The sequence below is a fragment of the Emys orbicularis genome, chromosome 1, assembly GCF_028017835.1.
Source record: "Emys orbicularis isolate rEmyOrb1 chromosome 1, rEmyOrb1.hap1, whole genome shotgun sequence".
Taxonomy (NCBI): Eukaryota; Metazoa; Chordata; order Testudines; family Emydidae; genus Emys; species Emys orbicularis.
The window spans coordinates 85,290,733-85,412,628 of record NC_088683.1 but is presented as its reverse complement, the minus strand read 5'-3'; the positions used below and the strand labels follow the sequence as shown (position 1 = coordinate 85,412,628).

Genomic DNA, 121,896 nt, shown 5'->3' with positions numbered 1-121,896 from the left:
GGATAGAGGGCAGGGGAGTTTGGGGTGATGGTCGGGGGCAGGGGTGTGGATAGGGGTCAGGGCAGTCAGAGGGTGGGGAACGGGGGGTTGAATGGGGGCAGGGGTCCCCGGGGGGGGCCAGTCAGGAATGAGAGGAGGGGTTGGATGGGGCGGCTGGGGACAGTCAGGGGCGGGGGTTCCAGGGGTGGTCAAGGGACAAGAAGCGGGGGGGTGTAGATGGGAGCAGGAGTCCTGGGGAGGGGCTGTCAGGGGGCAAGAAGCGGGGGGGGGTCGGATGGGGGCGGGGGCCGGGCCACGCCTGGCTGTTTGGGGAGGCACAGCCTCCTTTACCCGGCCCTCCATACAATTTCCAAAACCCGATACGGCCCTCAGGCCAAAAAGTTTGCCCACCCCTGGGCCAGAGCCTTCCTTTGAGAGAAACTAGAGGGCACCCAAGAATGATTAAGTTGTTCCACTGAGCTCACTATCCCACCTTGTCTCTGTTTTATTTCTAGCTCCACTTTGGCCAAGATGCACCATGCCCAGCCCCCAACCAGTCAGGTCATAGGGCCATTGTTACCAGAAACTAACAAGGATTGTTAAAAGAAATCATTTTGCTACCACCATGTAGACTGGCTTCAAAATGGATCTGTCAATTTCGCATTTACACAATTAAATTTCAGAGGATTCAGATGGCAAACAGAAAAAGGAGCTTTTCTGAGTTTCGTGTCCGTTGGCATAATTGGAGACCGCAGTTTCTATCTCTGACATCCATGTTTTCTGTAAGAGGAAAAATAATGCTTGATAAACCCTGAGGACCTAAAAAAGTTTTAATAACTAAAATACCTGAACTTTAGAGTCTTGGATCTATAAAAATACATTGTACAGTGTTTGATGGGGCACCTTCTCAAAGCTTACTTCTAGAAGAGAAGGTTGATTTATGTCCATAAATTGTTCCATAAACCTGGGATCCAGATTCTCCAGTCTGGCTCAGGGCATATTACGCTGCATAAGCTGTGCAAAGTGGCCTTAAAACAACCAAGATCTCTGTGGATAGCGAAACTCTCTGCCGCCTCCTGCACCAGCCATCTCCTCACTCCCATCATCCGAGGAGGAACATGGGTAAGAGGTGGAGCTTCAAAACTCATGATTCTTCATTGGAGTAAGGTCTGTTACAGACCTTATGCTGGAGTAGGCCCCCTGCTATCCCCATTTATTCCAAGGCCATTCACTCAAGTATTCACACAGTGGAGAATCAGGGCCCGGGTTTTGTTTAGTAACACAAATAACTTTTCTATGATCCAAAAATAGGAACTTTTCACTGTTGATTAGCCTACATGTGCAAAGAGTGGAGCATAGGTTACAATATCAAGCAGATAAAGGGCAGAACAAAATTGAACCACAATACAAGTTCAGTTCAACTACCATGCAGTCTCTAGCTTTCCCATAGAAAACATGATTGAAAAGCCATGGTGTAATATTCCCAGCTGGGCTTCTAACTGCGCTGTAGTGCAGAGATGACACTGGTCATATCTGTGGATGGTGTCTTGGGCAACAGACAGTCTTCCTTGTTAATACGGTTACTCTGTCTATCCTAGCACTTGTGTCAGTAAAATGTATGTCACTCAGGGGTGTGAAAAAAACATCCCGGAGAGACCTAAGTTGCACCGACTAAAGCGCTGGTGTGGACAACGCTATGTTGATGGGAGATGCTCTCCTGCTGATATAGCTGCTGCCACTCGTTGGGGGTGATTTAATTATGCCAGCGGAAGAGCTCTCTCCTGCTGGCATAAAGTAGCTACACTGGAGACCTTACAGCAACACAGCTGCAGTGGTACAGCTGTGCCACTGTAAGGTCTCTAGTGTAGACATGGCCTTAGATCAGTCAGCTGTCAGAGCAGTTGGTCACGAGATACTGCTTGTGTGCTTATGACATCCGATGAGCATTGACAGACATACTAAGATAGCACCAATTTTTTTGTTGGATCACAGAGGGTTGTTACAGGCAGCTGCTGCTCCTCTCAGAGAGCTCTTCTATGTGGTGTCCAAGGTTCGATCTCATCTTCCTTCCTACATGATATATGTGTCAGACCTCTAGAAGTAAACCCCTGTGGCCTTCAGTGCTACGAGTATACTGATGGCCCCCAGATCTACATTCTCTTATCCTCAAAAGCAGATCACTTCCTCGGATCGCAAAGCCTTGTGAGAGAAACACCTAGGTGAAAATCACCTGGCTAAAACTCAATCTGGGCAGCACAGAAGTGTTGCTGGTTGGGAAGAGAGCAGTGCTCTGAAGATCCATAATGGAGAGCATTGGTGGTGCAGATGGTGTGAGTCTCAGGGACCTAATGGACTCCTCACTGCTCCAGGACACCAAATGAAAAGTAATACTCAGAAATGTCTCTTCCCACCTGAATGGCCAGGAGGCTAATAGCTGAGCTCCTGTGTCCTATCAGATACAGAGCTAACCATGACTGTCTGCGTCATCATCTCCAGAGTCAGATAGTGTAGCACTGTATTCAGGGAAGAGATTAGGGGCAAAAAAACTGTTTTTAAGGATGTTTTCTCACTGAATGAATTAAATAAACCCGTTTTAAAAATAGAAAGATAGAAAAACAACTGCAGTCATGTGCAACTCTAAGGAACCCGCATATAAGTCATGAACAATGTTTGAATACTGGAGCTTTTCTATTTCTAGCACAGACCTTTCTCTAACTTTTCATCTAAGGGAGTAACGGTTATCTTGTCTGTGGAGCAGCCAGAGTGGGGGAGGAGGGTGACAGACGTACTTTGAAGTGGGTGATCGTGCCAGGAGACACCTCTCATGAGCGCCTCCTATCAGGTGTGAACCTGCACTCTCTTTCTCTCTCTCTCTCTGCTCCCAGCGCCCCCTGACAGCTTGTTAATCTTCAATGGCCCAGCCCTCTGGCCAGGTCACACACAATCAATATGTGAACAAACAAATAAACTCTTTCTGGGGTAAAAAAATAAGTCCAACAGGGCCTATCATTGAGCCCTGGTTGGTATCTGCAGCCCTGTCACTGGGCTCAGTTCTCAGCCCTTCTGGGCTAGCTTTAGGCCCATCTCTGCCCTGGTATGGAGCAGTGCCCGCAGGGCTGTCTCCCCGGAGACTCTTTGCCTTATCAGTGCTTCTCGACCCAGCTTTCCAGCCAGGTTACTCCTTCAAGGTCAGTCCCCTTCTGCGGGTAACAGAGTTCAACAAAGGGTTGGTTCTCTACAGAGTCGTCAGTCATGTCCTTGAGCCCTTTAAATTCTAGCTTTGTGCTTGGGCTTCTACATGAAACTTGTCCCCTTCTCGGGCCTTTGGCCACTCCGCCAGGTCACAACCCAGGGCCCCAACAAATAGCAACCACGTGCTGCTTCCTTTAACTCTTTTGCTATTGCCGTTCCTTGAGCCATTTCCCACGTAACCCCTTCCTCTTCACCCTTACCTCAGGGCTGAAGTTCTCAACTCCCTTCCTTCCTCACGGAATGCCAGTGCCACCAGAACCTGTCTTTTGGTTCTCACTTGAGCACCAGCAAGAGACACCTTCCTTACGCCTCTGGTCCTGCCAGAAACTGACCTGCTCAGCCCTGCAGCTCCTTTTAACTGTGCTGGCTTCACTCTGGCCGCTTCCCTGCAGTCTCTCTAGGCAGACCTGGAGGACCCACCTTCACTGCTCCTTTTCCACAAGCAGGGTGTGGCAGGGCCACAAAGTCTCCAACAGAGGGCCCTGGTACACTCCGTCACAGTGATACAGCTGTGTTCTATGCAATAGTGAAATGTTGGGTTCAGGATTCTTGGGCTCAATTCCTAGCTCTAGGAGGAAGGGTGTGATCTCGTGGTATGGGTCAGAAAAGCCAACCAAATAGACTGGGCAGAGCCTTTCTGATGGGCTGTACAGCTGTGTGAATGAGACTTAGATCTGCCATATTAGAGACTTGGATTCTACTCCTAGCTCTGCCAAAGTGACTTTGTGCAATTTTTCAGTTAACTTATCTCTCACGCTCTCATATGTCTGCTGAATGTTGTCTGACTGCGCTATGCAGCGGTACAGGGAGCCTGATTTAGCTGTAATATGGAACATCCCGCAAAATCCAGTAAATCTAAGAGCTGTTCGCAGCTGCTTCAGGATGCAGTAGGCTTTTCTGAATAGGACAAGTCAATGAGAACATATCATTGGTGCTCCATGCAATGTACTGGCTCTCTTTGAAGTGCCCCATCTACTTCAAGATCCTGATCTACAAAGTTGTCAGAGGATCGCAGACAGTGTTTTTATTCTTAGACCCACAACACCAGCTGGAAACATCAGGGCCCCTTGGCTGAACTAGTCGAAAATTGTGCTGATTGTGAAGTGCAAAATGAGGCCAGCTCATTTCATGTAGGCCCCCAAAATACTGTCCAATGCGATATAGCTTTTTACAATAATGTGGAACTGAAAGACAATGTGTTGTTGCATTATTATTAACCTATAATGCAGATGCTGTTTAATATCAGGATTTTAGTGCTCAATCGTATGTTGCAGGACTCGGAGAAGATGGAAGTAAACTGGAACACTGCCAATGTTGGAGGGCAAAGTATTGTAGTGTAAGCAGAGTCAGGATGAGCTCTACCCTGACATCTGGTGGTGAATTATGGCGAGTGTGGAAAAGAACTCCAGGGGCTGATCTTGTTTGCATAGGCACACCCACTCGCCTGGCATGAAACAACAGCAACTGAAAGTGGTTACTTTGGCTGGTGTGGGATCCCCAGTTTCTCTGTTATTGGGGCAGGAAGAATAAAGTTTTGTTACCCTGATTCTGTGAATCAAGGCCAGTGGAACTGTTGTATGACAGAAGGACTGAGTGAGTCCTTCACCATTACCTAAGTAGCACTTGCTTGACAAGGGGCATGGGTTACAAAACCCAGTGAAGGGAGAGAGGATGGGGACAGGTATTTGTACCTGATGGTATGGGCCCCCTCTGAGGGTTTGAAACACCAATTGCACTATCTTCTCTCTCCACTGTTGAATGTCAGAACTAACTTTGATTCCATTAGGAGTCTAGTTACAGGCTGCTGAGCTGAATTCACTTTGGGCCAATGGTGCACCTGCACTGGGGCTCCCCTACTATGAGCTGAAATCGCTAAGAGCTGAAATCACAAAAGAGCTAAAGTTATTAAGAGCTGAGATCACTGAGTGCTGTGTTAACTAGTGGGGGAGCCTGAAGCTATATTGCTAAGCAGCTGGCGGAGCAATTTGTGGGGATGACTGGAGGAGCAGCGAGCGGTGCGGAGCCTTGCGGGGCCGGTTGGAGCGGCCCAAGGAATGGCGAGCGGAGCTGTTTGCGGGGATGGCTGGAGCGGCTCACAGGTCGGTGAGCGGAGCGGAGCAGCTTGTAGAGCGGAGCAGTTCGTGGGACGGCAGGAAGTGGACTGGCTCGTGGTGAAGGCTGCGGCAGAACCCCACGGAGAGACGGCCGGCCGGCCTCGGATCACGTAAGGTGCCCCTTAACACCCTGCGTGCCCCCCCCTTTTACTCTGGGGCTGCACTGACCAGGGACAGAGACTTTGGGTGGTTGCTGGACCCAAGAGACTTTGGGGGTGTTGGACTTTGGGGACTCTGGGTGATTTTTGGGTTGCTGGATTCAAGAACCAAAGGGAAAGGACACAGCCCAATTTGCTGGGGTGGGTTTTTGCTCATGGTTTGTGTTATGAATCCTGTTTGTGGTGTTTTTCCAATTTAATGCTGATGTCGTTTACCTCATGTTATTAAACATTTTCTGCTACACTCAGACTCCGTGCTTGCGAGAGGGGAAGTATTGCCTCTTAGAGGCACCCAGGGGGTGGTATGTAATTGTCCCAGGTCACTGGGTGGGGGTTCGAGCCGGTTTTGCATTGCGTTATTGAAACGGAACCCCTAGACACAGAACCCGGCCCTTGTTGCTGCCAACTTAGATGGGCAGAAGGGTTACAGAAGCAAGATTGTAACTACTTTCAGAACCTATTTCAGATGTGAGCCAGTGACTTAGAAGTAGAAAGGGTATATTTATTGCCTTGCCCTGGGGGCCGGGGCACTTTGTCTACCATGTTCTGTATTTTTAAGAATTAGTGTTATTTGAAAGTCTCATTTTGTTCTTCCAGGTGCTAATGAATGAAATACAACTTATAGAACCAATCTGTTATGTTCCATGAAATGCCTAGCCCACATTTAGATGCTGCAAATAAATAATAAAATGCACCGGTCTATTACTCAAAATTCAGGATGGTGTGCAGATGAAGGGGAATTTACATACTCTTGGAATCAAACTCACTTTCTTGGAGACAGATACATTTTCATACCATACCCATTGGTATGAAATTACAATAGTTTTATAAATGTATATAATAATATATATGCAAAAATTATAATACACATTTTCAAAGTGTGGTGTGGGATAATTAGACTGACAATGTCAAAGTTTTATGGTCTTAAAATTATTACATAAAAATTGTTTTAGTTTTTGGGAATGGCTCAGTTTCTTGATTCCTGTTATGCAGGAATTGAACTTTAATAAGTCAGAATTTGAAAAGCTAGTATGTGACCTGCTGGAGGTCCTCACTTAAAATCAGTACATGAGTACTGTAATTACAAACTCTATAACAGTGGAAGATTTGTTTAGGGAAGAGAGTAAATCAGGTCATATTTCTGTCAGATATAGTTGCTTAAGTAAAATTCTCTTTAGGAGAGATCTTTCCTTCGATAAATGTAATTTTAAAAAGGTCTTGTAAAATACAGGACTTACTTTGACCGTCTCTGTTTGTGCTTGTAGTAAGAAGACTCCGATGCACTGTTGATATCTATTTTCATGTTGTATTACAAAAGCATTTCGCAGCCCAAGGACTATAAAACAAAACAAAGCAAATGAAAGAACACACACAAGGTAAGCCACTTTATCAAAATCCCATCAGATTGATTCACTATATATCAATCATATCTTTGTGTCTCCTTGGAAAATCAGCTTTTCTGATTGCTTATTAGGGAAACACATGCTGGCAGTTTGAATTTTATGTTATGAAAAAAATAGCCTCAAATTATTTCAAAAAGTTGGTTCTGCAATTAGCTGCTTTTGAGTCTTGTTCGGGGGGAAATGCTCTAAAGAGACATGCTATGTGCTGTATTGAAAATACTTGGGGAGATTCTGTGCTGAGCCCAAGAGACAAAGCAAAGAACTTGCAGCCCAGGGGAAAGGGGTGGGTCCATGGTGGCTTTAAACCACCTGTGCACCATCCTGACACTGGGATGCTCCCGTGGCTGGAGAAGTCCCAGGTGTGAGTTATGGCTGCCCTGTAGACTCCTTACTTAGACTTAGAGTCTCCTGTGCCTAGTGGCACATAAGGCAACCCATTTTCCCCACTGCTGTCTGTCCAGAGCAAGATGTTTGACTCCATCAGATGTTGCCATAGTGGAGACAACTTCCTTTTTGATCATCCTGCGATAGGTCATTCTTTGTCCTGCATGGCTTCTCTTCCCGCCAGTGGAAGCCAACCTAAGATGCATCTTGTCCTTCTGCCATGGGGGTAGCCTGATGACCTGGCTGAACCACCGTAACCATCTCTGTCTGATTATTCAGTCCCTAGTGTGCTGACGAAGTTTCTTCTTAAAAAGCACTGCTGAAATTCATTCAGCTTTCTCTTGTACCTTTCCACCATCTGCCACGTTTCCAAGGTGTACAATTGTGTGGGAGGACAATAACATTATACAATCTCATTTTAGTGTGTAGATGTATCTTCTTACTCTTCCAGATATTTGACAAATGGGAAAATAATCCACTGGCTTTGCTGATTCTTCCTTCACTTCTTTAGCGAGCTGACCATTTGCAGATATTGTACTTCCAAGAAGGCTGAAGTCCTTAATTCTTTCTTACTCTTTTCCATCAATCACATATCAACCAGTGTTGACAGCATTCTCCCTATCTCCATGAACTTAATCTTCTGTGTACTGATAAGTCCCATTTTGGCAGCTTCTGTTTTTTTGCTCGTAAAGAGTCTTTTCATTCCATCCAAGTTGGTATCCAACACGACTGTATCATCTGCAAAATCTAGGTCTTTCAGCTTATCTCTTGCCCAAATAACACCAGTGATCTGAGCAGCAGCCATTGCTCTTCTCATCACAAAGTCCGTGACAATGCAGAAGAGAAGTGGGGAGAGTATGCAACCTTGCCTTGCACCACCAGTAACAATCAGTGTCTCCATTCTCTGTCCTGACACAGCAGGCACATTCATCATACAAAGCTTTTATCCAATTAAATATGTGAAAACAGGGTCTGAATGAATGCCTCCCTGACAGCTAGCTGGGAGGGGAAGAGACTATGGGTGTGTTATGTAAATACAGTTTGCTCCTGCTCTGTTTACATGTTCATCCGATACAGCTGTGTCAAAGGATCAACTGTGGCTGGTGTTGGGTACAAATGACCTTAGTACTGAATGCAGGGGTAGTGAAATATGGTTACCAATGTTGTAATTATTGTAGGAATACAGGAAAGCAGTACTGTGCTTAACCTGTCCCAAATGGGGGGGGGGGGCGCCCTCAGTTGAAAGAACCTCATTAAGCAGGGGCTTGAATGTCAGAGCCCTGTGAAAGTAAGAGGGGTGGGGATAGGAGTCCCGGTGTCCTGGTCAGGAGGCTGCACAACCGCCCTTCCCATCCCCCCCAGAGTCCTCTCTAGACTGGCTTAACCTGTTCTTCCCCCCTTTCAAAGAATAGAGCTAAATAGGCTTCATTAGAAGTCTCTCTTGTTATTTTAATTGTTCAATCAGAGCTGAAACCACTTGTGGTAGGACTGTGTTTCTGCCCTGCTGAGAGCTAAAATCATGAGAGCTGAAATCACTTGAGAGGGGGCAGTGTTTCTGCCCAGCCTGCAAAAGAGCTGAAAATCACTGAGACACTGATGTGCAGACGTCACAGCAGAGGCAGAAGGTGACTGACAGTCAGCTGGCGAATGAGTGACCATCAGGGCGGCGGCGAAGAGGTGTGACGAGTGGCCAGCAGGGCGGCGGCAAAGAGGTGAGATGAGCGGCCAGCAGGGCGGCGGTGGAGAGGCGTGATGAGCGGCCAGCAGGGTGGCTGGTGGAGATGTGTGACGAGTGGCCAGCAGGGCGGCGGCAGAGAGGCGCAATGAGCAGCCAGCTGGGTGGCTGGTGGAGGGGCGCGGCAAGAGCAATGAGCAGGTGGCCGGTGAGCAGCCAGCAGAGCGAGTAAGATGCCTCTTTACCCCCCACCCAGGGTGGGAGGTGAACTCTGCAGATGCACCTCTGAACTCTGGGTCTGCACTGACCAAGGACAACAACTGAGAGTGGGGTGCAGAGAAGGGTCGGGCATGTGAAAGGGACTTTTGGGTTGATGGACTTAAGACCCTGAAGGGAAAAGGACACTGCCCAACTTACTTGGGGATGGGCCTTTTACTCATGGTTTATGTTTATGAACCCTATTTGCGGTGTTTTCCCAAATCAACTCCGAGTTAATTCCTCCTCTTATTAAAAGTTTCTTTTCTACACTTGGACTCTGCTTGCGAGTGGGGAAGTATTGCCCCAGGGATGGTATGTAATTTTCCCAGGTTACTGGGTGGGGACTCGAGCCAGTTCTGTTTTGTATCGATGGAAAGGAACCCCTAGATATTGAACCTGGCCCTGGTTGCTGCTGGCTCCACCTGGTAGAAGGGTTACACATGTTTGCTGAAATTCCACAGAGTTTCAGGATCTTCTAGAGAGCTTCTTTATCAAACAGTTTTATAAATTCAATTAAATTGAAAACCATCTTCTGCTGGTATTCTAAGCCTTTCTCAATAAGTTTTGGGAAGGCGGAAACCTGGTCTGAACACCACCCAGTGGGTTGAAATCCACGATGTTCTTCCTAAGCAGGGCCGGCTCCAGGCACCAGCCCACCAAGCTTGTGCTTGGGGCGGCACCTGGAGGGAAGCAGCGCGGTGCTCCGGCTCCGGCCGCCGGGGAGAGCGGGGCCACGGCCGGGCTCGCCGCTGGGGAGAGCGGAGCCCCGGCCGGGGAGAGCGGAGACCCGGCTGGGGCTCGCCACCCTCCCCCCGGCGCTCTGGCCACCGGGGAGAGCGGAGCCCTGGCCGGGCACTCCGCCCTCCTTCCAGGGCTCCGGCTGCCCTCCCCCCCGGCGCGCTCTCCCCGGCCGCGCTGGGGGGGGGAGGGGGGCTGGAGGCTTTTTTGCCTGGGGCGGCAAAAAAGCCAGAGCCGGCCCTGTTCCTAAGTACTTCGGCAATGGCAGTTTTCATCCTATTCAAACTGATAATGCCAAACGCTTTTCCAGGTACAGATAGGAGTGTCACCCCTCTCCAATGAACACAAATAAGCTGGTGCCCCTCTTTAGGGATCATGCAGATAACACCTCTTAGGCTTCAGCACTGCCTGGAATCTCCACAGCACTCCATGTTGTGGTCTGGCCCCCAGCATGCTCCTGACATCAAGGCTTATGATAGGGTCCTCTGAAAGATAGTCTTGTGGTTGTCTTCTGCAGTGCCTGCTCTGGGCAAATCTTCCTCTAATCAGTTAATGGGGCTTTGAGAGACCCTTTATGTTACCCTGGCCCTTTGACCTGGCATAAAGGGGCTGAAGAGGGGTGAAGAGCTTTCATACGTTTCCTTAAGATTTTCCATCAAAACAGAGTGGAATCAATTATAATTGAAGTAAGAAAGTAACTTAGACCTTTTAAAAAGGAAAAGCAAAATGGAAAGGTTTTAAAGGTTGGTGTTCCAAGCAATGTCGCTATGCAGTAAATAAGGGGTTGTCTACACAGCATTTTGGAGTGAGCCTCCCACCCTGAGTCAGCAGACTTGGATTAGCGGGACTCACTCTAAAACTAGCTATTGTGACAAAGTTCCTCCTCTACCTTGGTGGGTCCTGCGCTTATTGGCGGATTTGCTCGCTTCACAGATCCACCCTGTGGGTCAGGAAACAGTCCAGAGACCTTCCCCTCTGGTAGAAACTATAGTCCAGGTCAATTCCTCCTGTGTTTGATCAGGAGTTGGGAGGTATGGGGGGAACCCGGGCCCACCCTCTACTCCGGGTTCCAGCCCAGGGCCCTGTGGACTGCAGCTGTCTATAGTGCCTCCTGTAACAGCTGCATGACAGCTACAACTCCCTGGGCTACTTCCCCATGGCCTCCTCCCAACACCTTCTTTGTCCTCACCACCGGACCTTCCTCCTGATGTCCGATAACGCTTGTGCTCCTCAGTCCTCCAGCAGCACACCCTCTCACTCTCAGCTCCTTGTGCCTCTTGCTCCCAGCTCCTCACACTCACTTCCTGTTCCCTGGCTCCCCCTGGCTTGACTGGAGTGAGCCCTTTTATAGCATCAGAGGGGCCTTAATTAGAGTCAGGTGCTTAACTGCCTCACCTGACTCTTAGCAGGTTAATTGGAGTCAGGTGGTCTATTAGCCTGGAGCAGCCCCTGCTCTGGTCACTCAGGGAACAGAAAACTACTTATCCAGTGACCAGTATATCTCCCTTCTGCTACTCTGCTGTTCCCAACTGGTCTGGGTCTATCACACTAAGTAGACGGTGTTTGGAAGTTGCAGCTCGGGCTGGAGCACAGGCTATGAAGCCCATCCCCCCCCCCCCAAAGGTTCAGAGCCCGAGCCTCAACTTCAAAGTGCTGACTACACAGCTATTTTTAGCATATTCATGTGAGTCTATCGACTGGCCTGGGAGGCTTGCTCCAAAATGCGGTAGACGTATCCTTAAGTGCTCTCAGGTGACGTAACTCTTTGTCAGATGCTCTATTCTTTTTCACACTTGAAATTCACAGGGGTGTTGAGATCATAGACATCGTTGATTTATTGCTGTTACGTAGAAAATTCCTTGCAGACATTACTTCACACAGATGCAGCACTGCCTCTAATGCTGAAGGTTGATTTCAATTCCAAGACAGGACTGCAAGTGCCCTAATTCAATAGAACTCTTGGGCATGGGTTTATCTTTAAGCGTGTCTCTAATCCCATCTCTGTTCAGCAAAGCATGTGCTGAATCATCTTGGATTTCAATGCAGAGCACAGCTGTGCTTGGTTTTGTTCCTGTTTTCAGTGGTGTGTACACCGGACATTTCTCTACCCAAATGGCCCACGCTGCACAATCCCCTCTGACTTCAATGGAGACAGGATTTCATCCCAAATACTTAGGTCTGAGAAGTTGTTATGGGGACTTTCCCTGGTGCCTTGCATTTTGGGCTGCAGTTTCCCTATTACACCCTTTCTCCCTCCTGGGGTATGTGCTGGGGTAGCATTGCAACACTGAGCCTTGGAGTGGGCCCAATTCTGATTTCATTAATTGTTTTTATTCCCTGCTTCCATTAATGCAAGTGAGATCAGAACCTGGCCCATTTATTTTGCATTTAGTACTGCTGGGAGGACAGAGCAAAATTCAATCTGAGAGTGCGGGGTGGGATCACCTCCCTGCAAATGATGCCTCTGGCCTGAGGTTAGCTTTTAAAAGCATATATCCCAGAGGGCAATGCAGAGGTCAGGCTGCCAAGACACGCCAATCATCTCTAAATTTGCTGTATTTGAGGTACCTTTTTGAGAACCATTTAGTTCACACCATTTGCTTTGGAGCTGTGTGCTTTTATGTAGTATTTGCTCTTATAAAATGCCTCTCATCAAAGTGCCAATCTGACCTCAAAACACTCCTGGGAGATACCAGCAGGTAAGTGTTATATAATCCTCATTCTGCAGCTGGGGAAAGTGAGCTGCAGAATGGTTAAACTACTGGCCCGGATCGTTAAGTACAGCAAATCCATAGCAGCACTGGGGCTATAACTCAGAACTCTTGGCCCTTACTTCTGAGATCTACAGGGAATACAGCTATTCCGTTTTAAAGATGAAATTTTCGGAACTACTGTAAGAGACTCTCAATAACATCGATGACAGAGAATCTACACTTCACAGCAGTAAAGATTAGTACTTACAGACCCAGATATGCTGCTCCAGTAAAGATTAGTAATCTTTACTGGAGCAGCATATCTGTGTCTGTAAGGAAGGATCCTTCCAACTTACAGGCATAGGATTCTCAACAGAGAGAGATCATAAGGAATTGCAAAGTTTAAATTCCGAGCAGAGATGTTAAAAGGCACATTGCTCCTTATGTACCTTCAAAGACAGATTTCCACTATTACTCTTATATCTCTAGTACATGGCCCTGGTGTTTGAATATAGCTTTGCCTTTAGGACAGGCTTCCTAGCATTATGAGGGTAAGACTTCTCATCATTGGACTGATATGTGGCAGGTTTGAGGCTAGAATTAGTGTGTGTAATCATACAGCTCTTGTCTGCTGATAGAATTCTGCTCTGAAGGGTACTTCCTTACTATTGCAATGGACTATTTCTGCAGTCAGCTGGATTTCTTTCCAGGATAGGACCTGCCTTCAGAAATGTGACAGATGTGCTATATTTATCAGATTAAAAATCAAGCTTCCAACTATGATTAATTTGACCCTGCCGGTCAGCATAACCCAATAAAAATACAGCTCTGAGAGCATTTCTCAAAATATTCAACACTCGAAAGTTACCAGCAGTGAACTCTATCCTGCAGGCTGCACATAAATTTCCGTCACTTCCATTCCATTTTCACAAGCTCACAACTTTCTAGGACATTTATCTTTTGGGCTGAAAATTTCCATTCTCTGTTCATTGCTTAAAGAAAGAAACCCTGCCAATGGATTTTTTTAAAATCAGGGTCAGATCACGGATGGCTGCAGTGTGAACTGTAAGCTCTTTGGGGCATGGGCAGCTTTTTCTGTGTTTGCACAGCAGCTAACGCAATGGGGCCCTGGACTAGGACTGTGGTCCTTGGCACTATTGCAATACAAAGAAAAGCTGCTCCGGACACAATCTGTAACAAGTAGTGTGTGCACTGGTAGGCTTGAGGGTAGGAGAAAATGTGAAAATAAAGCAGCACTGGATTGAAAATTGCTTCTGGACTAGGCTCAGCGTTTTAGCAGAATTCATTAAATCCCCATTAAATATTCTTCCATGCAGCATGAGAGGCACAGCATCTGCTCCTCTCAGATCACTGCGGAGACAGCTTTAATGGGAGTGATTGTAAATATCTCATTAAAATGTGCAGCCAAATTGTCCCCATGAGCTCCCATAACATTGCAGACGAATAAACTGAGGGGAAATTTTGAATCCTGCTACTTTTAGGTGTGGCGGCAATATTCTGTATATTCTAAGATTTCTTTTTAAAAAATACCCCGCTCTCAAACCCCGCCCCCCCCATGTCTCCTTTCTCTGTTGCAGAGGGTACAACTCTCACAATGTAATCCGCTGTGCTGCTGCTGTTAGTTCAGCCTTGCAGAAACTCTTCTCTAGCAGCTGGGAACTCCCCTACTGCATCCACTTCAGTGGGGCCTAGACATCAAAATCTAAGTGGGGAACCACTTAATAACCTTATTAGGCACAGAAAATATTTTCTCAAATCATTAGGAAATTATATAAAAATGCCTCTGCTAATGCTAGTGCTGAGCACAGGCCATTCCTTAATGCCAGAAGGAATCCGCTGATGTTATAAATGTTTTGCACTCTGACACCAGCACCAGCCAGTTACTTAACTCTAAAAATCCCAGTGCCAGACCCTGAGGGAGTCTCGGGGGTGGGCTCTGTCACATCATATCCCAGATCATAGGCAGTGGAATCACCCACTGCTGCAAAGTTCCCAAATGGATCCTCACAGGCTTCAGTCCCCACAACTGGCTTTTAGAAAACATTTGATGGGGTAGTGTAACACCGACAGACCCCAGTCGTCGGCGGGTGGAATTGAACCTGGGACCTCGGGAGCTAAATACATGAGCCTCTACTGCATGAGCTAAAAGCCATCTGCCCCTTACCTAAGGCTGTAGAGCAGACTCATTAATCTTTAAGGGTACGTCTACACTACCCTCCGGATCGGCGGGTAGTGATTGATCTATCGGGAATCGATTTATCGCGTCTAGTGTAGTAAAATCGATAAAATCGATCCCCGATCGCTCTGCCGTCGACTCCGGAACTCCAGCTCGCAAGAGGCGGAAGCAGAGTTGATAGGGGAGCAGCAGCAGTCGACTCGCCGCTGTCCTCATGGCCAGGTAAATCGACCTAAGATACGCTGACTTCAGCTACGTTATTCGCGTAGCTGAAGTTGCGTATCTTAGGTCGACCCCCCCCCCCCCCCTCAAGTGTAGACCTAGCCTAAGTGGTCTTGGTGCCACTAGAGGGGACAGAGCTCCACACCCAGGAGGTGTGTGGGTTACAGTAGCTCATATCTTCTCCTATCTAGTTGTCCTTGCACTAGTCCCAGAGTTTCTACTGCTGAGTTTGGTGTAATGCCAGCCCATATGGCTACCACTGGAAAAAGCCCATGAAAAATTTGCTCACAAATCCCGTAAACTACCAGATCTGAATAAGGACTTTAAAGTCACTTTCGATGGCCCTGCCCTGGGAATTGCAATTGACTCTTAATGTGGCCAGATTGACAATACTTGGGTGCACGATGGTACACAAGGCAGATGTTTTGCAGAACACTGTGAAAGGGTGTAGGGGTTTTATGTATATATTTAATTAGAGGCTGTGAATGTAAAGCCCCATGAGCTACCATGGATTGTCCAGGATTGGGGTAGTGCAAGTCCTCCTGACCCCCAAAGAAGATTTGCTTTTTTCCCCCAACTGAAGATCCTCCCAGGCCATGTTTAACTGTTGACCTGGAAGTCAGCCACTTGTGGGGAGAAACTTAATGATACTCACATTAATAAGCAACAGAGAGTCCTGTGGCACCTTTAAGACTAACAGATGTATTGGAGCATAAGCTTTCGTGGTTGAATGCCCACTTCATCGGATGCATGCATCCGACGAAGTGGGCATTCACCCACGAAAGCTTATGCTCCAATACATCTGTTAGTCTTAAAGGTGCCACAGGACTCTCTGTTGCTTTTTACAGATCCAGACTAACACAGCTACCCCTCTGATACTTGTCATATTAATAACCGAATTTTGGATCTAAGTCAGAATATTAACTACAAAGTCCTGCCAATAAATTACAAGAATGAAATTCAGTATTGTTGTAGAATCATAGAATAGAATAATAGAATCACAGAATATCAGGGTTGGAAGGGACCTCAGGAGGTCATCTAGTCCAACCCCCTGCTCAAAGCAGGACCAATCCTCAACTAAATCATCCAGTCGTGTTGGTTCCAGGTTATTAGAAAGAAAAGGTGGGTGAGGTAATATCTTTTATTGGACCAACTTCTGTTGGTGAGAGAGACAAGTTTTGAGCTTACATAGAGACTCCTTCAGGTCTGGGAAATCTGTCCCACCTTGCTTTTAGCTGTGATGCTTGGAGCACCTTTCCCAGACCTGAAGACAAGCTTGGTGTAGCTCAAAAGCTTGTCTCTCTCATCAACAAAAGTTGGTCCAATAAAAGATATTCCCTCACCCACCTTGTCTCTCTAAGAATGAAATTCTTCATTTAAACTGGGCCCCCAGGATGAAATTATGCGGAAACACCAACACTGGAGACTGAGTGATTCAGTTCTAACCCTTGGTGCCTTTTACAAGAAATTAGGCTGCCTATCTATGTTCACGGGGAGGAGCTCTCTACTGCCTGTGCCTCTCCTCCTGTTTGATGTTGTTACTTTGCACTACTCAGAACTCATAACTAATTTAGCATGTGAAGGAACCTTTATGCTTAAGGTCTTCTGCTCAGATCAGAAGCCACTACATCTGTCATGTGATAGCATTATCCTCATTATTATTATTTATTATTGTTAAGTACCAGTGATGTGTCCAGCATTTGTACCACACACAAAAATGAAGTCAGTCCCTTCCCTGGGGGGGGTGGGGGGGAGCAGTGTTCACTCTAAAACACAGACTCAGAGGAGACAGGATGCACTAAGAGACCAGAGAGGGAGTTAAGTTACAGTTTAATGAGTTATTCTGAATGACTACTTTCTGCAGTGTGACATGGTGATAGAGAGGTGTTCTGGGATGATTAGGGTTTGTGGACATTGTGGTCTTTAGGAAGGATCTGAATGGGAAGGAAGTGGAGACCCGGTGTCCTGGGATATAGAGGTGTCCCATGCACAGTGGGCAGCATGGAAATCGCACAGAGACAGGAATGGCAGAAGTCAACAAGTGGAGCATTAAGGCTATGTTAACTGATGGACTGAAGGGGGGATGTAGGCGGGGTGGGGGGGAGAGAAGAAAGACATACGGCTCAACACTTTGATGACGTGGTTCCAGATCTGCTGCAGCTTTTACATGTGATCTGATAGAGCACTAGCTGGACAGCTAAAGTACTGTACACTGGCAAACATTTCATTACATTGCAATAGTCCAGCTCATTGGATTTCTCATATTACATGCCCAAGAGGTTTCTTGAGCAATAAGAATCTGTGTATGCCCAAACTAGCACATTCAAGTTCAGAGAGGCAGATGTTGCCCTTACCTTCACCTACTGGCTGCAGTGCAAGTCACAGGCCATTTGTTTGCTGGATTTAGACTGTGTTGGTAGGGAGATGCATTTAGACGCATTCACAGAGACAGACAGTGTCTGCAGCAGGTTTAAGAAGTCACTGTTTTTTAATTCTGACGCTAGTGCTTTTATCTCCTTGTTAGTTGTGTTTGTTCTCTTTGCTGCCTAGCTTGGCAGTGGTGCACAATGCCGATGAGTCAGGATGGATGAACTTCCAGGCTAGCATAAATTCTGTGGGTTTCAGGTTTGTTTTTAATATCTGTGGATTTGGGAGGCTAGATTGCTCAGTGGACAAGCAGTAGGATTTTGACAGTTAACTTGACTTGAATGCGGGATCGAAACATTTTTAACAGATGGCCCTGTGTTATTTCTATAACTCAGCATTGGGCTCTAGGAGGCTCTAAACTGAAGCGAGCATTAAAGGTGGTAAACTCCCCTCCCAAAACTCTAGGGCCACTTTATAGGGCTCCATAGCCCTGGGAGAAAGTGGCCACTCTCTATAGGATTCTCCTTCTCTCCAAAGCTACAGGGAAAAGCAACACAAATTACAATAGCTAGGCTCCCGTGACTTGCATGGCTTCCGCTGTCATCCTTGGAACTCCCCCCACTCCCTACTCCCATGATTCAGGAGGCAAGTGACTCTCATGGGAACTCTCTGGTGGCAGGCCTCCCTTAGGAGCCATTCGATGCTGGGGCAGGAGGGAGGTGAGTGGGCGGGTGCATGTGGTGCAAAGGCCAGGGGCTCTATGTATACACTGTACATAGAAAGCTGCCTTACAAAATATACAAAACACATTAAACATACCTGTCACATGGAATGGATCAATATTTTTGAGTGTCAGTCTGTCTAGTGGAATGGGCTGGTCCAGGACTGTACAAGAACCACCATCTTTTACCAAAGACTGCAGCTCAGGAGAAAAGGAAGGGCATACAGGTATTAAACCAACGTCTGAGCCCCCGTATTTCTGAAAATGGGAAGGGAAAGCACTTGATTATATAGTCACCAAACTCCTCTGTATGTTTTCAAACTCTAGCCACTATACATCTCTCACAACTTGTTTTCCCCGCAGAATGTGCTTAGAGGCCTCATGTATATACTCAAGTATCCAGGGGCGGCTCCAGGCACCAGCGCAGCAAGCGCGTGCCTGGGGCGGCAAGCCGTGGGGGGCCGCGTGCCGGTCGCCGTTAGGGCGGCACTCAGGCAGCCTTCGGCGGCATGCCTGCGGGTGATCCGCCGGTCCCACGGCTTCGGCGGCAATTCGGCGGCGGGTACGCCGAAGGTGCGGGACCGGCAGATCACCCGCAGAAACGCTGCCGAATCCGCGTGACCAGCAGACCGCCCGCAGGCGTGCCACCGAAGGCCGCCTGACTGCCGTGCTTGGGGTGGCAAAAAACATAGAACCGCCTCTGCAAGTATCAGGGGGTAGCCGTGTTAGTCTGTATCCACAAAAACAACAAGGAGTCCGGTGGCACCTTAAAGACTAAAAGATTTATTTGGGCATAAGCTTTCGTGGGTAAAAAACCACTTCTTCAGATGAAAGTCTTTCACTCCATGCATCTGAAGAAGTGAGGTTTTTTACCCACGAAAGCTTATGCCCAAATAAATCTTTTAGTCTTTAAGGTGCCACCGGACTCCTTGTTGTTCATGTATATACTAAGCCTCAAAATAAAACATTTTTCTGTTATCGTCTGAACAACCTCCAAAGTATGCAGCTAACCTGCATATTAAAAATCAAAGCCAAGTCCAAGTGCACAAAACAAACCATACTAGTATTTTTCAAATGCCTTGTTTAACACAGGTTACTGTTCTCTTCACACTTGTGGGTTTATCGCTGCTAGAAAATACGCCAAGTGTTGAACCCTGTGCAGTCCATAGGGGTGGCTCGGTACTGACGCCTGTAATGAGGGATTTGCAAAGGGCCACAAACGTGATGCAGCGCCTCTGAAACATGATTCACGCATACACAGGGCAAACCCTCCTACGGGGGCCTGCATGTGTGGTTCAGAGCAGTGGTTCTCACCCTTTCCAGACTACTGTGCCCCTTTCGGAGGTCTGATTTGTCTTGCGTACCCCAAATTTCACCTCACTTAAAAACTACATGCTTACAAAATCAGACATAAAAATGTCACAGCACACTATTTCTGAACAATTGCTTTCTCATTTTGTCTGTGTGAAGTTTTAGTTTGTACTGACTTTGCTAGTGCTTTTTATGTAGCCCGTAGTAAAACTAGGCAAATATCTAAAAGAGTTGATGTACCCCCTGGAAGACTGCTGCGTACCCCCAGGGGTACACATACCCCTGTTGAGAACCACATGACTGGGAATGTGACTGTCATGGTGTTGCTGACATAGACTCTAACCTGTGCTCTTTCAAAACCTATAAAATGTGACAACTGCTGTCTGTTTAAAACCACATCTAATTCAGACAGTGTCTCCTGCAATCATCTATTGCATTACAGCATGTCACCTTTGCTAAGTCATTACATGATCTTCATAAATTTAACTGACTTTGTACTCAAAGACACTGGAGCCTCAAATGCCTAATGCCTGTTCGGTGGTGAAAAATTAATAATACCTAGCTTTTATATAGTGCATTTCATCAGCAGACCTCAAAGTGCCTTACAAAGGAGGTATCCTTGCTCCCATTTTATGCCTGGCAAGGGCAGTGGCAGAGATAGAACCCAGAGCTTCTGAGTATGTTGCTATTCTTTCCACGAGGCTAAGATTTTCACTGTTTCTCTCTGCTTTTCCCCTTTAGCTCCCAAAGGTTCTGATTTCTTTACACAAAAGACTGCAATTTTATAGAATTGATATGTACCATTAAAGTGCCCAGCACACTTCAGAAGATGTAGTTGGCTTTAGAGATCCAGTATGTTGGGTATGGGAACTGGGGGAACGGTAAAGGAATTAAAGAAATGTCCAATAATACACACCTTGGACACCATATCAGCCCTATAACATCACACCTTTATACACATCTCCTGTCATTTAAATTGCCCTGAAGAACTACTGTGGTGTGTTTTACTCTTTGCTATTTATATTAAAAAATATATTACTATCCTTCATATACATTATTCCACTTGCATTTTTCTCTTTAAAATAATTCTTCCAATATACTTGCATAAATATTTTCCAAGCTGCAAAAAACACATACAGTAAGTGTGACTGTTTCTGCCCATTGTTACCTTTTTGTTACGTTTAGTTTTGGTAATTAATAGGAAATCATTGAATAGAAAGAGGTAGACATCAAGGATCCTTGTACTCTCTGAGGAGAAAAACAAAACAGTAGCATGATTGTTTTGAGGAACTGCAATTTCTATTCTAAAGCAGATCTTAAGCACATTTTAAGCAGACCTCCAAATGTGGCACTCCACCACTCATTGTCTCTTTTGTGTTCTCACACACTCCAGACTTGAAAGGCATTCTGCTTTGTCATTTTGGCCATTCATAACTGTGGCACATTGCAGCCACATTATCATAAAAGACCAGCAGTTTCTCATTGCCAAAATAACTCAGATCATATATCTTTGAACACAGCTACAAAGAGCAGCATGCTGTCGACCAAACAACTCACTTATGGGTCACCAGGGAATATTAACCCTATGGCAACTGCAGACACATAATGAGGGTAAATTCCAGTGTTCATCTGGATCCCTTAAAAATAGTTGTACAAAGTCTCACCCCATTGTGCCTACATGATACAGCTCAGATTTTCATGTTGATGGCATTATAAAGGTCCTTCAGTAACTACACAACGTAGAGTGGACTCAACTTCCATCACTACCTTGGCAGTAAGAGAAGAAATAGTGAAACAAAAGTCTTTTAAGGGCAAGTTATTTTTATAAGTATGTACTGAAGTCTTCAAGGTGGAGGCCCCGGTCCTGATTTGGGCTTCTAGGTGTTCTGGTAGTATAAACAATGAGTAATCATGCATCAGAAGCAAAGGTGATGGTTTCAAAAGGAAATAGGGAAACCCCAGGATCCTGGAATGTGGCAAGCCATTTAGAGCTCTGGGAGTCTGTTGGATCGAATGCCCAGAGGGTGGAGCTTGCACCTCAGTCTATCGTTGGGGCTCCCTCTACAGGTTTCCAACCTGCTGCTGTTTCTTTTTATTTCTTGCATGGTCCTGTCTCGCTACTCTAGTCTCTTCCAGAATCACTTCCTTTCTCTTCTGCAGACCTTATCCTTTCCCGCCCTTTCCTCTTGTCTGTCCCTCTTCTCTCTTACCAGCAATATTCTTATTGTATAACGCTTAGTGTATTGACTCCAGTCCACACCCTTTCATGCTATCACTGGCCAGTCATAAGCCTTTTATATCTGGTGTCTTCACCCCGCCTGTTACTTCTGATGCCCAAGATAGGAGCACTCCAGGGCCAGCATTAAATAAAATGTTAACTTCAGAAGCTGTGGTGCCATTAGGAAATTCCATACTCAGAATGTTTGTCTTGAAATGAACAATCTCTCAAAATGCATTTCTATTCTCAGTGTTACAGGTCAGAATGGGACAGCCAGAACTTTCACTTACAGGCAAGCTGGAGAATGGGAAAATAGTTCATTGAGTGCTTGTTCTGAAATGTTTTAGTTTGGAAACGACTTGGTTTATTTCAGGAGGCAACAGCAATAGCTACTAGAGGTTAACGATGTCATGGACTAGCCACTTGTAGGAAGCAGGGCTGGATTAAAGATTTTGGGGAGTCCCCTAACTGAAGTGGGAGGCCTGCAGGGGGAATAATTGCAGGGTGCCCATCCTGCACTTACCCCGCAGTGTCTCCTGTCCTGCACTGGCTCTTGACACAGCGTGCAGGCGGGGCCCTTCCCCTCCACAATGACACACCCCGCTGCTTCCTGGCCCCGGGGTTTTTGTGTGTGTGTTGTTTTTCCTCTGGGTGGTCAGGTTGCCCCTGAGATGTGGGCCCTGTGCAAGTGAACCGAGTGCACATTGGTTAATCAGGGGCTGGCTGGAAGGCTGTGGGAGCTACAATGAGAATCCCCCTTTATCTCATCAGGGATTCAGGACACTACAAACAGTACACCACCAAGTAACATGAGACTCCCCATCTTATTTGTTTAAAACTTACTTTCCTCGGGCCTCTTAAGGCCCAAGTATCATATTCAAGCTCTTGTATAATTTTTGTCATAGCTCCTTCATGCTTAGCAGTGGTATATATTTGATCACATAGTGTTACCTGGATTATACTGATGTACATTTTTTATTGTAAACTCTATCCAGTAGTCTGTCTAGTCTATGTACAGTAGCTAATCTGTTATGTTTTATTCAATTTGTGCTAGGTACTTTTGCCCATCATTGTCTTACAATTTCTACAGTGGCTGCACCTATTATGTTTCCTTTGATTTTGTGCTGGTGGGGGAAGGTATTGTGAGCTTGAGCAAGTATTTCTTCTACTTATAACAACATAAGGATAATTGATCCTTTGAATCCATTTGCTGCTGGGAATTGAGGTTTTCATTTTGAAGGTGGTGAGGTTTGTGGCCAGCCTGACTTTCAGCCATGAGTCCCAGAGCCGTGAGCCAGCTACTAAGAACTGCATCTTCCACATACCATCCCTAATATTCATATGTGGTACATTATGCTGAGATGGTGTGGCAGGCTCCAGTCGGGATTTCTGGGCCCTTGTCTGTTTGGTTCTGATTCCCAATACTGCTTTAACATAAGGTTTTGATGACACTATTTTAAAATGGTAGGAGGAGACATTTTAGTCATGGAATGTCCAGTGAAGTAAACCTGTTTCTTAGGATGGAAGCTATGATCAACATTTTACTCATTTTCCTTTTGGTTTCAAGGTGTAATAAGAAACAACCCAGTTTCGAGAGAATTATCTCAGAGTAAAAATGCTGGGCACCTCAGGGTGTTGACACTGGGCTTGGAGACACACAGCACACCTCAGTATCAGACTGTGTGTGTTTTTAAATCTGTGTCTTTAGGAGATACTTTCCCATTTTCAGCATCTCAACCTGGTTAGAATTATGTTTATTCATTTTCATCTTGAAAATGAAAAGGTCAAGAAATATTGCCAAACCACGCACGCTCTCAGATTGCTTATGTTAGCTAAAAGAAGTTAAGCTTGCAAATTTATTTCTGCAAGATTTAGGGACATGCCATCCTATCTGTCTTCAATGTAAATTTCTTCCTGCAAGAAATGTAGATCCTTGATAAGTACCAGTACTTAATCTCATCAGCAGTGGACAGCTCAGGTGATGGGGGTTGCTGGCTGAAAGTTTGGGGATGAGAGGAAGAGCTGGATTAAAAAAAACTTGTGCTCTGCCCCCTTCTGCCAAACCCTCCCAAACAATAGCAATGAATTTTTGTAAGTTAAAAAAGAATTGTATTAATTTATGCCTCAACCATTACACCTGTTCTACCACCTTACATTTTCATCTCCCTGTTGCTGGCCTGTGTCTGTGGGGGAAGGAGAAATCTTGGTCTGGTCCCCTCATCCACAGTTTGATGATAGTTGTGAGGGTAGGAGAAAGGTGAATCACAACTTCTACACCTTATTGTCTTTGCCTCAGTGCCTGGCTGCACTAATCAGGGAATTTTAAACTGAAGACTTTTTTCTCATGCCTAAACCACCGCTGAGACCTTTATCCCACCCCAGTGTGCTGTTCTCAGTGCCTCTTCTGTGCTCTGTCTTCCTTGCACTTGGATAAGGACAGGGATGCTGACGCTGCCCAGTCTCTACCTCACACTCAGGTAGGGATGAGCATGCTCAGCCCCTGCTGCCTCATGCTCAGATAGGGATGTTGACTTACTCATCCAATGAGACAAACCTGCACGTCTTTACAACATGATGCTTGTGCTGCAGAGATACGACGTTGTGTTATGTTGTGCCACAGCAGCACAATGTGATGCTGCTGGGATTGACGTGAAGGACATGTTCCAATGCTATAATATACTGCAGCTGGGCAAGATCATGTCACTGGTGGGATAGTCTCAAGAATCCCCTGTTTCAATAAGCTTTTCCTCGCTAGCAGCGGGCACAATCTAGTGTGGTAACACCTTCCTCCTTGAAGACATCCACCAAGGCTAATCCCTTAGAAAAATTGTTTATAATTTAGGAGGGATGAAAAAAATATTTTTTTATTCTTTCCTTAATCTTACGTATGGCACCTAGATACTAGTAAAGCGATGGATGCATTAGAACTGCTTAGATACCTAGATCAATTACACAATAACAAGGACGCCTTTTTACAAATCAGTCTCAACTTCCTCTGTGTTCCCTGAGCCACAATCCTGAATATCACAATAAAAAAACAGCTCTGAAATTTGGACATTGGCCAGTCAAGCTGATTCCTTCAGCATTTAGCAGGTTGGCCATCCAGATGTGACAATAACCAATCACACAGATTACTCTCCTCTTGGCAGTTTAGCTATTTCTCACTCGCTGTATAACATGTTGCATATTTGTTTTTCTTTGATCCACATTTCTAATTAATCAGTGGGGCACAGATCCGTGCTGTACTGACCATACAGAATATGGTGCTTTAATGCTGGCACATGAATAAAATGGCATTTACCTGCAAGAGTTAACCTCCCTTCATGAAGAAGCTGTCTGTTTGAGGAAGACAAGATGTTTTCACTCATGTTTTCTCTTAAAATATGTTTCAGACACTTGGAAGAAAAAATAGAAAAGAGAATCATACAAATTTGACCTGGAACTGGAAATTGACCAGTTGTTAAGGAGTCTGAGAAATACTCTTCGTATTTGTAGGATGTGCAGGTTTATATCAAACTAAGCATGGCCGACAACTACCAACTTAGCATGGCCAGGGTTTTTTCAGCAATACTATGGATTAAACAAATTTAATTCTTTGAAAATTCAAACTGGGATCATCTTCTTTAGAGTGAATTTAATGAATTTAACAGCACTGAACATCAAGGTGAGCCCCACTTAGCAAATGTACCATAATGTTACTTAATGGCAGGCTTCAAAGGCAAGGGGAGGTCAATGGGTCACCTCAGCAGAAAGCAGAACCTATTCTCATGGAAAATTCATATTTTTACATTATTCAAATGCTAACCTGAATTTCTTAGTTTCATCCTGGGAAGTGGGGAAGGTGAACAATTTTGCATGGTTTTACCTCAAAACCAGCTAATAAAGGAATAATAAGAAGTAAGATTTGTATCAATCCTATACGATTCTTGGGTTGGGATACTGCTTCAGCTCCCTGGAGTAAGCAGCGTGGATCTCCCATAGATTCTTGGGCCAGGTGATATTCCATCCTTAGAGCCAAGTGCAGTAGAAACCCTTTCCACCTCCCAAAAGACAGACCCTGAACTTCAGAAGGGGAAAGGAGGACTCTGGTTACTGCCAGAGATGCGGCAGCAGGGAACAGTCCTTCTCTCCAGCCCTGAACTACTTGTGTGAGTAAAGCTAAGCACAAAGAGGGTAAGTTTTTCAAGGCTAACAACATCTGTGCACATGTGTCTGCCCAGCGCTTAGCACGATGGAGCCTACTCTTGATTGGGGCATCTACATACTACCAGAATATAAAAATAATAATAATGTACATCTACATTAGTTAGAATACAGAGATGATTATCATCTTTAGACCACAACACTAAGGTTGGGCAAATGTAGGAACTATATGAAAATTTTCTTCACAGAAAAAGTCCTCAGGCTAACATTTAAATAGTGGTGAATACACTGCTTACCTCTGGGAGAAAGAACCTTTTGTCACGATCCCAAAGTGGAGGCCAAATTATAACCTCTTGCAGCTGCCTAAATTTCTGAAAATTGTCCAGCCATTTTACTTTACCTTCAAGATCTCCTGAAAAATACAAAATATCAATTATCCCCATGGTTGACAACAAGCTTGAGAGATGTTGAATGCCTTTAACAGTGCTAGACTGCAGTGGAAGTAGAAGGACTCTGGCCTAGACCCTTAAAGGTGTTTAGCTGGCTAACTCCCAGTGATTTCAGTGGGAGTTTGTGGCACTCTGTACCTCAAAGCAACACCCCGGAACCCCCATATTCATCACTGTCATATAATTATGATATGTTTTATACAAAGTATGCCTTGTGAGGCATCATTTTGAAAGTCTTGATCTACTGAATATTAATATCCTGTTGGATTGTATGTGCTATCATTGTATGGGAAGTTATGAAGTTTTGTTACGTGTGTGTTACTGAAATATGCTGTGAGGTTGGGAACATCCACAACCAGCCTTTCAGGTACGACTGTGGAGTAGCCAGTCATGCTGACAGCCCATTAAAGAGAATCCACTATCCCAGGAACTGTATACAATGGAGATTTCTCATGGAGAGGGCATATATAATGGAGACTGCTTGACTGATGGGGGCAGACCTTTACATCACAAGCAAAGATCTTTTCAGCAAACTGGAAGAAACTATAGAAGAGGGGAAGTGACATCATCACTTGGCCTCATTCCTGCCACAACTCAACACCTGGAAACACATCTGGAGGACAAAGACTTTGAATTGGGGAGTATGGTCCCAGGCTGGAGGAGAGTTCCAGTGTGTGTACTGAAGATCTGTGACCTCTTTGTACCATCTGTCAGGGTGAGACACTGCTTTATTCAAATCCTGTTTGGTTTGTAGCACTCAGACTGTGAATTTATTTTATTTCTTAGGTAACCAACTTTGATCTTTACACTTACTACTTATAATCACTTAAAATCTATCTTTCTGTAGTTAATACATCTGTTTTATATTGTACTTAAAACAGTGTATTTTGGTTGAAGTGTTTGGGAAATCTCAGCCCAGGTTACAAAGGCTAGTGTTTGTCCTCTCCACATCAGGGGAGGGGCAGTCTGGGTAATGAACTTACACTGGCCAGGCTTCTGACCAGGGAAAGACAATATATGCTGGGGGTGTAAGGCTGGAGAGCTGGAGGGAATTGGCTGGAGCCTTTCTATTATTGGTTCATGAGTGGCTGGGAGAAGCATTCATGGAACTCAGTTGGGTGCGTCCCTGCCTGTGGATGTCTGTGTAAGTGTAGTACCTGCCAGAGTTTTGTAGCTTGCCAATGGCATCACAGTGTGAGGGATACCCCAGGTTGGTGGGACAGAGGGCTCAGAGGTCCCACAGTCCCGGTTGCAACCCTGGAACCAGAGTTAGCCACCTAAAAACCTTTGAGGAGCTGGGCCTTTGGGGCTTGCAAGGTTGGGCCCAAAGCTTAAATCCTGGCTCTATTGAGGTCAATTGCAAAACTTCCCTTGATTTCAGCGAGGCCAGGATTTCACCCCACATGTTTAAACAGGTTTTAATACACTGTTGTGATATATTGGATGTCATATTACCAGTTTGATACTGGAAAAATGTCTGACTCTAAAGATTCACTTACTATTTTGTCTTAAACTTCAATTAAAAAAACTCGATATTCCAAATTGGACTCCAGTAGCATGAGAAAGTTCTTTACTGGTTTAATTAAGGGTAAATTAGCTTTTATCGTTTAGGGTCTGATTCAAAAGCCATTGGAATCAATGAGAATCTTTAAGAACAAACTTTAAAAGGAAGGATGGTTTTGTGATTCAAGCACTGCACTGGGACTCAGGAGATCTATTCACAGTGTGTAAAGTGAAGCACGTGTGTTAGTCTGCAGGATCAGGGCCTTAAAGAGCAAAACTTCAATATGACTCCTAATTTTGCATGCAACATTGCAGTGTGCACACACACACTCAGCAAGGAAGGGAACGCTGGAGGTAAAGATACCCCTCACACCATCCCAGCAAGGCAGGTAAGTTGTAATGTCACAGATAAGGACATGAAGGCAAACAGGCTAAGTGGCCCAAAGCCACTTCCTGATTTGTAATCCTGGGCAGAGATCACTGGTCCAGGCATTCGCCAATGGGTGTATTCACTTTCTATCTATTAGTACTCTGATTGACTTCAGTGGGAGCTGGATCGGGGCACTGGAGAATAAGTTTGTCTTATAACGAGCTTCAGAGCTATCAGATATTTAAAACTGCAAATTGTGGGTTCCAGGAAATGACTGAATGAATAGGTTATTTATGTAAAATAGAATCCAGTATAAAAACCCATCCATTTTTTTTCTGCATAAGCTGGAGAAAGTTTTCCTTAGCTGAGATGGCTCCCTAGGTACCTTACATGTAAAGACTGTCATTCCGAGAAAGGTTGTTGGCATAATATGCCCCTTGTGTGTGGAATTTTATTCTTTTAAGGTTTAAACCCTCCGAATCCTTCCCAGACATGACTCCATCTCAAAGACCTCTTTGTTTGAGATATTCCTTGATTTGTTCCCATTTGTGAACTGCTCTCAGCTGTTCGCATGTCAATGCAAATGATTCTCTGTGAATACAAGTGACTGACTGATTTATGTGCTGTATTACCATACTGAGGGAAGACTTTGACAATATGAGAATGGTACCAGGCAATTTTAAGAAAAAGAGAAGGACTCAAAGGGATCGCAATGAGTTTTTCATGCCACCAATCACATCTTCAAACAGTAAAAAAAAAACCCAACCTCATTTACATTTGAACCTCAAGTGCGTAAACCCCCAGAGAAAATGCTAAACAGAGAACTTGACTTTTAATCTCAGCTACTTACGTAAGGACTTTTCCACCTTTTCCTTAATAGAGAGGATGGTGGCTTTCTGTGCTGCATCAGTGCTTCTCTTCCAGATGTTGTTAAGGAGGAGGGGATATCGGGTCAGTCTGTGTAAAGGAGCCACCAGCAGTTCTGGCAGATGTAGTCGTTTGCACTGTTCATTTTGTTCACACCACTACTGAATATAAAGAGAGCCTGTTTTAGGATCTACGAACTCGCGGTGCTTTCTGACAAAGTCGTTAATAAGCAATTAGCTGCATCATCAGCTCACTGAAATGAACTGGGGATCCACTTGTGATGAAGCCAATTCAGTTCCCAGTGAAGTCAATGGAAAGGCTCCCTTTCACTTCAAGAGGAGCTGAATCAGCCCCATAGGTTAATCTTTGGTATAGATAACTTCACATTTCAGGCATTATACTAATTCATAAGAATACGTTTCTTCACTATACCATAATCTTATCAAGAAAAATCTCAATCGGGGATTCCTCCAGAGCCATTTCCTCTTCAACGTTCGACTGCTTATAAAAGAGTGAGTTTTGCCCTTAGATGGGTGTCTGTTGCCCCTGGGGGACTCCTGGTGGTACTCGAGCTATTCAGACCCCAAATGCCCCTAGTAGGGGCAGGACACCTGGCTACCACCCTGGAGCTGCCCATAAGAGTGAGCTCATTTTTCAGGTTTAAATAGAGTAAAATCTGAAAGCTGAGCAAGTTTGAAATGATGGTGTCCATTACTTAGTATTTATGTAGTGCTATTGGTCTGTGTGATGCTAAAGTTAAATAAAAGTGGCAGGGCCCTATCCCATGCAGTGTATGGGGGGCTAAATTCGGTTAGTGTAAATCTGGATTAACACCACTGATTTCAGATATGTGCAGTGTAACTAAGAGCAGAATTTGACCACTCGTGCTCACTTTAGCAGTCCATAAACAATAACTCTTCAAGCTTGGCAAGAGTTTAGGTCAAGTCAATGGAGATACAGCTACATGACAGGGAAAAGCCAAGCCACTAAATGTAGTATTGTTGTGCTAGCCTCCCAGTCTCTCTCTTCTTCCCAACTGGTTTCAGATACAGTAAAACAAAATCAGAGGGGAGCCATGTTAGTCTGGATCTGTAAAAAGCAACAAAGAGTCCTGTGGCACCTTATAGACTAACAGATGTATTGGAGCATCAGTTTTCGTGGGTGAATACCCACTTCATCAGACGTTAGACACGTCTGACGAAGTGGGTATTCACCCATGAAAGCTGATGCTCCAATTCATCTGTTAGTCTATAAGGTGCCACAGGACCCTTTGTTACATTTTGTTTTACTGGAAAAAGCATCTCAAGGGGTAAAAATGACATTTACATCTATGAGCTGCTGTTTTAGTTCCATCCTGTGCACTCAAGGAGATTCTCTCCCTTCCAGATGGGTCACAGAGATATAAATATGCAAAGGGGGGAAAAGCATTCAAGTGTTCTCCCTCGGGTTCAATGAAAACTCTACCAACTCCCTTCTCACAGGCTCACAAAAACACGCAAAAGCACTACCATGCTTTTTCATTACATTCATGTGTTTGGTGCTGTTAGCTTGGTTTAAACACATGCTTTTAATTTCCATCTGCAAAGAGAATTCAGACTCAGAATGAAGTAATAAAGCACGCATCTTATTCTGAACGTTGTGCTTGTAAAGTCTGATATGACCATGTGAATATAAACATGGCTTCAAATAAAGACAGAGCTTAAGTGACAAAACCACCACACCATCCTCTCCAGTTCACACAAAAGCCTCTTGAATCTCCTGTTCCTCAGGTGTGCCAACGATTGTGTGTTTTGTATAAGTTTCATGCTATTTGCTGTTCTGATTAAAGCAGCAGTCAAGTGATTATATGAAAATCTCAGCTTTCATTTTTTTTAAAGTAAGTTTTTAGCCCTCTTGGTTGCAGAGAAAAGCTTGAAGATGTGGCCTGAACAGATCCTAAAGGCTCAAAAATAAGGGAAATAAAAAGAATCCCCTATTTATTATTTTTAAGATCACTTCATTTTTAAACCCATCTTCTGATTTTTGGGGGCCTGACTCATGATTTTTGAATGCCTGAGTTTGGCAATACTTACTCCCTGTCTGCACATACTGTTGGAGTGGCTGGGTCCTTTCTGGCTTCCACATTTTAGGTTTCTATTTTAAATGTTCCTAAGGCTAGCGTGTGAACCTGTTCCTTGCACTGGTGAGCAGTTACTTGTAAGAATAGGCCCACTGAAGCTCACGTAACTACTCATCAGAGTCACCAATGGCAGTAACAGGGTCACAGTCTGGCCCTAAGGCAGCGTGGCCCTAAGCAGCAGCCCATGGCATCAAGTCTCAGAGCCTGGGTGGACCGACTCAGACCAGAGGGGTTCTGGCTACCGTGCTAGAAATAGCTGTGGAGACAGCACTTTTAAGATGAGGCTCAGGCTGGAGCTTTGGCTCTGAAGCCCACGCCGCTCCTAGGCTTCAGAGCTCCAGCCCAAACTGCAGCATCTACACACATAATTTTAGACCCGAGTCTGTTGATCCAGGCTTGGAGGCTCACTGCCACGGGCTGTGTAGATGGCAACCTAAATCACAGAATCTGAGATTTGTTACGAGGTCTGATCTTTGAGCAGATAACATAAGACAGAAAATCCACAAACCCCTTAAAAATAGGCAGTTATTTTAGCTTCTTCCCTCAGTGTTGGGAAATCCCAAGAGGGGATCATTGCATTAGTTACTTAGTTATGTCAATTGCTTCACTCTCATCCCAGTGTTTACAGATATCACAGGACATTATACACCGGCCAACCCTGCTGCTCCTACCCTGAGATAGGAGGTAACATATGACAGGTTTGGATTAACAGCCCAGCTGTTTGACCTGCCCCGGTTGGAAGCTAGTTCTAACATCTAATAATTCTGTATTTTATAGGTTGCACTAATTGAATGTGCATTAAGATGCAGTTGCCATTGGAAAAGCACTGTATGAATGTAGTGGATGAAAACCTGGTGCCATTGAAGGTGCTCATGTCAATGGAAATTTTGCCTATGACTTCAATGGAGCCAGGATTCCACCCAGTATATTTAAACCTGTGGCATCATTAGCATTTCAAGAAAAAAGGCACAGACTGTTATCTAAAATAGAATATAGGCTTTTCCAATTTGTTTTTAAAGACAGGATAGGATGGTTGAAGACTCAACAAGGAGAGCAAAACCAACACTTTACTTTCAGATAGATTCCAAAATCTTCTCTCTGCCTCAGGTTCTCCAAGTAAAAGATGGCTGAGGTGTAATGAAGGCAGTAAATCTGGTGTGTCTGGCAGAGGTTACCTTGAAAATACTGCAAGACAAAAGATTTAGAAGTTTAACAAGATTGAAAAAGAGGAATGTCAAAGTGAGGGGCAAAACAATGGGGTAAACAATCTAAGGAGGAAGGGATAGCTCAGGGGTTTGAGCATTGGCCTGCTAAACCCAGGGTTGTGAGTTCAATCCTTGAGGGGGCCACTTAGGGATCTGGGGTAAAATCAGTACTTGGTCCTGCTAGTGAAGGCAGGGGGCTAGACTCGATGACCTTTCAAGGTCCCTTCCAGTTCTATGAGATAGGTATATCTCCATATATTACTTTTCTTCGTTTTTATAAGGTACATTTTGCCAGAGATTTGATTGTAACAGGGAAAATCGGGCTACAATAGAGAGTAAACTTGCCAAAGAAAACTACTTTCTTAAAGAATCCTGCCACAACTCTAGCAATTCTATGGGCATCTGCAGTGTTGAGACTTTACTGCAGGAAAAATAAAGTAGATGATAAAAAATGCTAGGCTACGGAACAGCTTTGCATAGCCTCATATTTAGGAATGTACTAAGGTATCAACGTGTGTTAGAGGCACTTACAAATTTGGAGTGAAATCTTGTCCCCAGTGAAGTCAATGGCAAACTCTCATTGATTTCAGCGGGGCCAGGATTTCACCCATTGAGTGAAAGAAGAGTGACTGTATCTCTGAAGCTCCCATTGGACAGCTTGATTCCTCCTAGTAGATGATCTAGGTCTTTTAGTAAAAGTGGAATGCGACCAAGAAAGCAGTTTCACAAACTTTCTGCACTACATTCAGAGCCCTACTACAGAGCATTTCTGATCATGTTACCTTTGTGAGTACAGAGATGAAATCCAGGGAGGATTCAGATGCAGTGACATGGTCCTTTATAATTTTGAAAAAATCAGTCACAAAACTGAGACTCACCTAGTCAAGGAAAGAAAAAAAAATTAGTTTGTCTGCTCTTCTGAGCTTTATTTTTACCACTAAATCTTTCTAAAGTCCAGATCCTGCAACTGACTCCATACCCAATAGAGCCCTGTACTTGCACGAAGTTCCATTGACTGACTTTAAGTCAGCAGGCACAATCCCTTTCAGAATTATGGTCTAAGTGCTTACGTTAACCAGAAGTTAAAACAATCCTGTTAAAAACACCCACTTAGGCCTTGTCAAGCACTGTTTAACAAAAATAATGAAATGAGATTACATTTTTCCAATTACATTTATTTTAGAACAGTAGCTACATAATTAATGTGAATATTAAACACAAATTAACATTGGGAATTACAAATAAATGCTGTACACTGATCTGATGTGACAGAACACTGTAGATGCAATGTGATTAAAGAGGTCTTCAAACTCATTTGGAAAGCGATTGTCATTTATATTCAACCTTATTTCAATTTCCTGAAGATAATGAAAAACATTTATTTAAAACTGCAAAGGGACCAGAATGCAAGCAAGGCATTCTCCCAAACTGAGTTCTTTAAAAATATTTTCACTTAGATTCTAGTGGTTCTATCTGAATCTTCACATCTTGTACATCCATAGAAAAATTTTCTATGAAATCTACATTGACCATGCAGTGGTATCAGGGATCTACAGTATTCCTGTAGAGTCAGAATCGAAAATAACTGCTGTAACTCCAGTACCATAGTGAACTACATTAAAATGCTGGGATTTTAATTTTAACCACTATATTTTGTTTAGCAAATTTGTGGGCCTACTTAGCTTTCGGGGAGTTGCTCGTGGTACAGTATGCATTCTAGCATGTTGGCAAGGTGTATTTTATATATTTCACAACATAAAGTTCTTTTATGGCAAGAGTGTCAGTGTCATTTCCCCCACATTTGACCATAATGGATGTTACTATATTATATACACACGCAAAGATTTAAAAAAACCATAATGGAAAAAATATTAAAAACAACACTCAATCATGACTGTATCGTAATCAACCCTCCGGTGTGTTCATCCTGTAAACTGCACATAATTCAACCCCCTCCCTTGTCTCACCCCACAATAGGGCCAGGCAAAGACTTGATGCATGCTTATTCTGATGTTTAGTTTATCGGTTGTTTCTGTAGGGAGGCCAGGGGGAACTGAGGTCATAAGTCTCTTCTTGGAGTAACAATTATTATTTTCATTATGATGTCGTTTTATAGTGTGACGGGGCATGAATGCCCCGCACTGGGATTGCAGGGATTAATTCCTCTATTTGGGCCGAGGAGGCCATGCCCCCTCGACGCTGCTGGGCATGCTCCAGTTGGAGACCAGGTATAAAAGGGAACAGCCCTGCTCATTCAGGGCGAACCATTGGAGAGGGAGGAGGTGTGCTGCAGGCTCTGCTGAAGGACCGCTGGCACTTCACAATGCGGAGGCTAGCCAGATGGCGGCGACCAATGACCCCAAGGCTCCAGATGCCACAGAGGGAGGAGAAACCATGGGAACCCTGAGACGACAAGCCATGGAGAAGCGTGTTGGAAGCAACCCAGGGAATCTTTGCGGGGAGGTGGTTGTAGAACCAGAGACTAGCTCAGTGTGTTTTGGCTGGATCCCTGAGCCGGTGGCAGGCAACCCTGCTACTGACAGGGCCCTGGGCTGGGACCCGGTGGAGAGGGAGGGCCCTGGGGTGGCGGCCCGTCTCACCAGTTCTATTGACTCTGGCCGCCAAGCTGCAAAGCCCTGATCGTGAGGGCAGCTTTATTGACTCTGGCTGTTAGGCCACCCCTCCCTGATAGAGAAGGCGAGTATATTGACTTTGCTTGTTAGGCTGCACTACTCTGGGACCCAGAGGGGTCACTCAGACATGGCCGTGGGGCTATAATGACCCTTGCCCCATCCCAAAAGGGGATGGAGAATGCATGACCCACGACATACAGTGACATCAAAGGGCTCAGACTATATAGAGGCCCAGTGGGCTAGGCACTGCATAAGCAGAGTAAAAATCAGGGCCTTGTCTTGAAGCAATTACACTCTAAATAGACAAGAAAGATATTGGGTGGGGGAGGAGACACAGACACAGAGAGATGAACTGATTGGGCCAATGTCACTCAGCAAGCAAATGGCACAGATGGGAGTAAAATCAACATCTCCTGACTGTCAGTATCTACTAGCTCATACTGCCTCTCACCAATAGAGCTCTAATAATAATACTTAGCCCTCTGTGTGTTCAAGCCACTGTGCGGACACTGATTAATCTTTGCAATCCTTATTATAGAAGGCAAACACTCTCTGTGCTGGTAGAAGAAGAGCAACAAAAATGAGATGTCAATGACCATGGGAAGTGTAACTTTGAGGAGGAAAACTGCAACGCACAGTTTTCTTAATATAGTAGCATTTGATCTTAGTGCTCATCTTCTGTAGTGCTCATTCACTAACGGAGTCAGAAACTGTTCCCAAACGCCACCCCCTATTTAGTCAGGGTGATGTATTTGCTCTTATACCAATAATTTTGTATTCAGTGAAAAGAATCAGTTTGGAAATAATTTCTTCTGTCTTATGTGATGCTGTCAAAGGTAGGACAGAGTTTTGTTTGCCATTAACGCCGGGTAACAACTATTTCAGCTTGAAGAAATGCCAGGTATGATCAGTTGCAATCTTGATTAACTTGTCTTGGCATTAAAATGCCTTGCAGAGAATGCTGTCCTTGCAAAATGGAGATCTTAGGCCAAGTTTTCTGCTTTGCCGAGCTTAGCACCACCCTCCCTGAGTGTAAAGATCCCTGAGTCTTTTCTTGGCCCCAGCACAAGTCAGAGCAGTGTAGGGACTACTTTAACTTGCACACATTGGAAAAGAGTCCTCAAGGAGACTGACCACCAGCTGAGAATAGACAGAGCACAGAGCACTCTGGGTGTGTCTTCTCTCCACCTTGCCCCAGAAGCTGCAGGGTGAGTAGCACATGAGACAAGCATGTCACCTGGGGAATCCCTAGCTGGGGAGATGTGGGTGGTTTCTGTTCCCTTTGTCCTTATGGAGTAGCACAAAGGGACCATAGTGTAGCAGACACTTCATGTCTATGCACTTGTTTGATACGGGAAATTCACAGTTGTATGGATCAGACTGTTGTGATTGTTCTGCCCTAATGTTTGTATACTGAGGACTGCCAAAACCCATGATTTAACAAGACTCTATTTGAAAGAGCTAATTCCAAACTCGTCTTATGACATTTACTTCAAAACAGGAAACGATCAGACTACAGCCATAACCAAAACTCAAATGGCTCTATGCCTGTTCATGAAATCATTTGGACTGATGATGCCTCATCCAAATTGTTTTGCCAAAGAGAGAGGGGGAAAGTGTCCTTAGGGTCAAGTTCAAGATACAGACACTGAAATCCGGGTCTGGCAATTCTTTGTGTTCCTCTTTTTTTAATTATGCTTCAGCTTTTGATCTAAATAAGATTTCTTTTTTTCCCCTCACCTGGTTTAACTCCTCCAAGTTTGCAAAAAGTCCCCACAAATCCACATCCACGAGGAACTCATTGTTTTGCAGGTATTTTAGTGTATTCACAAATATCTTTAAAAAAAGACAATAAAGCCATATTATTTATTATCTGTATTAATTCAACATTAACAAACCAATTAATTTGCAGAGGGCAGATAGATTTACCATATATTCCTTCATAAGCCGTAATTTGACTGGCAGACTACAAAATGGCTGGGCTCACACCATTTAGGAGCAAGTCTTTCATGGCCTGCACAAAGCCTAAAAATAATGGGTTTTGGGCAGGAACTATGCAGTGACTGAAGTGAGAGAGTCCATACACAGCCAGCCCACTGACTGCAACGTAGCCCCATCATGGCAGTTATTCTATTCTGTGGTCGGGAATGGGGACTGAGGCCTCTTTAGACCTGGTGGTCATGAACCCTGTCCTCTAACCTAGGCCCACCCCAACTCTTTCCGTCTACCTCCAGGTTGCTCTGTATGCTCCAGCATGGGGGGTGGAAGAGTGCCACTAAGCAACTGAATGGCTGTAGGGCCAAGGCTTTGAGAGGCTGGGTGGCTTGTTCAGTTTCTCCTCTTTTAGTGTGAATTTCAGTGGCGCTGAATGAATACTGAATACATTACACACTAGCTGCTGTAGCTTGGCTCTTTGGGGGTTGCACTGACTTACTGTGATTTCTACCAAACAATGGCCCCAAAGCAGCTAAAAATGAGCTGAGAAATATAATTTATTTAATAGAAATGGCTTTATGTGAAAACATGAATAAAATGCCTACTGATGTTGCCCAAGGTGCTAGGGGAGGGGTGAAGAGAGTGAATGCTGATGCTTATCCCTGCATTGGTCTAGCTGCCATGAACTAATGATCTGAGAGCCTGAGAAAAAAGCCACTTGAGGAGGAAACGCTCCATAGTCTCAAATCTCGGCTGAGCTTAATTAGAACAAGGGGAACATTTAATAGTGAGAAATATTTAGAGCAGCAAGAAATAAATGGAACTGTGAGAGTTGCCAAACTCTTTCATAAGCACATTTGTTTTCGCTGCTGGAGGATAATTAAAAACGGGGATGGGAGGGATGGTATGGGGGAGGGGAGGCTGTATCATTTGTGAGCCACACAGGGCCTACTACTGTATCTACCTGTCTTTCTCTCTAGGTTCTTACTCCTCACTCATCACCATGGAGTCTGCGTGCCTTGTAATACCCCCCGCCTAGCAGGAGAACCGCTTGCAGTTAGCTGAGCTCCTCAGCGATCCTCTACCACTTCCACTCTTTAAACAAATGTTTCTAGATGGCAGGACACTTTCATCCTGGCTTTTCCCAACTGTCCCATAACCACCCTCTCCCCATTTCTGACCACCATAATGGAGCTCTCTGTGCTCTTCCTCATCCACCTGACTTTGGAGCATTTTTTTCTATAACTAAATGACCTTTTCAGCATGAAACATGCTTTTTAAAAATGCTGTTCCTCCCTGGACCCTATCCTCCTTCCTTTGAGAAACCAGTGGTAGAGGTGGCGAGAGAGAGAGAGAGAGAGAGTGTGTGTGTGTGTGTGTGTGTGTGTGGAAACCCTCTTGATAGATCTTCCTTTATCACCTATAAAGGGCTACTGCATGGCCTAACTGTCAGTCATGCAATCTTACCACAGCTTGTTCAACTTTGAAGATGCTCCTAATTTTCCTCAGGATAAGGTTACGTTTGATTTTATTTTTTCTGCTGGGTGGGAGGAGAGCTTGAAATAATAGAATTACTGCAATACTAGAATTTTGCATTTTCAGGTTCTAGTCTGGATAACACAACTACAACCCATTAGTCCTCTTCAAGCTAAGCTATTAAAAGCCAGGAGTACAAAATGAAATGGGCTAGCAATAATGGAAAGTATAGCATTATGAGTCTGAAAGGGGGAGTTGAGAGAGAGTGAAAGACAGACTAAAATGGCCTCTGATCAGGGCCAGCTCCAGCGTTTTGGCCGCCCCGAGCAGCAAAAAAAAAAAAAAAAAAAAAAGCAGCCGCGATCAGCTCTCCGAGAGGGAGAGAGGGACCCGCCGCCGATTTACTGCCAAAGAGCCGGACGTGCTGCCCCTCTCCATTGGCCGCCCCAAGCACCTGCTTGCTGCGCTGGTGCCTGGAGCCGGCCCTGCCTCTGATACTACTGGGAGTACAGAACGCACTGAACCAAGAGAGATTGATGCAAAACACTGAGAAGAGGTACACAGAGGAAAAGATTTCATCAGGATGAAACGAAAACCAGAGAATTGTGGAAACAGGTTTAGAAAACAAGACACGAGGAGCACAAAAGTATACAGCACTAAAGTAAAAGTAATTTCCATTGAGATATAAAGGAGAGGTTATAGATGACTTTCTTCTTGCCCCATTGACAGCAGGACAAGTCCCATGTTTAATCTACTGGAGAAATAAATCCAAAGTTACCATCTTGAGAACCAGTAAGCGATCCAGAAAGTAACTGCATTCACTTGTAAAAAGTTCCCACGTAGCTTCTTCTTTCCTCATTTCTAATGGATCATCAGTGTCTTTCTCCTCAGTCTGTTGAGCCGTTATCATTTCATGCCAAGTTTTATTCTATTGATTGGAGGAGGGGGCAGGGGAAGGAAAAAACCTTATACATTTCATGCAAAATAGCTGACTGATTCATAAGCTGCTGCAATCTTTATGCAATGTATTAAAATACAATATAAATAATAGAATCAGATAAATGAAAGGCTTTGAGAAGTCATCAAGTGCAGCCCCCTGTGCTGTGGAAGAACCAAGTAAACCTGGCCTGGATAACAACAGTTCTCAGCCTTTGTTTGGATGTTTAATGGTTAAAAAATAAAAATCTTGTCATTTTACTCTTGAGTATTACAAAGCATATATATAATAATAGTAATGCAGAATAATAATAGCACCTTCCATCCAAGGATCTCAGGGCGGTTTGCAAACATTATTGAATTTAACCTCACATCATCCCTCTAAAGCAGAGGTGTATTATTATATCTGTTTTTCAGATGGTGAAATCAAGGAACAGAGACCTTCACAGAGTATCTACACTGCAGCTGGGAGAGAGCCTCCCCATGTGGAGGGAGACACTCGAGTTAGCTTTGCTTGAGCCAGCACGCTAACAATTGCAGTGTGGTCATTGCAGCATGGGGAGGGGTTTGGGCTAGCCCGCCGAACTCTGACCCACCAGCTCAGGCGGCTTGAACTCGGGGAGTTAGCCTGAGCCGCTTCCAAGGCGCAACATCCACACTGCTATTTTTAGGGTGCTAGCTTGAGCGAAGCTAGTGTGACTCTCTCCCGAGGCTGGGAGGCATGTTCTGAGCTGCAGTGTAGACATACCCTAAGTGACCACGGGCACATGAAGCCTGGCAGATCTGGGCATAAATCCTGAATTGCCTGACTCCTAGACTTCTAGACTAACCACCTTCTGTTGTAACAATTGTACCCTAAATTTATATACAGATTCTGCATGTAGATTGCCTATGTCGATTACTGGCATGGAAAAGATTAATTTTAAAAGGGACACAAAGACGGGAAAGAAGTTTTGAGTCCATTGGAGAGGACTATCAGTGTAATATACAGAGTATTGCAGTACCTTAAAACTGTGAAACTCGTATCCGCTGCAGTCTGAGATCTTAATGGTTGAAAGACAGTTTTTCAGATCAGACATTTGCTTTTCTTTGTCTTTACTCTGTTAAAAGATAAATTCTATATGTTATAATTTAAAGAGGTAAATAATATGCTTATTAGCTTCAGTAATTTTGTTTTAATCTGCAAGGACCTCACCCTAATGTTTGGTTTCTTTGCCAACCCACGTACACATAGCCAGTGAAAGGAGTGTAGATGCGGCGCTGTCATTTGCTTCTACATATTGGATATGGATAGGAGCCAATGTCAAGGTGGCTCTTTGGCACAATGAGACTGAGTTGTACAGTGCGGTAGTCTTTGACTGTTGCTAACCCAGAATATCACAAGTGATAATGGGCTATTCTCAAAACCCATCTAGGAATAAACTCAGCTTACTTTGCTCATGCAAAAATCAGTGATATGTGACCAGGAAATCTATGAGGGTAAAAAAATTTTCAAAATATTTTAATAAACTACATATTTAAAGTGACACTGTCTGGTCAAATTTGCCATAACATTTAGGGTGCTTTTTTGTGTGTGTAAAAATAAGATTTTATGAACCCTAAAAGAGATTTTTCCATGAAATGAATAATAATAATAATAAAAGAATCAATGGAATTTTTAAAAAACAAACAACCATTGCTTGCAGCATTTGCACACCAAACCTCACAGCATTATGCTTAGTGCCACAAATATTTTAGAGTTTCAAAGTGAATGTTGACTTGACTATGTTTCATATTTGCTTTCAGAGACCATTTGGGGGCTTGTACTTAATACTCTCAAAAATGAATTTTAAGGTGAATGCTGGAATATTTGCCAAAAGCACCTTTTGAAATGTGTATTTCATTATAATATTTGAAATTCACAGTTTGATCTGTGACGGTCAGTTCCATAAGATGTTCTATCAGTGAGCAGAAACAATATTACGTGCATTTTCTAATTAAGGCACTGATCCTGCAAACACGTAGGCATGTGGTTAATTTTTACGTCCATGAATAATCCCAGTGAACTCACTTATGAGTGAACATCAAAATTAATAACAAATGTTTCTTGCAATTTGAATAGCTTGTTTGAGTTTGTTGCAAATTTTGAATATTTGAACCTCAAAATTCTCAGTCTCAGGTTACAATCCAACAAATACTTATGCACATGCTTAACTTTCAACATGCAAATAGTCCCATTCAAAAAGAGCCAAATGTAAGCGGTGTGGTCCTGGCAGACTAAAACCATAATAATGTAGCCAATTATTTATGCCTTTAAAGAATTAACATGTGAATAATTTATTTACCATTAAACAAAGTAAAGACAAACAAAAGCAAATATCAGATCTAGAAAATTGGCTTTCAACCATTAAGATTACAGAATGCAACAGATATCCGTGTCACAGTTTTTACTAAGGTATTGAACTCAAGCAGACCACTCCTAGGTTAAGCTATATATGCATTAGTGTTTGCAGGATTGGCACCTATAACTGTAAGGATTATAAAGTGAAAGTGAATAAGGAAAAGTTATTTACTTGTTCCCATAATATAAGAACTAGGGGCCACCAAATGAAATTAATGGGCAGCAGGTTTAAAACAAATAAAAGGAAGTTCTTCTTCACACAGCGCACAGTCAACCTGTGGAACTCCTTGCCTGAGGAGGTTGTGAAGGCTAGGACTATAACAGGGTTTAAAAGAGAACTGGATAAATTCATGGAGGTTAAGTCCATTAATGGCTATTAGCCAGGATGGGTAAGGAATGGTGTCCCTAGCCTCTGTTTGTCCGAGGGTGAGATGGATGGCAGGAGAGAACCTGTTAGGGTCACTCCCCCTGGGGACCTGGCATTGGTCACTGTCAGTAGACAGGATACTGGGCTGGGTGGACCTTTGGTCTGACCCAGTATGGTCGTTCTTATATTCTTATGATTTTGAAGTTAAAATACCTAATATTTGCAACAAACTCTCACATGCTATTTGATTGGAGATGGAAATATTTGTCAAGAAATTTACTCATCTATTTTCATTATTCAAGCTGCCAGGAAACCAATGAATAAATAAAAAACCTAAGCAGATAAAAGTAAAATAAATGTAAAGTATTTACAATTTTTTAATGGTTTAGTTGTGGTTGGCAACCTAGAAAGGAAATTAAGGTGGTCTTTTTTTTTACGTGATTATTGACCTGTTCAAATAAAGTTTCAATCTGCATCTACAGTGGTGTAACAGAAATCAGCTTTCCCTTAGAGTTCCATTTTACCCTAGACAGAGAAGTACATTTACAGTGTATGTGTGATTTAATAACAATAAATATGACAGATTTCTATAGTGCTTTTACTGCTCTGAGGGAGCAAACAAGTTTGAAGCCTCATTAGCTACCATAGCAGCATAGGAATCTGAATTTGGTTTGAACCTCCTACAGAGGAGTCACTAATGAGAATAATTATATAGACCATTTATTACCATCTGAAACCAAAGAAAGTGAATGTTATGTTAACTACTGTATTGCTACTAAAGAAACAAAATGGGACAATGAGCTGATATAAACAAGGATACAGAAATTGTATCTCCTATGGAAAAACATTTTCATAGTTTAGTCATTTATTTATGTGACAAAATATATGCACATACTGAAACAGTACAGAAAATATGGGATCCTCATCATTTTCCTGGTTTAATAATGCAAGCCATATATTCAGAAATATTTATTTTAAACAGTTTGGTAGCATCTGGTATTGGAGCTACAGGAAGAATTTTTATTCCCCATTGGTATTTGGGTGGTGGATGGCGGGGAGGAGAGGAGAATGCTTCAGAAGTTTTTCAAATGAAGTATCATTGATTTATTTATTGAAAAAGCCACTCTGAAACTTGTCTGCACTTGTTTCATTGCTTTGGTCTAATTTCTTAAATCCCACTTATGCCAATGGGATTTAAGCACATGCTTAATTGCCCTGCTGAACTGAGGTCTAAATTGACAAGTAAACAGGAATGTTTGTGCTCATGCAGGGAGAACAAAATGAGCAGAAACTGCTAGTTCCAGTGGCGCAATGGGTTAGCGCACAGTATTTATAGAGCTGTGCTGTGTGGAGTGAGGCTGAGGTTGTAAGTTCAAACTTCACCTGGAGCACTAGTTTGAGGGGAGGGATAGCTCAGTGGTTTGAGCATTGGCCTGCTAAACCCAGGGTTGTGAGTTCAATCCTTGAAGGGCCTATTTAGGGATCTGGGGCAAAAATCTGTCTGGGGATTGGTCCTGCTTTCAGCCGGGGGTTGGACTAGATGACCTCCTGAGGTCCCTTCCATCCCTGATATTCTATGATTCTATGAAGACATGGCTCAAAAGTTAATCACCTTAGCTTAGATCTTAGTCCATGTGTAAGTAAATAAATAGTAATAAAAAAGATGGAGAAAAGTTGTTCTCTCCTGCCACAGAGGGCAGGACAAGAGGCAATGGGTTCAAACTACAGCAGAGCAGATTTAGATTAAATCTCAGGAAAAAACTTCCTAACTGTAAGAGCAGCAGGACAATGGCACAGACGAGCCTCGGGAGATTTTCAAAAGGAGGCTGGAGAGCCATCTGTCTTGGATGGTAGACACAACAAATCCTGCATCTTGGCAGGAGTTAGACTAGATAAGCAGTTCTCAACTCAGGGGCTGCACACAGGTTTCAGGGGGTCCGCAAAGCAGGATCAGCATTAGACTCACTGGGGCCCAGGGCAGAAAGCTGAAGCCAGAGCCCCGCCACAGCAGGCCTGAAACCCAAACCCAAGCAATTTAGCTTCCTGGGGCCTCTTACGGCATAGGGCCATGGGCAGTTGCCCTGCTTGATACCTCCTAATGCTGGCCCTGGCTTTTATATACAGAAAAGCAATTGTTGTGGCACAGGTGGGCCGCAGAATTTTTATAGCATGTTGGGGGGGGGGGGGGCTCAGAAAGAAAAGGGTTGAGAACCCCTGGACTAGATGACCCTTGCGGTCCCCTCTAACCCTATGATTCAATGTGGGTACATGGGTCTGCCTGCACACATCAGCTTGCAAGGTCCGGGCCCTACTAAGTATACCAAGGAAAATAATCATCTTGTTATGGGAATTTTTGAAGGAAGTCAGAACAGATTCATAAACTCTGTTGCAGCATGACGCCACTGGTGAAACAACCTTGACTAACATTAGGAAGTTGTCACATAGAAAATAAATACTTTACAAAAATATATTGCCTGTTAAAGCTTTATATATTAACGATAGGAACCAAATTTAAATAGAAAAGTAAAATAAAAAAATTAGGGAAAGGCCATTTAATTCTTACCAAACCATCCCGTTTCTATATTTTAAATGGTATTTCTAACGCATAGTCCAACTGAGGGGTTGAAGCTACTGCCCTTACGCATGTGAATTGCCACACGCATTTCAAGGAGGTTAATCATACAAATGAGGGAGTGGGATTCAACTCCTATTTTGTAATATTTTGGCCCCATTTTGAACATTTCAAGTATATGTGCTGCCATGTACCGTGTAAGGCTAGAAGGGACCATTAAGAATATCTAGTCTGACCTCCTGCATAACACAGACCAGAGGATTTCACCTTGCAAATATATGAACTGTGAAATATTTGTTGGTAAATGTCATGAACATACAGCTAAGGGTAGCATAAAATCCCTCCTTTACCTGTAAAGGGTTAAGAAGCTCAAATAACCTGGTTGGCACCTGACCAAAAGGACCAATAAGGGGAGAAGATACTTTCAAATCTGGGCGGGAAGGTTTTTGCTTTGTGCTGTGTGTGTTGTTGTTCTCTCCGAGACAAAGAGAGAGACCAAGCAAGTAATCCAGCTCCTACTGAGATGATACATCTAATATTACAGAAATAGTAAGTACCGGTAATAGCAAGGAAATGCGTTATATTATCTTTTGTTTTAGCTTGTGAATTTTCCCTATGCTAAGGGAGGTTTATTCCTGTTTTTGTGTAACTTTAAAGTTTTGCCTAGAGGGGAATCCTCTGTGTTTTAAATCTTATTACCCTGTAAAATTACCTTCCATCCTGATTTTACAGAAGCGCTTCTTTTACTTTTTTCTTTATAATAAAGTTCTGTTTTTAAGAATCTGATTAGGTTTTTAGTGTCCTAAAAACCCAAGGGTCTGGTCTGTGCTTACCTTGGTTACCTATTTGGTTGGTATATTATTCTCAAGCCTCCCCAGGAAAGGCTGTGAAGGGGCTTGGGGGGATATTTTGGGGAAACAGGAACTCAAAGTGGTCCTTTTCCTGAATCTTTGTCTAACTCACTTGGTGGTGGCAGCGATACTGTCGAAGGACAAGGAATTTTGCCTTGGGGAAGTTTTTAACCTAAGCTAGTGGAATATAAGCTTAGGGGCTCTTTCATGCAGCTCCCCACATCTGTACCCCAGAGTTCAGAGTGTGGAGGGAACCCTGACAGTAAACTATTAATTTAATCTTACTGACCCATCAGTCTAGCTACGTAGGTACTTATAGCCCTGATCACTGTACTGACTGAGTGCCTAAAGGAGCAGTAGGTTAATTTTAAATCTTTGATTAAAGTTAAAGCACTTACTTTAAACATCTTTGGTTTCCTCAGAAGATCATTTTGATTTTGTGACTAATATTTTTCAAAATTACTCGTTGACAATAAATAAAATAAAATAAAAAAACCCCCAAGACCTAATTGTGCATAGGCAGGTGACTAACTTTTAATGACCCCATATACATCTACAAGTGGAAACAGCAGATCCTTTCAGTAGAAATTCACATATTATTTCATTCAGAGACACTTGAGAAATTTTATATACACAAATGGATCAGGAACAAGGTCTGTGCTAGTAGATTGTATTGTAAACGTGGGACCTTAGAGACAGGGTTAGGCTGGCTTTGTTCTTAGTAGGGGTCTTCAACTATTGGTAAATAGTATTAGTTCAACACATCAAATTTGTTTCATTGCAGCATGTTTCCTTCAGTTAACATCACTGATGAAGTGATTTTTGACTCCAATACAGTAGGATACTTTAACAGGTACTTAACTTTAAGTATTTGAGTAGTCCCATTGTTAACTTCTTGGCCTCAATGACATGTGGCCATAGGAAAGCAAGAACTTTACAAGATTAAAAAGGAATTGGACGGTTGCATGAATATCTAGAATTTTTGTAATTAAAGCCAACAAAAAATGTTGGAAGTGTTATTAAGCCTTGCGCTTCAGGGTTTAAACCAATTTATATTTATTAGAAATCAGGACGAGACCTATATAGGGGGCAGATCACCCCACAGATTACCTGGCTGAATTGAGGCATTTATTTTTTTGAGGCATTTTATTTATTTCTGCCTTTCTTCAGAGATAGTAAAATGAACAACTAAGTTAGCCTTTCACAGCTTTAATCTGTGGGAAACTATTACAGGAAAAATTATGTTGTGAAATACTCACAGCTCCTTTTCTGGCGAACGGCCACCTTGGTTTTTTGGACTCTAATGGGTGAAATTAAAACACATAAATTGTTGGGTACAAAAACAAAAGGAAGATCATTAATATTATTTTGTGGCTCTTTTTTTTGAAGGAGACAAATAAAATTCTTAAGGAGAAGAAATAATTTATACTTAACTAAAATTTAACAGCTGTGTACAGGCAGTTTGTGAGGTTGACCTAAACCCATTGATAGCTTTTGGGACAGGTCCCATGTGCAATAGTGATGTGTACCAATGACTGGCTTGTCAGAGTTGCTGAGTGCTCACAATTCTCATTGTCAATGTGAGTTGCAGGTGCTCAGCACTGCTAAAAACCCAGCTACATGATTGCAAGTTAATTTCTTATCGTGACATGGTCAATTAGACTTCACGTTAGTTCTTTGAAATGACATCATTCAATTTTCAAGAACACTAGGTATATCTGTTCATTACAGCATCTAAGGTCTTGTCCACTAAGCCCTGGTCTACACTGGGGGCGGATCAATCTAAGTTACGCAACTTCAGCTACGTGAATAACGTAGCTGAAGTCGACGTACTTAGATCTACTTACCACGGTGTCTTCACTGCGGTAGGTCGACTGCTGATGCTCCCCCGTCGACTCTGCCTGCGCCTCTCGGAGAGTTGGAGTACAGGAGTCGATGGGAGAGCACTCGGGGGTCGATTTATCGCATCTAGACTAGACTAGACACGATAAATCGACCCCCGCTGGATTGATCACTGCCCGCCTATCTGGCGGGTAGTGTAGACATACCCATAGATACGTTTACCAGCCTAATTATACCACTATAGTTATACCGGTATAACTTCCCATGTGGACACTCTCTTTCTTATTCCAGAATAATTATATTGGTATAGTTATACCAGTAAATTTCCCCATGTAAACAAATCCTAATAACTTAGGCCCTGATTCATGAACGCATGTGCTTAAGTATCATCGTATTAAAACTGAAGTTCAAAACCACATTTTAAATCATGATTTAGACAACTGTCAATTTAATAGTTCCAAAATAATATCCCATAGGACTGTGCATCATTTGGTAGTCCTTAATAGCTCACTACACCTAGCCTAATTCCTGACCTTTTTAATGGCTGAAGAACCTAAGGACTTGTCTACACTGTTGCTTAAGTTGATATAACTTACGTCGCTCAGGAGTGTGAAAAAGCCACCCCCAGAGTGACACAAGTTACATGGACCTACGCCTTGTCCACACCAGTGCGAAGTCGGTGGGAGATGCTCTCCCACCAACGTAGCTTCCGCCTCTCATTGAGGTGGAGTAATTATGCCGACGGGAGAGCGTTTTCATAGTGCATCTTCAGCAGATGCGCTACAGAGGTGTAGCTGTGCCAATGTAGCACAGTAGTGTAGATTAGCCCTAAGAAAAAAATCTATATTCGCCTGGGCTTGCGAAAAGCAGCAAAGTGTCAAGCAATAGGAATATTAAGCCACTGATATCTATAGTTTGACTCACCTTATTTATCTCATAGATTTTCTTTTGGAGTACGTGGCTTATAAACTAACGATGATGCTAAACACCAGTACCACTGTAGGCAGAAGTCACTGATCAACTGTATTATACAGCTGATCAGCAAAGAAGATTGATAAGAGTAAATCCACAGTGAATTTTCATATTCACACCTGGCAGTTTCAACTCTGAATGTCTGAATCATGAGGGGTGTTGGTTTATGCCTCAAGTATAATTTAACTTTTTTTTAAAATATAAATTTGAGTGGTTTAAAAGAATCAAAACCCACCCTGTACTTGACCTCCATTTAACAGCAATGGTGAGCGTTGCAGGTAGTCAGCAGCATCGTCTGACACTAGGAGGTCTCCAGGGAACACCTCAAGTCCGGGCAAGCTTACCACCACAGAGCTACGTCTGCGTTCTGCTGATCTACATGAACTACAAAAGAAAAAACTTCAGAGCCTCTCCTAATATTATTACATAGGTGATTTATTTAGTGCTCATTGCTAATAATAAGCAACAGCAAGCAAAAAACCCCAAAAGCACACTTGGGCTCTGTATAATACATTAAAAAAATCAATAATTTAATGAGCAGAAAACTGGACCTCATGCAGAAAACACCCTGCTCTCTCTTGCTGGCACTAACATTGTCACTCCTAAAACCACAGGCATGCCAGACACATCCTAAGAAGTCTCAAAAGACAAAGCATTAAAATATACAGTGCTGTAATAATTTCCCCCACTACTTGTGATGCTATATAAAAAGAATGATAACCAGGTGTACACTAATGTATTATCACTAATGTGTCACCACTGTTGCACAGTTGCACTAAATCTGATACAAAGTATGTTATGTACGGTATAAATGCAAAAGTTGTAATCTGCAAAATTTGATAATCCTGTTTATATGCATGTATCATCTTTGTATCTGAAGTTAAGAATATTTTCTATGTATTTGTATCTCAAACATGTGTTGTGCTCCTGGGTGATACCCCCTGACAGATATTCATCAACACTAGCCAGCCTGAAGAACAATCAACTATTCCAGGGACCCTCCTGAAAACATCTGATGACTCAGCAAGGCATGTAAGGACATGTGATCTAAGACTCCATCTTTTACCAGTATCATGTGACCTTTTTCCATGCTCATGTGACCCTGGACCCCATGTTGGCCAGTAACTTTCCATGCACATGGGCTGAGCTATAAACTGCAAGCTGTGACATGACTGCTTTGTCTTCATTCCTGCTCCACATCTCTGGACATGATTTCTAACAAAGGAAAGTCTAACAATGGACTGAGGACCCCCAATCTAATGGGTGAATGAGAGAGACTTATTACAAACTAGCAGATTTAACATCACTGCTATTATTCTCACCTGCAAACTGTGAAATCAATTGTAATGTGTATGATTCCTTTAACCAATTAATAACTCTCTTCTTTTCTTTTTATATTAATAAACCTTTAGTTTTTAGTTATTAAAGGAACTGGCTACAGCATGATATTTGGTAAGATCTAAAGAATACATATTGACTTGGGGGAGTGTCTGATCCTTTGGAATTAGAAGAACCTTAAATATGATGACTCTGGTTTTCAGGAACCTCTCATCAAAAAGACTTGATATCTGAGTGGTGGGAGGGGCTGGATTGCCTAAGGACACTATGTTCTTACTTTCTTGTTAAGCAGTGTGGTGATACAGGAACTCACTTTTACTGGCTTGGTGAACTCTAATGTTAGAATAATCAACAGTTTGGGGTGTATTTGTCCTATTTTTTATCAGTTTGCCCTGAATGTGGCATTCTCAGTTGCGACTCACACCAGGCATGACCCACACTGTTCCTTTTACAATGGATTAAAATAAAATGGACTCCTGCAGCATGTTTTCTTTATAATGTATCAGGTCTTACACAGTCCCACTGAATTACTGTATACCGTATTAATAGGTAACGGGTAAAAAGATGCCTATATATTAGCCAAAAGGAGCATTTAATAAAAGAATAAGGAATCTTGTCTAGTAAGATACCCATAGAGTTTACAACCAAGGCCAGGGATTGAAAATTTAAGAGCGGAGAAACAAAAGGTTAAAGTTCTTGCAGAAGCGTTTAAATGCATTCAGTGATTCACTTTGAAGCCCCTACAAGAGAGTGCTTGAATAAAGAATAGGATAGCAGCACACTGGGATGTAGGTGCCTTTGGGCTGCATGGATAAAGAGGGCTGATTTAATCTTTGATGTAACTCAGCTGATTTCAAAAAAAGCTAGAAAATCAGAAAAGAATTTCATGGGATTTTTAAAAAGTTTGAGTCTACCTTTGTATATTTCACTTCCTTTTGGCCGTTTTGCGATGTTTTCATGTTCATAAATCTCTAGAGAGTGTTCAGTCACAGTTGGTAATTACTCAAACATTTTCTAGCACACTTAATTTGCAGTATAATATGCCTTAACATGCTCGCTGGTGTAAGGCAAGCAGCTCTTTCCAACTGTTGTTACTAACGGAAGGCTATTCCATTTTTTGGTAGAGTTGATGCCAGGGGAAGTGGGAGTTGTTAATTTAAATCTAAGTATATGTATTTGACTGAATTTCATTTTCAAATGTATTGTTAATGTTTTGTTTATAGTGAGGCGCTGAGATTTATTTCTCATGTAATCCAAAACGAATACTTAGATTGTAAACTCTTTGAACTGGGACCTTTTGTCATGTGGCTATAAACACAGTGACTAGCACGGTGCCCTGACTGGACTCTCGATGTGCTACTGCATTGCAAATGTTAAATAACAGTCATGGTCCTAGAGCCCAGTTTTAAAACTGCTTCTGAAACTAATTCTAATTCTAGTCACGGTAACCTTGAAGACACTTATTTTACAGTACAAGCCAGCTGCTGCAGCATAATGGGCAATAAACAACTTCATGTGGTATAATGGCTAAACTGTAAAGGTCAGCAGATTTCCATCAGCTTGGATTCATGATACCAATTTAGAAAATTCTGTTACTGATCTTAAAAAGTAGCTAATGATAGTCAGTTTTGACACTGAATGCTAGGTTCTTGACAACAGTGATGACAAACAACCAGTAGCGCTTTGTCATTCTTGGTAATCAAATTAAACGGTAGCATAATCAAAAATCAGGATAAAGTTCTTCATTTTCAAAGACACGTGCACCTAACTGAGCTCATCATTTAGGTGTGCAAATCTCCTACATGGATATGCAAGCTGAGGATACACGTGTGTATGTCTACCGTACACATAGGCGGGCAACCCCAACTTGGATGTATGCATCAGTGACTTGCATGCCTAAATCATGCATGCACACGTAGATGTATAAATCTGTGACCATCTGAGCCAAAGTTTATATTGGATTCTTTTGTTGGTTTTACTGGAGGAAAAAAGCTGGAATCTTGTGCAACTGAATTACTGGAATTGGAGTTCTCTACATAGAAATGCAGCATTATTTTCTGCCTACAGAGTGTTTGTAGGTGTGCATTTTCTTCAGGATTTTTTTTTCTTGGGAGGAGGGGAAGAATTTCATGCTTAAGTGCTTGAATGAAAGGATTGTGTTTACCATAGGGATGAACTGAAGGACAACAAGGGTTGCAAATATTTGTGCAATAATTCTTCCTTTAAATCTGGTTTGCCAGTGAAACAACACAATGTCAACGGTTTGTATTACAAAGTTATAGAAAATGATTAAAAACCTTTAAGTAAATCAGGATCTGGAAAAATCAAACATACACTATGTACAATCTCTCCTAGTAATGGAATGAAACTTCACGTGGTATGTTTTTAAGGTGTGCACTTTGATGTGTTCCTAATTTTCTCTTAACTACACCTGTAATACATCTCAGATGTGACAGGGAATACGTGACCTATATCGTGCACCATATTTGATTTTAAAAATGCTTTCAAAGCTGTTATTAAAATAAATCTAATTTATGTAAGAATAAAAACAATTAGATCACAAAGATCAGCATTGTAGGATGTGTGCAGCACTAAATTAGAACGTGGCATACTCCAACAATATTATAAGGAAGTTCATTTGGAGGGCACAAGGGAATGAACAGGATTTCAAAAATGGACTGGCCTATGTCCCATATCCCACTGAAAATGGACTGTCCTGGTTCCACTTGAGAATGAGAGGTGCGTCTATTGGGAGGGGGGAGGGGGAGGAGCAATAATTTGGGTAGTAAATTCCGCAGCATGTCAATGGAATGGGGTAGAGTGAAGATGAATTCATAGTAAACTGAGAGGAAAAGGCAAGTCCATTAGGATTGCAGGTGCAGGGATGCGTCTCTGCCCTATAGGCTCTTCTGACTGATCTGTGAAGTAGTGCTAAGGGTGTACAGCCAGCCCTCACAGCAGTCTTCTAACTGAAGAATTCTCTGATGTTCCACTAGCGTTTCTTCTGGCTGTGATACCAAGGGATTAGGGTTGAATTAACTGACTTGGATAAAATCAGTTGAATAAATGCTTTGCTGAGAACTTGAACCAAATCCGATTACTGGACTTCAAAATTTTGTTTAAAACAAAAGAAAACAGTAACTTTTTTTTCCTTACAGCTCTGCATATCTTAATTTTGGCCAGAATGAGAAGTAGAGATAATGATGTACCATCAAAATCATAAAATATTCTCACAGTATTTCCTATCCATGAGTATACGACTCATTCTGTAAGGTTTCCACTCTGATTTCTTGATTAAACAGGTCCAGATGAGACTGGATGTAATTCAGATACACTTGGAGAGCCAGATTCTCAGATGGTGTAAATTAATGCAGCTCCAATGAAATCAACTGAATTACCCCAGCTGAAGCTCTGAGTACTAAACTTTTGTCCAATTCAATCATCAGAAGTTTTCAGATCTACCCACTAGCAGATAGATTTTAGCAGAACTATATCTCCGGCTCATACAAACATTCATGCTATTACTGGGCCTGTATCTATGCAGTGTTGCTCTGACACAGACAGATCAGAATGGCTATTCCCGTAGTAACTGTTAGTCTGCTATTTGCTGAAAGCTCCAAAGACTGAAATATGGGTTGGGATTTACAGCAATTCAGATAATGTGGGGAATTGGCCCACCCATGAGCCATATGCTTTTAAACACATGCACATGCACACTGGAACATGTCTTAGGAATTTCCTTCCCATGTGAGGCATTGAACATATTAACCTCCACTTTTGACATTCACTCACTCCCTTAGGTATTGGCAGGACTCTAATGTAAGTCCTATTAAAAGGTAGTCATGAACTCATCACTTGAATGTTGTTTGTGAGGCTATTCCTGCTGTTTAGTTTAGTTTCTGCTCATCTAGAAGCATCACCAACCTAGCATTAACTGTCTTACTGGTCGTGCACCTTCCATGTATCCCACTTAAAATCTTCAAGGTACTGTTCATTAAAATGATTATAATACCAGGAAACAAGGAACTGATATGTAGGGAGGTGCTGGTGATGCTTACCTTGTTTTATGTTCTTGTTTAGGGTGACCAGATAGCAACTGTGAGAAAACGGGACAGGGGGTGGGGGGTAATAGGCGCCTATATAAGAAAAAGTCCCCCCAAAATGGGACTGTCACTTTAAAAACGGGACATCTGGTCACCCTATTCTTGTTGCTATTTTTGTTTGTTGTGTACGTAAAATTCAGGTGCGCAAATATTTACAGAAAGGAGACACAAAAGGAGTATAAGTGTGGCTGAAGCAAATTCAGTTTGAAATTCAAGTTAATATTCCCTGAAAATTCTTTGTGGTATTCACCCAAATCTTCTAAGAGCTTAGTGAGATCGGTTACAGCAAACTGCACTTTACGACTCCGTATCATGTCAGCAAGCTGCTGTGCTAACTCTTCAAAGCAGAGAATCCAAGTATTCGTTTTGGTCTGGAGGGTTAACAATCCCTTCACCCAGCAATAATCCTCAATCTGATTCTCTTGTGAGAACAATATAGAGCTGTTCTGCTAGTTATTCTCCAAAGCTATTTTAGAAAAAAAGTCACTCAAGATTTTGGGATGTTTTACGTTCTTCAACAGATGAAATCTGAGACTAGTTAATCCAAATGGCTAGACCTGCTTAGCAATTCAAACCTATTGTGTAGCTGTCCCAGACAGTCCAACTGAAACATTGTGCAAACATATCAGGGCATGCCAGAGAGAGAGGGCCTCTCAAATAAATCTCATTAACAAGCTTCAGTATAAACTAACCGGTGATCCTGTAATTTAAATGTGAGTTTTCCATGCATGTGCGTACAGTGAGCGTTCCACTAATTGGACTAAATTTAAAAGAATAATGGATTTCAGCTTAGAATAAGCTAAAACAAATACTTACGTACCTTGATATAAGTAGTTCCTTTTTCTGAAAGAAAGTGAGAAATTGTTGTTACTTGTTATGAAAGACAATAATCTAGTCTTTTTTAAGGAGCATCAGTTTCCAATGGAAATATGATTCCAGACTCAAATATGGGTCTAATTGATTATTTCCTGAAAGGTGTTTATGAGGCAATGGGGCCAGAACTTATTTGATAGCAATAATATCTTTTTATATTTGAGGAAAAAAAATAAAGTAAAACTATTTAGATTTAAATAAAAAATACGCTTTGGGCCCTGATTCAGTACAGCATTTAAACACATGCTTAAGTCCACCTTTATTCAGCAAAGCATGTGCTTAAGTGCTTTGTGGAATGGGGCTGGACTGAATCACATAGAATCAAAGAACTGGAAGGGACCTCGAGAGGTCATCTAGTCCTGTCCCCTGCACTCAAGGCAGGACTAAGTATTATCTAGACCATCCCTGACGGGTGTTTGTCCAACCTGCTCTTAAAAATCCCCTATGATGGAGATTCCATAACCTCCCTAGGCAATTTATTCCATGCTTAAATTTAATCATTTACTTAAGTGTTTTGCTAATTCAGGGCCTTACTCACCAATTGTGAAGGAGAAACCTTCCTTCCTAACTAACATAGATATTGGTCTATAGATAGGCTGTGGTTAAATCGGACAGGCCCTGGTTTAGTTTGCCCATAATTTACTTTGAGATATAATTCAAGCATACAGAGCTGAAGAAGGGGACGGAATATTCCATTCTAGCTCATGTTACCTGAACACATGCCTGCTGAGTAGTGTTAAGCTGGGAAACTTGTTCTCTTCCAGGCAGGGTAGCAGTGTTGACCTTCCACACTTTTTGAAACACTGGCTCAGAACTACCATTGCTGAGCTGATCTTTTCGATGTGGTAGCTTTGATTTGAGGTCAAAAGTCTCCAAAGCACCTAATGGAGTTTCAGAGTTTTCTTTGGAAGACAGCAATTTTTCATGAATGCAGGAGGGTAATGAAAATGAGGAAGAGGAATAGTACATAGTACACCGAGGTGGACTTTTACAAATATGCCGCAGGGAACCAGCGTGCTCCCTCTGGCTTCCCAACCTAGTGCCATCAAAGCACTCCTGAAGTCCTGAAGCTTGCGAGACGGAGGCCACACTATTTCTTAACCGCCTTAGCGTTGGGGAGGTGGAAATTCTGCCTGGAGCATGCCTGTCAAACTGGAAAGCTGCACTGTAGCTTTCCTCGTGCTCCTTCGATGGAACCTTTAGCAGGATTGGAGGCTCACTGCAACTTCTTCTCTGGATGCAGCCAACTGGTGACATTTTACAGTCCATACCAATTGAGATAGCCCTTGTTTCGCAGGGCTGGAAGTTGTCACTTTCTGAGTCACTGTTTCCTGACAAATCAACATTCTCTTCATGTGGGTCAATCTTCTTGTTTAGATGATGTTCTACTTTGGGGTAAGTTTCTTCATCCAGTTCCAGAGAATAATCACAAACTGGTTGTTGCATCCTTTAGCTACAGCATGCAGACCTCTAGCTGTTATCAGTTAGAAAGAACACAATCAGAAAAGAAATCTCCATTCTCAAACGGAATGTTCCCAATTTAACCTCATGTACTTCATATCCCTTTTTAATTAATTATTATCTCTTGTTGAAAACCAGGTGCTGTTTAAGAATAGGACTGAAAAACAAATTCCTGACCACTATTCATTGATGTCACAAAGCTCTTTTAAATCATTATTTGTATTTACTATACGGTGACATGTTCAGTTCTTGTGTCACTGCATTTACTAAAGTCAATGGAATTTAATATAACTCTAAGTCAATGCAGTTGGCCCAGGGATAAATTTGACCTATGGATTTAAATGGTCAAAAGTGACTAGTGATTTTTGGGTGCTCAACTTGAAATGCCTTAAAGGAACCTGCTTTTCAGAGGGATAGTCAGCACTTTCTGAAAATGAGATGCCTCACGTTGTGCACCAAAAATCACTAGTCACTTTTGAAAATTAAAACATTCATGTTCATTAACAGAAAAGGGCTTCTTTCCTATTTAAGGGACTCAAAAACTGTCTCTGTCTCTCACTGCATATTATAACAGATACCTAACTGCATGGTAGAATGGATGTTCTATAAACATATAAGTATCCTCCTAAAGAGCCAGGTGTAGAAAATATGTCGGGTTGAAAAATCTAGCTTTGATTGGTATCTCTGTTTCCTTGTTAGAACTTTTGATTCTCCTCTTTCCACACACATTCTTTCCGTGTTTTATGTGCACTTACATTTAATATGCCAGCATGTACAAATAAAGAAACAGAGATAGATACATTGATAAGGATGCATATGTGTAATTATAGCCCAGTGTGTGCAAATGCTAAACATCTCACCATAAAAAAGAACAATAACTGTTGAGTACTATTGAACTTTGAGCATTTTGGGAATTGATTGGTACAAAGTTAGTTCATGCAGGGGCTCCTGTGGTTTAAGATGACTGGGGAAATCTAAAACGTTCAATGGTCCTTAAATTCATCCTTCCACCTCTAGTGTGAGGCTTTGTGTGTATTCTCCTTATTAGTATGATGGGCTGTGACATAATATATGTCATTATAGTACTGTTCTCCAGAATCAGACTCAGCAATTTAGGGTAGGACTGCCTTTCCATGGACTATTGCATTTGATGGTCTCCTGGAAAGTGCCATGTGAATCTAAGGTACTTTGTTCAGTGCTCAGATACAACAATGGTGGGCACTGTAGATATACCTGTAAAAGATATGGACTCTCACCTCCCATGATCATTCCTCTATAGCAATTTTTCTCCATGTGAATATTCAGATTTTCTTATAAGGCAGTTTCGCTTGTAGCATAGAGGGCTTTAGGATGGATATCTGAAAAGACCCTGTTCTAAAAGGTTTCAGGAGCAAATAAGAGTTTCACGAGCTCAGAGGCCCTGTAGCGGGGTGGCTGCTCCACTCCTGGAGAACAGGGGTTAAAACAGCCAAGCTAGGCTGATTGGAGTAGCAGCCACAGCTGTGGCCAGCTCAATTAGGGCCCAGCTGGCCCTGATAAGAGGGCTGTGGGCCAGAAGCTGGAGGAGTCTCTCTCCAGCCTTGGAGGGAGAAAGACCTGGCTGCCTAGGAGCTCAGGGAACGGGGCCTGAGAAAAGGCAAGAGGAGCAGGAGAGATCCAGCCTGGTAAATCCTCAGGCTGCGGGCCTTGCTAAAAGGCCAAAACAGGTACTGGGGTTGCAGAGGCTGCAGCCCGGGCTTTGGCAGAGGCAGCTGGTCCGAACCCCTTGCTAATGATGAGTGGCCATTACAGACTGCAGTCTGCCCCAGTGAGCGGGGGCTAGATGGTGACTGGCAGTAGCCACTGAGGCAAGGTGTGGCTTGGGAGCTTGTGGATTACTGCTGGGGGCAGAACCCTGAGGTAAATGGGCACCGGGATCTGGGTGGGACATGGGGCCAGCGGCAGGCGAGACACCGGCCAGGAGGCGGCGCTCTGTATGCTGGAGAGCTAATTCCCAAGACGACCAGCAGGAGGCACCATGGCGGTGAGTCTTTCTTCGCTACAGGCCCCGATTGAGCAAAGTACAAAGGCACATGCTTACCTTTAAGCTTGAGTAGTACCATTACTTTCAATAAGACTAATTATGTGTTTAAGATTAAGGATATAGCTAAGTACTTTGCTTGATTGGGGCCAGAGTCTCTTAATTTTTCTTAGGTCTTTTCTGCCAAGAAGTGAGACTACAGCACTGTACTATATTAGGAATAACAATGAAGCTAGCAATGCCCATGACCCTTTTTTTCTTTTTAAGCAGGACAAATGGGCTGTATCAAATAACTATTATTTACTTAGAGGTTAAGCAAATAAAATCTACCAATCATTTAAGACAAGGCTAACCTGTATTTTCTTTTCAGCAGGGAAGCAGGATGCTTTGAAATAAATAAATAAAATTGGTATTATGTAATCAAATAATACAGAAAAAAGTTAATAATTAAGGTATAGTGGCAATTTCTTGGCAATTTATCTGGTAATTAAGTGTAATAATCTGTTTTATGTTTCATAATGTATGAAGGTGTAGTTCCCAGATACTACGGTAATAGTCCCTCTAGAAATGGATGGATAGGTAAGAAAATAATTAATGATAAACTAGTTATTTAACAAATGTGGCCTCTCATTTTGTCAACAGAATATCTGCAAACCATTCAGGATTTCCCCAAATCTATTTATTAGTTGTTTATTCAAACATATGCTGGCTTTTTACCCCGCTTGATTGATTGAATGTGGCTTGTGAAATTTGATCTGGTGTGGCTTAGTTTTAAATAGATAATCATGTGGTATTGTTTCTGTTCTCTCATTGGATACATCTACCAATACTCTTGACCCAAATTCGTGAAGGTGCAAACTTAAAATCTATTTTTTGAGACTTCTGATGTATGCAACTTTTACATTTGCTTTCCATAAACATTTGGGCCAATCCAATCCAATCACTCAAAAGTTTGCAGGAAGCAAATGCAAATTTTTCTTGAATATGATGGAAATGAATTAATCACAACTGTGATGACTATCCATATAATTTTTTTTGCCTTATTTACCCATCAGAGAGAGAGAGAGAGAGAGAGAGTAATCAAAGCATGTGCTCATTAAAACTGAGATACACTTGGAATCCACACTCTCCATAAATCATGCACAAAATCAGTGTTATTTCCCTGTTTTTCATCTAGGCTGTAATAGCACAAGGTTGTACTGAGATCTTCTATTACTATGGCTTCATGATCTTTTCAGCATTTATTAGTATACAGTGAAGTATTATAAATAAAACTAAGCTACATTCACCGAATAAATGAACGGAAGTATATTTTGTGATGCATTACATTTGTTTTTTTTAATAAGTGAAACCACTTGGTTGTTTATCTGCAGAATTCTATAATTCACAATAGGGCTTCCAGATATTAGTATGAATTAAGATAGTTTTACTGTGTAGACTTTATTTTTGTTAAACATATATGCTTATGAAGCACAATTTGAATTAAAACTTATTCTCCAGAAAGCTCTTACATTAAACTGAACATATAATAAATTTCAGTAGTTTTTTGAAACTAGGAATCAAGAAATTCTTCTCAGCAACACAATCTTGACCAAGCAAAACATGATATAAGAAAAGGATAGACTGGCATACTCTAGGTCATTAAACTTACTGCTTTAAACAGCTGAAGAATTGGTTTCATTCTCAAATTGTCAACTTTCAATCTGTTCACATCCTCTGCAAATATAACAAAAATAAAATAAAAATGTCAAACATTTAACTTGCTTCACTGTATATTGGACTCAGCCGAAGCGACACCTTTTTCTCTTCCTAAGCTTCCTTGCTGAGTGCTGAAATAGGGAACTAGTTTTTCTTCTTGTAGATTCAACGTTTCTAGGGGATTTGTTTATCAGAAAGGTCAGACGGAGTGGCTTCAGGATCAATGCCAGTTTACAAACGGTAACATGATCCATTTTAACACAAGATTAATAGTATTCACTCTCTAGAATAATTGTCTCTCCTCTTTGCTTTTCACTTTCCCTTTCAGATTGCTCTGCATAGATTTGTACTGTGTGACAGACCCAGACCAGTGGGGTACAGGAGTCTGGTAGAGGACAAATATACTGGTCACTGGATGAGTAGTTTTCTGTTCCCTGAGTGACCAGAGCAGGGGCTGCACTAGAGTAATCAGGAACCTGCTAGAACCAGTTAAGGCAGGCAGGCTAATTAGGACACCTGGAGCCAATTAAGAAGAAGCTGCTAGAATCAATTAAGGCAGGCTAATCAGGGCACCTGGGTTTTAAAAGGAGCTCACTTCAGTTTGTGGTGTGAGTGTGAGGAGCTGGGAGCAAGAGGCGCAAGGAGCTGAGAGTGAGAGGGTGTGATGCTGGAGGACTGAGGAGCACAAGCGTTATCAGACACCAGGAGGAAGGTCCTGTGGTGAGAATAAGGAAGGTGTTTGGAGGAGGCCATGGGGAAGTAGCCCAGGGAGTTGTAGCTGTCATGCAGCTGTTACAGGAGGCACTATAGACAGCTGCAGTCCACAGGGCCCTGGGCTGGAACCCGGAGTAGAGGGCGGGCCCGGGTTCCCCCCAAACCTCCCAATTGACCTGGACTGTGGGTTCTTCCAGAGGGGAAGGTCTCTGGGCTGTTCCCCAACCCACATGGTGAATCTCTGAGGCAAGAAAATCCGCTAATAAGCACAGGACCCACCAAGATAGAGGAGGAACTTTGTCACAACTGATAAGGTTTGGCAAAGGAAATCTTCCTCAGGTAAGGAATACGTATCAAGAGCAGATGAAATTCTAAGGAACAATCCTGTTTCTATGCAAGTGTCTTAAGCAATTAGAGCTGTCTGAATTAATCATTGTGAATAATTTAATCAATGAATTTAGCACTTTTATTCTGTTCATGAATGATCAGCAATCAGGTTGGGATTCTAACAAGTATGTTCACAATTGTTTGAATTATATGTGTGGAAAAATTGTCTATGGATTATTCAAGAACTAGTCTGAGTATTTGCAATTCTTTATTCACTGCTATACAACTGATCAGCTAAGCTACCTGATATCATTTCCAATCTGTGATTGGATGCTTAAAACTGAAGTCCTGTTTATTTGTTCACAAATTATCCACATATCATAATTGTTCAAATCTTGTGCAAGCAATACAATTTTTCAAATGGCTGAGCAAACACTGCCAGTGCAAATATTCTCAGTGATGTATATTTGTACTAGAATTTGTGACACTTTTCACCTTTAAACATTTTTGCAAATAGAAAAGTCACCCAACCGAAAGGTACATGAATAAGTGTCTGATCCGTTACTGACTGAAGTCAATGGAAAGACTCCCACTGAATTCAGTGGAGATTGGATTAAGGTCCCAAGGGGAGAAGTCAAATTGGAAAGTTTTATTCACAAGAATACTCATAAATGTTTTCTGTTTCCATCTGGCTCAGCTAGTAATAAAAAAGAATGGGAAAAACTTTCCCTTCCCTCATTGATCTTGAAACATCCTTTACGATATAGGTGGATTTGTTTTAAATAGAAAATTTTGAATCTGCAAATGAGGCCATGTTTTTCCACCCTCAGCTTGTCCTTTAAATTGATATCAGATGAGGTGGAGCAGATCATCATCTTCATGAAATGCAGACAAATATCTGTTCTGATGACGTGGAGGCCACCCTGCTTCATCGCTGGTGTAAGGGTGCTACAGCCGGGAGGAATGACAAAGCCTTGACAAAATCTTTGATATTCCCCAAACTACAAAACTAATACCACCTTTGCCAATTGTACACTGAAAAGGTCAAGAAGAAAGGTGACCTCTCTAAACTGATGGCAGAGATGTTCACCTCCGTGTCTTGGAAAAGGGAAAGGAAGAGGTCACACCTGGCTTCTAAAAAACATTCTTTATAATTAACTCCACCTTGTCTCAGGGCAGGCCTCCCTTCTCCCCTCATCGTCAGTGCTGTCAAAAGGAAGCGCTTTTGGGTATGGACTCCCGAGTGTTGCAACAAGAGAGAGAAACCCACTTATCACTCTGGAGAGACTATAGTCTGCCACTACCAAATAAGTCTCTTGCAAAAATAAGTAGGCTGAGACCCTGAGAAGACTGAATCCATTAGTGTCTGTTCTGCAGTGGGTATCAGAGCTGATCATTAACAGTAGATCATTCTACTCTATTCGGGTTCTTATACCAGGCCCATCACTGTGGTATTTGGTGTCTGTGGAACTTTTCCTATGATCTCTCTCTGTTGCTACCACAAGTGCAACTCTGCCAGTGTCTGTAATGGTGGGTGTATTATTCTGGACAGAGCTCCAAGTAGCTGCCAGCATTTAAAACATTTCTGTCTAACTGACCAGAGCAGGTCTAACCAACACACCGCTTCAAACTCTGGAACCCATGGCCCCTTGAATACCATAGTGCTCTTACTCTAGGTACCACCAATATATAGGCCAGATCCTTAGCTGGTATAAATTGGCAAAGTTCCATTGACTTAAATGGAGCGACACCAATTTACACCAGCTGTGGCTCTGGCTCTATATCCCAAACAATTAATCAAATTTCAGGCTATATTTTGAATTTATTAATGGATGATTTTGACCCTTTAGCTGCATACTGGACTCAGTCTTTGTTTTATGCCATTCCCAAGAAGCATTAAATCTCATTAGATTACTTTACCTAATGGGTAAAATGCTTATGTTAAATAAAGATTAGTTTCTCCTGGCTGAAATATTAGTTGCCAGGATTTCTACTTAACCCATGGGTGAGAGAATAGTTTACACACTTGGTAGCCAAGAGAGGTTGTCTGTCAGCTATGGTATACAGTAACCCCTCGCTTAACGTTGTAATTATGTTCCAGAAAAATGTGACTTTAAGCAAAACTATGTTAAGCGAATCCGATTTCCCCATAAGAATCAATGTAAATGAAGGGGGAGGGGGGGAAAGGAGAGAGGTTTAGGTTCCAGGGACATTTTTTTTCACCAGACAAACTATATAGTAGTTTATGTTCAAAACCGCACTGTACTGTATTTGCTATTAATAATAGCAATAGCAATTTATTATTTTTTTCTTTTTGTGTCTCTGCCTGATTGTATAATTCTGGTTTCAAATGAGGTGTATGGTTGACTGGTCAGTTTGTAACTCTGGGGTTTGTAACTCTGAGGTTCTACTGTACCTAAGTCCCGCTTTTCTTCCACTATTGGTGCATTTGCTGTTTGACATTGAGTTGGGTAGTTCTTACTATTCTGAAGTAACGCAGATGTCATGGTGGTCTTTAAATGTCAAATAAACGTACTTCATAACAGCCAGAGAATTTATTTAATTAATGTATTTATTTCTATTTACTTCTTGGTTCTGAAGGCAACCATTTCAGCCGTTTTCAGTGTGTGACAGGGAATATGACAGGGAACATCTTGTCTGTGATATTTGTGTTGGAAAGACTCTAATAGAGAGAAAAATAGTATTAAAAAAGGAAATGTGCATTAACATATTATTTCCCCTTGCAATTAAGAACAAATGCTGCCCTTTGGGCCCAGCCCAAGTTACCAGGCTGTGTGCTGGGAAAAGCAGAGGAAGTGTGTATGTGGTGGTGTTGATCAAATATTGCACCACAGGCCATAGAACAGAAGCAGAACAGTAAGCCCATGGCTGTTCTGCATTGCATGCATGGTGGAGATGAATGGCTGGATGATAGATCCACTTCCCTGTCCCCATGTTGCTCCCTTTCTCAGCTCTGCTCTGTTGTGTGAAGGAGGCCCTCAGATCCTATCTTACTTATAGCAATGCAGTGGTTCTGCTGCATGCACCTGTGCAGAGCGGGTGCAGGGAGAGAATCCTCTTTAATTATGAAAAATGTGCTACTAAGGAGTTTAAAAGGACTTGAAGAGGTCAGAGAGTACCTTAAATTCAAACGGTCTTATTTAAACACCACTGACAGAGCAATAAATAAATCTCCACTGATTTCACCATTTGCTCCTGTCATAACTATAAAGGGAAGGGTAACAGCTCTCCTGTGTACAGTACTATAAAATCCCTCCTGGCCAGAGACTCCAAAATCCTTTTACCTGTAAAGGGTTAAGAAGCTCGGGTAACCTGGCTGACACCTGACCCAAAGGACCAATAAGGGGACAAGATACTTTCAAATCTTGGGGAGGGGGCGGGGGGGGGGAGGCTTTTGTTTGTGCTCTTTGTTTTTGGGGTTGTTCGCTCTTGGGACTGAGAGGGACCAGACATCAATCCAGGTTCTCCAAATCTTTCTGAACAAGTCTCTCATATTTCAAACTTGTAAGTAAACAGCCAGGCAAGGCATGTTAGTTTATCTTTGTTTTCTCAACTTGTAAATGTACCTTTTACTAGAGTGTTTATCTTTGTTTGCTATACTTTGAACCTGAGGCTAGAGGGGGGGGGCCCTCTGAGCTCTTTAAGTTTGATTACCCTGTAAAGTTATTTTCCCATCCTGATTTTACAGAGAGGATTTTTACCTTTTTCTTTAATTAAAAGCCTTCTTTTTAAGAACCTGATTGATTTTTCCTTGTTTTTAGATCCAAGGGGGTTGGATCTTGATCCACCAGGAGTTGGTGGGAGGAAGGAGGGGGGATGGTTAATTTCTCCTTGTTTTAAGATCCAAGGGGTTTGGATCTGTATTCACCAGGGAATTGGTGAAGGTCTCTCAAGGCTACCCAGGGAAGGGAATTAGCTTTGGGATGGTGGCAGCGGACCAGATCTAAGCTGGTAGTTAAGCTTAGAAGTTTTCATGCAGGCCCCCACATTTGTACCCTAAAATTCAAAGTGGGGAAGCAGCCTTGACAGCTCCTAATGATTCAAGCTTCAAAAGATCGAATTTGCCCTAAGTTCAAAGATCCAGTGGCTTGTTATCCAACATACAGTTACTTCAAATGCCAAATGATAAAAAGAATCTAATTATGCTTTACTTCAAAGTAGTTGGTGCAAACAATAAGGAAAAATGGAAAAAGAAAAAAATAGCAGTTGGATGTTGTGAGAGTGTACCCCATAAGGCTTTATGGGGAGGGGGTGCTTATAAATGTATGTATGACATAACTGGAATATGTTTTGTGCTGCCTGTGCCATGTAATATATCTCCATAAAGGTTATGGTCTACTATATCTATTCATCCTATCTGTACACATATATCATTTTCTACTTGAGGTTAAGAATATGGGCTGTATACTTGCTTGGTTTCTAAGTAAGCTTTGTGAGGCATTTGATAAGTTTCTTTAGGAAGGAATTTGCAAGGTTACGTACCTGATCAGGAAGCACTCGGGGAACAATGCATCTTGGAATGCTCCAATCCACATAAGAAGTCTTCCTGGAGACATGCAAGATACCATGTGGACAATGGCTTCGGCCTGTAAAGACTGAGTCATGCAGGAATGACTTGCCCAGGTGACTCCAGAACTCCATCTTGGAGCTGGACTTTGCATAGGAGAGGGGTCTCCACCCACAAGAGAGAGTCTATTTAAACCTGTGGGAGACCCCTCCATTTTGTCTTCAGCTGGCTAAAGAAGGAGCCTCTCCACCCTCCCCCCCCCCGGATACTTGAAGGAAACTGGAACAAAGGACAGTAACTACAGGGGGTGTGAGTGATTGCTGGACCCAGGCTAAAAGGAGATTGGCCTGTAAAAGGGAGCATTCTGGACTACAGGGGGTGTGAGTGATTGCTGGACCCAGGCTAAAAGGAGATTGGCCTGTAAAAGGGAGCATTCTGGAACTGGTGAGGATCTTATCTGTATTTAGTTTGATTAGACCTAGATTTGCGCATTTTATTTTATTTTGCTTGGTGACTTACTTTGTTCTGTCTGTTACTACTTGGAACCACTTAAATCCTACTTTCTGTATTTAATAAAATCACTTTCTACTTAGTAATTAACTCAGAGTATGTATTAATACCCGGGGGAGCAAACAGCTATGCATATCTCTCTATCAGTGTTATAGAGGGCGAACAATTTATGAGTTTATCCTGTATAAGCTTTATACAGGGTAAAACGGATTTATTTGGGCTTAGACCCCATTGGGAGTTGGGCATCTGAGTGCTAAAGACAAGCACACTTCTGTGAGCTGTTTTCAGGTAAACGTGCAGCTTTGGGGCAAGTTATTCAGACCCTGGGTCTGTGTTTGGAGCAGACGGGAGTGTCTGGCTTAGCAAGACAGGGTGCTGGAGTCCTGAGCTGGCAGGGAAAACAGGAATAGAAGTAGTCTTGGTACATTGGGTGGCAGCTCCCAAGGGGGGTTCTGTGATCCAACCCGTCACAGATGTCTATAAAGATGGAGTGAAAGTAAAATGCGCTCTTTTTTATTTTTTTTTAATGTAACAGGAAAGAAAACTATAGCTGAGGTACTGAATAGATAGAATATCATGAAAATCTGGAGAGACATAAACCCATTTTTTTTTTCATATCCCAGAATATTGAAAGACAAACTTCCTGTTTACACTGTAAATAACTATTGAAACATAGTTCTTTTACCATGGAGAACAACAAATACAGAGTATCAGAGGGGTAGCCGTGTTAGTCTGGATCTGTAAAAAGCAACAGAGTCCTGTGGCACCTTTAAGACTAACAGATGTATTGGAGCATAAGCTTTCATGGGTGCTGTGTCTGATGAAGTGGGTATTCACCCATGAAAGCTTATGCTCCAATACATGTTAGTCTTAAAGGTGCCACAGGACTCTGTTGCTTTTAACAAATACAGAACTTTCTAAGGCTGTCTGCACTGCACACTAAAGACAGCCTTAGAAAGAAATATATATATTTCTTTTATTTATATATATATATATATATATATATATAAGAAATTCCCTCATTAAAACATATTTGTGCTATGGGGGCTTCTCAGTGATTAACTACACGCACTAAACACACTGTACATCATAAATACACACACAAAAACTATCTGAAAAGAATGTGATTAAGGTTGCAAAGTCAAGCACTCATAAAGTGAGGAAATGCCAGAATTAAGATTACATGTGCAACCTTAATTTGTGCTTGCCCATAAGCGATGGTCACATAAATACCACCCTATACCGGAAACCTACTGACCGCTACACTTACCTACATGCCTCCAGCTTCCATCCAGGACACACCACACGATCCATTGTCTACAGCCAAGCACTAAGATATAACCGCATTTGCTTCAATCCCTCAGATAGAGACAAGCACCTACAAGCATCTATCAAGCATTCTTAAAACTACAATACCCACCTGCTGAAGTGAAAAAACATATTGACAGAGCCAGACGAGTACCCAGAAGTCACCTCCTACAAGACAGGGCCAACAAAGAAAATAACAGAACACCACTAGCTGTCACCTTCAGCCCCCAACTAAAACCTCTCCAGTGCATCATCAGAGATCTACAACCTATCCTGAAAGATGATCCTTTACTCTCACAGATCTTGGGAGACAGACCTGTCCTCGCTTACAGACAACCCCCCAACCTAAAGCAAATACTCACCAGCAACCACACATCACTGAACAAAAACGCTGACCCAGGTACCTATCCTTGTAACAAAGCCCGATGCCAACTCTGTCCACATATCTATTCAAGTGACATCATCATAGGGCCTAATCACATCAGCCATACCATCAGGGGCTCGTTCACCTGCACATCTACCAATGTGATATATGCCATCATGTGCCAGCAATGCCCCTCTGCCATGTACATTGGCCAAACCGGAGAGTCTCTACGCAAAAGAATTAATGGACACAAATCTGACATCAGGAATCATAATACTCAAAAACCAGTAGGAGAACACTTTAACCTGTCTGGCCATTCTATGACAGACCTGCGGGTGGCTATCTTAAAACAGAAAAACTTCAAAAACAGACTCCAACGAGAGACTGCTGAGTTGGAATTGATATGCAAACTAGACACAATCAACTCAGGATTAAATAAAGACTGGGAATGGCTGAGCCATTACAAACATTGAATCTATCTCCCCTTGTAAGTATTTTCACACTTGCTTCTTATCAAACTCTGTACTGAGCTATCTTGATTATCACTTCAAAAGTTTTTTTTCTCTTACTTAATTGGCCCCTCAGAGTTGGTAAGACAACTCCCACCTGTTCATGCTCTCTGTATGTGTGTATATATATCTCCTCAATATATGTTTCACTCTATATGCATCCAAAGAAGTGGGTTGTAGCCCACGAAAGCTTATGCTCTAATAAATTTGTTAGTCTCTAAGGTGCCACAAGTACTCCTGTTCTTTTTGTGGATACAGACTAACACGGCTGCTACTCTGAAACCTATCTTTAATTACACAATCACATACTAATTTTTGAATAGTAACTGTAGGGAATTCAGAACCACAGAAACTTCAGGGGATTTGGCTGGAAAGGTCTAGCAGGGCTCGAGCATGTGCAAACTGCAATTTTTCAATTTAGCTAAATTTGGGTTGCTTTTTCACAGGAACAGTCAAAGGCACACCCCTGTCAAATTTCAAGCCCCTGCTCCAAAACAGGAGCTTCTCAAATAAAAAGTTGTCAGAATTTTTTCTAACATGGGCAAAATAATGTACTTTTCACTAGCCTCATTCTCTAAAATGGCTGAACTGTTTTGGCTGAAGTTTCCCAAAACCTTCCGCCTGAGGCAGATAGCCACTATTGAAAATTTCAGCCCAAATGGTTAAAGTTAGGCAAAGATACAACCCTGTTTTCAGCTGCTTGTAAAATGGGAAGTGTCAGGCAACATTAATAATAGGAAGTTCTACCAGCCCCACCTATAATAAATATAATTAATAAAAATATTTAGTACTTTTTATCTATAGCTATCCATACATTTTATAAAAGTGGGTAAATGTTTTCTATTTTACATGAATATATAGAGCTAGAATCCATCTGACATATGATATATGCATTACATTATAAACACTGTAGACAACAAATGAAAATATGACCCACAGAATAAAAAAGCCAGCCCCCCAGTAATCAAGATGAATATGCAACTAAACCCAAATGCCAACTCTGTTTTTCAGCACCAACTGCCCAAATAGCCATTTAACTGCATAGCCATATGAAACACTATTTTTTTTTTCTGTTTAGGTTAACTCCTACTGTAAGAAAGGGATGTGGATAGTTTAGAAAGGATAATCTTCCTAGTTCTTACTAACAGCTGCTATCTTCCAACATGTTACTGTATCATCATAAACAAGGGAAAATGACCTCCGGCAGGCTCCTATCATTGATATTTAACTGTCAAACAGTGGCATGCAAATACAAAGCTTACTTCAGGAGTAAATGATATGAAAAATAAAGGGAGGGAGGCTCTCCCTTACTGTACTCTTGTTTAGGAATGTGTATGTAATATTCTGAAACGTGTAGGTTTTTCTGATTGTCTGAGGAGAAAGTAACTACACAAAAAGATCATACTAACCCCCTGTAAGCACTTTGTGTAATCTCCCTTTATACAGGGTTGAAGAATGCAATTGGTGTTACAAAAAGAATAACTTACTGTTCCTTTAAAACAGAATGTTCCCAAAGCATTTTACAGAATATATATAGAGCTTGCCACCAGAACTAGCCAGGTCCTAGGTAGAACGCTAGAGTTAATTAACAGATACAAACACTATGCTACAGGAAGTGCAGAAGAATATCATCTTTCAGTTGAAACTTCAGGGGAATTTGAGTATGAAGAAAGACGTTACCCTGCTGGGAATTAGCCAAAACAAATTCAATTAATGGATCATTTAACAATCTGCTGCTGTCATTCCACAAAATCAGTATGCTCCAAAAAGTCCATGAGAAATTAAAAAAGATTGTAAATAGTTCTGTAGTGTTTGGGGCTGAATGTAGGTCATGCAACTTAGTTGGGCACTGGCACCAATGTAATTTTCAATGCACTGTGCTGGACAGCAAAGACATTTATTTTTAAGCAACCAACCCTGCAAACCCTTGGCATGAGGAACTCTCCTTGATAGCAGCAAGACCAACTGATAGAGGGCTTGCAGGATTAGTCTGGCATAGAGCCATCTTGAGGACCTCCAGGTATCTCACAGGAAATAGTCTAGAGAAAGACTAAGTAAGTTGTTCTCAACCTATTTGGGCTCAGGACCTATTTGTAAATGTTTAGGGCATGTTGGAATTCAGTAAATAGTCTGTGGGTGGAGGCTCTGGGGCAGAGCCGTAACTAGGCATTTTAGCACCTGGGGTGAACAAGCATATTTGCACCAACGACCAGCAGCGATATGTGGGAGGGCATGCAGGGTCACATGCCCCCCCCCCCGATTTTTTGGTTGTGCTCCCCCCAAACCAGACAGGCTGGTTGGCTCACTGAGGTGACACAAGGAGCGGAGGTAGCGCACCTTCTCCAAGCCCCTCCATGCGGGACTGGCCCAAGCTCCCTGGCATCGTCAGCCCGAGTCACCCCATAACCTTTGCACCCTTGGCAGCTGTCCTGCTCTGCTTACAGCCTTGCCCTGGGGTAGTTTTGGTCAGATCCTGTCCCCCGTGGAGGGAGGGGGGTTGGGTTCTGCCCACCATTCACCCCACAGTAGCGGTTCCTGCAGCTCCTGTGCTGTGGGACTGGCTGGGCTTGGTTCTCTGCTCCAGTCGTTGCAATCTCCGGGGCTATTAATAATAATTAATAAGGTTAAAAAATGTCATAAGGAGAGTAATGGATCGCTGAGTGCTGGCTGGTGTTATATGCAAAGACGACAAATGTCCTAATCTTGTTGGTATTCACTGACTATGATTCTAAGCAGAGAATGAATGGTATGGTTTACTTTCTCCATTCCTCATTTCTCACAGGATGGGCAACACTGGTCCTCACCTTGCTTATCTGGAGATGTCAGCAAATCTTGTCTAACAATCGTGATTCAAGTTCCTTCTGATCACTGCAGATGTAGTTGGGTGGGCTGAACTGCAACACTTTCATCAGTGCATCTGGAACTGACTCAATCTTTTTATCCTTCAGTGGTTGTGCCACCACGTACTTTGAGAAGGTGTTATGCACTACCAACAAATACCGATTTTCATCAGGTGTTTCTGGTAGAGGGCCTTTCAAGTCAATCTGTATGTGCTCCCAGGGTTTACTAGATTGGGACATTTCCCTTAAAGGAGTTCTTCCTCTTCTTGCTGGCACTTTCCTTTCTTGACAGGAAAGTATACTGTCCTTAACATCTGCAGCCATGCTTAGCCCAAAAAATCAGTTGGCTACGTGGCTCTGTGTCTTTTCATACACCAGGTAGCCTGCCAATGACACTTCAGTACAGTTCTCTGTAAGCTTGCTGGCAAGACAAGTCTGTTACCTTCGTACACCACCAAGTTGGTAACCAGAGCCCAGATCAATAGATAAGCATTCCTGAATGGCATTGAACTTCCCCAGGCAGGTTCTCCTTCTGTAGCTCTGTTGGCACACCAGACATAACTCAGGGTCCTTAGACTGTTCTTGCCAGATGTGCTCACAAGACCAGCCTGAGTCTATTCTCACTGCCTTCCCCCACTGAGTGCATCTGCAACCATATTTTGCTTTACAGGTTTATGGTGAACTGTGAATGTATATTCAGACAGTTTGTGTATCAATTTTCACAGGCATCCTTCTGGGCGGTGCTTCATAAGGAGCCACTGCAGTGCCCGCTGGTATGTGTACACTGTGAATTCCGTACCTGCTAAGCAGGGACAATGGGCCTTGAGGGCCTCCACAATAGCTAAACGCTCCATTTCTGTAGCTGAGCACTAAGTTTCTCTCTCATTTAATTTCCAACTTTCAAAAGCCACTGTGCAAACTGAATTAATCAATTTGTTCAAATGTAAATCTCACAGCAAGTTTTGAGGCATCCCAGGTTACCATGAGTGGACAGGGAATTTAAACACAGCATGATTTAGCAGTCCTTCCTTCAGTAACTCAAATACTGTTTGGTATCCCTCCAATAAAAGACAAAATTGCCCTAAGTTAGGTGGTATAATGATGCTGCCTGCTCTGAATATTTAAAAAATAAAATCTTCTGTAGAATTCTCAGAGGCCTGCAAGCTTCTGTACCTCCTCCAGGTTTGTATAATGTTCAGTTTCTGGGGCTCCAACCCATTTTCACTGTATGTCCTAGGAAGGTAATGTGACTCCTCGCAAACTGACATTTGTGCAAGTTTAAACCCTAATTCCTTAAAAAGCTTTAGAATCCTGTCCACGTCTACCAGATATTCCTCCCATGTTTTATGGAAACAAATGAAGTCATCTAAGAGCGTGAGGATGTCTTCAGTTCTCACAATTTGGGTCAGATCATTTACTCCCTACTGGTACTGCGTCCCTGGTATATTTACTACATCTCTGGTGCATTCATGAGACTGAAAGACATTCTGCAGAATTGAAACAGTCCCATAGGGTGTCACAAAGGCAGAGTTCTCTCAATCCTCAGGTGCCACTTTAATCTGATGGTTTCTAGACGCCAAATCAAAATCGCTAAAATATTTTGCTCCTGACATTGTGTCCAGTGTTTAATTTTATCTCATAAACATCTATGTCACAGCTTCTAAAAAGAAGGGACTTATGTTCACATCGTTATGGATATTGTATATGGGCCATTGTGAAGACAATTGCTTACAAGTCAGTCATGGGATGGCCCGCTGGTTAAACATGTAGGGTGAAATCCTGACCCTGTTGAAGTCAATGGGATTTTTTACATTGACTTCAAAGGAGCTAGGATTTCATCCCCAACCAGATGGCTTTCGTGCTGGCCAGCTCCGCATTGGAGATCATAATGAAACATGCAGCAATGGGAATGAAAAGACCTCTGAACAAGACAACACTGCTTTAATCTGATATTAATTTATCCAAAAGGATGGATTTACTGGATAAGTAAATCCTGCCAACACAGGATATGCTGTAAAGAATGGTACATGCTTATATTCACTCATCAGTGACTTCCTGCATGATAACCTTAGTAATGAAAATGATAGGAGTGCCATTAACTATCTACATGTACTTTGCCCTTTCTATATATGCCCGTAAAACCGACTCGTTGTCAAGCGGAGACCAAAGGAAGCGAAGTTGTACAATGTCCTCAATAAAAGTCTGTTCTCATGAAGTTTATTCGAGTAGCAGAATCTGAGTGTCACAAGATGTAACTCTTAGAATAATTAGTTAAATGTAGCAAGCTACCTCTGTTCTAAAAACAGATGCCACATCATGCTGATAAAGGGGAAACATGTTTTGTTGCAGTTCTTTAACTGGTAGCCAGATGTAGTTATTAGTGCTTGTCTCGTAGTTAATGCTAACTCAGCCTCATCTCTGCATTGCTTTCCAATTCCCAGATTTTGCTATGGAGAGAGAAACCCATAGTATTTACCAGTGAAGTTTTGAGATGCAAACGTGGGTGCAAAGTTTATAATACTTGCACCTGAAACATGAGAAGTATTCTCAAAGTGTAAATTTCTGAAGTTAGCAGAAAACTGAATTTTGAAACAAAAAAGTATGATATTAATGCAATGTGATGGCTGATAGATACATAAATCTGGAACTCTAAAGTCATGGCTCCCACTGCAAATGTTACACAGCCTGCCTATGCACATATAAGGGTTTACTCTCAACTGACATAGTCAACTGAAGTCACTGAAATCAATGGAGCTACTCTGATTTACACTGGCTGAGGAACTGGCTATAGTATTTTGTATTACCCAACCATATATAGTGACATATGTGCAGTGTGGTCAAGTAACCATTAAGCCAGGAACCATCACTTTGACTTTCTTGACACCTGTGCATTTACATTCTCAATGGCAACATTGGATTAGCATAGTATTTTGCATTGAAGGAAGCAAAGATAAATGCTCCAGAAGGAACCGTAGCAAGGCTGGCAGGGAAATACTCTCTGTTATGCAAGATTTGCTAGGATTACATGTTGTTAGATTAACATATTTTCTTTAGTGCTAGATTAAGAGGTAGGGGGGAAATAGGGATGTTATTATTTTTAAACGAAAAGACAGGTGAAGATACAGTTGACACAGTAGTTGTCTTTCTGCCGTGTGACAATTTTCTTAGCACACTCTTTGACTCAAATTAAAAAGCATCTTGGAAATTATTACAATAAAGATGACTTCTGAGGCACTGTCAGCACCAAAGATGAACTATCAGAGAGCTATTTTATTGACTGTAATCTTATTAGGATACTTGGTTAATGCACTTAAGAACATACCACAAAGGCAAGTGAAAGAAGACAGCTGTGAATTTAATCCTATGGTTTACCTCTCAAATATAAAACATAGCACCATGTATGATGCAGGGACCCCTTGGTGCCAGCTGGAAGAGGCCACATGGGATGCCCAGGATGTTACAGGAATCCCCTGGGTTGGATATATGCATAATAATTCACTAAAGAGTGACATGTGAGTTCTTTACCAAAAGCCAGTAGCCCACTTGTCGTCATAATCATTGTGAAATGTATGTATGGATCATATTTAAGGAGTTGTGTTCTATTCTGAAAATTATGTTCTTAAGGCAGGTAACCAGGAGGTGACATGTCTTAGACAGGTTCCTTTTAGGCAGGGGGTTACAGATGCTTATCTCTCTGTCTGTTCATTGTGCGCCTTCCAGTGTATACCTATTTGCATAGTGAGCCAGATGCTGGTTAACAGACAACAAAATCTGTAAGTAAGAAGTATAAAGGAAAAAACAACCAGCCAGGGAGCTTCCTGTTTATGAATAAGAACAATGGATTGTTCTTATATATCTAGGGGTGCAGACAGACACCCTGGATCTTTCACTGAAGGGCAAGTTGACAGAGTGACTTGTCTTATGAATGGAAGATTACAGCCAAGCCTGGCTGTAAAACACTGGGAGGACTTTGGGTGAGCATTGCTCTATAAAACATGAAAGTAACTAGTTAAGTAATTCTAGGTTCTAGAATGCATCTTATGATTTTATTTTATTTGCAATCATTTGTTTCCAATACTTCTACTGGCTATCACTTTAATAATCTCTATACTTTGTTATATAAACTTTTACTTGTTTTCCTATAAACATATCTGAGTAATGATCTGAGATAGAACTGGTATGCTGGGATGTACTGCTTCTTTGGAAACAACAAATCTGTGTATGCTGCTAGTGTCCAGTGGAACAGGGGGTGGTCACTCCAGGGGACAGTCAGAGGGCTGGAGTTTGCCTATCGCTAACCTGTAGAGCAGTGGCTCTCAAACTTTTGTACTGGTGACCCCTTTCATATACCAAGCCTCTGTCTGTGTGTGTGACCCCCCTTATAAATTAAAAACACTTTTAAATATATTTAACACCATTATAAATGCTGGAGGCAAAGCGGGGTTTGGAATGGAGGCCGACACCTTGCGACCCCCCATGTAATAACCTCGTGACCCCCTGAGGGGTCTCGACCCCCAGTTTGAGAACCCCTGCTGAAGAGAGAGAGAGAGAGAGAGAGAGAGAAGGGCCTGCGTAGGCCTAGAGGGGTGTGCTTGTGTTACCTATGGCATGTAGAGTTGGGGAGCTGACCCCCGGCAGGCACAGCCGAGGCTCCTTCATGCTAAGGACAGGTGGTAGTGAGGTGCCTCACAACCCTGGGTCCCCCGGGAAGCGTCACAGTATGTGATCACATAAGAACAAAGGCCTTGTTCATATAGAAGATGAACCATCTATTGTGTGAATAGTTCTAATAAAATCTCCAGTTCTCCATTATGGGCAGATGCAGAATAATACTACTGTTGTAGATGACCTAGCTGAGAGCATCACAATGAGACTCATCATTTTCCCTAGATAGCATTTTGGCATTCTTGATATTCCTCGATGCTGTTTTCAATATTTAATAATTTGTTAGTGATTATAGTTACCTTAAAAACCCTATCAACATATTCATTCTTAATCTTTCCTTTTTAGATCTCATGATATTTCTGTGTGGCACCACTATAGTATAGTTACAGCTAGAAACTACCGTGGATATTTCTACGTGGGACAAAAGTTCTGCAGTTTCCAAGGATTTGCTGTCAACTACTTTGGTAAGCAACAGCCAAGTGACACATGTATCCTCCTCAGTTCTAATACATGAAATTTTGTATGTGTTAGGTTAGAAAAAGACAACTATTCATGTTGGGTTGTGGTTAAAAAGTCCAAAAGAAGAATTAACCTAGCAATAGTTTTACAGGGCTAATTTTCTGTTAACTTTAAAAAAAAAAAAGAATTCACAACTCAAAAATATAATTTTCTAAACAGTGAGACAGGTAAATGAATGGAATGCCATAGGGCTAAGTAGGTTTGTTATAACACTGCTTAATCTTTGCTTTCCATCTTGAATTGTGACTCCTACTTTGAATCTATTAACCATTCGCAAAGGACAGATGCTGACAGCTTTTTTCATGCTGAGAAACAAATTACTTGGTGAGGAACTCCACGGACACCTGTAGTGATGTGGGCTGATGTATTCCCATCTTGGATATCTGGCACCCTCTCTTATTGTCTGTGAAAGAAGGTAACCAGTATTGTCAATACTGGTTAGTATTAATTTTTTAAATAAGTAAATAAAACTAAATACAAATCTAATGTATTCATGTTTCAAAATATCCCCTTTAAATATAGTGGGTAAACTTAGTGGGAGGGATAATAGCTCCTTAAAACAGTAGTAAGAATAGCAAAAAAATATTAATTTTACTACAAATCTATCCTTTCCACTAAAGGGAAGAAAAGACCAACCAACCAAAACCCCTAAACCAACAACAATAACCCACAAAGAACCAGAAAGTCAAATGAAAAGTGCCATATTTGATCAGGAGACCTGAATGTCTGATGTTTGTTAAAGAAGATTGTATTTTAGCCACTTGTTTAACTACAAATCAAGCAAAATCAAGATGATACTGTTGTTCTGACTAAGTGTTAATCTGGACCACGGGTCACCCAATGAAATTAATAGGCAGCGGGTTTAAAACAACAACAACAAAAATTAAGCACTTCACACAAAGCAGTCAACCTATGGGACTTGTTACCAGGGGATGTTTTCAAGGCCAAAACTATAATGGGGTTCAAAAAAGATTTAGATAAGTTCATGGAGGATAGGTCCATCAATGGCTATTAACCAAGATGATCAGGGATACAACCCCATACTTTGGGTGTCCCTAAGCCTCTGACTGTCAGAAACTCAGACTGGACACCGGGGATGGACCATTCAATAATTGCCATTTTGTTCATTCCCTCTAAAGCCTTTGGCATTGGCCATCATCAGAAGACAGGATACTGAGCTAAATAGACTATTGGTCTGATCCAGTATGGCCGTTCTTATGTTCTTAAAATGTCTTAATCTCATATTTTGATTAATAATTTCTTATGGGCTTTTTTTCTACACTTATGAGATTTTCTGTTTGGAAAAAATGGCTAAATTCTGGTGATTGATAGAGATTAGTATACACCAGGGATGAAATCCTGGCCTCATTGAAGTTAATGGGAGTTTTGCCATTGACTTCAGTGGGGTAAGGACTTTACCCCAGATACTTTCAATCTTTCAATAATGCCTTGCTATGAAACTTGCAGGCGGGTGTATGAATTAACCTTTAAACATTTTGATCTGATGGTTGCTCATATTATTTCTTGTAATTTGTCAAGTGTGGTCCCTGTCTTAGCCTATGAAAGACACAATGTGGTATGGTAATTTACTGGAGATCTTAAGCTGAGTCTAAAGAGAGGTTACCAGCTACTCGTTTTCATCTGTCGCATCTGGCCAGTGTCACCACTCTTTGGCTGGAGCTCTTGTATTCCTGAAGGAGTCCAAATCTCCTGCCCCATTAGAAGTTGGGAAGAAAGATCCTGGAGCAGCTGTAGATACCAGATTGTCTGTCTATTTCGTAGCCTGCTTCATTGTTCCTATACTAATCACTGGATTTTCTTAGGACAATGCCTTCAGTTCATTACATAAGGTAGAAAGCAACAGAGTCCTGTGGCACCTTTAAGACTAACAGATGTATTGGAGCATAAGCTTTCGTGGGTGAATACCCACTTCGTCAGACGCATGGGTATTCACCCACGAAAGCTTATGCTCCAATACATCTGTTAGTCTTAAAGGTGCCACAGGACTCTCTGTTGCTTTTTACAGATCCAGACTAACACGGCTACCCCTCTGATACTTGATACATAAGGTAGGTTTCAATTTATTTGCTGACTGTTTATAGTACCTGTTCAGTACCTTGCTCTTTCTGTACAGGCATTCTTAACATACAGTGTAAACATGCCTTTTTTTTGACTCATTGAAATGATTTGATTATTTTTAGGTTCTGGTGAAATATTTTCAAAATTTAGATTCCTTTTTTTGTGCTGGTTTTTTTTTTTTTTTTTTTTTTTTAAATTTTGATGAAAGGTTTTCAGGAAAAAAAGTGTGCGTATTATGTTTGATTAGATTTTATTTTTTTGGCAGAATATATTCTGCATTTTTGACCAGCTCTATTTATTTTGTTGTACAACTCTTTCCATATTTCACTTTATTTCTAGCTTATCTGAATCTCTTTGATCGGGAAAACAGGCTGCAAATCTCATGAGAACAGGCCATTTTATAATATTTCAGCTTGTGAAAAGTTAACACAGTCTAAGGGGATGCTTTTGGCATTTCCCACTCACAGAAGCCCCGGGTTCCTCAACACAAGTATTGCTATGGAAGTGGGTGACCCTGGACTTAAATCACCTAATCTGCATCCGATGTGTAGCTTCACTAATAGAAAAAGAATATTTGAAAGTGACCTTAGTGCTTTTTTAGTGATGTGCAAACTGGACCTGAAATGGTCTTGTTAAGACCACACCAAAAAATCAGATTTTTGTTTTACTTTAGAAATTGAGATCTTGTGTATCAAGGAATACTTTATGGCAGCTAAGAAGTGAAATTACGGCATAATAACATCCCAGAGACCAAAATCTGAGCAAACCCAGAGGGGAAGGGAATCTTAGGGCATGTCTACACTACGAAATTAGGTCAAATTTATTTAAGTCGACATTTAGCCTCTGATTTTACAAAGTCGATGCTGCATGTCTCCACTATGCACATTCTGTCGGCGGAGCGCATCCTCACTACCATGGCTAGCATCGACTCAGGGAGCAATGCACTGTGGACAGCTATCCCACAGTTCCTGCTGCCAACTGGAATTCTGGGTTAGGATCCCAATGCCTGATGGGACAAAAACATTTCCACAAGTTGTTTTGGGTACATATTGTCAGCCTCCCATGGTGCACTTGCCCCCTCCCTCCCTGAAAGCAACGGCAAACAATCATTTTCGCGCCTAAGCCTGGGTTACTCTTGCAGACGCCATAGCACAGCAAGCATGACCCCGTTCAGCTGTACACTGTTGTTGTGAGCATTGCAAACACCTCGTGCATTGTCCTGCGGTATATACAGAGCCTAGCCAGGAGCCGCCACGCAGAAGAATGTGATGCCATACAAATAGCTGTGCTGGAAGCCATGGAATGGAGCAATTTGCATATGCTGGCGGCGGCAGCCAGGCTTGTTGACATGGTGGAACGTCGCTTCTGGGCCCAGGAAACAAGCACAGACTGGTGGGACCGCATCGTGATGCAGGTATGGGATGAGGAGCAGTGGTTGCATAACTTTTGAATGCGTAAGGCCACTTTCATGGACTTTGTGAATTGCTTTCCCCAGCCCTGAAGTGCATAAATACCAAAATGGGATCTGCTCTGACAGTTGAGAAGTGAGTGGCAATAGCCCTGTGGAAGCTTGCAACTCCAGATTGCTACTGGTCAGTCGGGAATCAGTTTGGAGTGGGTAAATCTACCGTGGGCGCTGCTGTGATCCAAGAGACCAGGGCAATCAATTCACTGCTGCTAAGAAGGGTAGTGACTCTGGGAAACGTGCAGGACATAGTGGATGGCTTTGCTGCGCTCAGGTTCCCTAACTGTGGTGGGGTGATAGACGGAACACACATCCCTATCTTGGCAACAGACCACCTTGCTAAAGAGTACATAAACTGCAAGGGGTACTTCTCAATGGTGCTGCAAGCACTGGTGGATCACAAGGGACGTTTCACCAACATCAACGTGGGATGGTCGGGAAAGATACATGAGGCGCACATGTTTAGGAACTCTGGTCTGTTCAGAAATCTGCAAGAAGGAACTTTCTTCCCAGACCGGAAAATTACCATTGGTGATGTTGAAATGCCAATAGTTATCCTTGGAGACCCAGCCTACCCCTTGCTTCCGTGGCTCATGAAGCCTTACACAGGCATCCTGGACAGTAGTAAGGAGCAGTTCAACCATAGGCTGAGCAAGTGCAGAATGGTGGTGGAACATGTCTTTGGACATTTAAAGGGGCACTGACACAGTTTACTCACTAGGTTAGACCTCAGCAAAAGCAATAGTTGTTGCTGCTTGCTGTGTGCTCCATAATATCTGTGAAAGTAGGGGGAAAGTTTCTGGTGTAGTGGGGGGTTGAGGCAGATTTCCTCGCAGCCCATTTTGCGTATCCAAACAACAGGGCAATAAGAAGAGCACTGCATCTCCGAGAGGCTTTGAAAACAAGTTTCATGAATGATCCAACACTGATGTGACAGCTGTGTGGTGGTCCTTACTAACCTGCCCCATTTTTTGCATGTACTGCCCTGTAAACTAAACCCCCACCAACCACAGCGTGCACAGTGAATAAAGAGCCCCTTGTCCTCAATTCATGCATTTTTATTATGCTGACAAACACTGAACAGAGACAGCAATGAATAGCAAAGATAACCCAGATCTAAGGGCCTGATAACATAGCAGGGAAGGGGCAAGGACATGTAGCTTATGTAACCCTTCTGCCAGGTGCAGCCAACAGCAACAAGGGCCAGGTTCAGTATCTAGGAGTTTCAACAATACAACACAAAACCAGCTCGAGCCCCCACCCAGTGTCCTGGGACAATTACACACCACCCCCTGGGCGCCTCTAAGAGGCAATACTTCCCCTCTCGCAAGCACAGAGTCTGAGTGTAGCAAAATCTTTTAATAAATGGAGGGAATTAACTCCGCATTTAATTTGGGAAAATACCGCAACTAGAGTTCATAAACACAAACCATGAGCAAAAGACCCACCCCCAAGTAAGTTGGGCAGTGTCCTTTTCCCCTCAGGGTCTCAAGTCCAGCAACCCAAAAGTCCCTTTAATGTGCCCGTCCCTTCTCTGTACCCCACTCACAGTTGCTCTCCTTGGTCAGTGCAGCCCCAGAGTTCAGAGGTTCATCCGCAGAGTTCACCTCCCGCAGTGTGTGGAAGGCAGAGGGGAGGTAAGGAGGCACTTTACACGCTGCACTGCTCAGGCACTCACTCGTTGCCCCAGTTTCACTGTCTAGCAATCAGAGGTGTGGGAATGAGAGCCTTCTGCTCCATGAACCATCCCCTGGAGTTGAGTTCAAGGGATAATGGAGCTTCCCCCTCTCCCCCCACCCCACCCACATTCTAGGATGGCTGGGAGAGGAGGATATGGAACTTGGTGAGGAGAGCAGCTGGTTCAGCATAGGGTGCAGTGGGACTCTAAGGTCTAGCTGCCTTTCCTGCACCTCAAACAGATGCCTCAACAGGTCTGTTTGCTCCCCCATAATCCGCAACATCTCCTCTTGCGTGTTGCGCTCTTGTTCCCTGCATGCTTTCCTGCCCTCTTGCAGTGCGCATGCTCTCCGACTGTGTAAGCCTCCATGCATTCAGCTGGGCCCTGTCAGTCTTGGAGGAACGCATCAAATCACAGAACATGTCTTCCCTTCTCCGCTTTTTTCGCCTTCTAATCTGGGACAGCCTTTGTGCTGGTGTGGAGGAAGTACCCACAGACAAGGTTGCAGCTGCAAGGAAAAACATATATTGTTGGAAACAGAAGGTTAACTATTGCAATGAATGAAACACTTCATAGCAGTAAATACATTTCCTGAGGTACACGGCCACATTTGTCTTTTAAAAGAAGCACCTACCAGTAAGGTACAACACATGGCAGAGCGCTGGGCAGCAGATTTCGGTTTGCAGGCAGGCATGGTGAGCACACAAGAGAGGGTAGGCAGTGTCAGGGCACACCAGGGGACTTTTTTGGTGGGGAAACTCTTGGTACATAAATAGGCTTTTCCGGGGAGCACCCTTTGCGTAGCTGGACTGGCCGTCACTGTATCCCAATTGTTTACCTCAGATTAAACATTAACCACAGTTGCATTTAACCCCCCTAGCGTGACTACAAGTGTGCACTCACCAGAGGTGTCTTCCCCACCATCACAGTCCCTCAACAGTTGGTCCTGGGAGGGGATAGGCTCCAGAGTTAGGAAAAGGTCCTGGCTGTCGGGGAGAATGGATCCTTCGCTTGCCTGCTGCGCATTCTCCTCCTCCTCATCAACAATGTCCTCCTTGTTGTTGCCTATGGTCGCCTGGGGCCCCTGTGAGGTATTCACGGGGAGTTTTGGGGTACTGTTGGGGTCCCCGCCTAGAATCGCATGCAGCCGCTCATAGAAGCGGCATGTCTGTGGCTCAGAACCAGAGCGACTGTTCACCTCCCTTGTCTTCCGGTACGCTTGCCTGAGCTCCTTTATTTTCACACAGCACTGCTGTGTGTCCCTGGTGTAGCCTTTGCCCCCATGCTCCTGTGCGATTTTGGAATAGATGTCAGTGTTTCTTCTGCTGGTTTGGAGCTCTGCCTGCACAGACTCTTCTCCCCACACAGCAATCAGATCCAGTCAGTGGCGTAGCCAGGTTCTAACATCAGGGGGAGCGAACACATAAAAAAAGGCGCCCCCCACATATCGAATTACTAATTACATACTTTTAAATTCGTTATACATATTTATTTGTACTTAAAATAAAAACACAAGAATGATCCAGCAACGGAAGGGTTTGCACAGCAACTTTAGATTATACTTAGATATACTTTAGATTCTAGAAAGTAAATGACAGAATACAGTAGTTTATAATTGGCCAGTATTTTTTTAAACCTGTGACATTTTTTCCAGTTACTAATTTAATTTTAAAAATCAATGAAATGCACTTTATTTATAACACTGCTCTACAGCCAAAATGCTTCTGAAATAAACGTAGTCAAACTTTACTAATTCTGGGTCACTGAGAATGAAAATGATGCTTAAAATTGTTGATTGGCTCTAGTTTTCAAGATATGCTATTGGGTCTGTATATACGACCCTTGACTTGGGAATGGCGGAGGATAAGTGAGTTATAAAGGGAAGGGATCTCAATTTAAACCAGAAATGACTAAAATACATCTTTGACTGGATCTATGAATAAATCTATGACTGGGTTTGGACAGTACTTGCCTTTTAGGCAAAACAATCAATGATGCAATCTGAAGCTGGTATTGCGTCATACATGATATGAATTGCATCATGTTATTCCTAGAAGTCATGGATGATGCAATCATAACGAAGCTTACATCACTCTGCTGAACAAATTGCTCTATATCAGCTCTAGAAATCATACAGTGTCGTGCTCTCTTATTTGTCAGTGTTTGATTTTGCAAAGGGACACATTTCTGTTTAGCCAAAGTGAGCAGAGATGCCTCGTACTTGTGTGAACAGTGCAGATAACTTCTGCTATGTTTGTGGTGAAGTGACTTTTGCATCACAAAAGCGCAGTATAATCACTATGGTTAAGAAAGCCTATCACCTTTATTTTGGCTGCAAAATTGGAGATCAGGACAAGAGGTGGGTCCCACACAGATGCTGCAACACTTGTGCAACAAATCTTCGCCAGTGGTTGAACAGGAAAAGGAAATCTATGCCTTTTGCAGTGCCAATGATTTGGAGAGAGCCAACAGATCATACCAGCAATTGTTACTTCTGCATGGTGCCTCCAGTTGGGAAAGGTGTGTCAAAGAAGAAAAAGTGGACTGTGCATTATCCAAACATTCCATCAGCTATACGCCCAGTACCCCACAGAGCAGGACTGCCGGTTCCTGATGCACCAGAATCATTCTCACTTGAGTCAGACGAGGAAGAGGATGAAACTTCTGGTCCTGAACCATCAATGTCACAGGACCCACATTTTCTCCCATCCTCCTCCTCTGAACCACACCTCATAACACAAGGTGAACTGAATGACCTTGTCAGGGATTTGGAACTACCCAAGAGTAAGGCAGAGCTGTTGGGCTCCAGACTACAGCAGTGGAATCTCCTGGCAGGTGATGTTAGGGTTTCCATGTTCCGTGACCGTCAAAAGGATCTTGTCCCTTTCTTCTTCATGGAAGGTGATCTTGTAGCCTGCAACAACATCGATGGTGTGATGGCAGCCCTCAACATCGTTCACGATCCGGATGAGTGGAGACTGTTCATTGATTCATCGAAGACGAGTCTTAAAGCTGTTTTACTGCATAATGGCAATGTTTTGCCATCAATTCCAGTTGGTCATGCAGTCCATATGAAGGAAACCTATGACAACATGAAACAACTTTTGAGGTGCATAAACTATGACCAACATCAGTGGCAGCTTTGTGGCAATTTGAAGGTTGTTGCTCTCTTGCTTGGTCTGCAGACTGGATACACAAAGTACTGCTGTTTTCTCTGCGAATGGGATAGTCGTGCAAGAGATTCCCACTACATCAAGAAAGATTGGCCACTCCGACAGTCATTGGAGCCTGGGAGGAAAAGTGTTCAGCATCCACCACTTGTTGAGTCAAGGAAGATTTTGTTACCACCCTTACACATCAAGCTGGGTCTGATGAAGAACTTTGTCAAGGCCATTGACAAAACACAAGCAGCTTTCAAGTACCTCCATGGAAAATTTCCAAGGTTAAGTGAAGCTAAGATAAAGGAAGGTGTCTTTGTTGGTCTCAGATTCGTGAACTTCTTCGAGATGATGCATTTGACCATGCACTGCGTGGCAAGGAAAAGATGGCACGGAAAGCCTTCCAGTTAGTGGCAATAAATTTTTCTCGGAAACAACAAGGCAGACAACTACAGGTTGTTGGTGGAAAACCTCCTCAAGGCATACAAATGCCTTGGTTGCAACATGTCACTAAAGATACATTTTTTGCACTCTCATCTAGATTTTTTTTCCACCGAACTGCGGAGCAGTGAGCGACGAGCACGGTGAGCGATTTCACCAGGACATTGCAACAATGGAGAAACGCTATCAGGGCAAATGGAGCCCATCAATGCTTGCAGACTATTGCTGGACAGTGACAAGAGATGCTCCATTTAATGAATACAAGAGACAAGCCAAGAAGCGCCGAGTAGACACTGAATAGGACTAAACTATGTACATAATAGTTTTTTGCCTTTTGTTTCATAATAAATTTTATTTATATAACCCTTTTGCTGATTTTTAAAGTGTTACATAAACAGGACAGATGAAATATTATCATGTAAAGCAACCATAAACACATGAAAAGACCTAGGTTTACAATTTATGATTAAAACTCTACTATCTACACAATATACATAGACATAAAATGTAAAAACTTAAATATCTTAGAAACAGTAGCCAATCAGTTGTTTTAATTGTCCTATTTGAATTCAGCACATCAAAATACATAATAAATAGCACATTTTATCTCGGAAGCAGACGACTTCTCAAAAATTGTAGACCAGTGAATAGATCGTAATACTAAAGTCAACAAAAAGGCATGACAAATACAAGTTTTATGAGAATTGGTGAGCAAAGATCTCATAGCTCTTCAGGGTTGGACAAAGCAGTATTTTCCCTTAAAGTAGCTTTATTCATGGGGGGTTTTTTAAACAAAAGACATCTCTACAACACAGGTTGGAAGTCTAACATTTTTGAAACACTGAGTACTGAAAGTTAGGGTTTTTAACCAATTTAAGCTGTGTGTGTACACACACACACACACACCAAAAACCAAACCTCTTCCTGCTTTCCTATCACCAGTTCTGTTACTACAGGAATGAAATCTAGACATCCCGTAAAATAGCTAGTTCCACATTGCTCTTCAAACCTCAGATCAGAGAAATGCAGCTTTGCATTTGAGATACTATATGACTGTAGTACAGTTTGCACTGCCTGCATCTACACTGACATGAGGAGAGGAGAAGAGGACAAGACTGTCCCTAGCATCAAGCACAGACAATCGCCTTAGGAGGGTTGTAGTAGACTTTAAGAATAACGTGTTCTTTAGTTACACTCACTCTGCTTTGTCATATCTAAGTCGGACATTTCCCCAGCTTCTTTGTGGGGATGACAGCATGTTGTCAAGATTGGGCTGAGTCCTAAATAGAACCTCTGTTCGTTCATAAGGTTCCCTTGGCCTAATTGGAACTGGTGCACAAGGGGAGAAAAAGCTACAAAATTGTTTTTAAGCTCTGAGCAATTATAACACCCCTTATAGTGCCAGTATCACTAAGAGGATTTGTGCTGGATTATATCAAATATTAACATGATCTAATGCTGCACGAACACCACAGTCCACAGCAGGCCTGATTCTTCAAAGTCATCCAAATTTGGGAGAAGAGGGGGGAAAAGAATCAAGGATGGGGGAACTTTAGCTGTAATGTCATTTCTTGATTTATTTTTTTTAAAAGCAAAGAATAAGTCTTAAATGAATGTTACAATTTACATGTGAAATTAACAAAAGCGAGGAAACTCAAATCTACCCAGCTGCCACTTCAACCTCAGCTCACCCTGTTGTACAGAGATATTGTAACGGTCTCAGAACAACATGTGATCACATATGGCATAATACTAAGGCTCAACAGGTGACTGAAGGATGGAACAAAGAGCCCTAATGCTGAATCTTTGCATCTCTAGGTTTAGATTTTTTTTAATGCTATTTTAAGAAGGCTAAGTTTTCCTTTCTTTCAGGTTTATTTTAATTGTAATATGATGGAGTGGGTAGACCCCAACTGGTGTAGGGAAAAAATTAGCCTGTCCCTAAACAAGGGATTTATATGGGTCTGCCCTCAGTGTAGGGATTTCAGAGGCGCAGGGCTACGCAGCTAGTGATCATCTCACCCTCAGAAAGATGGAAGTGACAGTTTATATGAATGGCAGGAAGGATGATCTTGTGATTAAGGTTATGGACTGGTAGTCTGGAGATCTTGCTTCAGTTCTGTGTCTGCTACAGAACTCGGGGGGGAGGGATAGCTCAGTGGTTTGAGCATTGGCCTGCTAAACCCAGGGTTGTGAGTTCAATCCTTGAGGGGGCCACTTGGGGATCTGGGGCAAAATCAGTACTTGGTCCTGCTAGTGAAGGCAGGGGGCTGGACTCGATGACCTTTCAAGGTCCCTTCCAGTTCTAGGAGATGGGATATCTCCATTCATTTCTATTTCTCTGTACCTCAGTTCCTCAACTGGTAAAACGGGAATAGCATTTTCCTGCCTTATTGGCCAGGGGGGTTTGTGAAAATACCAGGGGTTCTGAGCACCTTGTAATTAATGTAATGGGAGCTATATGGAGTACTTCAGCTAGATAGAAGGGAGAGGACTTGGAAATTGTGCAGCTACAGGGAGAAAAAACTGAATTTAGAGCCTCTGAGGACCTGTCTATTGTCTTCAACAGTCTCATGAATTTAAGCTACCCTCAGCTCTACAGCATATAACTCAAAGGGACCTATAATGTTATAGACTCAAATATCCATACAGCAAGAAAACAAAATCTGTACTGATTTAGTGACCTTCACCTTACCCCGCTCCCCGAGAGCTGCAGCACTCATGCAGTTAGAGTGAATCTGGGGACAATTCACTATCACTCTCACACACACGCGGATACGTGAAGGGTCAGCATCACGGAGGTGTATTACATCACTAGGGCTCCCTGAAGCTTCCCTGCCAATGTCATGAGCACAGCAAAGTGCTAAGCAGCGTCCACAGGCATTTTCCCCTCACAGTCCCTTTTTGCCTCCATTCACCAGGGCCCTGCTCTGAGGCCACCATTCGCTACGGGCACCACCGCTGCCCCCAGTGGGCGAGGAAAGGCCAAGGCAATGGGAAAGAAACGGAGTCTCCCACCTGGGCTGCCGGAGCAATCCGTGAGTCAGCGAGCGCCAGCAGAGAGGCCTGGCACTGGGCACTGGCCCCTGGCCACGGCAGGGACCGGACGCGCTGCCAGGAGGGACGCACCAACCCGGGGTCGCTGAGCACAGCGCCCCTCACCCTGCCCCGGCCTCACCACTAACCGGCCCCAGTCTGACCTCAGCCCCCCTCGCCGCGTTGGGGGGGCTGCGCTGCCGCCCCTTCCCCGCCCAGCAGAGGCCACCCCGGCTTAGGGAGCCTCCTCCTCCTCATCCCCGGAGAGCCAGGCAGCTGCCTGCAGCCCCGGAGCGAGCTAGCAGAGCTGGGGTTGGGGGAGGGCAGTGCGGAGCCCAGAGCCAGCCAGCGGCAGCATGCAAAACCTGGCTCCGGATTTCGAGTCCAGAGCCCAGTGCTGGCTGCGTGGAAAGGCGCAGCTTTTGCAAAATGTGCTCAGGGGGGGAGCGGCCGCTTCCCCTGCACCCCACTAGCTACGCTACTGGATCCAGTGTCTCCTTTATGCTCCACGCTGGAGTGCGTTTGTGGCCCTGGGCAGGCATGGTCAGCTGTGCTGGTGAGCTCTCCACGCTGATCAAACAGGAAATGAAATTCAAAAGTTTCTGGGGCTTTTTCTGTGTACCTGGCTGAAGTGCAGTGGAGTTGAAAGTGCTGTCCAGAGTGGTCACATTGGAGCACTCTGGGACACCTCCCAGAGGCCAAACCTGTCGAATTACACAGTGTTGTGTCTACACTACCCTTAATTCGACCCTGGAAGGTCGACACTACTCTCGCCGAGGTGGAGTACAGGCGTCAATTTTACAAGCCCTTTAGGTCGGCGGAAAGGTAGCGTAGCCATGCACATTATAAATTTGACCTAATGCGGCATATGTCGATCTAATGCCGTAGTGGAGACTCTTTAAAACACTTTGATTTTGTTTGGAGTTAAATAGGCACTAAAAACAATCACTTTGGAAAAACATTGCCATTTGTTAAAGAGTCAACCCCCCTCTACCTTCAATTAAGGTGTAAGACCTCATAATACACACACTGTAATGCTCCTCTTCAGCAAAATTAGGGAACATCAGAGTTGACATTGGTGAGATTTTTAGGTTAAAAACAAGCAGAAAAAAACTTAAAATAAAAAGGTCCTCCTTATACATAATAAAGAAGCAAAAAAGGGCACAAACCCAATTTAAAAAAGAAAAGAAAAACGTTGTCAAAATAGTAATAGGAAGCTTCAGTACTGGAATAAAAAATTTAAATATGTGGTTTTTTTTGTTTGTTTACTTTTTTTGACAAACAAGTAGGAACATCAACATTGTAACAAAGTATTTACACTAAGAGAAATTCAGACATGCAAGTGTGAGGTCAATACTATAGTTAAGCACTTATTTTAAGCTGAACATAAACACAACTTCAAAACTGAATGAAGCAGAAAAGAGATGGAGTTGTAACTAAAATAAAAATATTCTACCAACTTCGAAAGGTTGGCTGAGACTCACAAGCTTTGTTTATGGCACTTCCGATGAATAACTCTTATAGTCAGCGGACGATGCCATCTGCAGTACGCCAGCAGCATTTCTGTTGCCAAAAAAGAAAAGCAAATGTATTGAAGCTGCCAAGATCACATAACACTCACACTACACATAAAATAATGCATTTTCAAAATTCATTGCTTATTTGTGAAAGTATTTCCTACAATTTCCAACTACAATAACACACTGCTTAAAATATAGGAAAGCTGTTTAAAACGGCAAAAATGGCATTGTGCCTGAAACTTAAGGGAATAAGAATTCTTGGGTGAAATCCTGGTCCCACTGAAGTGAATGGAAAAAAACTCCTATTGATTTCAAGGGAGCCAGCATTCTACTCTTGGTATTTCAAGTTTGTTTATGCAGGGCTAGATGTAGAGCACTTCTAAGATCAGAACCAGGGTATTCAAGAGAGGAAGGAAGGTCTTGTGCTTAAGGATTTGCATTGCGATCTGCATTCAGTTCTTGGTGCTGCTGTGCATTTCCTGTGTAATGCTGCCCTTGTTCCTTAATCTGTCTGTGCTTCAGTTCCTCATTTGTAAAGTGGGGATAAGAACGCTTTGTTTCTTCCATGCTTTATTTTTCTTGTCTATTCAGAGAAGGGACAGGCTGCAGTAACATTGAAGAGTCTAATGCAGCGGGGCCCTGATATTAGATGGGGCACTAGTTGCTACTGTAATACACGAATAATACTGCTGTTAGTAGTCAGGCATATTAGAAATAATAAATAAATGAGGTCACCAGCCTCAGCAGGAAAGATATGAGTAGCACTCCTTCTGAGAATTATTTTGTCCTCCCCAGTAATGACAAATTAATCATATTTCGTTAGTGAGGGGGACAGCCTAACAAACTAATTCACAGGGATTCCTGCCCCTTTGATATTGCTCCCTACTTAATACCCTGCAATGAAACTAGAAGAACTTTTAAGGTTATTTATAGTACATATGTAGGTCAAGATTTTGAAATGTAACTAGTGTTTTTAGATGTCTCAATTTTGGGGGTGCCCAACTTGAGACACCTTATAAGGGCCTAATTTTCAGAGGATGGGAGCTCAATACATCCTGAAAATTAGGTCAATTTAAGGAATCTTGCATTGGGTATCCAGAAGTTGAGAGAGTTCCAAGCTGTGGTGATGGTACTCGCTATGGTGATGGCTTTTCTGATCTGCTGCTTGCCATACTCTAGCTTTGCTGTTGTCATTGATCCAGCACATAACATTTCACCTCTAGCTGCAAAGTTCCAATGCATTTTGGTAAGACCAGTCTTGTTTGCAGCCCAATCATATGCCTTTTCTTCAACAAGCAGGTAACACACTAAACATCAGTCACGTAAACGTTACGAACACGGAGACTTGAACTGAAGGGTGGCCTTGTTGTTTGGTGCTAATGATCTAATTATTTGGTAACTCATCTTTTTATAAAGAGGTTAAGTGGTTTATTACAATGGGGCAGTAATACCACTACAGTTATTAAATAATCTCTGTATCATACACACTCCTGCTCTCTCACACACACGTCACTCTCCCCAAGGAGCCCTATTCCTTTGCTGAAAGATATAGGAATCAATGGGAGTACTTGAATCCGATGTGTTAATCAGTCCTCACTTAGGCTACGTCTACCTTAGGAGCTAGGGGTGTGATTCCCTCACTCATGTACACATACTTTTGCTAGCTCTCATTGAGTAAGCATGAGTATACATAGCAGTGTAGCCAGGGTAGCATGGAGGCATGGCTGAGCTGTGCTGAGTTCATATCTACCGATTTCAGGCCTATTTGTGCTAGTGCCTTCGCTGCCACAACTGCAGCTACACTGTTGTTCATACTCATGCTAGCTCAACGAGAGCTAGTGTGAGTGTGTGTACGTGAGCAGGGCAAATCACACACCCCAGGTCATAATGTAGACATAGACCAAGAGTGAAAAACATGCTGTGCAGAGGGCTAGCACAAGGCCATGCACAAATAAGTCCCACTTAAGGCTCCAGTTCTGTAACTGATAGGGTACATCTACATTACTCGCCGGATCGGCAGGTAGTGATCGATCTATTGGGGATCGACTTATCGCGTCTAGTGTAGACACGATAAATCGATCCCTGATCGCTCTGCCGTCGACTCTGGAACTCCACCGCGGCGAGAGGTGGAAGCGGAGTCGACGGGGGAGCGGCAGCCGTCGATCCCGCACCGTGAGGACACGAAGTAAGTGATTCTAAGTCTATCTAAGATACGCAACTTCAGCTACAAGAATAGCATAGCTGAAGTCGACGTATCTTAGATCGATTTCCCCCCGCCCCCCCAGTGTAGACCAGGCCATAGAGTGTAGGTGTAGGGTGACCAGACAGCAAGTGTGAAAAATCGGGACGGGGTGGGGGGTAATAGCAGCCTATATAAGAAAAAGACCCAAAAATTGGGACGGTCCCTATAAAATTGGGGCAGCTGGTCACCCTATGTAGGTGAGTGCTTGTGCCTTTGTAGAGCCCTATTGTTGACTCAGTGGTCCACTTGTATCGTAAGTTACTACTCAATGTGAGTAAAGGTGGCAGGATTTGGCCCAAAACGTTTTAAAGTTTTAGCTCTATATGCAATTTTGCATCCCACCTATTTCTGTCTTCTGGTTGATAGAAGTAGTTACTTTAGCAGTTTATTTTAAATATTACCATTGCTTAGTTTGGCTCAATCAAATCAGACAATTCTTTTTTATCACCGTTTGTCACACTCCAACTTAAAAACAATCCAGAATGAATGATCTAGTAGAGACTTAAATCAAGAGCTATTATAGATATTCATCCTTGTTCTGCCTGAAGCTCTGAATTATTTTAAAATGCTCTCTTAGGATACCAATAAAATAATTTATCACCATTCCCATTACCCTTAAAAAGAATAACAATAAATACCATAGCTTCAAAAATGTCCATGTAGAGGCTATTCATATATCAGCTACTTGAGAAGAAAGATATACTGCATAAGAAGGGTGATGACAGCTGTCGGAGAATGCATACAGCAGCCCTCCAGGGAGAGACAGAGAAAAAATCCTGCCCCTCAGATGGGGGAGGCAGAGAGAAACATAAATACTTCCTGTCAAAGATGGTAATCTAAATCACTCTTGGTAAAAAAAAAACCCCCAAAACCCACTTTATAATAAGTACAGTTGTGGAAATGCATCTAAGTGCCATTGACCCAAGAAATTTTTGAAAAATTAAGGTGAAATCCAGGCTTCAAAGTCAGTGGGAATTTTGCCAATGATTTCAGTGGGGCCAGAATTTCATCCTAAAAATTAAAACCTTCCCTTCCCCCCCCCATCTCATTCTTTGCCCATGTAGCGAAGCGAGACTCACTGGCACAGTGCCTCCTGCTGGTTGTCCTGGGAATTAGCTCGATTCCAGCTCGGAGTGCCCTCTGCTGGCCGGTGGCCCACCTGCCGCTTTAGCTCTGGATTCTGCCCCAGCAGTACCCTGCCACGCTCTCGGTCTCCCCTCCCAGGGGAACCCCCAACCCTCTCACCCACCTTGCCTCAGTGGCTACTGCCAGTCATTATCTAGCCCCTGCTCACTGGGGCAAACGGCAGTCTGTCATGGCCACTTATCATTGGCAAGGGGGTTTGGACCAGCTGCCTCTGCCTAACCCCAGACTGCACCTCTGCAGCCCCAGTATCTTCTTTAGGCCTTGCACAAGGCCTGCAACCTGGGGAGTTGCCAGGCTGGAGCTCCCCAGCTCCTCCTACCTTTCCCCAGCACTGCTCTACCGCTGCTACCCTGCTTCCAGGCAGCTAGGTCCTTCTCTGTCCCCACTACTAGAGAGACTGCCCCAGCTCCTGGCTCACAGCCCTTTTATAGGGTCAGCTGTATCCTAATTGGGCGTGGCCCCAGCTGTGGCTGCCTTCCCAATCAGCCTACCCTATTGGCTCCCCAGGGCAGCCCTTTCCCAGGGCTGTTTTAATCCCTTCAGAGCCGGAGTGGGGTGACCGTCCCGCTACAGCCCGTTAAGATTCTCTAGCTTCTTTATTCTGATAATTTTGCTTTGTAAGCGGCTAGAGAGTGAACGTTACAACACAAATCGGGTACATTAACCAAAGAGCAAAATGATCACAATGGGTCCTAATCTGGGTCATGTGGTTACCACATGTAGATGGACATTTTGTGAGGGCAAAGCAGGTAGTTAGAAACTCAGCTTCCTGTTTGGTGTGCACTTTTGGAGAGTGTTTGCGTATGAAAATTTAGTGTCCAGACTGAAGATATTTGAAAACCTGGCCTGAAGTATGTCTATCTATCTATTGTAATATGGCTATCATTTTGAATAATACATTGGTATTGAATGGTACATATATTAGCGGTGCAAACAGTGACTGGCCCTTTCCTGCAAGATGAAGAATACCTATTTCAAGATGCTGATCAATTTTCACTAACTTTAACGAGAGGGGCTTAGCACCAGTATCTTGAAATGCTGGGTCTTAAGGAATTTATATTATGGAGGAACTGGTTGTGGCTCCATAGTTAAGGTTAAATTGAGTCTTGCATGTAAAACAGCGATTTAACTTCTTTGATACATATATGAAGAATGTAATGTTTCTTTGCCAATCTTATGCACCTTAATCTTTGAGTTGAAAATTAATTTTCTAAGAATTTACAAGTCATTCTGTTTGAGTTAACATTGATTTTACAATGGATCCTTTAAGAAGTATAGAATCCTAGGTAAGATCATTTTTTGTCCTGGGTGCAGTTAATAACAGAATAATAAAAACTCTTCAAATTTTCCATATATTTAAAACTTATAGAAATCTAGTGCATAGGCTACATTAAAAAAATAGTAAGTACAGTTCTTGTATCTCTTTGTCATGATTGAAGACCAACAAATAGAGCCAAGTCAATAACAGCTCAGATCAAGTGGGGCCATTGTGACATCAGAACTAACACAACCAGTCATAAAATCTTCTTAGCTAATTTATGTGCTAAATTTTTATTAATTGAAATGAGTCAGGAATGTAGGTGGGCAGTATGCAAGTTGGAAGTGTTCACTGGTAGATTAGTTGACCCTCAGAAGTCACAGATTGGCCCCAACTATTACTGTTAAGAGTAGTGTGACTTCATGTAAACAAAACAAAGGCCAGATTCACCCATATACACTGGCTGTTTTGCACTGCTCCAGTGACACAAAGTAGCTGTAATCCTCATGTAACTGGCCAGTAGGCTCCAGATGCTTATGCTGCTCCAGAATGTCAGTGCCTACAGGTGAATTTGTCCTTAAAAATTAAAATACCCACAAATAATTTAAGGCTGATACTCCGTCTTCAATTTGTTATAAATATCACATGCTAGCATTCTCTTTGATATTTCTCATTTAATGTTCATGTATGAAACTTGTAATAGTTTAAAAAATTCCTACATTAAACTGAAATTAAAGTTGAGAGTACATATCCGTAATTTAAGGGTTAAAAATATGATAGAGATGTAGCAACTGTTCCCAAAATAAGCACTATAAACCCAAGAATTCAAAATTAAGGTTAAATTTAAGAGAAATCCAAATATGCTACAGTATGTAAATGCACAATTAAAGCACCAGAGCAAATCTACCTCTGACCTGTAGTAACACCATGAGAGGGAAGGCGTGAGAAATTAATCTCTTTAAAAATCAGATTTCTTCAACTCTGGCATTTTTTTGTTCATGGTCCCAATCATAACCGTACAGTTATTGCATGGATTGCGACATGGTAGAGTTAAGTTCTTACTGAAGTAATCTTTTTGCAGTTAAGTCTCTTGTAAAGGGCCACCACTAACTTGAAATCTTTATGACTTTTTCAGACGTGCCTAAATATCTTAAAAGCCTGGTTCCATTTTCAAAAGTGACTTAGGTGCTCAGAAGACCAAATCCCATTGATTTTCAAGGAGTCGTAGGCCCATAAGGGCCACAATTTTAAAGGTATTTGGATGCCTAAAGATATAGATTGTAAATCTCATTAGGCACCTATCTGTATCTAAATACCTTTAAAAATATGTGCCCAAGTGCCTAAGTCCCTTTTGAAAATGGGACTTAGGAGCCTAAGACATTGAGGCCCTGTTAAAAGTGTTACCTCCAGTCAATTTTTAAAAACATGAATTAAATGTCATTTCAGGCAGTACTCTTGGCTCCAAGTCCTTTTGTCAATTGTTGTGCCTTTTCATTTCCTGTTTTGACATATGTTTTTCTCTTCCCTTTTACTATGCGAAAGGCCCCACACAAGCAGTAGGAGAAAGAAATTAACTATGGCCACAGCCCTGTAATTAGATACGTGAATCGAGGGTTCTATGCCTGTACAGAGGCCTGTTGAAAACTCCATCTGGGCCAGGGGTATATGCTAACACACATGCTCTCAGGGTTGCATATTTTTATAGTGCAGGTTGTGCCCCTGCCAGTCAGATGGGGTGCTGCAGGTGAGCCCTGCCTCCATTCATTTCCCTGCACCTGGAATATAAGCAAGCCCAAGCAGGCCTTCAAGTATTAAAGAGCACTCTCTCCTCGGAGAGGTGTGTGCCTCATTTATTTAACAGAAAAGAACACCACAAAACATAAGTGAGACCTTCAGTCAGAGCTGCTCCACCGGAAAACCCTCCGCCTCTGGGTTAATCTGTTTTATGTCTTGCCCCTTTGGCTCTCAAGCTGAATTCCTTGGCTGGAGCTTAGGCCTCTGCTTGGTGTTCTGCTAGTTGCAACTCTTCTCCCAACAGTGCATTGCTCTTCACTGAGCTCTTCCCTAGTAGTTCCCTGGCAGGTCCTACACCCAGTATGTTCTCCTGGACTGCTCCTGTCCCTTCGCTAGGAGCACTTTCTTTCTGGGATGGCTCCTGTCTTTGTGAACCCCTTTCTCCCTGGGAGTGTCTTCCGTAACTGAACTCAGGCAACCTTTTTATTAGGTCCAGGTCATGGGTGGCTGGTGAATCTTCCCCTTGGGAAGGCTAGCCCCCTTCCATGCCTCTTTCGGCGAGGCCCCGCCTCTTCTGGCCAAGACCATGCCCCCCCACAATCGCTTAGCTGCATAAAACCCTTATTCAGTCCTGGTATAACAGTCCTTAGTGGCCCGATGAAGGCCCTAAAAACAGCTATTAACAGAGGGTCCAAGGGACAGAGCATGGGAACGTAAGCTAAGATCATACAGTATGTTTCTTATGCCCATCTCTGTCACTTATTTATCATGTGGCCTTGGGCAAGTCATGCAACTTTTCTGCCTGAGTTAATCCATCTAAAAATGGGATGAGGAAGATGAGAATTATTATCTATTTGGGTCTTGTGAGTTCATAAGCTAATGTTTGCTCAGTGCTTCAGAAAATCCTATATGAATACTGGATAGTTTCATAACAGGAGTTAGTTGTACACTTTTATAGACAGGAGAATGCCAAATATTTAAAAACCAATTAGTGCATCCTAATTATTAGGCATTTTGACTATCTATTGTCCTGTCTCAATGTTAATAGCTTCCAAAATTCGACAACAAAAGAGTCTTGCATTGAAATCATCTAGTTAACAAAAACAAACAATGTAAGTGCAAATTGAGGAACAAACTACAATGTCCAGATGTAGTTTACCGGAGTGTTGAAATAAACAGATCTTGACAGATGTGTGTGCATTGCTTCAAAATAGAATTCCTCAGCTTTTTGCCTGCTTTTTCACATTAAGCTACATCAGCTAATCAGCCAGGATGTAACACATGGTCTCGTTTCAATTTTGTGAATAGTGGCTGTGATGGGGTGTTCACTCCACATTAGCATAGAAAGGGTTAATGAGGCTGAGACGGGACCAATTAATGAATAGGCCACACCTGAGGGGAATTAGGTGGCATAAGAAACCCCTGACTGATGATGGAGCCCAGCTGAGAAAGAACAGGAGGGGGCTAGTATAAAGCCAGGAAGATGACAGAAGGAAAGGGCTGTGTGAGGAAGTTTGCAGTCATTCTCTGGGCATTAGAGAGGGAAAGGAGGAAACCCAGGGGCAGAGTAGAAACTCTGGGGATCCAGACCCTGAAGGTAGGGCTTACCCAGAAGGGTGGTCGAGTGAAAGCCTGAGAGAGGCAAAATTGGAAAAGGCTCAGGGAATCGTCAGCAAGTTTTAAGATGGTGCAGACCTTGGCCACTGATTAGAGGATCCCTGAGATGGAAGTTAGAGCAAAGAGCAGGCCAGGTTTCCCCTACCAGTCACTGGGGAAGTGGTGCAGTCAGTGCAGTGGATTTGGAGACTGCCTGGGGTGGTTTGTCCTATTGGACTTCGATACCTCCAGAAGGGAAAACACATAGTGACCTGGCCAGAGGGTCAAGCCATGAAGAAGGAGTAACTAAGTCATGAAGAAAGAGCACTGTGTGTCCAGGAGAACAAGAGGGGATATGGTGTGAACAACTAGTGGAAGGGGGCATCTGACCAGAGTGAAGCTAATCCCCAGCTGCAGCCACCAGGAGGCAGCCAGCAGTGAGTGGTCCCCATGACAGGGCTTACCCAGGTTTTTTTTTAACATTGTGGAGGACAATAATTGAATGGACAAATTGACAGTGAACCGCAAGCTGAATGGCTAGTGTTGTCATGGTGTTCATTGTCATACATGTGCTGAAATGGTAATTATGGCTGTGGTAGTCAGGAATAGGTCTAACAGGAAAGAGTGAGAAACTTGCCATGGACTACCTAATAGTCCAGTGGTGAGGGCACTCACATGGGAGATCTGGGTTCAAGTCCTTGCCCTGCATCAGGAAATGTGCAGAGAATCGGGGGGCTCCGCTCCAGCTGGGCATGGGCAGGGAGCGGTGGGGTTGGGCCGCCACTGCCTCGTCAGCTCGACTCTCTCACAGACAGCTGCCGCGCTGCACGGAGGCAGCGACCCTGAGTGGCCACCCTCCGCCAGTGTGAGAAGTAACTCCATCCCGCCCCTTCCACTCCCCACCCGGGCCTGGCTGCTGGGGAAAGCAGCCAAACCAGCCAGAAACCTGCCAAAGGGAGGGGCAGTGGGAGAAGGACAGAACCATTCCCCACCCCAATGTAGGTAACTCTGGCAGGGAAAGCGTGGTGGCCCTGGGCTGGGCGCAGAGTGGGAATTGCGGGGGAAGGCACCAGGTGCAGGGACGCTCTGCTCAGCTGAAGGTAGGGGCATTGCCCATGCCCCTCCCCCTCCTGAGGCATCCACGAGGCTGTGGGAGCTCCGGGAGGACACTGGTGCTGTGAATCTCCCTGGGCCAGGACTGGGCCCAGCCCAGAGGCATATACTCCCTGCTCCTGTGGCCCCAGCCCCCAGGAACCAGTGGGATTGGCTGCCCTGGCCAGGGAGGTGGGGTGGAAGGTCATGTGTGGGGCGGTCATGTGTCCCCCTTTACATTGTACTCCCTCACTATCAGCAAGGAGTCGTCTCTGGCTGCAGGGTCCTGCAGAGGAATTGTCGACTCTCCAGGCTGTTGGGATCTTGAACCTGGATGATGCCGCAGCTGACCGCAGAGACTGATGGGGACGCTGAGCTGCTGCAGTCGAGGAGATGCCAGAGATGGGCTTTATGGTAGGAAGTGACCCTGGGAATGTGTTAGGAGCCGATGCTGGAACCCTTAATAGGGAGTCTACTGGTGTTCAGGGCCCTACACTTGCCACTAGGAATGGCTACCGGGGCCTCCTGATATAGACTGAGTGTTTGCTTTGCTGTGCCCAGGAGCTACAAACTGATTGTTTGCTCTCCCCACCCCAGGGGCTAAAGACTGGTTGTTTGCTCTGCCTTGCCCAGAGGGTCAGAGCCCCAACTGCTTTTGGTTGCCTCAGCCAGGAAGTGCAGGAGTGACGGACAGCTTGTTTGCTCTGCCCCACCAGTGGTCCTGTGCCCCTTGATCATAATTGTTTCACACAACAGGGAATCCCAAGAACTGGGTGACAGGATATGTCAATCCCCCACTGGGCAAATGGGGGCAACCACCCGCTCGACATGATGAGCCCCCATGACACTCTGCTTCCCAAGCCTTGAGTGCAGCCCATCTTACTAATATTGTCTATCACCACTGTCACAGTTCAGTTCAGGCTTTGTAGCCTTCTAACATAATGGCAATAGATGACACCACCTGCAACTGGACAACACCTGATGCTGAACGGTAGTTAAGTAACTTTGCAAACCTCAGGAAGTGCCAATGCCTTCTGACAGATGAGCACCTGAGGAGGGTAATAAGACCTTTGATGAAGGAAATGCCATTGAAAAGTGAAAGAGTTACATCATGATTTAGCCAACAGCAGACACAAATCAGAGGAAAGGCAACAGGAAACTACCCTCTGTACTTTCTCCCAGAAAAACTATTATGGCAGAACAAAGGCAAATCAATCCATGTGTGGTGCTGGATGGTGAGAACCTCCAGGTGAGAAGGTACAACAAATTCTATTGGGGAGGAGGGTCTAGCCATTAAGAGTACCGACTCTGGTTATGATGGTGCTGTACCAAATTCTTCAGGAAGTATAGTGCCTGATGCTTGCACCAAGGAAAAGAATGACCCAAACCTTCAGAAATGAATCACCGGAATAGAAACATGGAATGTGAGGAGTACGTATGAAGAGAAGCCTACCATTGTGACCAAAGAATTGGAAAGATGTAAGATATAAATATGTGGAATATCAGAGCTGTATTGGAACGGTAGGGGTTATTTTGAGGATAATGGATGGGTACACAGCATACTATTCAGAATCCAAGAAAAGGAGAGAAAATGGGGTCACATTTATCTTATCCAAGGAGACATCAAAAATGTGTGGTTGGATATAATCCAGACAATGACAGAATCGTTACAATTTGCCTTCAAGCGAAGCCAGTCAATACATCAATCATACAGTTTGTGCCTCTATAACAGCAGCTGATGACCACACAATTGAAGAGTTTTATGAACAATTTGAAGAGACACTCACTAAAACACCAAGTAAAGCTAAAACCTTGTTTTTGGGGCCTTGAATGCAAAAGTTGGAGCTGTAAGATCTCATAAAGAAGTAATGGGAAACAATGGTCTGGGTTCACAAAATGAGAGAGGAATGTGCTTAGTTGAATTCTGCTGCTCTAATCATCTGGTCATTACAAACACCATCTTCACCCCCCATCCTGGTCATTTATGCAGGTGGAGGTCACCTTATGTTATGACAAAGAACCAAATTGACTGTGTAATGATACAGCAAAGCTATAGATCGAGTGTCCAATGGGACAAAGACTTTCCCAAATGCAGACCGTAGGTCAGACTATCAGGTGTTACCCTCAAACATAAAATTAAAATTTTAAAAGATACAATATTCAACAGGTCCATTGTGTTTGGACTTGTCCAGAATCAACAAAAATTACATAACTGCTGTCCAGGTTAAGTTTGAGACTTGGCTTAGGTGAGAGAAGAAAACAAGTCAAATGAACTTTGGAGTAAAATGAAAACTACTATGTTCGAAACTGCCAAAGCACACATTTTGAAAAGTCAATCTTAGATTGCACCATGGTTAACTGAGAAGGTGTTTGAGCTGGTGGAAAAATGACTCAGAGTGAAAGAGGATGGTTTGGAGATAGAAAAACATAGAAAAGACTATAATGGACTGAGCAGACAAATTCAAAGCCAGAGTAGATGAGAAGAATGACTATATAATGGCAAAATGTATGCAACCTGAGAATTATAAAGAGTAATAATACAGAAGGTATGTTTACAGTGGCCAGACTTCTTACCAAAAGGTTTTCTCCATGATGAAACACAATAAAAGATAAATGATGGGAGAGTCCTCACTGAAGGTGATCATATTAAATGCAGCTGGAGAGATTACTGTGCCAATCTGAATGTCTCACCACAGCCACTCATAATACAAGACAACAGAAAAGAGAGTATGAAGCTGGAGCCATCAATTCTGTGAGAGGAAGCTGTGCCTGCTGTTATGAAGATGAAACCTGGGGAAGCACTGGAGTAGATAATATGGCTCCAAACTGTTTAAAGTGATTAATGCATGCAGTACTGATTTTATGTGGAAAATTTGTAATGATGTATGGACGACTAGGAATTGGCTGGAGGATTGGACAATGGGAATTTTTCTGCCCTTTCCAAAGGAGGGGGAGACAATGAATTATAGTAACTATCATACTATCTCCCTGATACTGCATACGAGCAAGGTTCTGCTCTACATAATCCAGAATCACATGAAATGAAGGCTGGAAGCAGAGCTACCATGACAACAAACTGGTTTCAGAGAGGGGTGAAGCACACATGCAAATCATGAATATCTATCACATCATTGAAAAATGTAGACAGTACAATCACCCATTGATCATGTGCTTCATTAACTACTCAAAAACATTTGATACCATCCAACATGACCATCTTTGGAGGAACAGCAATAGGTGACTGTGAGGGGTTTTACACTTGGCAGTGTGTGGGACAAGGGTGTATTTTGTCTCTTTAACACATACAGAGAATTTATTATGAGATAAGCCCTGGAAGGTTTTGACAAATTGGAAGGAGCTTGGATTGGCATTAGTGGACGCCTCTTAACCAACCTCAGATATGCTGGTAACATGACACTCTTTGCTACAACCACCAAGGCAACGCAATGTGTGTTGAAGTCTGAAAAACAATTACTGTGGAATATGAACTATTCCTGAATGTGACAAAAACAAAATGCATGTACATTGACACGACTAACTAAAACAGGAGGCAAGTGGACATCACGATTAATGGGGGGAGGGATAGCTCAGTGGTTTGAGCATTGGCCTGCTAAACCCAGGGTTGTGAGTTCAATCCTTGAGGGGGCCACTTACGGATCTGGGGCAAATCAGTACTTGGTCCTGCTAGTGAAGGCAGGGGGCTGGACTCGATGACCTTTCAAGGTCCCTTCCAGTTCTAGGAGATAGGATATCTCCATTATAAAAAAATAATGGGCAAGCCGTAGCGATAGAAGACTAATTTAATTACCTGAAATCATATATATCCAACCAAGGAGGCTGTTCCAAAGAAATCTGAAGATGACTAGGGATGACTTGCTCAGCTATGGCCTCCCTTAAGAAAGTGTGGAAACAATGTGGCATCTCAAAATGTACAAAGGCGCAATTGGTGAAAAGCCTTCCCCCCCCCCCCCCAACGATTTATGGATGTGAATCATGGGAAGTTTTGCTGCTGAGAAGAAGAAAATCAAAGCTTTTGAAATGTGGTGCTTGTGAAGACTCTTGCATATCTCCTGGACAGAAAAAAAAGATGAATGTCTATGTTAGGAATATTATTGACAAAAAGCAGGCCCTGATGTCAGAAATCCACAGACGCAAGCTTATGTACTCTGGTTGCATCAGGCACTGAGATGGAAATAGCCTTGGGAAAGTTATTATGGAAGGAATGGTGAAGGGGACAACCAGAAAGGAGATGGATGGATGATGTGTGGCAGATCACTAGAAGGTCAGCTGCTGAGTGCTCGAAATTAGCAATGGATTGTAAAGGCTTCCAAAAATTCTGCTATGATGTCATTGATATTCAGACATGAATAAACTGATTTACTTTTTTATCACCACTGTTGAGAGATACAGTACAACAAAGGGGTCCTAAACTTGAATGGGTTACAGGCACCATTGTAGTACTATTAATGATATAATAAATTATTCATTTTTGAACTGGATCCAATTATTTCATAGTCCCCCTACTGTGCATATAATAAAGAAAACACTTTCAATCATAAATCAGCATCAAAGGTCAGGAAGAGAGAATTCTTGTACCAACTTTTGAAGGCTCCAAGTCTGGTAACCGAATGGAAACTTTTAAGATAGACCTTTTGTTTTAGAAATTGTAATTAGGCTGTGATGGTCACACATGGTGTAGAAATGACGTAATAGTTAGACCATTAAGGATGGCAATAAGAAAGAACTGGACCTCTTATTGACTACAAGAAGTAGAGCTCTTATCTAATTCCCTGCAAAGTGATGCAGAAAAGAATAGCATTAGAAGAAAAGAGTGGCAGGCATGGTGAATTTTGAGGTCCTTTTCTGAAGTGCTGCTCAAAGGACATCTATATCCGATGTATACTTTGTTCTCTTCTCCTAGTGCTCTTTTCTCCGATGCCACTGCATGCATTTATTTATTTAGATAACTTATAGTGCATCCATTTCTGAAGCATCTGGATGCATAAAAGATAAATACGAGCAGCGCTCTATAAATCAGAACAACCACAGGAGGCAGAGGCCAAAACAGCATTGACAGTATTGTCACAGGACATGTGGATTGATAGAATCACAGAAGTATACGACTGGAAGGTCATCTAGTCTACTCTCCTGCACTCAAAGCAGGACTACATAATAATTAGACCATTCTGACAGGTGTTTGTCTAACTTGTTCTTAAAAACCTCCAATGACAGAGATTCCACAACTTCCCTAGGCCATTTGATCCAGTGCTCAACCATCCTCACAGTTAGAAAGTTTTTCCTAATGTCCAACCTAAACCTCTCTTGCTGCAATTTAAGCCCATTGCTTCTTGTCCAGTCCTCAGAGGTTAAGGAGAACAATTTTTCACCCTCCTCCTTGTAACAACCTTTATTATGTACTCAAACTTTTATCATGTCTCCCCTCAATCTTCTCTTCCCCAATTTTTTCAGGGTCCCTATGACTTTTTGTTTCCTAGAACCCTGGCATAGAGATGACCATTCTGCTGTCTATTCCCCCATTTATGTTTTCTGCCCAAAGATCATTGCTGTTGGAAAGTTTCAGAAAAAAATGGTTCAGCCACTAAGAGAAGAGTGGGGTGGAAAATACACTTTTCCCATTCTAAAAAGTTGTTTGCATTATTTTTTTAACAACAACAAAAAAGGTTAAAGATTGAAAGTTTCAATTTAGTATGTAAATAATCCTCAGTGATGAGCAAGGTACAGCCTTTTGGGGGTGGAAATTGGTTTTTACATTACCAAGTTATGAGCATTTGGAAATCATGTCATTAGCAGGCATAGTAGATTTTTTTTTTTTGTCAAGCTTCTTGAGCGTGCCTGTAAGGATGCACAGTGCATGCCTGTATACATGCAGAATGTGTGCTAAACTCACTGGTCCCTGGAATGACTCCAAATCAGGCTCGACCAGTTTTTTTAAATGTTTAAGAAAATCCAGGAGCTGCTGAAAGCTCCTACTCAGCCCTCATTTGTAACCTACTCTAAAAGCCAAGGGCCTGGGATAAGGTTGCTGATGTTGGAGTGATGTTTAGCCAATCAGTTCTAGGTTATGGAACTTGCATGCTGTCTCCATAATTATTCTCTAAACAGCAGAACTTCAAAGCAGTGGAGTCTGAAGCGCTCTCTTTGCAAATTTTACCCTCAACAAACAGCTAAACCGTGGAATTAAATGCAAAAATTGACAAAAGGGAAAAGGCAGGAAATGCCAGAGTTCAGCTTCACTCTTCTGTTTTGTTTGTTTTATCATATAGACTAATTTACATGATCACATATAACTCCTCAAACAGAATATACCAGATATAGTACACACACACATATACACAGAGGCACGTATTTGATATTTATCACACACACATTGGTAGTTGTTTAAAAGTATATGTGGTGAATGTGGGAAGGTACTCACACAGCCCCCTAAGGAGAACAAATTTGCCATGCAAGAAAAGGCAAAATCTTGTGTCATCTTAACTTGCTGCAAAGAGATCTATAACAGGCAGGAAAAGGCTGAGAAAATCTTGAATATAGCCAAGATTTACTCTGTGAAGAAGCTGTGACAACTAAAAGTTAATCTGCTATTTTATAAGAAACCAGGATAAAGAACACTGAGTAACAGGAAATGTAACACCAGATAGGATCAATGGTGTCTTGTCTCAGACAGAGGCCAGTACTAGATGCTTCAGAGGAAGGTGATCTCAAACTGAGGCTGCAAGTGTGATTTGTAGAGATTCAGCTGTGATTTTGGGATTTGTCCCCCCAATAATGAAGCAGATCTAATATTCCTAATCACCATATTTCTCTGTCAGTTTATTGATGGTACATTTCTCTTTGGCCGACTGCCAACCATGCAGTCTAGACCCACCTTTTCCGGTGGACTGTTAAGACTTCCCCAAAGCGTGTGGCACAAGTGTGGCGTGCAGATACTGGGAGGGCAGCAGAACAAAAATGAATCCAAAAGGAGAGGAGAAGGATGCCAAGAGGGGAGACTTCTCTGAGAGGGACAAGCAGTGATTTTGCCCAGGCATGGGGAGGAAGTTATCCTACATTCATAGGGAGAGCAGACACCAGGTGAGAGTGGAAGAGGAACAGCAGGAGAGGAAAATGTAGGTGGTTAACACTCCAAGCCAGAGGGAACAAATTTGTTCACTCCTTTCCAGTACATGTTCTTACAGGGAAGTGGCCTGATACAGTCCTGAAAAGTTACCCTATGGTTGCAACTGGATACAATATTTTGCTTTGCAACTTGTCCTAAATTGTTGCCTTGTGTTGTATGGGACAAAAAACAGCTGCTGCCTTTCATCCTAGCAATGGCTACTTTCCACTGGTATGAGAAATGATTCCTGTATATACAGCCTGTAAGTTCCTTTTGGATACTGAAAGGTGCTATATAAATGGCCAATAGCATTATTACTACAATAGTCTTTTTAACCCTTAATACTGTGGTTAGTTCCCAGATAGAAGAAACCTGGGAATCAGTTGTTTTAAGGGATTTGTAGTTGGGTTCACTGGGGTTCCTGAACCCTGGGAATCGGGAGGGTTTTCCACAGCATGGAAGTGGAGTAGGTCAGGACTCTATACAAAGAATCCCACTGCCATAAATCCTCTCTACTCCCAAGTAACCCACCTACTCAAGGCTGGTACTCAGTCTGAAGCTGGTTTGGACAGGAGTGTATGTCTGTGGATCAGGGAAGGAAACCAGGGGGAGGCAAGGCTGGCAGCAATAGGGAGGGACGGGGATGGCACACAACACATCTCATAGATAGAAAGGATGGCACAGTGGCTAGGGTCCTAGTCTGGAACTTGGGAGACCCAGATTTACTTCCTGTTCTGCCATGGCCTTCCTATGTGATGTTGGGCAAGTCACTTAGTCTCTGTGTGCCTCAGTTTCTTATCTGTAAAATGGGGATAATAGTATTTCCTGACAGCAAGGGGGATGTGAGGATGAACACATTAAAGACTGGGAGGTCCTGAGATACTATGGTGATGGGGTGATAGGCAATGCAGGGAGGAACCAACAGTGATGAGGGAATTGAGCTGAAACACTTTAAAGAGGGTATTGTGAGAGAAGCTGGAAAAGGATTGGGACTGATATATTGCAAATGGCAGCTGGGAGGTGGCTAAAGCAACTGTTAGAAGAGGGAGAGGGAGGATGGGGGAGCAGATGTAGTAATCATCAGTATTTTAAGGATAAATATCTGCCATAAATCTATCCCTCTAGCCGCTTAGTTTCCCCTCACCCTCTTATCTGAATTCCCTCATTTCTCAATAGCTCTTTGGTAGTGAGGCACCCAGACATGCAGTTACAGTCTTACCAGTGCTCCATAAAGAAAGAGTATTGCCATGATCCACCATGACGTGATGCCTCTGTGTATATAGCTCCGATGTGCATGTTTTTAACACTGTTCCATATATGGCACCCCACTAGACATCTCATTCCAACTTGATCTATTGTTTTTTATCGCCCTCTGTATATAGTATGATAGCCAGTTTTCCATTCATGTGAGGTACTCTGAGCCAAAGTAATGTGAAATTGTTTTACAAGACTTTGCAATGTACTGTATCAAATGCTGATATCCAGATAAATTATTAGCCAAACCATGATGTCCGTACTGCCACTGAAGTCAAAGGGAGCTTGCCTAATTACAAACAGAGTAAGAACGTCAAGATTTGTCCCATTATTATTATACAGTACATGATGCTGCATAATAGCAGGAATGTGCCAGACAAACAACAAGTTCCTTGCCCCAAAAGATTTATAGTCTAGGTGCTAAAAGATGATTTTGACTACATGCCTACATAAGGGAGTTGGCACAAGTTTGTTAAGGACTGGCATGATTTCTGCTGTGCCATTAAGCTCAGTGAAGTACTTGGTGACTGTGACCATAGGTGTCCCTGAAATAATTGTGTATGTTGATCTGCAACTAAAATCCGATTTATATATTCCATGTATGACTATGGAATTTGTGATTCCAAGAGTTGTCTGGTTTTTGATAAACTCCCCCAGAGAGATGACACAGTTGAATCTGTCCTTAAATGTTGTTATAATACCCAGAGCCATCTACTTAGAGGGCCCATAAGAACTCCTGGGAGGTGAACAGAGTGGATTAGAAGAATGGGAGTACTTGTGGCACCTTAGAGAATAACAAATTTATTTGAGCATAAGCTTTCGTGGGCTACAGCCCATTTCATCGGATGCATAGAATGGAACACACAGAAAGAAGATATTTATACATACAGAGAACATGAAAAGGTGGAAGTAGCCAGGCCAACTGTAAGAGGCCAATCAATTGAGATGAGCTATCAGCAGCAGGAGAAAAAAAACTTTTGAAGTGATTATCAAGATGCACTTACTAGGGATGTATTGATGAACCTAGCACACAAACACACATGTACACAGAGCCCTGCTGGATGGATTAAGGATTGAAAGAGACAGAGAAGAAGGGACATACTCTCTGTGCGGTAACTGAAGGAAGATGATATGGCTGGTAGGCTTATAGCAAAGCTCAGTCCTATCCACGAGAAATTGGCAGTCAAGTTTGGGGTTTTTTTGTAAATCACCTTTTTACTTTATGCTTTTACTCTACTAAATAAATCCCCAAAAGCTATTGAAGTATCTCAGAAACCCACACTGGTCATCTGTCTCCGAATAGAGACTCAAGCAGGTACCCAAAGCCAGAGGGGCCTCCAAATTACAAGGGTCTGTGAACCTAGTCCCCTACCTTGGTTCAGTCTAATAACACAGATTAAGGCCTCCATCCTAGGACATGGTGAGTGGCAAGTGCTGGAATCAGGCACTCATTAACAGACAACCTTGAGACCGGTGTGATAGAGGGATACAATAAGAATGTGGTGGGAAAGATGGAAGCTAGGACACATATTTACCAGAGGAGGGGACACTGATGAATCTGCTGTTTTTCTCTCTCCTGCTCCATAAGGTCAGAGGTGAAAAGAGGAAAGTTTTCAAGGCAGTTTGGGAGGCATTTGGTGAGGAGTGGGGTGACAGAGGCTGGATGGCTGGATTACTCTGGGACGAGCCTGTGTGTTATAGGAGTTGAGAGTGCTCTTTGAGACCCACCAAGTCAAAAAACCTTAGGCTGTGGCACTCCAGGATCTAAGGGGACAATGATTACACAACCGTTCCACACCACGATAGGCCATGTGATTGTGTAGCTGAGCATTGATTGGCTGGCATGGCTGCTAAGGTGACAACTAATGTTCCAAGCACTAAGTCCTTCAGGTATTTACAGCCAATGGCAGAGATCAGAGGTTCTGGCCAGTGCTCATATTGAAATTCATAGGCCCATCCTTGCTATGAGGATTCATGGACCAAAATCTGAAGTGGTTGGGGTTCGGGCCTAGTACCCCTAACCAAATCGGGAGCTCCATACTTCCCAAACCCTCCACCATTCAGGTTTGGCAGGTCCACCCTGCTGTAAATGGAGATGAAGAGGTGAACGGGTCAAGTTTGATCTGCTTTGCAACAACCTAGCGCATGGGGTTACAACACCACTCAGATTTGGCCTGGCTGCCCCTCCACAGATAGAGGGGTGGCCAGGCCAAACCTGAATGGTGCTGTGTGCCTGTGTATTAGGGTCACAATGCCATTCAGTTTGGGGGCCCTCTCAAATGGGGGTGTAGCGGGGTGGTCACCCGCTCCAGCCCTGGAAGGGTTAAAGCCAGCCCTGGGAGAGGGCTGAGGCTGTGAAGGGAAGCCTGGGCTGATTGGGGAAGGCAGTAGCAGCTGGGGCCACGCCCCAGTCAGGCCCAGCTGGTCCCTATAAGAGGCTGCGAGCCAATAGCCCAAACAGTCTCTCTCTGCTTGTAGAGAGAGAAGGGTCTGGCTGCTAGGGAGCTGAACAGGGTACTGGGAGCAGAGCAGGGCAGGGCAGGGCAGGGCAGGGCAGGGCTGGGGGAAGGCTAGAGGAGCTGGGGAACTCCAGCCTGGAAAATCCCCAGGCTGTGGGCCTAAGACAAGTACCGGGGTTGCAAAAGGGCAGCCCAGCAATAGGTAGAGGCAGCAGGTCCAGACCCAACCTTGCCTATGATGAGTGGCTTACACTGCAGTCTGCCCCAGGGTGCGGGGGTGAGTAGGTGAGGACTGGCAGTAGCCCAGATTGAGGCAAGGTGCGGGTAGTGGATGGGGGTTCCCTGGGGAAGGGAGACCCACAGCGATTGCTGGGGTATTGCCAGGGGGTAGTACCTCAGAGAGAATGGGCACCGGGGTCCAGGAGGGACACGGGGGCCAGCTGTGGTGGAACTGGAGACAGGAGCCATTTGTGAGTTAGCACTTCTGGTGCTTAGTGGAGCAGGGGAAGTTCCTGGGATCTGATATCAATAAGGAGCCTTTCACCTGGGAGAGAGGCTTCGCTCTGGGCTTGAAAGCAGAGAGTCTCTGGGGATCCCCTCTGGAGAAGGTGTGGCATGAGTTAGGTCTGCATGAAGAGCTAGGAAGAAAGAGCCCAGGAAAAGCATCCTGAAAAAGAAGTCATTGGGATTCCTGTTAACGAGCAGAGGTAGCCAGGGGTTGGGTCAGACAAGGCCTCAGCAAGACAAAGTGGCCCTGAGGAGAGAAACTTCAGTCGCATGGCTGTAGTAGGCCCTGGCTCAGAGTTCCAGCCTCCAGAGGAGAGCCTATGACCCAGAGGTATCATTTTGTTAATTGTCTTATGCTCTAATAACGTTCTCTATTGAGGGTTAGTATAACTCCTTAACGCGAACTACTCTGCATTCTCTCTTACCCATGTATGACCTTATTTCTGACAGACCGGGAGTAAAGTTCCTTATTTGTTTTTGTGACCCCTGTGTGTCTGATTCCTGCATGGACCCCCTGAGTGCTAGATGCCTACCTGGGTCTAACAACTAGAGCGCTTACAGCATTTGTCTTCAGGTCACGGCGACTGACTGTCTCTAGCCCATATGTGTATACCACTCCACAATCTCTCTCTTAGGCCTGGTAGGGACAAGAGAAGCTTACTTACCAGTGGAAGAACTGCATTTTCAAAATTGATATTATTCATCTAAGGGATCATAGAAAGAGATTGTTGTCAAAGGGGCCACTTCTCCGTCAGAGCAAAGTATGAGAATAATTCTTACGAGGTGAAGTGGCGACCTTCCCGCTTTCTTGCAGGGAGCTCAGAGAAGTGTGTGTGTGTGTGTGTGTGTGTGGCGGGGTGGGTGGGTGGGTGTTGAGCCATCATCTTTGCTATGAGCCAAGGGAATAGTTGAAGGAAAGCATTATTCCCAATTAGTAAGTAGTGTGAGGGGGAAAGAAACTCCTCTTCCATTTTATGAAAAATTTCTGTTTTGGGCATTTATATTTGATTGTGATTTAACCAGGATGTGATATTTTTATTGGGTGAGGGGAAAGATTAATGCCAATATAACTAGTGAGAGGTCTGGGTTATGCAATAGTTCTTTGGTTTGGGTTAAGGAATGGGCAGTTTTTTGACTATTTGCTGTTTGGACTCTCTTCAGAAAAGAGGGAGTTGCTTCCCCTCCTCTGTGGGTCTGGGTGATGGCCTTACCAAACAATCATGTACTGTGAAATCTTAATGATGGAGATCCACATGCTTTAGTCATGATTTGCTGTCAGGTAACACATTAAAAGATTTGGGAAGGCTTTATTTTGTTGCTTTTTGTGATGAATGCTGCAATCCATAGTTAAAGGGGCCTATTTAAGATAGAAACCCATAATGACTTGGAAGGCAGCTATCATGACAGAATATTACACTGGTATCCTATGAATGTCATGTGTCAGGAAGATGAAAGAGCACACTCTTATGGAGCTCTTCATGGTAAGCTTTGATCATTTCCTAGCAGATATTGAACGTTTTGATTTTCTGTTAATGGGCACTGCCTGGAAGCAGAATCTGTCTTTCTCATGGCATTGTCTGCTATAAAGATAGTGGCTGGTGTTGAGAGTGGGCCACAACTCTAAATGGCACAAAGGTGAAACACTACATAGCTGTGGCAAAGCACTTTCTCCACTCTAGCCTTCTGCTGTGAGGTAATTTCCCTCATGGACGTGGGGGATGTCACCTTTGGCTGGGACGCACCAGATCATCACAGAACACCCCAAATGACATGTTTCACTCAGGAACTGGCTAATGTACATTTCTTTCCTATAAAACCATTAATATTTCTGAAGGTAAGACCTCTTGCAATCAAGTCACTGAATTATCATTTTTACTCTATGAATTCTTTTCAAGGCAAAAGGAATAGACGTTGTGGGTTTCCAATGTTTCTCATTTTGTTCGTGCTTTTGCGCTAAGGCTAAGGACCTTGCTCAGATAAGGTATGATGAATATCTGCTGAATTTCAGATACACGCATGGAGGATCACGCATGTTTTGACATCCTACCCAAGGAAACTCTTGGGTGAGTTCACTGCTTTTGGAGTATAGTTCCCCTCTGTTATCATCTAATGTGAGTTCCACAGTTCTAGTGACTTAGTTGAGATGTCCTGTTCAACAATGTACCTCATGTTTCTGGACAGATGCACTGGATGGCCACTCCTCTGTATTGGGCCAGGGCTGAAGCCTAGGGCAGAAAGAGGGACTGGGCTCCCCTACAGTTCAGCAGTGCCCTCTGCAGCTGGGGCAGAAGCTTCTGAGGCAGGGGCAAGAGCACGAACCCTGGAGGGGTAGAAAGATTGAACTATTTACAGAATACTGCTGCCCAGGGGGAAAGCTCTTTATGTGTGAAAGAGCCAAAAGAACTGTTTATATCTCATTTTTTCTTAATAAACCAGACCCCAAGAGGGGATGCTATTTGACACATGTCAAATATGTGAGAATTCATTGGAGAGGCAGAGGGGAAAATGAGGCTTGGATGACCACATGTAACAGGGTTGGGACTCACCACCGCGGCGCCTCCTACTGGTTACTCCGGGAATTAGCTCAGTCCAGTGGAGCATCCCCCTCTCGGTGGTATCCCGCCCGTTGTCTTGCCTTCGGTTGGCTTCTGAGCCCATGTTGCTCACCAACTCACGGTGTCCTCTTCAGGACCACTGCCCTCCGGCAGTGCCCCTTAGTCCTTCCACACCCCCTTGCGGGGGGGGGGGGTCAATCAGCAGTCTCTATGTCCAGCCACCGTAGTCAACCACACACCCCTTCCTGTGTGGAAGTCTAATCCTTCCTGTCAGGGATCTGGCGTGGTCTATAATGGATAGGGTAGACTGACTCTATGGCAATCGTGAATTAACTATTAAAGAAATCTGAAGCAGACAGTCTGCAACAATAGAAGTAATAATATACAACTCTCTTCCTCTGCCTGCAGCATCTCCAATAGCTTCATGTGTGTTCCTTGGACAGATCAACCCAACAGCCATAGCAGCTGGGAAGGTTGTTTAAACAGCTGCCACCCTTGTAGCCTGTCTGCTTCCTTGCTCCCTTCTAGCCTGTGTCCCAGACTCTAGGCTCCCATTTTGTTTGATGTAGGACTACATACTAATGTAGTTCCTCTGTTTGAAAGAGCACTAACATTGTCTTCCTGCACAAGTTCTTTATTGGTCAAATGTAAAAAGACTAGCATTACTGCCAAAATTTTATTTGCTAATTTTCATTTAGAAGTTGAATACTGACAGCTGAACAACTGCTATTCACAATATTGTGTTTCTAACATTTTCTTCAGCACTGACTATGCTGATCAGAAAAGAGAACAATTTCTGTTACAAACTTAGAGCAAACAATCATGGATTTAACAAAGAAATCCTTAGAAACTCAGATAAAAGAAACAGCAACAAAAATATAGCCTCTAAAAGAGCAAGAGCATAACTTGTTAAAAACAAAATTTGCAACCCCTCATCACTTCTGCTTCCTCCGCCACTCAATATTGTTGCTATACCTGCTCCCCTTTCCTGTGGTCATGGGCTGTGCCTGAACTAAGCAGGAAAAACTCATATTTCTTCCCTCTCGTGGACTTTGACCATTTCCCTCATGGAAGGGTTCTTCTTTTTCTGGAAGGCTGAAGCTAAGAGGACACAGGTGGCTTTGCTCTACAGCTGTTAGTAATTCAACAGATGAAGAGATTGTGCTAAATACAATTGTGTCAAGTTCAACGTTTGTCTGTTGTAGGGTTTTAGCACATCCCACAGAGCTAATGAAACCTATCTGGCAGCAGAATCACACACCTTTTCCAGGGACAGCAGCTTTTTTTCTGACAAGAGGGCCCAGTGTGTTTTTTATAAGGCTATAACATGATAGAAGAAATACAATCTGGCAGGTTAAATCTCCAAGAGGGAGTGGAAAGAAATTGGGCAGAAATTATGTCTCAGAAATATTTGATAGATCTGAGCATGAGGGAGACTTGAACTTGAAGTATGTAGTTTAGTAAGAAAATAAAATTGGTTTAGTTTGAAGTATAAATGAATGTTTCGTGACTAGAAAGCTGAGCCTCTTGTTCCTAGGTGACTTTGATCACTAGTTTGAAGTTGTACGTAGCATCAGGGAATATCTGATTCCAAAGGGCTGAATAAATACTTGAGGATCTGAAAGCATTGTGCTCAGGAGTCACTTCCATGAAAGCATGGTTTGTATGTTGTGGTAACATGAGTATTAGTTATAACTCAAACTCCATTTTCACACTGCATGAAAACATACACAAATTCTACTTAATATAAGCACTAGCTAACATTTCCATTACAGTGCATTTAAATGAAGTGCACTGGAGGAACATGATTGTAAACACCTCAGACAGGCTTTCTCCATCTTATCTGGATTTGGACTGTAGGGCGGTAGTTGAATCCAGCAGACCCCAGAAGGGCTTTCAGTCTCATCCAGTCACCACTGGCTAGGGTAAGATTCTTGAGATTCCCACTAAAATCTCTTCTTCATAACTCCCGACCTGCATTACAACAGTAGCAATGGAGTAGGTTTTGCATGCCCATTAATATATGAAATAATAACACCAGGATCTGTGTTGTGCAAGTGATGCTATCAGATCCCATCGGACCAGTGTCTGGGCACATTTTGAGTTCACAAGGCCAGATTCAGTCTTCCTTTCATTTCGGACAGGTAGCAGAAATACCATAGGTACTTGTCTGGTACTTCTGGTCTGTCCATGTTCCAAGAAATCACATTCCATTAATGGACAGAATTTGTTTGTCAGGTGCCAAGGCTGACCATGCCAGAAACACTCACTGGCACTAGTAGTTTCATGAGGTGAAAGTGAAATGGCAATCACAAATGTGGACACAAGAGACAGTACCTCCACTGATCAGGACAAGGAGATTGAGGCTACCATAGAAATAGAAGAGGGCCCAAGAGAGCTACCACTGGATATTCTGTCCAATGTCTTTCAGGTAGTGGCTGAGCAATGGACAGATGCATCGTTTAGACAGGCATATTGGGCAAGTCATTCAGGAAAGGCAGGCTGCTGGCCATCTCCCCTTCTAGTTAAAAACCTGAGTAGACCCGGAAGTCCGTCACCAGCTGCTAGAGATTCTGCAGGTGGCACTTGCTCTGCCACTTGAGGGGCCGATAACAAAACCCTTTACAGTTAGTCTGTTTTGTCAGGCCAGGAATTTACATGCAGGCAACTTGGTATGTGTTTTTTGTTTTGTTTTAGGGGGGTTTGTTTTGCATCCTGCCCAGAGTGCCAATGAGTGGCACACAGGGGCAGTTACCGGGGTCCCATAGTCCTGCCACCCTTCCGATGAGGGTAAATAAAGAGTGCTAAAAGCCACAGGTTTATTTTGATTCTGGTTGACTATCCTACCTGTTATCTAGATGCTATCTCCCTTTGCTCAGTGACCACCCTAGTAGTTGCCAGGGAGTTAGTGCTAATAACCGTCCGGGGACTAACTTTGTTAAGTTAAGAAAGAGATATGGCAGCTACTGAAGCTAAAACCAATCTATGCATTGGGCTGTCATCCACAAATGGAAGGTCTGGTAGAGAGGTTTAACTACACCCTGAAATCAGAGCTTCTGAAGTTTGTGGAAATGGATGCAAAAGAGTGGGATAGGTTATTATCTCCTTTCCATGATCTGTGAGGTATCCCAAGTACTGTATTCCCAACGTTTTCCCCTTTTGAGCATTTGTATGGGCAATGACCACAAGGAGTACTAGATCTTGTAAGAGAAGAATGGAAGAGTTGCTTTCTCATAGAACCCATGTAGTCCAGTACGTCCTCCAGAGCAGAAACTGTGGGGCAGATGGCCCAGCAGGGTTTAACTGGAGTCTCACAGGCTCACATGTCATAAACACATATAACAAACGGGCCTAGGAACATGTATTTCAGCCAGGAGATAGTAACCACCTTCTCTTTCTGAGTTCAGAGAGTAAACTTCTAGCCAGTTGGCAGGGATTGTATGAGGTAGTGAGGGGAGTAGCTCAGATAGATTGTGATCTAATGCCTGGACAAGAGAAAGGGAAAGCATATCTACTACATAAACCTGTTGAAATCCTGGCAAGAACAGGAAGCCTTACTGGTAGAGTCTGAAGAAAGGCCATTAGATTTGAAGCCTCAAGTTCTAGGGCCCTTGGGACCAGCTGACTTTCCCTTAGTGGAGGGTTTAACATCACAGCAAAAGCAGTAATTCCACAAGCTAATGGACACTTTTTAAGATGTGTTTTCATCCACACCAGGAAAAACTATACTTTCTTACCACATCATAGAATATTAGGGTTAGAAGGGACCTCAGGAGGTCATCTAGTCCAACCTGCTGCTCAAAGGAGGACCGATCCCCAGACAGATTTTTGCCCCAATCCCTAAATGGCCCCTTCAAGGATTGAACTCACAACTGTGGGTTTAGTAGACCAATGCTCAAACCACTGAGCTATCCCCCCCAAGTGCAAGCCCAGCTGTGAAACCCGTGAGAAAGTTCTACTGGATACCAGCCATGCTCAAACTGGGAATTCTAAAAGAATCTCAGAGTGATTGGTGCAGCCCCATTGTTCTGGTACTGAAACCTGGAGAAATAGTGTGGTTCAGCATGGATTTTCAAAAGGTAAACATGATTTCTTGCCTAGCTGCATATCCCAGGACTCACTTAGAAGAACTGTTAGATTAGTTAGGAAAGACTAGTTATTTAACTACACTAGATCTGATGAAAGGGTACTAGCAGATTCCCCTAACACCAGAATCTCCAGAGGAGAAACCAGTGGAGGGGGAGGTCCTGGGTTAATCTACCAGCACACTGACGAAGGAGGAGCAGAAACTCCCAGATAAGGGTAAGAACTATATTCCTAGAAGAGATACCAACAGGAAAATAGGTAATGCTCCCCCAGTCTCCATTCCGGTGGGGTCACTTTTTGTTTCTATCTTTGATTCACCCCCAGGCTACATTGCCTGATCAGTGTTCATGTGGTATAATTTGACTTGCTCACTCAAATATGAAGCAATCCCCTACATAAGGTCTTGCAAGTTAAGCACTAAGTGCCCTAACAAAATCATCTATACTTCATTATACCCAGTGAAGACCCTAGTTAACATGTTTCCATAGCTGTCTAAAGTGCAGCTTCCCTTAGGTAAAAATAACAGTAGATAACACTTTATTATAATAGCTAAGCAGTTAAAAGGAGGAGGGAGAAGGTTCATTAGAGCTACAAAAGTCCAAGCCTGAGCTGTATTCCTTTTTTAAAAAAACTGCTAGAGTAGAGAAGCATATTCGCCAAGCCTCGAAAGCCTTGGAGACAGACTTTGCAGTGATTCAAGATCGCTAACTCTTGATCTGCTTGCTTGCTTTTCCGCAAGTACACTAAATAAATCTATTTTTAAGACTTTTGGTTAGTAAGGGCAATAAATGTCTGAAAAGAGTCTTCATCACACTCACAAAATTATGTGACTAGCTCATCAATTTATCATGCTACATGAAGCCAAAGAGCTTCTGCTCTTTTGTGTAGGACTTAGCGGCACCATAGCACACAAGCATTGCCTTTCTGTGAAAGCAGGCTTTGTTTTTAGCTCCATTACTATCTATTCTGTAATGCTCAGACCAACTGTTCAGCAGTGGTGGAAGCAGTACAACTAACTCTCACCACACAATATGTCTGTGCCAATGCTCCCAAGGTACCTTTTGATTTACTGTAGACTGTACTGTAGACTTTATCCACAATCCCAAAGGACTTCACAGCAGAGGCTGCTTCAAAGGACTGAACAGCTGCTGTGGGTAGGCAGGGCCGGCTCCAGGCATCAGCCTTCCAACCAGGTGCTTGGGGCGGCAGTCTGCAAGGGGGGGGGGGCAGTCCGTGTGTTTTTGCCCCCCAAGCAACACGCCGAATTGCCGCCGCGGACGGCGGGGGCAGTCCGTGCACCGTTAGGGCGGCACGCGCGTTTCCGCAGTGGCGGCAATTCGGCGGCAGGAAGACAGAAGCTGCCGCCGAATTGCCGCCACCGCGGAAACGCGCGTGCCGCCCTAACGGTGCACGGACTGCCCCCGCCGTCCGCGGCGGCAATTCGGCACGCTGCTTGGGGCGGCAAAACCAGTAGAGCTGGCCCTGTGGGTAGGCCAGTTCTTATCTGGGCAAACTGAACACAATTAGTTATAAAATGCTAGCATCAGGCTCTTATTTTCTGCGGCTGACAATACAAATGGAGGATGTTGGGTTTGTTTTCAATTATGTAACAGGCAGTGATCCCAGCTGTGAGTGGGTGACTTTGCATATGTTGCTCAATAGTGGGTCCAAGACTAAGCAGTTTAGAATTCTGTGCCCATTGCCAAAGTATGAAGGGGTGAGGAATATTTTGTCAGCAGAGGGACATGTGGAGAAACAAGACATGTGGTGCCAGATTTTTCTGTTGCTCGCTGATTCTCTTCCCCAATCCTAGCACAGTTTAGAACAGCAAAAGAGGCTTCTTTGACATGTGCCTGTAGATGATGGTCCACTAAGGACCATGTGCCAGCTGGGATAGCCACAGTGCATTGGGCTGTGACCACCCCTCCTCTCACCATCCCTGACAGAACCCCTGTGCCAGGGGCTGTGGATGGGGAGGTTTAGGATCTGGCTCTATGTCTACTGCTGGAATCCTCAGCAAGGGAGTTTCTCCTCCCATTGTACCACTTGAGCTGTACAAAGGGAGTAAAGTGGAACAGAGACGCTGCCCCAGGGAAAGCACATAAAAAGAGACCAGTGTTCAGAAACAAAAATCATATTAAATGTGTGAGCTGGGCTTTTTCTTTCCCACGTTACATGCTTGGTTCTCCTTTCAGCTCTAAGTGACATTGTTTTCTGCAGACATGCTAGAGATCACCTGTAAAACACATATGAACACAGACTTAGTTGCTGTATAAGGACTGTTCTACACTAACGAGGTAAGTCGATCTAAGTTACGCTTGTTAAGTTACATAAGTTACGCTTGTTAAGTCGATGTAGCTTAGATGGATTTACAACAGTGTCCACTGCAGTATGTCGGCGGGAGATGCTCTCCCGTCGACATACCTTCCGCCTCTTGGGGAGGTGAAGTACTGAAGTCGACGGGAGAGCGCTCTGCCATCAACTTATCACGTCTTCACCAGACCCACTAAATCGACGCCGTTGCATCGATTGCAGTGGCACTGATTTAGCCGGTAGAGAAGACAAGCCCTATGGGTAAAAGCTATTTTTTCTCTAGCTTGCCATTATTAGGCACCCCAACCTTAACTGTAGAGGAGCTGGCAGTCTCCTACAATATTTTTAGTGCGATGGAGGCGTTGGGTGAATCTTCCATAGTAATTTCATAGAAAGAGTGTTGTACATATCTGCTGTCATTAATTTTACAAAACTTCCCTCACAGGCTCATCTGTGAGTTAAAGCTACAATTTTCAATTCACTCCCTTCCCAACTCTGTGATACTATCAGATTCTCCAAGCTTCTCCATGAGTGCCTTGCAGCTACTGTAGTCTGGACTGGAATTAAATGGCCTAGAGAGGCACAGTTATCTACTGCAATGACAGTTCCCAAAGCTGATAGTCTTGGTCTTTTAATAGTTTGTTCAATGAAGAAAAATAATGATAAGGAAACAGGGATTCAGTATTTTTGAACAGTTATTGTCTTTTCCTGACGTTTCCAGGCTGGCAGTCAGCACTGACACTAGGTTGTTCTGCTGTAAGTGCTCGCTGTCTAGTACATAAATGAGAGAACTTGCCTGAACATCACTATAGATATAATTACTTTAGTGAAGCCTGATAGAGGGCACAAGCAGCAGCAAAAGTGGTAGTGAAAGCCTGGCATCTTTAGCACTCACTTGGTTAAAGCTGTTCCGTGAGCCCAACTCTAGAAAGTCAATGAAATCAAATGTTTGCTGCAGAAGAGCTTGCAATCTATTGGATTTTTGTGTGCGCGTATGTCACAGTGTAGTAGCTGGCTCACAAGGAGGGTTAGGCTCTTTACTGCTAGGGGGTAGGAGAGATTTTCTTTAAGTGATTAATGTCTATTTAGGTAGAACTCAAGCATCAGTCCCCAGCATATGGATGCCTTCCAAGTGTACGACAAAGCTACAGGACAGTAGTGCATTTTCATTAGTTGTATGTATCCACCTGTGAAAACTAGTGTTTATAGAATTTGCAAATATGATCTAGCGTAGGTTGAAATCTTCCTAGCTTCACCAGCCAACACCACTCTTCCTGATGTAAATGACAAAAAATTCATAATGTGCATGAATTTTCTTCATGCAGAAATCTGCCTTTTTTGGTGGCTAAAATAGCTTTTTGTATCAAAATGACAATTTACTATCCGCAAAAAAATTGCCTCTTGTTTCTGTAGAAAATTTTAAAATTAGAATGAAATGTTTTTCTTTTTTATGAATCTAGAAACCCATGTTTTTCACCCATTCCATCCTCATCTCAGTGTGTGTACAAACATACTCTTTTGAGTGTTTTTCTGTCTTATTTCCTGCACAGCTCTCTTCTGTCCCTCTGGGCAAATTGGAGAAAGTCCAGAGAAGAGCAACAAAAATGATTAAAGGTCTAGAAAACATGACCTATGAGGGAAGATTGAAAACATTGGGTTTGTTTATTCTGGAAAAGAAGTCTGGGGGGGGGGGGGAATAACAGTTTTCAAATACATAAAAGGTTGTTACAAGGAGGAGGGAGAAATTGTTCTTCTTAACCTCTGAGGATAGGACAAGAAGCAATGGGCTTAAATTGCAGCAAGGGAGGTTTAAGTTTGACATTAGGAAAAAATTTCCTAACTGTCAGAGTAGTTAAGCACTGGAATAAATTGCCTAGGGAGGTTATGGAATCTCCATCATTGGAGATTTTTAAGAGTTGGTTAGACAAACACCTGTCAGGGATGGTCTAGATAATATTTAGTCCTGCCATGAGTGCAGGGGACTAGACTAGATGACCTCTCGAGGTCCCTTCCAGTTCTTTGATTCTAGAGCACACCTGAACTATATACTGATGTTCATAATACTTAGTAACCACAAGGTGGCAGTATGACATTACACAGTGGTTTAAACAACATCTTGAGCTGCTTTATACTTTCCTTTCTGTTTACTCAGTCCTCAGATAGGCAGACCTTTTAGGATAACAAGAACATAGTGAGGAAGGAGCATAGAAAGCAAAACAGCTTGCATTAACAGCAGTCAAGGAACGATGCATGGATATCTGCTGCATGTTACATAGGTTGCAACTTTCCGATTGCAGAAAACCGAACACCCTTGCCCCGTCCCTGCCCTGCCCCTTCTAGAAGGCCCCACCCCCTGCTCACTCCATCCCCCCTCCCTCCATCGCTTGCTCTCCCCCACCCTTGCTCACTTGCTCATTTTCACTGGGTTGGGGCAGGTGGTTGGGGTGCAGGAGGGGGTGAGGGCTGGCGGTGTGGGCTCTGGGGTGGGGGCGGAGATGAGGGGTTTGGGGTACGGGAGGGGGCTTCAGGCTGGGGCATGGGTTTGGAGTGCAGGGTGTGTGTGTGACGGCTGTGGTGTAGGGCCAGGGATGAGGGGGTTGGGGTGCAGGAGGGGGTTCCAGGCTGGGGCAGGGGGTTGGGATGCAGGCTCCAGGGGGGATCAGGGGGATCAGGATCCAGGGGGATCAGGGCTGGGGTAGGGGGTTGGAGTGTGGGAGGGGGTTCAGGGTGTGGGCTCTGGACAGCACTTACCTCAAGTGGCTCCCGGAAGTGGCCGGCATGTCCCTGCAGCCTCTAGGCATAGGGGCGGCCAGGGGGCTCTGCCTGCTCCCTGAGTGCCGGCTCCGCAGCTCCCATTAGCCGGGAACCACAGCCAATGGGAGCTGCAGAGCCAGTGCTTGAGGTGGGGGCAGCATGCAGAGCCTCCCTGGCGACCCCAGCACCTAGGAGCCGCCGGGACATGCCAGTCGTTTCCAGGAGCTGTGTGAAGCCCTGCTATGCCACCAACTGGTCAGCAGTGCTGGCCAGAGCCGCCAGGGTCCCTTTTTGACCAGGCGTTCCTGGCAACTCT

General features: G+C 43.2%; 1 protein-coding gene and 1 pseudogene across 1 annotated transcript; one reads left to right on the top strand and one right to left on the bottom strand.

The window, feature by feature from the left end:
- Positions 1-651: 651 nt before the first annotated feature.
- Positions 652-56,070, bottom strand: PLEKHG7 (pleckstrin homology and RhoGEF domain containing G7). Its single transcript, XM_065403861.1, has 16 exons — positions 55,336-56,070; positions 54,572-54,594; positions 48,558-48,694; positions 46,756-46,796; positions 40,331-40,426; positions 39,169-39,318; positions 36,720-36,815; positions 33,129-33,224; positions 32,213-32,326; positions 29,006-29,180; positions 26,130-26,245; positions 24,992-25,085; positions 20,641-20,720; positions 18,260-18,419; positions 6,742-6,839; positions 652-759 (listed from the first exon to the last, which is right to left on the bottom strand). The coding sequence occupies exons 1-16, from the start codon at positions 56,068-56,070 to the stop codon at positions 652-654; spliced, it is 2,319 nt and encodes a 772-aa protein (XP_065259933.1).
- Positions 56,071-75,722: 19,652 nt separating this feature from the next.
- Positions 75,723-93,516, top strand: LOC135878129 (pinopsin-like; annotated as a pseudogene).
- The last annotated feature ends 28,380 nt before the right edge of the window (positions 93,517-121,896 follow it).

Coding starts and splice junctions, on each gene's coding strand:
- PLEKHG7 (XM_065403861.1), bottom strand. CDS start 56,070: ATGCAACAACCAGTTTGTGATTATTCTCTGGAACTGGATGAAGAAACT. Junction 40,427..46,755: donor CGTTCGCCAGAAAAGGAGCT/GTGAGTATTTCA, acceptor ATCTTTTAACAG/AGTAAAGACAAAGAAAAGCA. Junction 29,181..32,212: donor ATTTTGGAATCTATCTGAAA/GTAAAGTGTTGG, acceptor TATATTCAGTAG/TGGTGTGAACAAAATGAACA.